At 49.9% G+C, this 143,419-nt stretch overlaps 2 protein-coding genes across 2 annotated transcripts; one reads left to right on the forward strand and one right to left on the reverse strand.

The window, feature by feature from the left end:
* Nucleotides 1–44,551: 44,551 nt before the first annotated feature.
* Nucleotides 44,552–54,781, reverse strand: LOC122676837. The gene is made up of 5 exons (XM_043876389.1): nt 54,711–54,781; nt 53,938–54,525; nt 49,489–49,496; nt 47,490–47,577; nt 44,552–47,062 (listed from the first exon to the last, which is right to left on the reverse strand). Exons 1-5 carry the CDS (start codon nt 54,779–54,781, stop codon nt 47,023–47,025), a joined length of 795 nt encoding a protein of 264 aa, XP_043732324.1. The 3' UTR covers nt 44,552–47,022.
* TWIST2 (twist family bHLH transcription factor 2) lies at nt 54,591–106,758 on the forward strand. The gene is made up of 2 exons (XM_043877019.1): nt 54,591–55,297; nt 106,015–106,758. Exon 1 carries the CDS (start codon nt 54,780–54,782, stop codon nt 55,260–55,262), a length of 483 nt encoding a protein of 160 aa, XP_043732954.1. The 5' UTR covers nt 54,591–54,779; the 3' UTR covers nt 55,263–55,297; nt 106,015–106,758.
* Nucleotides 106,759–143,419: the final 36,661 nt, after the last annotated feature.

The following is a 143,419-nucleotide window of genomic DNA, read 5'->3' on the forward strand; positions in this document are numbered from 1 at the left end:
AGTGGACGTTCTCTGTTTAGGGTAAAGACGCAGATTCAACCCCATCCAGCCTAAGCTCTGCATTTAAGTGGTCTTGGATGTTTGGAGAATTGATTGTCCAGGCACGAGGAAGCCAGCCTCCCTGCTTGGACTCGTGTGCATTATTCTGTCTTCGCAATTTCCTGGAGCTGTCTTCTTGAAGCAGGCGATACACTCTCTTATTTTATCATGCAAGCGCTCCCAGCAGATTTATAGCAGTGGACACACCTGCGGGGAACCACCCCCACCCCGCTCAGTCTCCAACCAAACACATCTGAAAACCTTGCCATGTCGCCTCTATCTTTAAGGGAAAACAAGTTGTGTCCTTTTTTTCTGGATTCATTACAAGCATGGACTGCCCGAACTCAGTCTCCACACTGCTCCTGCTTGTAAAACTCTGCAGGTGCGTCGGCTGTCATCTAGTCCAGCAACAGAAACCGATTCCCAGGTCTCCCTGCAATTGGCAGGGCTTTCTTTTGCTCCTTTAATCAGTTGCTAACACCTCGCTGTTTAACATCACAGCGAGCATAGCTACAAACAAGGAAGGACACACTCCTGAAATAATAATAATAATTTTTAAAAAGCCCTCTGCTTAGTAACAAACATAAAATCCATCATTATTCAATACAGAGGAATTGTAAGGTTTCATTGTAACAAAATAGCAATTCTCTTCCTGATGCTTTATTTTGTTTGTGGAAACTCTTCTTTTTGACAAAGCAAGTTCTCTGTACAAAGAAACATTGTATCTTTTGTTTATTTTCATCCCTCTGATCTGACACAAAATAAGGAACAATCTTTTACTCAAGAGCAATTAGTCCTGTCCCTGTTTCAGAAAATGGTTGAACACATGGGCTTAGAGAAGAGAATATTCCTTCAAAAATTACTAGCCATTAAGTCGTAAAGACAGCTTAGAGGTTATTTTCCTCTAGCAAATAACCATAATTTCCTTGAAATCTAGTGCTTTATGTAATTAAAGTTATTTATTTAAGGATTTAAATTTGCTTTAGCATTTTAAATGGCCTTAGTGTCTGTGTAAAATTCAATATTTTGAGCCTGGTCGGTGTCGGGTTCGACTACACATATAATTTTACCACTGCTCTGTAATGCAGGCCGTTGTTCTTGTAATAATAGTTTAAAATGCTAGCCTGCCAAGGGAAAGAATCAGGAGATAATTCGAGCTATACCCAGGCTGAGGCTTCTCTTATCCTGGACTCCTCCAGAGTCTCCTAAATGAGTTTGCAAGTCTGATTTCTAACGGCAAGGCAGCAAGAGGGTCTCGAGCATGTTTATTGATACAGAATGTTCGAGATCGACAGCCAGAGCTTCGCCTATGATCAAGCGACTTTCTGTGTGAGTCTTATGGAATGTGGCATTCCAGACTTTAAAGGGAAGGGGAGATCGCCATGGTAACGGCACAGGGGGGTTGGGGCTGGGGGTCCCCCTGGGAGCTTAAAGGCCAGCAGAATTTTAAGCATTTGCAACTTAAAAAAAGAAGAGGAGGAAAGCTCCATCACTCTGCCAAGTCTGTCTATAGAAATGGATACGGTTAGAGGGCTCCTCGGAAAGATCCAAATAAACACAGCCCGAGCCTGCGTGATGTGAGCTGGAAAGGACAGATGCTAAGAAAAACTACAGATCCTGGTCTCCTCTATCGAAGATGGAGCCACTGTGGCTGCCTAACCTCCAAGAAGGAGCAGAGCTTGGGAAAGAGGCCAGTGACTGGTCCAGGCGGGGGGCCGTCTGCCCCCCCTGTCCCCCAGCTGGAGCACGCAGCACCTCCCGACACTGATGGAGACCCAGGCTGAGGACCCCGCCGCCTGGCCAGGGCACGGCTCTGAGTCTCGCAGAGCCCGGCCGAGTGCAGCCAGTGGCTGGTTCGCGGCTTTGGCTGCTGGATGTGTAGAAACAGTTTCGATTACCAGAGAAATCTCCTAGGATCGCAGATAATAAACATAAGTGAGTGGAGTATAAAAGTGAGTGTAAACCAATGTGATTTGTGGTCGTTGCATCTGAGGGAGGAGAAAAGATAACAGATTTACAAATGGGGCTCAGACACAGTAGGAATTGAAATTTAGTATAGCCCCCACCAAGACCATTCTGAAAAGCAAGAGTCCAGTGGTAGCCGGTGGTCTGAGTCAGTGGTGTTGGCTCCAGAGGGCCCCGTGGTCTGGGCAGCCCTCGCCTCTGCAGGGTCACGGGTGAAGGTCAACCGGGTGGGAAGTGAGGGCCTGGCTGCCAGTTCCCTGGATGGCACGGTCAGGGTGCAGCTGGTCTGCACACTTGGGGGGTGAGCGCAGCCCAGCTTTCCACTGGGTGCTGAGCACCCACATCCCACCCCTAACCGCCACTGCCTCTGTTGCACCAGGACTCTCAGAGGCACAGGCCCCCACCCTGGCAAGCAAACACATTCCCATAGAGATGCTGAGCTGGGATCAGGGGTCCAGCGATCCGCTTCTTGGAGGAAGGCAGCTGGGCGCTGGGGGAGTGAGGGGCTGGGAGTGGGTGTGAGGGGTGGGGTGGGAGGTTCTGGCATCCCTAGCAGGGCAGCTGGAGTCCAGGCTTGCCTGCCCTCCTGGTGGCCTCAGGTGATGTAAGCTGCCTGTCAGTCTTCAGTTTATTGTCTGAAAAAGGGTCTCATTGTATTTTACCCCCTCCATAGAGGACCCATCAAGGAGAAGCACAAAGGCAGGTGTGAATGGAGGTGAGGGGTGGGGATGGAGGGCTGGGGGAGAGGGGAGAGAGTTCAGTAAATGGCCTAGAGTTGTCGTAAAAGTGCATCAAAAAGTATGGAAAGTGTAACGGAGGAAAGAAAGGTCGTTCCTCACCGAGGAGACACCAGAGACAGCCTTCGATAATCTCTCTCCTTCCTTCCTTCCAGGCTTGCAAATGGGTTCATGATATAAAACCTCAATATTTTGATAAAATGTACACAACAGATATACACACCATCTTACTCATTTGTAAGTGTATGTTCTGTGGCCTTAAGGGCATTCACACTGTTGTACAACCATCCCCACCACCATCTCCAGAGCTTTGTCATCTTCCCAAATGGAAACTCGGGCCCCACTGAACATGACCCCCGTCCCCTCCCCTCTCCCCTGGCCCCTGGCAGCCACCATTCTCCTTTCTCTGTTTTTAGGTACTTCACATTCAGTGGAATCAGACAGATTTGTCCTTTTGTGAATGGCTTCTTTCACCAAGTATAACATCCTCAAGGCTCATCCATGTTGCCGCCTGCATCAAAATATCTTTCCTTTTTAAGGCTGAATGGTATTCTGTTGTGTGGACAGACCACATTTTATTTATCGATCCATTCAACTGTAGATGGATTTTGGATCACTTCCAGCTCTTGGCTAGAGTGAATAATGCTGCTGGGAACGTGGGTGCACACCCATCTGCTTAAATCCCCGTTTAAAATACTTTTGGGTCACACCCATGATTGGGACTGCTAGATCCTGTGGTAACTCTACGCTTACTGTTCCGAGGAACTGCCATATTGTTTCCCATGGGGCCTGCACCGCTCTGCGTTCTCACCAGCAGTGCACAAGGGTTCCAATTTCTCCACTTTTTTGCCAACACTTTTGTGTTTGTTTATAACAGCCATCCTAATAGACATGAAGTAAAAGTTATGAAGATTTGCATTTCCTGAATGATCAGTGACTTTGAGCTTCTTTTCATGTGCTTGTTAGCTACTTGCATATTTTCTTTGGAAAAACATCCATTTAAGTCTCTTGTTCATTTTTAAATTGGATTGTTTGTTTTTGTTGTTGTTTGGTGTACCTAGATTTATAGTGGCTTCTTCTCACCTTATACACGGGGAACATCTTTCCTCGTAGATAAATGAACATCTATTTTCATGGTTTCCAGCTTATTTTTCTGCCTCCTCATGGTGCCTTCGCCCATGAAACAGGGGGTCATGTAGTGGTTAAAAACACAGACATTGCCACACACCTCACCCCACCCCTTACCAGCTGTGAATTCCTGGGCAAATGGCCTCCTGCGTACGTCGGTTTTCTCACGGGTAGGACGGAGATTCAGCAGGCCTTGTGTGGATTAAAAGAGCCAATCTCCATTAAATACTCAGAATCCTGCTCGGAGCACAGAAAATGCCATGGGAGAGGCAGCCGTGTTGCTTGTCATTTGTTGTTGCTGTTCCCCATTCCTCGCAGTGGGTCTCAGTTCCAGCTGAAATGCAACCCAGAATCTTAGGCCGAGGGCGGATTCCTGGGTGTGCTGACGCCCAGCTCAGGGACCGAGGGAGGCTGATGCCAACACACGCCCGGAGATGCCTCCGTTCTTCCCATCAGCTCCTCCCGTCCTTACACACGCTGCCCCCCTTAGTGACTGTCCTCTCCCCCTGTAGCTGGGAAAACCCTAGGAAGGTTGAGTTACTCACCCAGAGTCACTCAGCTTCCAGCGGTGTGGCCAGGACGCGACGCTGAGAGCCGCACGCCGTCAGAGCCGTGTCGTTAGGCAGCCTTGCAGTGAGTAGCTTGTCCTGACCTTAAATTCACTCTGTGACAAACCAGAATTTATGTCTTGATTGTGGCAGTGGTGGTGGTGGCTTAGTTGCTAAGTCGTGTCTGACTCTTTTGAGACCCTGTGTCATAAGTATGTGCACGCGTGTTAAGTCGCTTTAGTTGTGTCCGACTCTGTGTGACCCTAGGGACCTAGGGACTGCAACTGCCCCAGGCTTCTCTGTCCTTGGAGTTCTCCAGGCAAGAATACTGGAGTGGATTGCTATGCCCTCCTCCAGGGGATCTTCCTGACTCAGAGATCGAACCCGCATCTCTTATATCTCCTGCGTTGACAGACAGGTCTCTTTACCACTAGCTGGCGCCACCTGGGAAACCCATGTCATGTGTATATAATTGTCAAAAGAAAAAAGATGACTTTTACTAAATGCAAACTGTGTTTTAATAAAAAAAAAAAAAATTGGAAAAATAGGCTACACAATTTCCCTGAGTTTGCAAGAACTCTTTCTTTTAGTTTGAACGCATATAATGACATTTACTGTGCTGTTCGCTTGGTAAGAGACCTTCACCTTGCAGACGTGGAAACATCAGCATGTATGCAGCCAGCATGGCCATTCCTGGGAAGACACGAGGCTGTCTGGGATTCCACATGCTGGCGGCAGAGGCTCCAGGCCGGGCTTTGCTGCGTCACATGAGCTTCCTCTGCAGGTCTGTCTTGGAGCAAACACCTGCCAGAGAGCTGGGAGGCTGCGTCCTCCTGATCGCCTTCATTCTGAGCACTGTCCCTGAACCCAGAGGCCTGTCTCATCTGCCTGTAGATGCTACCCTTCTGTGAGAATAAAAAGGTATCATCTGACTCTGACTCGGTTCACACTGCCTTAACCCGAGAGGTCTCTGTGCTGCAGCTAGGTTCCGGAGGCCTTCGTGATGGCAGGCTTGCTTTTGGGGGAATGGCCTTTGCAGAGAAGAGTCACATGTGTGATCACACACATGTGTTAGAGACAAAAGCACGTTGGCAAAGCACTCTCCTGGTGGCCCTGTCATCATCGCTGAGAGGCTTTGCTCACACTCCTAGCTGGCTGGCCATGCCTGGCGGCGGTGGGGAGCTGGCCCCTGCTCCCACCAACATCACAGCCTCCGCTGGGCCTCTCAGCCCAGGCCCCAGCCCGCTCAGCCTCTCCTGCCTTCTCTCCGCCCTGATCGCCTCTGGTCCGCCCCAGCCCTGCTCTGTGCCGGCTTCTCCCCAGACCCCTTCTGCTCCTCTCCCTTCATCCTATAACCTTTCTCCTTTCTTCAGGCGCTAAGGCACTGGTGGTTCATCAGCATCCCCCTCGCCTCCCTTCCGGGGGCCTAGTCCACTTCCGTCTGAGTGGAAATCCTCTGCTCTAAATTCTGCAAAGGGACGTGCAACTCAACCTGGGTGGGCATTCAAGGACGTGGGGCTGTGAAATGCATGTTGGCAGGAGAGAGAATACTTGGGTGGCTTTTGAAGGCAATTTTGTTGAATTAGGATCGCTGGCGTTAAACACACGCACACATTCATTTACTGGCCCCATTCTAAATTTGTTAAATTTAGACAAATTCAATTATAAATATGATGGAGGAGAACTGTGTTTCTTTATGTATTAAATATTTTAAAGCAAAATCTCATTTTTTGATGAGATTATAGTTATAATTTCTGGTTATAGTTTCTTGATTCAAAAATAGGTTAGGGATTTTGGAAGGTGATGGAATTGTTTTATATCTTGACTGTGCTGGTGGTCACACAGCTATATACGTTTGTCAAAACCAAAAAAGATTACTTTTATTGAGTGAAGTATGCCTTAACAAAAAAAATGGAGAAACAATGGGTTACAAGATGAAGAATTCAATGGATTTGACGGATATTTGAGCCCCAGGACACCAACAAACTAGCGGCAACATTTTTTCATTTCATTAACTGACTCAGTGGCTACTCCGGAACCTTGGAAAGGACCAATGTTCAATTCTAAATACAGACCAGACTGTGGGTGCACACTCTTCTCCTCTTTTCGGCTCTCCTCCCTTTCCTGGCATCCATCCTCTTTCCTTCTGGGGAACTCATCCTTCCCTCCATGAACCAGTGGCTCTGGAGGGGCTGACCATCCATGCAGGGGGACCCCAGGCCAGGGGTATGGGCATAAGACCCAGCAAGGCTGGTCAAAATGCTTCCCCTGGAGGGGAGAGGGGGCTGGTCTTCTGGGAGGGTGCAGTCACAACTCTGAGCCAGCAGATTGCTGGTGGCCAAAGCCCTTTCCAGGTGAAAGGAGACAAGATGCAGGTGAAGGAGAAAGAACTCCTGAAAGAGTCCCACGCAGAACCTCAGATCTGGTCCAAAGCAGAGGTGGTGGGGGTGGGATGGGCAGGGTGTGTCAGAGAAAGGAGGAGCTTCTAACAACTTCGGGGACAGGGAACACAGACTAAGAAGCAAAAAGGATGATCAAAGCATGCTTTCCCCAGAAGACAGCAGGTGTGATGTGCAAGAGGGGGGAGAGTCATCGACCCGCATGACTTGTCCGGCTCCTCCTAGCTCTGTGTCTGCGCCAACTGTGTGGATGTGGCGCCTCGGGGGGCAGGTGCTGGGGTGACAAGACCAGAGCCAGCTGCTCAGCGAGGGGAGAGGGGGCTACACGGAGGCTGCGGGCCGAGAGCGGACATGGCGGGGCCGAGCTCCCCCAATAGCGGACACGGCGGAGCCCGAGCTCCCCTGCAGAAAGGTGAATCTGTAGTGAAGAAAATAAGCTTCTGAAATGTTATCTCAAAATGCAGATTAAAATAAGAAAATTGTGAAAGAGAAAATGACAAAGAAAACAGAGAATGAAGATCCATGAAACCTATGTTTAAAAAAAAAGGAAAATAGAAGAAAAATCAAAGTTATAATTGAAGAAAACTTTCCTAGGCCCTTTGAAAATACCTGAATAGGCAAATTTTGAAAATTGATCAACTCATGACCCAAAATGTTGCATATATTTGAACGAACATTTTGAAGGAAAAAGAAAGTTTTAGAGTAAACAACAGAATGATGAGCATGGAACTTAGAGTTGATTGCACCATGTTTCTAAATAAAGAAGACTAAATATCCTATAAATAAAATTCCTCCTAAATTAATTCAAATTAAAATTCTCACAAAGTTTCTCTAACTTCACAAAGATAGATGCCTCTGAAAAAAAGTTCTGTAAAAACTGGGAAAAAGGAAAGAGAAGAAGGGAGAAGAAAGTTAAGAATGGGAATAGAAAGGACTTTACAGCAATTTTCAACTCATGATCATTAAGTAGATTTTAGCCCTTACAAAAGACTCAGCAGTCATGAGATTTGTTCATGCCTGTTCCAAACACTTAGAACTGCTGATTTAAACCTAAAATACTGAGCCAAGATAAAAGCAAGAAAGGCAAATCTCCAGTTCCCAGAAGTAAGGAGGAAAATTTCAGCTAAAAGCAGGAGTTTTGGCCTCATGCTCCACAGGGGGTGTGGGCTGGCGTTTTTACAGCTACAGAGGCCACACGTGATCCTAAGCAGCGAGAATCTGGAACTGCTCTCCTTATCTGAATCTAGGAGACAGAAATTAGAAAGTTCTTCTCCACACATGAACAAAGAGCAGAGAAATCCCTGTGTTCTGGCCCCATGTCATATCCTGGGAGAAAACTTCCTTTAACAAGCTGTGAGATGAGAAGAAACTCAGCCTGTGCTGCGCTAGGCGTGAAACCCAGATTCAAGTCTTCTCCCAGGGTATGAAGCGCCACGCTGAAATGAGGCCACAGGTGACAGTTGACTACAGATAAAGCCAGAGTCACCTGAGATGGATCACGGAATCCACTTCACAAAATAGGAGAATTCACACCCAGAGAACTAGACTTAACAGAATAATATGAATGAAACTCTAAACTAAAAATACTCTAAATATTCAAGGAATCAAAAAAGGTAAGAACATTTGAAACAAGAACAGGTGATAATGAAACAGAAAAAAATAATGGAAATACAATCAAGTAGAAACTTTAGGGTAGTGAATTTTTTGAAGTTCCAATAGTAGACATGATGTAGCTGAAGAAAGAAATAACAAACTGGAAAAGAGTCTGAAAACTCTTCAGCACACAGCACAGGAAAATAGAGACGTGGACATACAAGTAAGAAACTGGGAAACTTAGAGAATAAAATGTTGTTGTTCCCTCACTAAGTTGTGTCCAACTCTTTGCGACCCCATGGACTGCAGCACACCAGGCTCCTCTGTCCTCCACTATCTCCAGGAGTTTGCCCAAGTTCATGTCCATTGAGCTGGTGATGCTAGCCAACTATCTCATCCTCTGCCGCCCTCTTCTCCTTTTGCCTTCAATCTTTACCAGCGTCAGGGTCTTATCCAATGAGTCGGCTCTTCGCATCAGGTGGCCAAAGTATTGGAGCTTCAGCATCAGTCCTTCCAATGAATATTCAGGCTTGATTCCCTTTAGGATGGACTAGTTGGATCTCCTTGCAGTCCAAGGGACTCTCAAGAGTCTTCTCCAACACCACAATTTAAAAGCATGAATTCTTCAGCACTCAGCCTTCTTTATGGTCCAACTCTCACATCCATTCATGACTACTGGAAAAACTGTAACTTTGACTACATGGACCTTTGTAGGTAATTAAGATGCTTAAATATATATCCAATAAGACTTCTAGAAAGAGAGAATGTTGAAACTTGGGCACAAATGGTATACATAGAGATAACACCTGAAATTTTTCCAGACTTGAAAGAAAACATGAGTGCTGTGATTTCAAAATATCCTCAGGAAGGATAAATATCATAGACAGGATAAATAAAAGCAAATTTAAATGAGGACAGAACATGGCAAACTTCAAATATCAAGGATAAGGGGAAAAAAAAAATCTGAAAAGCTACCAGGGATAAAAAGACAGTTTATGAAAGATGTAAGTGATTGAAAGACACTCAGTGAAGGAATAGTAGTGTGACAGTTGTCAAGGTCTTATTATTGACCAGATGTCAGAACACAGAGAAATAATACCCTTAACCATGATGTCGGTTGACTGATCTGGGACAGACAGACTGAAGGAATAGAATAGGTAACCCAGAAAGAGAGAAGAGATGCAAATATTTGACAAAGAAGGTATCACAAAGCAGGGACTGGGTAAGGGTAAGAGTTAGTCGCTCAGTGGTGTCTGCCTCTTTGGGACCCCAGGGACTGTAGTCAGGCTCCCCGTCCATGGGATTCTCCAGGCAGAACCCTGGAGTGGGTTGCCACTCCCTCCTCCAGGGAATCTTCCTGACCCAGGGATCAAACCCCAGCTCCCTGCATTGTAGGCAGATCCTTCACAGTCTGAGTCACCCAGTGAATGGTGCTCATAGAAGTCATTAGCTTCTTAGAAAAACCCCTTCGGCATCTGCCTTATACAGTCATCATCTTTAAGGTTAAAGAGTTCATTTTAAAAATAAGGGCAGTACAAAATGTGATGTAAGTTAAAAATATGTTTAACTTTGCTGATGTTCAAAGAAATGCAGATCAAAGCAATGTTATCATAATCAAAGTTTTTTTTTAACGTTAATGTCCAATGCTGAGAGCAGGGTGGGGGGAATGGCAGTTATTTTCCTAGGTTTTGGCAGGAGTGGGGTTACAAATTGATAAAACACTTTAGGAAAGTGATCGGGAGGTACATATTCACACTGATCAAGTGTCCATTGTCTTTGACCCAGACCTGCCACGCTGAGTCATCTCCTTTAGAGAAATAATCAAAAACAGAGACAATGATTTATGCCTGAAGATATTCATTACCACCTCATTTATAATAATGACATCTGAAAATAACCACAGTGTCCGTCATCAGAAATACGTCTCCAAATAAATCATGAAAATTAAGTGATGAAATGTTGCACAGGCAGTATAAACAATTCCCTAAGAGTTTTGAAGAACAGAAAATGTACCTGGGATAAAGTTAAGTGGAAAAAAAGCAGGTGATGATACTGCACATAGAAAGGCCCATGAGCACACACCTCTCAATAGTTTGGGTGGTCATCTCTGAGCTTAAATTGATGAAGACTCTTATTTTTTTATCTTTTTACATTTTTCTGCATTTTCCAAGTTTTCTACCACAGGACTGCTTTATCATAAGCACAGCAAAATAGTGAATGTTGAAGAAAATTAAAGCTCCTGACAGAAGGAGAATCCCTTTGACCTGAAGAATGGCTCAGAATGTTGCCTTCAGACCCTGTGTTGCTGGTGTCAGAAACTTTCCTCTAGTTAGATAGATCCCGTGTGATTTTGAGGACAGCAGGTCCCTGTTCTGGGACCCATCACTTGGTGAGAAGGTTCTAGAATAGTAAGTGCAGTTATCCATGAGTTCTCTGCCCTTGACCAAGGCCACCTATCACCTTCTCTCCTTTCCACACAGAACTCAGCCTCAGCTCCAAGAATTGGGGCGGTCACAGGGGGCTGCCAAGAGGGAGACCAATTAGTACAAAGCAAACATTTCTCCGCTACGAAAATAGATGAAGGCCCCCAGAGCTCGCCTCTGCAGGCAGAAAACCCGAGGTTTCCTACACCCTGGGCAGCCATGACCAGAGATGGAAGAGACGGGAGGACCCACTGCCTCCCGGGCCAGGGCTGACCGGGCAATCAGACCTCAGCATTTATTTATGGAGCTAATTTTGCAAGTATTGCTCCCATTTCCGCCCGCAGATAAAAAGCAGAGATAATCAGCTTGGTGCTGGCCATGGCTGCGGCGGGAGCCCCGTGCTGGGAACGCCTTAAAGCGGAAGGATTCCAGAGAGCCTGGTTCTGAATTTGGTCAAAGAACGCACTCCACTGCAGCCTCACAGACTCCCTTCTTGTCACTGCGTCCTCCTGCAACAGGTCTGCAGAGGGGATGTCTGCAGCATTTCCACCACGTGTGGGAAGCACTTTTGAAAGGATAAATAAGGCCATGATGTGCTTTCCTATTAAGAGCTCTTGGCCACCATCAATTCCCCCTTAGGTCTCCAATTCCTCTCTGAGGAAGCATCAAAGCTTTCCTGAATCTTTGTCCCGCCACAGTTTGATCAACCAGCTCCTTTCCTGAGTGTGACTGTCTCAGAGATCATTAACAGTTAATAGGGAGAAAGCCCCCTCCCCAACTGTGTCGCAATTTCTCCTACAAACGTGTGTCCTTTTAAGAGTGTTCATAGAGCTTTGCACACACCCGCGCACAGTACAGATGCTGCCCCGCCACTCTGGGGGACCACTGGGAGTTTGGTAATGTATAGTTTGTTCTCACAAAATTTCTTCACTTATCATTGGACTTAATTTTATTAGCATTAAGGTAAATACTTAAAAAAAAAACCCAACAAACTCACACCTTAAAAATCAGTGGAGTAGTAGCTGATGAAAGAAGTAACTATAAAATTAATTTTGTGCTAATTGAAAAGAGAATGGTCTTCCCTCCCCCTGCCCCCAAAATAACTACTGTCTCTTCAATCCTGAAATTAAAATACCAGAGACAGAAACAGATTACCTAATATGTTTTGAGATTTAAACTTAATTTTGTTATTTTAAGAATTTAGAAGAGTATTTTTCCTGCTCAAACAATCATATATCCACCTCCCCTAGAAGTTTTCAGAAGTCCCCTCATACCAATGGTATTGCCTTTTTCAGTTAAAACATATTCAGAAGAAGCATGAAATGACTAGTTAATTCAAACATACTCTATTAATCAGCTCTACAGTGAAGACTTCTAATACTGATGAAAACACACTTTGTGGAACAAACAGACTCCCTCTCCACTACATCTCTCGGGGCGTGGGATCAGATCCAATAACTTGAGAAAATAAATATGACGAGTCTCCTACAGACCTTAAAAGCTGATTTGTGTGAGCTTTGTTGCATTGAAAAGTAAAATTAAACGGGCTTCAGACATAGAGTAGCCTTGTGATTTGAAGCAGGCAAGAAAAATGTGCAAGTCTGAAAGACTGAACAAGGATGGTAGGCCAGCAAACAGTTAATCGCAGTTTGCAGGGAGACAGGTTTAGGTGATTGAAAAAGGATACTCTCCTCTCATGTTGGTGCATTTCACCCCGAAGCCAAGGAAAGCACAGATGGAGGAGGGACCCTTCATCTTTTACACTTGCCCACTAGCCTTCCAAAATGCACAGGCATGTCTAACTCATTTTTCTGTATTAGCTATGTCTCTAAACAGTTGTTAATCATTTTATGGTGGTTATTGTTATAAGCAGACTCTTATCTTTAAAATGACGAAGGAATTAAAAGAAACAGCTGCTTGAAAATTACTGGTTGTGAGTATTTTGTAATGAAGTGTCGCCTTGGCTGAAAGCAATCCCCCCTGGGCTGTCTGTTCATTTAGGGGAGGAAGAATGACCTCTGAGCACTTGCTACCTGTGGCATATAAGACACCTCCATCCCACGCACTTCCTAGGTGGCGCTAGTGATAAAGAATCCACCTGCCAATGCAGGGGACAAGGAGGTTCAAGAGACGCGAGTTCAATCCCTGGGTCGGGAAGATCCCCGGAGAAGGGAATGGCACCCCACTCCAGTATTCTTGCCTGGAAAATCCCATGGACGGAGGAGCCTGGCGGGCTACCATCCTTGGGGCTGCGAAGAGTAGGACATGACTGAGTGACTGAGCACCATCCCACACCCAGGTAAAAATCCTCCCAAGTCTAAGTCTGATGCACATACACGGATGAAGGAGCAAGGGTCCACAACGGGAGACACCCAGCCTCACAAATCCCGAACCAAGGGCCAAGCTGGCTCCCAGTCAGTGCAGGGAAGAGCGCCAGCGCTGTAGCTTGGCACCCCCACCAGCCCCTCGGCCCAGCTTTAGATTTAAATGCATGCTCCAGAGTCCAGGGGCATCCAGCGATCTGGGGGCTGACGGAGCTGTTGCCGGGGGGCTGCTCTGACTCCTCCCTCCCACTTCCTAAGACAGCCCCTGACGGGAGCAGGCAGGGTGAGGCAGCGGGCGGGGTGCTGCCCACGGCAGGGCAGAAGCAAGGCAGGTCCCCCCTCAGAGCAAAGGAAAGGGATGGGCACCCCCACCCCTCTTGGCTTCTCCCCTGGAGTGACTTAGCTGACTCTTGTCCACAGTTCTTTTTCCACACTGAACTCCAGGAGTGGGGTCAGGGGTGGCGGTCCTACCTCGCACCAAAGTGCCACATTGGGGCATCGCTAGACAGCCACCTACTCCGGAGAGTCACTGAGCATTTCATTTGGTGGCAGACATGTGTGTTCACTGGTGGCTTTAAAACCGAGGAGAAGATGATTTACCTCCAAGTGTTCACCCAGCTGCTGTCATAGCCCACCCCGTGACATGATGATGTAACTAACCTCTCCTGTCCCAGTGATATCACAGCCCCGTTCGCACTCTCTGGCATCCACTTTAAAGATGCAGTTGGTGCCACGGTACCCTTCTTAGAAGGTGAATCGTCAGCCTGGGCAGGGCAATGAGATTCTCCAGCTTATCAAGATTTCACTTATGTTTTATTGTTGAAGGACCTTTCTTCATCATTTAAAAGTTTAATGACACACAGCATACATTCAAAAGAGGACAGGTATAAATAAAGATAAACATACCTCCGAAGACAGCCATCAGAACTAACAGTGCCCAGAAGTCCCTCACACAGCCTGCTTCCAGGCCTCAACTGTGCCCCACCCTCCCAAAAAAAAAACTCCACAATCAAAACTGTTAATAACACAGGTTAGTCTGGCCACAGATTTGTTTTTATACTTTATAGGAATGAAATCACCGAGCATATATGTTTTGTGTCTGGCTTCACTCACTCACTCACTCTGTATTTGTGGGGTTTGTATGTGCAGAGGTAGCTTATTCTTTCTCATGGTGTATGTCGCACGCCTGTGTGAATACACCACCATGTAGACATTAAGCTGTGTGGTGCTCTCAACACCAACATGAGTGCATATGTGAGTGGGTACCAGACTGGAGCAATAGCAAACCCCTGATGTAACTAAACTGCTTCGCCGTTAATGTTTATATGGTGTTGTTCAGTCACTAAGTCATGTCCAACTCATTACAAACCCATGGACTGCAGGACACCAGGCCTCCCTGTCCTTCACTATCTCCCAGTTTGCTCAAACACATGTCCACTGAGTCGGTGATGCCATCCAATCATCTCATCCTCTGTCGCCCTCTTCCCTTCCTGCCTTCAATCTTTCCCAGCATCAGGGTCTTTTCCAATGAGCCGGTTCTCTGCATCTGGTGGCCAAAGTATTGCAGCTTCAGCTTCAACATCAGTCCTTCCAATGAATATTCAGGCTTGATTTCCTTTAGGGAAATGGATGGACTGGTTGGATCTCCTTGCAGTCCAAGCAACTCTCAAGATTCTTTTCCAGCACCGCAATTTGAAAGCAACAGTTCTTTGGCTCTCAGCCATCTTTATGGTACAACATTCATATCCATAGATGACAACTGGAAAAATCATAGCTCTGACTGTTTGGCACTTTGCTGGCAAGGTGATATCTCTGCTTTTAAATGTACTGTCTAGATTTGTCATAGCTTTTCTTCCAAGGAACCAGCGTCTTTAAATTTCATGGCTATAGCCACCATCCACAGTAATTTTGGAGCCCAAGAAAATAAAATCTGTCACTGTTTCTATTTTCCCCACTTATTTGCCATAAAGTGATGGGACTGGATGCCATGATCTTTGTTTTTTGAATGCTGAGTTTTAAGCCAGCTTTTTCACTCTCTTCTTTTACCCTCATCAAGAAGCTCGTTTACCCTCATCAAGAAGTTCCTCTTTACTTTCTGCCATAAGGGTGGTGTCATCTGCATATCTGAGGTTGTTAATATTTCTCCCAGCAATCATGATTCCAGCCTGTGGTTCATCCAGCCTGGCATATTTTCAAGTTCTTTGTGAAATAGCTGAAAAATATTTCCATTGAGTTTATATCACTGAATGCATTGACTTTATAAAGTTTTTGGTATTCAGATAAATCTGGTGCTTTTTATTGAGGCAAAATGATGACAGATACGTAATGCAATTGACTTATATCATATCTTTATTTTCAAAAGACTATCAGTCAGTTCAGTTCAGTTCAGTCGCTCAGTCGTGTCTGACTCTTTGCGACCCCATGGACTGTAGCACACCAGGCTTCCCTGTACATCACCAGCTCCCGGAGTTTACTCAAAGTCATGTCCATTGAGTCGGTGATGCCATCCAACCATCTCATCCTCTGTTGTCCCCTTCTTCTCCTGCCTTCAATCTTTCCCAGCATCAGGGTGTTTTCCAATGAGTCAGCTCTTCACATCAGGTGGCCCAAGTATTGGAGTTTCAGCTTCAGCATCAGTCCTTCCAATGAACACTGAGGTCTTACTTCCTTTCAAATGGACTGGTTTGATCTTCTTGCAGTCCAAAGGACTCTCAAGAGTCTTCTCCAACACTACAGTTCAAAAGCATCAATTCTTTGGCACTCAGCTTTCTTTATAGTCCAATTCTCACATCCATACATGACTACTGGAAAAACCGTAGCCTTGACTAGATGGACCTTTGCTGACAAAGTAATGTCTCTGCTTTTTAATACGCTGTCTAGTTTGGTCATTGTTTTTCTTCCAAAGAGCAGTCAGTCACTCAGTCATGTCCGACTCCTTGTGACCCCATGAATCGTAGCACGCCAGGTCTCCCTGTCCATCACCAACTCCTGGAGTTTACTCAAACTCATGTCCATTGAGTCAGTGATGCCATCCAACTATCTCATCCTCTGTCATCCCCTTTTCCTCCTGCCCCCAATCCCTCCCAGCATCAGGGTCTTTTCCAATGAGTCAACTCTTCGCATGAGGTGGCCAAAGTATTGGAGTTCCAGCTTCAGCATCAGTCCTTCCAGTGAACACCCAGGACTGATCTCCTTTAGGATGGACTGGTTGGATCTCCTTGCAGTCCAAGGGACTCTCAAGAGTCTTCTCCAACACCATAGTCCAAAAGCATCAATTTTTTGGCACTCATTTTTATTTCATGGCTGCAGTCACCATCTGCAGTGATTTTGGAGTCCAAAAAAATAGAGTCTTCCACTGTTTCCTCTGTTTCTCCATCTATTTCCACTGTTTCTCCATCTATAGTCAGAAGACTACATGTGCCTTTTTTTTTTCCTTTCGTGGTTTAAACCAGCATTCATTTGTTACCTCATAGTTCGTGTGGGTCAGGAATCCAGGCACAGCTTAGCCGGGTTCTCTTAGCTGAGCTGCATTCTCAGCGAGAGTGCAGAGTCCTCCTCTCAGCCCCTCCAAGTTGCTGGTGGAATTCAGTTCAGTGGTAGGACTGAGTCCTCAGCTCCTGTGGGCAACAGTTCACAAGAGCTTCTTCAGAGTCATCAGGAACATCTCTGACCTCTGGACCATCTTTTCCAGGGATCAGCTGATGAAGTCAGGCTGTCCAGGATAATGGCTCCACCCATTCGCAGAAGGTAGGAATAACATAAGCATTGAGGCTGTACTGGAATTCTCCCTACTTCATCTTTCTGTCTTCATTTGGCTCTCTGCATGGCAGTTTCAGAGTAGTCAGATTCTTATTTGCTGGCTCAGGGCTCCAAAATACCGAGATCCAGATTTTTGCTTTTTCAGTTCTTCTCTCTCTCTTCCTGCTGCTCCAAGAGTTTTTCCACTCTTTCTGTTTAGAGGAATTCCTTTCTTTCAAAGCAGGGTTGCTGGCAGTCAATCCTTTTAAGTTTCCTTTGTCTGAGTGTGTGTTTTCCCCCCCCCCCCTTCATTTCTAAAGGGTAGTTTTGTCAGATACAGAATTTGCAGTTGAGTTCTTTTAGTTCAGCGCTTGAAAAAATGTTGTACCATGTCCTTCTGGCTTTCATGAATTCTGTCCAGATACCCACTGTCATTCACACTCTTTTTCCCTGGGTAAAACATCATTTCTATCTCACTAATTTCAAGATTTTTGCTTTGTCTTAGTTTTCCAAAGTTTGGTTATGACATGTTTTGGCATCGGGTTCTTTGAATCTATCTTATTTGGGTTTTCCTCAACTTCTTGAATCTGTAAACTTATATGTTTTCCCAAATTTGGGGAATTATTCAGCCATTATTTCTTTGAACCCTTTCAGGGCTTTCCTCTCTCTTTTCTCCTCCTTAGAGACAAAAATATTAGATCTTTTGTTGTAAGCCCATAGGTCCTGAGGCTCTCCTTTTTGGTATTTTTTTCCTCCAATGTTCAGATGGAGGTAATTTCTACTGTTCTCTCTTCAAGTTCACTGATTCTTTCTTTTTCACTCTCCATTGTGCTATTGAGTCCATACACTGAGTTTCTAATTTTACTGTTTCAGTTATATATCTCAAGCAGCCATTATTATAGATTGTGTCTTTGTTTTAAATAGATTGCTGTTGTTGTTCAGTTGCTAAGACCTACTCTTTGCCACCCCATGGACTGCAGCATGCCAGGTTCCTCTATCTCCACTATCTCCGGGAGTTTGCTCAAATTCTTGTCCACTGAGTCAGTGATGCCATCTGCTGCCCCATTCTCCCTTGGCTTTCAGTCTTTCCCAGCATCAGGGTCTTTTCCAATGAGTCAGCTCTTCCCATCAGGTGGCCAAAGTATTGGAGCTTCTGCTTCAGCGTCAGTCCTTCCAATGAATATTCAGGACTGATTTCCTTTAGGATGAACTGGTTGGATCTCCTTGCAGTCCAAGGGACTATCAAGAGTCTTCTCTAGCACCACAATCTGAAAGCATCAATTCTTCAGCACTTAGCCTTCTCTGTGGTCCAACTCTCATATCCAAACATGACTACTGGAAAAATCATAACTTTGACTATATGGACTCTTGTTGGCAAGGTGATGTCTCTGCTTTTTAATATGTTGTCTAGATTTATTAAAGTTTTCTTTTCAAGGAGTAAGCATCTTTTTATTTCATGGCTGCAGTCACCATCTAGAGTGATCCAGGAGCCCAAGAAATAAAATCTGTCACTGCTTCCACTTTTTCCCTATCTATTTGCCATGAAGTGATGGGGCCAGCTGCCATGATGTTAGTTTTTTGAATATTGAGTTTTAAGCCAGGTTTTTCACTCTCTTCTTTCACCTTCATCAAGAGGCTCTTTAGTTCCTCTTTGCTTTCTGCCATTAGAGTGGTATCATCTGCGTACCTGAGGTTGTTATTTCTCACAGCAATCTTGATTAAAGCTTGAGATTCATCCAGCACTGCATTTTGCATGATGTACTCTATATATAAGTCAAATAAACTGGGTGACAACTTACAGCCTTGTACTCCTTTCCCAATATGGAACCAGTCTGTTGTTCCATGTCATTTTAACTGTTGCTCCCTGACCCACATACAGGTTTTGCAAGGTTTTGTAAAGTGGTCTGTTACTCCCATGTCTTTAAGAATTTCCCACAGTTTCTTGTGATCCACACAATCAAAGACTGTAGTGTAGTCTATAAAGCAGAAGTAGATATTTTTCTGGAACTCCTTTTCTCTCTCCATGATTCAACGAATGTTGGCAATTTTATCTCTGGTTCCTCTGCCTCTTTGGAACCCTGCTTGTACATCTGGAAGTTTTCAGTTCATGTAGTGATGAAGCTTATCTTGAAGGACCTGGCTAGCATGTGAAATGAGTGCAATTGTACAGTCATTGGACTAGTCTTTGGCATTGCTCTTCTTTGGGATTGGAATGAAAGCTTACCTTTTCCAGTCCTGTGGCCACCACTGAGTTAAATAGACTACATATGACTTTTAAAATGGTGTATTTCTAACCATGTCCTTCCAAGTCATATTTCAAACCTTACTTAAGGCAGAAATACCTTTGAGTGAACCCTGTACACTTTTAAAGCTGCAAAACCAGACCTCCATAATTAGTTAACTCACATGCACTGGTTCACCCTGCAGTGAGGAGGCCCCCTATATCCACAGGTTACTCAGTCCATGATTTCCATGTTTGAACCTTCGGGGGCTTCTGCTCAGACACAGGTCCTGCCACCATAAGGCTTGAGGTCTGCCTGGTGATCAGATCAGGTGTGAGGCCTTCCTCACTATCACTAGGGTTGGTTCTAATCTAAGGATCCTAAAAGTAGAGCCTGGAGTCCTGGGGAAGCCCACTTTTGGAGATTGGGTGCCTCCTCCTGACAACAAATAAGACAAACTTCCTTCAGTTGTCTGTCTCCCTACTTTAGTTGAAGCCTGTGGATCTTAAGGTGAACACGGCAGATGCTTCATGACTCAATTTCTGGGTACTAAGCCTGACAGGTGTGGGTTCCGCTCTCTGGGGAGGCTGAGCCCCTGGCCCACCTCATCTGGGCAGTGATCTAGGCCTCTGCTGGGCCCCACCAATGAATGTTGCTGGTCTCCCCCATCTGAGCCAACAGGAAGGTGGTCAGAACAGTCATCCCCTCTCTCTGCTGTGTCAGAGCCTGGGCCACCTCCATCCCTTCTCTGCTGAAGCCCCCCTTCCTCCCCTCCAGTGGGTCTAAGAGACAGGAAGGTGACCCCAGGGGCTTCTTAACTTGTCTGTGTTCTCTGTATTAAGCCTGTCATAAGTTTCCTGGGGCCACCATAAGGAAGTATCACAAACCTGGTGGTTTCAAATGCCAACTAAATGTTGGCACTTGCCAAGGGCTTGCCTAGTGGCTCAGCGGTAAAGAATCTGTCTGCAATGCAGGAGACCCAGGAGATGCGAGTTTGATTCCAGAGTCGGGAAAATCCCCAGGAGAAGGGAACGGCTACCCACTCCAGTATTCTTGCCTGGGAAATCCATGGACAGAGGAGCCTGGTAGGCTACAGTCTGTGAGGTCACAAAGAGTGGACATGCCTTAGTGACTAAATAGCAACAACAACAGTGATCTGCCTCCACAAGGACTGAGTCACTAGCCACCATGGTCTCTGACCTTCAGCATACCCTGAAGGGTTTGAGGTAGATACGAGGAATGAGGCGATCCCAAAGGAATGCATTCACTCACAGTTCTAGGCACCAGAACTCCAGAGTCTAGATGTCAGGAGGGCCATGCCCCTCTGAGGCTCCAGAGAAGGATTCTTCCTGCCTCTTCCAACTTCCAGAGGCTCCAAGTGCCTCTTGTTCATGGCTTCATTGCTCCTATCTCTTCTTCTGTCTTCACATGGACTTCTCTTCTCTCTGTGTCTCTCTTCTTCTGTTTCTTATAAGGACACTTTAGGGTCTGTGTTGGAGAAGACTCTTGAGAGTCCCTTGAGCAGCAAGGAGATCAAACCAGTCCATCCAAAAGGAAATCAGCCCAGAATATTCATTGGAAGGACTGATGCTGAAGCTGAAGCTCTAAAACTTTGGCACCTGATACGAAGAGCCAACTCATTGGAAAAGACCCTGATGCTGGGAAAGATTGAAGGCAGGAAAAGAAGGGGACAGCAGACTATGAGATGGTTGGATGGCATCACTGACTCAATGGATATGAGTTTGAGCAAGCTCCAGGAGATAGTGAAGGACAGGGAAGCCTGGCATGCTGCAGTCCATGGGGTTGCAAAGAGTCGACACAACTGAGTGACTGAACTGAACTGAATAATCAAGGGTGGTCTCATCTTGAAATCTTTGTCTTAATCTGCATAGTCCCCCTTTCCAAACAAGGTTGTGTTCACAGGTTCCAGAGTTTAGGGCACGGATATACTTTTTGGGGGGCAACCATCCACCTTACTTCAAGACTCAATCATACCGAAGGAAAGACTTGACCTCTGGAGCCAGAATGCCAGTTCTGAAGGCCCTCCTCAGACAGTCCTTTCTTCTCTGGAATTTCGTGTTCCTGGTTTAGTTTGTTCCAGGCCCCTTCCAAGAACAATAGAAAAGGCCCCCAGGCAGGAAAGATGGCCTGTTTCATTCTGACAGTCCCACCACCCCACCGTGTAGCAGGAAGTTTTCACCATCTCCTAAGGCTGATATGATACAGTCCAATGATAAAAAAAAAAAAAAAAGTGTTTTTTTTTTAAGTCATCTGGAAATCAGAACAAAAAAGTTCTCCACTTAACTCTGCCACATCTGGGTGTGAGTGATTCATGAAGACACAGCCTCGTTCTGGTTTTCATTTCAAATGATGTTTACAAGGAGTTTAAAGCGGTTGCCTCTCAAAGGGTCCTCTTTAATATATGGCCACTTGCTTCTCACAGACCCTAGCTTCTCCGATTAAAAGCAGAATAAGATTTTCCACAACCGTATCTTAGGAAACATTGAAAGGATTAACAAAATTCCTATTTGCAAATCAATTTCAGATCTACTGGTCTAAGAGTGGAAGACGTTGTTATTTCATTTGCTAATTAAAACCATTTCCCTAAAATTCTGCTTTCCTCCCTAATTTGAATAACAAAGAGACACAGAGATAGAACCACATCTGTTGACTCTTCTCAAATATTTCTGAATACGGGGTGGAGGGAAAACATGAGACATCAAGAGCGTGACGCACAGACACGGACAGACATGGAGGAGGCGTAGACATGCTGATGGCAGGCGGTCCGAGCCCCAGGAGCAGAAGTGTCCGTTTCAGCTCTGCAGGCTCCAGTGCAGACCCGGGACTTGTGTTCCCTCTTCCTCCTTTTGTCAGGATCAAATCAGCACTAACCCGGCCCACGTTCATTTTAAAGTATTCTTTTTTTCTCCCCTCCATCCTCAACTTCAACATCAACTCCAAAAAAAAATGTTGATTACATTAGAATGTCTAAGGATCAAACAGAAAGGGAAACAGATGGACGTGCAATGATTCATATTAATCCCAGGTTAAACCTAAATATGTAAATGGTCTTGTTGAATACAACCTTTGTAAGATTTTTTTAATGGAAACAATGCAAGTGGTGATTCCATATAGCCAAAGAAGCCAACAGATGTAGTTTTTCCACTTCCCATTTCAGCCATTTGGCATCTTAAGACGCCAGTGCCCTTTCTGATGCTTTTCTTTGCCTTGACCTCAGCCACATCTGAGTACAGCTAGGAAGCACCATAGACCTGAGCATGCCTGCAGCCTCTCAGCTCCTCATTCCTGGGTCAGGACCCACCTTCCCCGAGGCCAGGGTCTCTGAGTAAGCAGCCTCAGCCAGAGGGCTCTTGCTTGTAACTTGCTTGTTCATGTTTGGAAACCTGAGTAAGAAATCCCACTCAGAACAGCTCTCTGGAGGGGCAGCTATGGACGTGAGGCATGTGAACCAGCTCTCCGGCTTCTTTCCATTAGAGAAACATCAGAACAGACGGGGAGAGCTGGACATTTGGGAGATCAAGTGGGCAGGATGGAGCTTGTGCTGGTGCCCAGCAGACACTCTCCCTCTTTCAGACAGTGGCAGGAAGTCACACACCCTTACTCAGCATCCACTAAAAAGATGCACAACTTGAGACTTGTGAGTTAAGTTTTATTTGGGGCAAAATGAGGACTGTAGCCCGGGAAGTGGCACCTCAGATAGCTCTGAGAGACTGCTCCCAAGAGGCAGTGCAAGGAAGGTCAATACAGAAGGTTTTGGTGAAGGTGGAGTTCAGTAAGCACTCATTTTACAAAAGGTTTTCTGCCAATCCCAGGGATCTGATGTCACCATGAAGGGATTTAGTGCTTCTCTAGATATGAGGAGATGCAAGGATGGAGATCGTAAAATCTGTTCCAAAAAACATCCAATTATCTAAAGACCTGTCCCACCAGGTTCCCTGGAGCACAGAGTGCCTCACTTCATCCTGAACTTCCTCAGGGGCTGCTGAAAATCAGCAGCTATAGGAGCATGGGTTTCAATCTCTGCAGAGTCAGATGGCAAATGCCTTTGTTGTTCAGTGGTTGGCAATTTGTAGTCGACATCAACTAGTGCTGGGTGAGGTGGGGGGACCACCCCCCGCCCCCTTGCCCAGGAACTGTCCCATCCTTGGTTCCTGTACTCATGGCTTCAATGCACCCTGTGTGACCCCTTCTTTCAACCCTGCAGCCAGTGAGTCACTGGTCACAATGAGGCCTCCTGGATATGGACACGAGTGGTCATCTCTGCCCTTTCGTTCAGAGCTATGTGCCAGCTATTGTCCTGGGCCCTTTACCTAGAGCTTCTCATAAAGTCCTTGGCACACACACACTTCTGCATGGCAGGAGGAGGAGCAGGAGGAAGAACATGGGGAGGAAGAGGATGGGGAGGAGGGGTATGGGGAGGAGGAGGATGGGGAGGAGGGGGAGGATACCCATAATTTAAAGATGAGGAAGTTGTGGCTCACAGCAGCTGGGCAGTCTGTGTGGGAAGCTGACAGTAACCAGGATTTGGACGAGCCTCCCTCTCTTTCCTGGCCCGCTCACTCTCCTGTTTCTTCCCTCTGTCCCTGCATCCCAGTTTCATCAGACTCACACAACCTCCCTCTCCCCCAGGCTCTCTGAATACCTTCCTGGCCAGCACCCCTATTCCCAGCATTTCTAATGTAAGTCCTCCATCCATTGTCACCAGAAGCAGGTCCTTCTCAATCTCTTTAAGCGATCGAGCTCAGAGCCTTGGTACAGCTTCACGTCCCTCCTCAACCTGACCCCTTCCTGCATCCTGGCTGCTTCCCTTCAGCTCCCGATGGCAACTTCCTTCCCAGGGAGATCGTACTAATCACTATCCCTGGGACAGCTCTCCTGCCCCTTCTCAGGCATCTGGTCCCAAAGGAGAACCCCACGCCAGCCCCCGCTCCCGGAGGAGGGCTTTCCCGCATACTCTCCTCCCGCGCCCATCCTGCCCACCCCGCTCCCTGAGAACCCATTTCTGGAGGCCTCTCCCCCAGTGCTCCAGGACGAGGGGGGCTCTGGGCATCCGTCCTGCCTCACTGGGCCACGGCAGAGCTCCTGTGTGATGCTCCGACTCTTCTCTGCGCTTAGTCTGAGCCTTGGTGAGCTCATGGAGTGGGCTCCCTTCTCTGTCTCCCCGTAGCCATTTCTCAGCATGCTCTTTGACTATTAGACCCCCAGGCCCTCAGCATCACAACGCAGCTTTGCTGCCTTTCATCTGTGTCCTCCTTGATGTAAGGGGACTCTCTCTGGGATGCTCGTCTCTCCTTCTATCTGTCCTGGAGATTGGAAACTGTGCTTTCAGAGCCTCTGAGTCCTCTGAGGTCCCCTGAGATGCTGGAATGGGATCCTTACTGTGGGGGTCTGCACCTCCACCCCTGACATCCTACATCCAACCAGAGCAGGGAGTCGTCTTCTCCACTCCTGTCACTGAGCGATTGCCAACCTCCCTGGGCACTTGCCTGGTCCAGGGCCTGGCCCTGCCTCTTCCTCTCTGCCTGGTCCTTGGGCAACCACGTTGGTTGCACTGCTGCCTCCCTTTCCTCACCTGCACATGGAGAGTATCGGCCCTGCCTTGAGGGTGCGGTGAGGATGGAGGGACGCGGAGAACACTGAGCTGAAGCTTCGTGAGAGGACGAGCCACAGAGGCTGGCCTTGCTTCCTGCTTCCCTCCCACTCTTGAGAGTTCACAGCCTCTTGGAGGTTATGGCACATCCTCGGCAAGAGTTCGGAGTGAGCTGCAGGCCAAGTTGGCCTCCTTGCTTCCTCTGGGGCAGCTAGAACCAGCCGCTCTGGCTGAGGGCACTTAGCAGTAGTTGAATCCTCGGGAGGCAGAGCGAGTGGTTACTGAGTGCTTGTTCTGCACCGGGTGCTGCCCACCTGGGCATCGCGCACAAGCCCAGGCCCCAGAGGCCACACCCCCCATCTCTGATGATGCTCATCCTCTGACGCCATGCTGGGATCGGAGTGCTTCCTCCTGGCCTGCCTCTCCAGGTCCTGCTGGGCCACCATCTGGACCACTGTTGTCCTCTTTCAAAGAGCTGAACGCGTGCCCTTGGACCAGGGTCAGCTGGCAATCTGATGGTGTGAAGTTGAGATACAGTTGGAGATGTGAGTATGGGTGGTGGGCTGAACAAGATTATGTGTGTAACAGTGGATCGTTCTTGAGGTTTAAGGAACAAGATTCAGACTTCAGATAAAACTCACTGGCGAAGCAAGTCTGCAAGAAAGCAAGTCCACAAGCTTATGAAGAAAGATGACTTCATCAGGTTTGGGGTGTGAATGATGGGTGGTGGTGTTGAGCAGGGATCCATCGCCGAGGACGATGGTGAGAGAGGTGAGTCAGTCTGAGGCTGCTGGAGCAGGTGCCCTCACGCGGTGGAACTGATCCAGGACAATCTGGAAGAATCCTGGCTCTGGTTTGCTTGCTTCTTTGTCATACTGTTCTATTTTTCTTGGAGAAAAGATTTCTTGACTTTTATCTTCCAAACATTCTGTTGAAATGTTTATTTCAGTAATCATGTGTTGGTACTAGTTTTTTAATCATTCACACGTTTATTTACTTTTGCAATCAATCAACATTTTGTTACCGTTTAGTCACTCAGTCATGTCTGACTCTTTGCAACCCCATGGACTGTAGTCCGCCAGGTTCCTCTGTCCATGGGATTTCCCAGCAATAATACTGGAGTAGGTTGCCATTTCCTCCTCCAGGGGATCGTTCCCACTCGGGGATCAAACACACACCTCTCACGTCTCCTGCATTGGCAGGCAGGTTCTTTACCGCTAGTGCCACCTGGGAAGCCCCATGCTTGGGAGTTAGGAGCCTTCTATTCAAACTGATTCCAGCTATTGGTTTCGTGAGCCTGGGGAAATAACTGGATCTTTTGAGGCCTTTTAGTAAAAGGATCTCAACCAGCCCATCTGATCTTACATGTTATGATGGCGAGTGGTGTCTTGGGGAAGGGATGGCATGGGAGGGGGAGGCGGGCATCCTGCTCACTCTGGCCTCAAAGATGCTTTCATTTCCAGGGACCCCCTGTTTCTATCTACAAGGTGTTGTATTCATAACTGAGGCTTCCACGAAAGAAGGCTCATCAGAACTTTAAAAAAGGGAGGCAGGAAATCACAATTTACTTCTGATTGCATCCTGCTCTGTTATCAAACTCTCACACTGGCTCTTCAAAGCAGACTTTGAAGAGAACTTTTTTTGAACATTTTTATTTGTCCAAAATGGAAAGAATGACCTCATTAAGGCCAGAGCTGTGATTTCACTTTAGGTTCAGGAGAGGATAAACCAGCTCTTTGGTAACAAAGCCCGTGGACATTGGCAGAACCTTTCTCATTCAGTTCTACAAAACGCTCTCGGTTCTGCGTTGTAGACTTTAAAAAAGAATGTGCCTGGGACATCGTTTCCAGTCGAGGACAGTGGTGAGCATGGACAGAAGGCAAGTGTTTGGTGCACTTGCTGGGGGTGTGGAGTGGTGCGTGTGTTAAGAGGCTTTTTCCCCTCTAGGGAGCACCCACCTTGTCTCAGAGATAAGACTACCTCACAGCTGTGTATCAGTGGTCATCACAGTGACCTTAATAATCACAGCAGCCAACACTGATTGGACACATACTGTGTCCCAGTTTCTGTCCAAGGCCTTTTCCCAGGCTCACAGGATGCCTGGCACGTGGGACTCAATCAACAATGTGAATTGCCATCCTTGAGGCTTTGCTTGTGTGCCGTGTCCTAGAAGGGGCGACCCTGACTTGACAGTGACTGAAAAGACCTCAGATATCCTCTGGGCCCTGGAAGCAGCTCCAACACTGGCCCCGAGGTTGACTCAGCACTATTGTTTCAGACAGGTGTTACCATCATGGACGTCTTAGCTCCAAAGCCAGGCTCTGGAGCACTTGGCCTGCGTCTGCCTTTGCAGCTTAAAGAGGGCTGACCGCCTGCTGGGAGGGCCCAGGGTGCTGCCTAGTGACAAAAACCACACAGATCGCATGCACCCGAGCCTCCTAAAGACCCAGGCGGCTCAGAAATCCCTGTCCAGCAACCACTGAAACATGTCAGGTTTGGAAAAGACCTGTTTTTCTTGCACCAGACCCCGAGTGACACAGGTTTTCATGCCCAGTTTGCTTCTGTTATTATTCTCAATGAACTGTCAACTCCTCCTAAAGTTGGCAAGGTTTATTGAGTCGTATTCCTCAGTTCTACATGGCTGACAGCAGCTCCTGAATGTCAAAGCTGGAGCAATGCAGAGTGATTGTTTTCATTAATTTTAAAAACATTTTATTGTGACTGCATTGGGTCTTAGCTTCCACACGCAGGATCTTTCAATGAGGCATGTGGATTCTCTAGTTGTGGTATATGGGTTCAGAAGTTGTAGCACTTGAGCTTAACTGCCCTACAGCATGTGGGATCTTGGTTCCCAGACCAGGGATTGACCTCCATCCTCTGCATTGCAAGGAGGAGTCTTAACCACTTGACCACCAGGGAAGTCCCCAGAGTGATTTTTTAATTGACAATAAATTTTTACATTTCTCTGGGGCAAGAAATGTACAGCCTCCTTTACCCCAGGTCCTACACTGTTTTCGTAAACATTTCCTAAATTATTTCTCTAATATGTCTGGAGTTTGGTATACTTAAGAGAAGGCTCTGGGGCAAATGTGTAAACAGTGTTGGAAGGATAAGGCATTTCTCCGCAACCCTCGTACCCAGAATCACTGCTGGTATAAATCCAGGGCATCAAGGACAAGCCCAGCCAGATCTTTTTGGAGCAGATTTTGATTGTGAAAGAATAATTATTGATCTTAATGAGGTTTCACTACAGTCCATGAAAGCCATTATCATATTTGGTCAGAGGCCTCCTGGGAGGACGTGGAGATGGTGACTCTTAGGAGGAAAATGAAAGCAAATATAGCAATTAAGCAAATCCAATTGTCTGGTACGACAGGGGCTCCCCAGGCCAGACTTCAACCAGCGAAGCGAACAGCATTAATGGGGCTGCAGACACGAAGCCACTTGGCCTCATGAACTTGGGCTTAACCTAGGTGATTAATCCAGAAGGAGCCTGTTTCTTGTGGCTGCCGTACAAGTTGCCACAAGCTCACAGGCTTTCAATAGCACACTTCTATTATCTTACAGTTCTAGAAGTAAGAAGTCGGAAGTGGGTCTCATGTGGCTAAAATCAAGGAGTCAACAGGGCACTGATCCTTCTGGAGGTTCAAGGGGAGAGACCATTTCTTCATCTTTTCCAGTTTCTAAAGCATTCTTTGACTCATGACCTCATCACATCATTCAACTTCTGCTTCTGATGTCCTGTCGCCATCTCTCTGACTCAGACCATCCTGCCTCCCTCTTTAAGGATCCCTGTGATTACACTGGACTCACCCAAATAATCCAGTATAACTTCCCCATCACAAGACCCTAAACTTAATCACATCTGCAAAGTCCCCTTTGTTGTGTGAGGTAAAGAGTTCACTGATCCTGGGGATTAAGACATGGGCATGTTAGGGGGCTATTATTCTGCAAGGGAATTCCAGAAAAACACCTACTTCTGCTTCATGGACTACGCTAAAGCCTTTGACTGTGTGGATCACAACAAAGTGGAAAATTCTTCAAGAGATGGGAATACCAGACCACCTTAGTGCCTCCTGAGAAATCTGTATGCAGGTCAAGAAGCAACAGTTAGAACCAGACATGGAACAAGAGATTTGTTCCAAACTGGAAAAGAAGTACAAGGCTGTATGCTGTCACCCTGTTTATTTACTTCTATGCAGAGAACATCATGAGAAACGCTGGGCTGGATGAAACACAAGCTGGAATCAAGATTGCTGGGAGAAATATCATTAACCTCAGATATGCAGATGATACCACCCTTGTGGAAGAAAGTGAAGAGGAACTAAAGAGCCTCTTGATGAAGGTGAAAGAGGAGAATCAAAAAGCTGGCTTAAAACTCAACATTTAAAATACTAAGATCATGGCAACTGGTCCCATCACTTCATGGCAAAGAGATGGGGAAACAGTGAAAGACTTTATTTTTTTGGGCTCCAAAATCCCTGCAGATGGTGACTGCAGCCATAAAATTAAAAGATGGTTGCTCCTTGGAAGAAAAGTTTTGACAAACCTAGACAAGGTACTAAAAAGCAGAGATATTACTTTGCCGACAAATGTCCAAAGCTATGTTTTTTCCAGTAGTCATGTACAGATGTGAGAGTTGGACCATAAAGAAGGCTGACCACTGAAGAACTGATACTTTGAGCTGTGGTATTGGAGAAGACTCTTTAGAGTCTCTTGGACAGCAAGAAGATCCAACCAGTCAATCCTAAATGAAATCAGTCCTGAATATTCATTCAATATTCATTGGAAGGATTGATGCTAAAGCTGAAGCTCCAATACTTTGGCCACCTGATGCAAAGAGCTGACTCATTGGAAAATACTCTGAAGCTGAGAAAGATTGAGGGCAAGAGGAAAAGGGGGTGACAGAGGATGAGATGGCTGGATGGCATCACCAACTCAATGGACATGAGCTTTTGCAAGCTCTGGGAGATGGTGAAGGACAGGGAAGCCTGGCCTGCTGCAGTCCATGGGTTTGTAAAGAATTGGACACAACTAAGTGACTGAACAACAATTCTGCTTCATTGGAATGGTGATCTAAATCAGAGGATGGTGATGCTCCTTCTGGAAGGGAAATCATGGGAAATGATGTTCTGTGTTGGTTGTGGGGCCCAGCTGGGATCACCTGTGAAGAGGGAACAAGGTCATTAAAGGAAAAGCCTGGAAATCTTAGGTAGCACATGTGAGAATGAAAATGAGAACAAGATCTAATGCCTACATTAGGTTTCACTCTTCTGATTTCTTTTCTTACTCATTGCAAAAGTTTGTTGGAGTATATACCATCATCATCCCAATTTACTGAAAAAGAAATTGAGGCTACAAAACATTAAGTTACTTGCCCAAGATCACAACTCTGCGTGCCTGTCATAAGTGGTAGAGTCTGAATACAAATTGAGGCATGAATGCTCATTTTCCTTTTATGATGAGTTTAGATTTGCAGAATCATGAAAGCATAAGTTCTATCTAATGCAATAAGACAAGAAAAAGAAATAAAGGTATATAGTATAGGAAAAAGAAATACATCTTAGTTTGTAGATGACATGACTGTCAATGTAGAAAATACAAACATACCTACAAAAAAATAGACCCTCCTGGAACTAGTAAGGTATTAATTACAACAAGGTTGCAGGATACAAGGAAGTCAATTTCTTTCCTATAAACCTACCAATGATCAAGTGGAATTGAGAACATAATACCACTTACATTAGCACTCCCCAAATATGAAATACTTAGATATAAAACTAACACAACATGCACAAGATCTATATGAAGAAAACTTGATGACAGAAATCAAAGAACTAAATAAATGGAGAGAAAGTCCATGTTCACAAAGAGGAAGACTCAATATTGTGATGATGTCAATTCTTTCCAAGTAGATCTATGAGTTCAAAGCAATCTTAGTGAAAATCTTAGCAAGTTACTTGGTGGACATTAAGAACAGATTTTAGAGTTTATCCATAGAGACGAAAGACCCAGAATAGTCAGTATAATACAGAAGAAGGACTAAGTCAGAGGGCTAACACTACTAAATTTTAAGATTTAATGGAAGACTTTCAGAATCATGAAAGCGTAAGTCCTACAAATCAAGATAGTGTCTTAATTGGTGAAAGAAAAGACAAATAGATCAATGGAATAGAATAAAGAACACAGATAGGCTCCACAAATATAGTCAATTGATCTTTGATCAAGGGGTAAAGGCAGTAACATGGAGCAAAGATTATCTTTTCAACAAATGGTTCTAGAACAATTGGGCATCCACATGCAAAAAACTGAATGTAAGGTCTGTGTAAGGCACAGACCTTATACCCTTCACAAAAATTAACTCAAAATGGATCACAGACCTAAACATAAAATGTAAAACTTTGAAACTCCTAGGAGATAAAATAAGAGAAAACTGAGATGACCTTAGGTGTGGTGATGACTTTTTGGTACATACTAAAAGCACCATTCATGAAAAAAAAGAATTGATATGCTGGACTTCATTAAAATTAAAAACTTCAGCCCTGCAAGTGTGTTAGTCACTCAGTCATGTCTCTTTGTGAACCCATGGACTGTAACCCGCCAGGCTCCTTGGTCTATGGGGTTCTCCAGGCAAGAATACTGGAGTGGGTTGCCATTCCCTTCTCCAGGAGATCTTCCCAACCCAGGGACTGAACCTGGCTTTCCTACATTGCAGGCGGATTCTCTGACAGCTGAGCCACCAGGGGAACTCAAGGACAAATGTTAAAGGAATGAGAAGACAAACTGTAGACAAGAGGAAAATACTTGCAAAAGAAACATAAAGGATTGTTTTCCAAAATGTATGAAGAACACTTAAAATGCAACACTAAAAATACAGTCAGCCGAATTTAAAAATGGACCAAGATGTTAATAGACATCTCACTAAAGATGTACTGATGACAAATAGGTAGGGATACACCCATAATAGGTCACCAGGTAAATGCAAATTAAAACAATGAGATACTACTACATACCTATCAGAAAGGCCAAAATCTGAACCCTGGCAACAAAAAATATTGCCGAGAATATGGAACAGCAAGAACTCTGATTTACTGCTGGTGAGAACGTAAAGTGATACAGCCACTTTGAAGACAGTTTTATTTTCTTACAAACGTAAGCATACTCTAGCCATAGGATTCAGCCAACATTCTCCTTGATATTTACTCAAAGCAGTTGAAAACTCATGTTCAGACAAAAATTAGCACACAGATATGTATAGCAGCTTTATTCATAACTGTCAAAGTGAAGTGACATGGAGGAAACTTAAATGCTTATTACTAAACAGAGGAAGTTAATCTGAGAAAACTATACACTGCATGATTCCAACTTTATGTTATTCTGGAAAAAGCAAAACTTGGAGACTATTAAAGGCCCAGCGGCTGCCAGGGGGCAGAGGAGGCATGAACAGGAGGAACATAGCTGATCTTTAGGGCAGCGAAAATACTTTGTATGATATTACGTATATAATGATGGACACACTTGTCCAAACCCACAGAACGTGCAACACCAAAAGTGAGCCTTATATAAAGTATGGACCTTGGGTAATTATGATGTACAAGCATAGGTCCACTGAAGATGATATCTGCAGCCATGAAATTAAAAGATGCTTGCTCCTTAGACAGAAAGCTATGACAAACCTAGACAGCATATTCAAAAGCAGAGACATCACTTTGCTGACAAAGGTCTGTATAGTCACTGGTGGTTTAGTCACTAAGTCATGTCTGACTCTCTCCTCCACGTGGACTGTAGCCCACCATGCTCCTCTGTCCTTGGGATTTTCCAGGCAAGAATACTAGAGTGGGTTGCCATTTCCTCCTCCAGGGCATCTTCCTGACCCAGGGATCAAACCCAGGTCTCCTGTACTGCAGGCAGATTCTTTTACCGACTGAGTTACCAGGGAAGCTGTATAGTCAAAGCTGTGGTTTTTCCAATAGTCATGTATGGATGTGAGAGTTGAACCATAAACAAGGCTGAGTGATGAAGAATTGATGCTTTCGTACTGTAGTGCTAGAGAAGACTTTTGAGAGTCTTGCTAAGATCAAACCAGTCCATCCTAATGGAAATCAGTCCTGAATATTCATTGGAAGGACTGATGCTAAAGCGGAAACTCCAGTACTTTGGCCACCTGATGTGAAGAGCTGACTCACTGGAAAAGACCCTGATGCTGGGAAAGATTGAGGGTGGGATGAGAAGGGGGTGACACAGGATGAGACGGTTGGATGGCATCACTGACTCAATGGACATGAGTTTGAACAAACTACAGGAGATGGTGAAGCAAGGGAAGCCTGGAGTGCTGCAGTCCATGGGGTCACAGAGAGTTGGACACGTCCTAGTGACTGAACAACCACCACAAAGCATAGGTCCATCAGTTGTAACACATGTACCACCACTCTGGTGGGGAATGTGGATAGTAGGAGAGGCTGTGCTTGGGGTGGAGGGCACAATGTATATGGAAATTCTCTTCCTCTCGATTTTATTGTAAACCTAAAACTGCCCTAAAAATAAACTTGAAAAATAAAAGAATTGGGAAAGTACCCTTTCATTTTTCGTGATGCTTTCCAAGGGGAAATCCTTACTGGAAGCAGCCATCAGGGTAAGACCGTCAGACACTGGAATGAAGCATTTTGCCTGTGATGCAAAGATCTTTCACCCATGATTCATGATGCCAACAATTTCCTGCTGATTCCTCTAAGTTTAAATCAATTTGACAATACGCATTCTCTGTTTCATGTGTTCTTCAGATCCAGTCTCTTCACAGGACCATGCTTCATGATGTAAGCCACAGACAATGCAAGTCTGTGAAGGATGATCAATGTGCCATGTGTCAGAGAAAGGATCAAAGGTTGTGTGTGCGCGTGCTCTAATATGGTAGGATGTCCTTCCAAAAGTCCAGGACTCGGAGGCTCCCTTCCCTACAGGGAAGAGGAGGGGGGAGCCAGCTCCTCTGAACAAAGGAGAAAGACTCAAAGGAAAATGTACATCATATGAAATATCTTTATGACCCACAAGATAAGGAATGTCAGAACGAAGAGAAGAAAGGTGCCAAAGGATGAGTGTGAATTGCCATGGGACCGGCATCACACGCCTCTCTCTGTTCATCTGGAAAGAAGGGAAGATGCTTCATGGCTCCTGGGTCTGTGCAGATCCCCAGCTCAGAGCCGCCCTCAGCATCCGACAAGCATGGATTTCTGGATAAATCCACAAATGTGCGGGCCAGCTGTCCCACTCAAGGCAGACTCTGCACGTGAGAGTTCTGCCTCTCTGGGCCCTGGATTCATCACGGCAGCACTGAGCTAACCCTGTCCTGGTGCAGGAGAAGCCTGGGTCACTTGAGTCAGCACCCGGCCAGGGGCCTTGAGGCAGAGGTGGACAGATAAGACCCTTCCCTGAGGCTGCCTCCAAGAGAAGTGTCATGGCCAAGAAGAGTGAGGGTCAGCCCTGAGTGGTCATCACTCAGAGTGAGAATGGGACCAAGCAAGAGGTTGTGGGTTGAGAGAATACAGGAGCAGTTCAGGGGGCAAGAAGCGCCAAGCGCCAAGACGTTCTGGCTGAGAGGGGTCACCTGATCCCCGAGGAGGAGGGTGCCTGCTAAATTTATTGTCCAGAAAGTGACACTTCTGAGAGCAAATGGGAGTGTTCTAAGAGTCGCGCTGGGATCTGTGGTTCACACCCCCTGCAAGCTGGTAGCCCCGGATGAGCGTTGGGGGTGGAAGGGGAGGGCAGAGACTAGGGACCTCTCTGAGTGTGCCCATCTCAGTCACCACGCAGGCAGAGAGAGACAGGACTCATCCACCTGTGTCTTGGGATAGGACGAGGGGTGGGTGGATAGGATGCACTTCATGATGTTAGATTTCACACGGGAAAGAGCTCTCGCTTGGAAAGCTCCCACCTTTGACAATTTACAAATTAGTTTCCCCTAAGCCTTGGAAGACTAACAAAATTACTCTGACAAAGAGACTCATGAGATGCAAGTTGAATATAAGCTCTGGTAACAAGTGATGTAAAAGACAAGCTAGATGCTTCTGTTGATCACAAACAGCCATGAACGGGTGAGGCCACCACACGACCTGTCTCGTGTATGCCTGTAACAGTGCCCAGCTGGGGGACAGCGGCAGGGAGACATGGCTGGGGAGAGCTTTCAGGGGAATCTGCTTCCATCTGGGGCTTCCCAGGAGGCTCATGGGTAAAGAATCTGCTGGCCAGTGCTGGAGACGCAGGAGACCCAAGAGTCGTGGGTTTGATTCCTGGTTCAGGAAGATCCCCTGGAATAGGAAATGGCAACCCACTCCAGTATTCTTGCCTGGAAGTTTCCATGGAGAGAGGAGTCTGGCAGGCTACAGTCCGTAGGTTGCAAAGAGTCAGACACAATTGAGTGATGGAGCCACTGAGCTTGCACAAACTATTTCTACTTGGGTTGTAAAGTTGCCGGGGACCACTACTCTTACTCTGAGAGTGAGAAGATGTTGGATAATCTACAAGATCATTATGTTCCTTTAGTCCCTAGTGAACTGAATTCCAAAGGCCACAGAGAAACTAAATCCCAAGTGTGAGGAGTGCTGGGCCACATGGGTTTACCTGTGTTTGACAGAGCATTAAAAAAAGGTGGTCATCATACAAGCAGGCAAAAAGAAACAGTTAATGAAAGTTAATGATTTCTTAAGCTTAGAACATGGGTACATTAGGTTGAATGTGTGTACTCAGTCACCCCGTCATGCCCAACTCTTTGTGACCCCACGGACTGTAGCCCGCCAGGCTCCTCTTTCCCAGGCAAGAATACTAGAGTGGGTTGCTGTTTCCTCCTCCAGGAGATCTTTCCAACACAGGGAGTGAACCCTCACCTCTTGCATCTCCTGCATTGGCAGGCAGATCCTTTACCTGCTGAGCCACATGGGAAGCCCCAGTGGTGGTCCCCAAAAGCTATGTCCATGTCCTGATCCCTGGAACCTGTTTTCTTACTCAGAAAAGAGGTTTTTGCAGATGTGAGTTGAGGATCTTGAGATGAAATCATCCCAGATTATTCAAGTGAGTCTTCGATCTGATGGCAAGTTACCTTCTAAGAGACACACAGAGAAGACAGACGCAATGACACAGAGGTGGTGTGAAGACAGACGCTGGTGTGCAGCAGCCATAATGGAGGATGCCAGCAGCTGCTAGAGGCTCCAAGAGGCAAAGAAACAGTCTCCCCTAGGGCCTAAGGAGGACTTCTGTCCTCTAGAACTGCCAGGGAACAAATTCCTGTTGTTTCAAACCAGCAGGCATGGTAATTCATTAAGGCGGTGCTAATCAGCTAATACAATGGCTCAGAAGGCAGCTCAGCCTCCCTGGTGATTCCAAATGCAGGGGGAGTCAGCACTTGCTCCCCACATTTTCCCATGAGCCTTTACCAAGTTCTTTCTAGATGGGTCGGGGGAAGGAGGGAGGGGGGACTTCCCTGGCAGTCCAGTGGTTAAGACTCCATGCTCCCACTGCGGGGGCCGTGGGTTTGATCTCTGGTGGTTTTTCCAGTGGTCAGGTATGGATGTGAGAGTTGGACTATAAACAAAGCTGAGCGCCGAAGAATTGATGCTTTTGAACTGTGGTGTTGGAGAACACTCTTGAGTCCCTTGGACTGCAAGGAGATCCAACCAGTCCATCCTAAAGGAGATCAGTCCTGGGTGTTGATTGGAAGGACTGATGCTGAAGCTGAAACTCCAATACTTTGGCCACCTGATGCGAAGAGCTGACTCATTGGAAAAGACCCTGATGCTGGGAAAGATTGAGGGCAGGAGGAGAAGGGGATGACAGAGAATGAGATGGTTCAACGGCATCACCGACTCAATGGACATGGGTTTGGGTAAACTCCGGGAGTTGGTGATGGACAGGGAGGCCTGGCGTGCTGTGGTTCATGGGGTTGCAAAGAGTCGGACATTGAACTGAACTGAACAGGGAACTAAGATCCCACATATCATGTGGTCAATAAATAACATGTAAATTGCAATTTCAGCCTTCCCAATTTTAAAAATAAAATTAAAAGAAAGATCAGGGGCAGAGAAGGAGACCTTGGAGGGTCTCTCAGTGGTGCAGAGGCATGAAACCCTTCCTGCTTCCTTTTCTATGATGAAGCAAAAGACAAGCTGGGGGGAGGGTTGGCCCCCAGGGCTCAGGAGAAGATGCTCTGCCTCAGACAGGGGAAGAAGCAAAAGCTGTCTCCCCCTCCATGGGATGGGCTGGGCCAGCTCGGTAGGAAGAGGGTCAGGAAACTCCCACCCAAGACCTTCCCTCACACTAACAAGGGAGGATCTGGCAGTCAAGAGTGCTGAGAAAGCCTCATGCCTGAGACCTCGGTGCAGACCTAAGACAGACCCAAGCAAGAGAAGAGCACCTCTCTGAATCCTGCCTGCAGGGTCTGCAACCACAGACAACCACCGGGAGAGGGTCAAGAAAGTTCCTCTTTGTGGAGCAGAAGTTCAGGGAAAACAGAGCTGGGGGCGCAGTGCAAAGATGGAAGAAAATTCCACAACGTTGCAGGCCCAAAGCAAAGACAGGGAGGAGGCACCCTTCAGGGAATGGAGTTTAGCAACAAAGACTCCATGCCTAACGCAACTACTGACCCCTACCAGCAAGTCTCTCAGAAGATGCATGCCCGTTCCCAGGCATAGTTGTGGTTCAGTCATTAAATCGTGTCCAACTCTTTGAGACCCCATGAACTGCAGGATGCTAGGCTTCCCTGTCCTTCTCCATCTCCTTGAGTTTGCTCAGACTCCAGCCATCTCATCCTCTGTTGCCCCCTTATTGTAAATACGGTTAAGGTCAGTCTCTACTATTCCTTCTCATACAATGTCCCAAATTTAAAAACATGTCTTAAAAATTTTCATTTATTAAAAAAACACCTTTTTTGACATACACAGAAAGGTAAAAAGAGATGACTCATTGTCAAAAGATATATAATCAGAAAACCAGACCCAGAGATGATCTAGATGTTAGAACTATCAGATTGTTGTTCAGTTGCTAAGTCATGTCTGACTCTTGGTGACCCCATGGACTGCAGTGTGCCAGGCTTCCCTGTCCTTCACTATCTCCCAGAGTTTGCTCAAACTCTTGACTGTTGAGTTGGTGATGCCATCCAACCAGCTAATCCTCTATGCTGTAGTCAATATAGTAAGTAACTTATTTAGGTGGCTCAGACGGTAAAGCATCTGCCTACATTGTGGGAGACCGAGGTTCGATCCCTGGGTTGGGAAGATCCCCCAGAGAAGGAAATGGCAACCCACTCCAGTATTCTTGCCTGGAAAATCCCAAGGATGGAGGAGCCTTGTGGGCTACAGTCCATGGGGTTGCAAAGAGTCGGACACAACTGAGTGACTTCACTTTCACTTTAATATAACAAATAAGGTGGTGTTTGTATTAGTTGCTCAGTCATGTCCGACTCTTTGCGATCCCATGGACTGTACAGGCTCCTCTGTCCATGGAATTCTCCAGGAAGGGATACTGGAGTGGGCTGCCATTCCCTTCCCCCAAATAAGGTAGAGGATAAGGTAAATAGCATGTCAGAGCACATGAGAAATTTCAGCAGAATAAAACCATAAATAGCAGTCAAATGGAAATGCAAGAAACAAAAATGTTACCCTACCATATTAGAGATGAAGAATTCCTTCAACAAGCTTATTGGAAATTTGGACATAACAGATTAAAAAAATCTGGATTTAGCAGATTAAAAAAATTCCATTAGACTTGAAGTTAGGTCAATAAAAATTATCCAAGCTGACACACAATACACACAGAGAGAGCAAGAAAAAACAAAACAAAAAAATGAAACAGAGCATCCATGAACTGTGGGGAAATAAAAAGCAATCTAGCATACATGGTTTTAGTCCCAATATGAGAGGGAAGGATCAAAAGAAATCAGCAAGAGAAAGATTTGTGTGTCAGAATTTGATAATGCACCACAATAAAGAAAAACAATAAACTAAAAATTAAAGACTGGTTCAAAATTGGGAAAGGAGTACGTCAAGGCTGTATATTGTCACCCTGCTTATTTAACTTATATGCAGAGTGCATCATTTGAAATTCTGGGCTGAATGAAGCACAAGCTGGAATTAAGATTGCCGGGAGAAATATCAATAACCTCAGATATGCAGATGATACCATCCTAATGGCAGAAATCGAAGTGGAACTAAAGAGCCTCTTGATGAAAGTGAGAGAGGAGAGTGAAAAAGCTGATTTAAAACTCAACATTCAAAAAACTAAGATCATGGCATCCGGTCCCATCACTTCATGGCAAATAGGTGGGGAAAAAATGGAAACAGTGAGAGACTTTATTTTCTTGGGCTCCAAAATCACTGCAGATGGTGACTGCAGCCATGAAATTAAAAAATGCTTGCTCCTTGGAAGAAAAGCTATGACCAACCTAGACAGCATATTAAAAAGCAGAGACATTACTTTGCCAACAAAGGTCCGTCTAGTCAAAGCTATGGTTTTTCCAGTAGTCATATACAGATGTGAGAGTTGGACCATAAAGAGGGCTGAGCCCCAAAGAATTTATGCTTTCAAATTGTGGTGTTGGAGAAGACTCTTGAGAGTCCCTTATACAGCAACGGGATCAAACCAGTCAATCCTAAAGGAAATCAGTCTTGAATATTCATTGGAAGGACTGATGCTGAAGCTGAAGCTCCAATTCTTTGGCCACCTGATGCAAAGAGCTGACTCATTGGAAAATACTCTGTTGCTGGGAAAGATTGAGGGCAAGAGGAGAAGGGGACAACAGAGGATGAGATGGCTGGATGGCATCACCCACTCAGCGGACATAAGTGTGAGCAAACTCAGGGAGGCAGTGAAGGGCAGGGAAGCCTGGTGTGCTGTAGTTCATGGGGTTGCAAAGAGGTGGACACGACTGACTGAAAAACAACAGCAAAAAAAAAAAAAAAAAATCAAAGAAGCTCAAAGCACCTCAAGCAGAGTAAAAACAAATCATGACATGAAATACATCATTTTATTGTTGCTGTTCAGTCGCCAAGTTTTGTCCAACTCCTCTTGACCCCATGGACTGCAGCACACCAGGCTTCCCTGTCCCTCACCATCTCCCATAGTTTGCTCAAGTTCAGCACCAGTCCTTCCAGTGAATATTTAGGGTTGATCTCCTTTAGGATAGACTGGTTTGATCTCCTTGCAGTCCAAGGGACTCTCAAGAGTCTTTTCCAACACCACAGTTCAAAAGCATCAATTCTTCGGTGCTCAGCTTCTTTTATAGTCCAACTCTCACATCCACACGTGACCACTGGAAAAACAACAGCCTTGACTATATGGACCTGTGTTGGAAAAGTGATGTCTCTGCTTTTTAACACACTGTCTAGGTTCATCATAGCTATCCTGCCAAGAAGCAATTGGCTTCTAATTTCATGGCTGCAGTTGCCACCCGTGGTGATTTTAGAGCCCAAGAAGAGGAAATCTGTCACTCCTTCTACCTTTTCCCTTTCCATTTGCATGAAGTGATGGGACTGGATGCCATGATCTTAGTTTTTTTAATATTGAGTTTTAAGCCAGCTTTTTCTCTCTCCTCATCCACCCTCATCAAGTGGTTCTTTAATTCCTCTTCACTTTCTGCCATTAGAGTGGTATCATCTGTGTATCTGAGGTTATTGATATTTTCCTGGAAATCTTGATTCCATCTCGTAAGTCGTCCAACTCAGGATTTCGCGTGATATGCTCTGCACATAAGTTAAATAAACAAGGTGACAATAAACAGCCTTCTTGTACTGCTTTCTCAATCCTGAACCAATCAATTGTTCAATACAGGGTTCTGACTGTTGCTTCTTGATCCACACACACGTTTCTCAGGAGAGGTAAGATGGTCTGGTATTCCCATCACTTTAAGAGTTTTCCACAGTTTGTTATGATCCACACAGTCAAAGGCTTTAGTGTGGTCCATGAAACAGAGGTAGATATTTTTCTGGAATTCCCTTGCTTTCCCTATGATCCAGCAAATGTTGATAATTTGGTATCTTGTTCCTCTGCCTTTTCTAAACCAAGGTGAACATCTGGAAGTTCTTGGTTCATGTAATGTTGAAACCTAGCTTGGAGGATTTTAAGCATAACCTTACTAGCATGGGAGATGAGTGCAATCGTCCAGTGGTTTGAACATTCTTTAGCACTGCCCTTCTTGGGAACTGAGATGAGGATTGATCTTTTCCAGTCATAGCTGAATATTTAAAAACCAAAGATAAAGACAAGATCTTGAAAGAAGCTGGAGGAAAAAAAAATATCCTCTGTACACAGAGGAACAAAGAGAAGAGTTCAGAAGACTCTTGGTCAGAGACTTTAAAAGCCAGATGGCAGTGGAGTGGCACCTTTGAGAGACGAGAGGCAGGAGCTGCCGTCCACCCACAAGTTTATAGACTGTGCAAACACTGAATATCTTGCAAAGGAGGAAGCAGAACAGACACTTTTTAAGACCAATAACAACTGAGTCAATTCTCTCCTCATCTTTTTTCACTACAAAAAAAAATTATTAGAGAAAGTTTTTCAGGCAGAAAGCGTGATACCAATGATACCAGATGTACATCTGAGTATACGCCAGTGAATGAGGAGTGCCAGAACTGGTACAAAGGAGTAAATAGAAAATTATATTTTAATCTCTTCCAAAGGTAAACAACTGTCTAAAACAAAAAACAGTAATGATATGGTAGGACTTTTCACACATGTGGAAGTACAAGGTATGATAACAAAAGCACAGTGAGTAGGAGGGAAAAGTGGAAATAAACTATTTTAAGTTTCATGCAATAGTGTGTGAAGGGAAAAGTAGTATTTGGAGACAGACTATGGTAAGTTAAAGGTGCATATTGTAGAGCCTAGGAAAACGACAGAGAGAGTGGGGGGAAAGGAAAATAAACCAGTTGTAAAGCAGAACTGAATATACACCAATATTTAATTAATCTGAAAGAAGACTCAAAACAGGAAAAAAGGAACAAAGTAACAGAATAGAAAACAAGACACAAGACACAGATTTAAATTCAGCTATGTGAATGGTTACATTAAATGTAGATTCTCCATTTAAAAGACAGAGATTGTAAAATTGGAAGAAAACAAGACAACTATATACTTAAAAGAAAAAAGAACAACCTTTTAAGTATATTGCCATAGAAAGGTTAAAAGTAAAGAGATAGAAAAATATATATATCATGCAAACACCAGTCAGAAGAAAGCTGAAGTGGTTATATGATTAGAAAGACTAAAATTTAGAACAAGGACTATTACAAAGAAAAAGGGGGACCTTGTAAATGGACACATTAGCCAGTCCATCAAGAAAACATAATCTTAATTGTGTCTCTCCCTACTAACTGAGCCTCAAAATACGTACAGCAAAAGCTGAGAGAATTAAAGTGAAAAATGGACAAACCCACAACGATAGCAAGAGATTTCAACACTCCTCTCTCAGTAGCTGATACCAACAAAATATACAAAAAATTAATACGGCTGTAGAAGATTTGAAAAGATCAATCAATTTGAACTAACTGACATGCTTTAGTACACTGCAACCAATGTTATTTTCAAGCGTCTACTGAATATTTACCAAGATAGAACATACAGCCATAAAACCAGTCACAACAAAATTTAAAAGATTGAAGTTGTACGAAATATATATATATATATTTTAACTGTAATGTACCTAACCCAGAAACCAACAACAGAACAACATCTGGAAATCCCACTATTTGACTATTAAACAGCAAATAATCGAGTCAAAGAAGATACACATGATAAATTAGAAAATAATTTCAATACTCAAAAAGGAAAATATGTTAAAACTTGTAGGATGAAGGTACAGCATGCTTCAGGCAACTTACATCATTAACTACTTATATTAGAAAAGAAGGGGGGGTACCCTGGTGGTCCAGTGGCTAAGACTCCGCAATCCCCTTGCAAGGGGCCTAGGTTCAATTCTAGTTCCGTTAAGGAACTAGATCCTATACGTCACAACTAAGAGTTAGCATGCGGGAACTAAGGACTTCACATGCTGCAAGGAAGACCGAAGATCCCTCATGCCACAACTGAGACCTGGGCAGCTAAATAAATAAAAACATAAATACTGAAAAGAGGAAACTTCTCAAATCAACTCCCCAAGCTTCCAACTTAGAAAACGATAAAAAGAAGAGCAAATCAAAGCCATAGCAAGCAGAAGGAAATAACACAGAAACAGAGAAACAAAAGAAAAGAATCAATAGAAGCATTAAATTGATAACCACTTATACAGACTGAAGAAGAAAAAAGAGAATATTAAGGATAAGGTGGATAGCACAGAAATTAAAGGGACAATTAGAGAAAGTTATTAACAACTTCACAACTTTTACAAGGTAGATGAAATGAAACAATTTCTTTAAAGGCACAAGCTGCCAAAATTCTCCCAAGAAGAAACAGATAACCTGAATAATCCTACCTCTGTTAGAGAAATTAAATTCATAGTGAATTGAATTTCTTTGGATTCTACAAAGAAAAGTACAGACTTGAAATTGACCGCAGGACCACTCCTCAATTCTGTAAGGTTCTCCCCGTTTCAAGCGTCCAGTCACATAGATCACTACCGTTCTCCCTCCACACCAAAACTGAGACAACTCTGAGTTCTTTATTTTAACTTTCTTTTCACAGTTCACTGCTTTCGTACTCTACTTTAAGTAGCAACCGCTTTCACTGGTGTTTCCCCGTGAAAGTAACTTCCCAAAACCTCTGAAACGAACGTCTGCTGAAGTTCAGCAAATATACTCGAACCATTAAAATATTTCCAGGTTTAGCATTAACAACTAATTCAATTCTTACTGTCAGAGCCTTACAATTTCGAAACGCAAAGGCTGTGTGCTGAAGAGCAAAAATAAAAGATTACCATAGTACACTCCCAAGGCCAGCAATTAAAAAAACAAAACAAAACAAACAAACAAAAAAAACCAGAAAAAAAAGAAAAGTACAGACTTAGATGTCTTCATGAACTTATATTACCAAACATTTAAGAAAGAAATGGGGCTTCCCAGGTGGTACTAGTGGTAAAGAATCTGTCTGCCAATGCAGGGGACGCAAGAGACGTGGGTTCAATCCCTGGATTGAGAAGATCCCCTGGAGAACGAAATGGCACCCCACTCCAGTATTCTTGCCTGGGAAATTCCATGGGCAGAAAAGCCTGGAGAAAGAGTTGGACATGACTGAGTACAGCAAGAAAGAAATAATATCCATTCTACACAATCTCTTCCAGAAAATACAAGTGGAGGGAACAACTGCCAACTTATTTTATGAGGCCAATATTATCTTCATGTCCAAACCAAGGAAAGATGTTACAAAGAAAAACAGCCACATTAGACATAAAAACTCTTAACAAAATATTAGCAAGCTAAATCCAGCAATATATAAAAAGAAAAATTAATCATGTTTAAGCAGACTTCACCTGAGAGATGCAAAATTGGTTCAACATATATAATCAGTGAATGTAATTTGCTGTACCAACAGACTGAAAAAGAGAAAACAATATGATAGCTCAACAGATGTAGAAAGAGAACTTGGCAAAATCCAACACCTATTCATTACAAAAACTTTAAGAAAACTAAAAGTAGAAGGGAATTTCCTCAACCTGATAAAGAGCACCAACGAAAAACCTACATCTAATATTATACTTGATGGCAAGAATCTGAATATTTCTCTCCTGCATTTGGGAAAAAGGCAAGGGTTTCTGCTCACAACATTTTTTTTTTTCTTTTCAGAATTGTATGGTGGTCCTACCCAGTGCAATAAGACAAGAAAACAGAATAAAAGGCAGGTAATAAGAAAGAATGGATGCAAACATTTTATTCATAGACAACATGATTGTCTACATAGACATGCAAAATAGAGAATAAAATTTACCCTTAGAGTCAGTCACAACGCTGAGCAGCCATTCAGTTCAGTTCAGTCACTCAGTCGTGTCCAAATCTTTGCGACCCCATGAATACCACTACCTAATTCCAGAATATTGTTATCGACCCAAATGGTAAACCTATACACATTAAAGTCACTTCCTATCCCCCCCCCCCGTTTTAAATGTTACTGGGGTTTGTTTTAATTAGGTGAGCTAAGGCACACAGAAACAGATGTGACTGTCAGGAAGCAGGAAATTTTTATACTTACAGATCCAAGGAGAGAGACAGCAGGGCCGCTGGAGAAAATGCCAGGGTGGTCAGGAGGTAGATGAGAGGGGGACGTGTGGGTGGGAGCCTGTATCATGGTCTGTGTGGGGCTGGCAAGGCATGGTGCGCTAGCGAGTTGAGCAGACTTCCGGTTGGAGCGTGAAACACTTTGAGCAGCTGGGTCTGTGAAGATGGACCCGAGTTGTTGTTTAACTGGTCCTGGGGTACTTTAGGGAAGGAACCGTGTTCCAGACAGATGAGCTGGGTCGGTTTACATATCAAAGGGGATGTCCTAAGGCAAGCTGTTTGCTATCTCCAGGAATCAGCTGACTCTGGGAGGGGCAGTCCCTCTCTGGGCCCAGGAGGCCCCAAGAAGTCAAAGCATTATAAAATACAGAAAATGGAAAACATGATTAATACATCCCCTCCTCCTAACCCCTGGCAACTACTAATCTAATTTCTGTCTCTATGGATTTGCCTCTTCTGGACATTTCATATAAATGGAACCATACAATACGTGATTGTTTCCCCCTGGCTTATTTCATTTTATATAATGTTGTTAAGGTCCATCCATTTTGTGGCATACATCAGTATATCATTCCTTATTTTGAAAGATTTTGTTACATGATGTTGAAAGGTTACTTTCCATTTACAGTTATTACCAAATATTGGCTGTATTTCCCAAGCTGTGTATTGGATGTATTTCCCAATACATCTTTGAGCCCATCTTACACCCAACAGTTTGTATCTCCCACTCTCCCACCCCTAAATCTCCCCTCACCACCCCCACGGGTAACTTCTAGCTCGTTCTCTAGATCTGTGAGTCTGCTTCTTTTTTGTTATAGTCACTAGTATGTTATATTTTTTAGATTCTGTATATAAGTGATATCCAACAAGTACTTCATTCTTTTTAAAGACTGAATAATATTCCATTGTATGGCTACACTGTGTTTTGTAAATCCGTCCATCCATCAGTGGACGTTTGTGCTGTTTCCATGTTTTGACAATTTTGAATAACTGTTATAAACATTTGTGTACAGGCTTTGCTGAACACCTATTTTCAATTATTTGGGATATTTAGTACCCAAGGGTGGCATTGCTGGGTCACGTGATCATTCTATATTTAACCTATTGAGGAATCATCAAACTGTCATTCTGGGTTGCTGAGCCATTTTACACCCTGATCAGCAAGGTGTGAGACTTCCAATGTCTCCACATCCTTGTCCACTCTTGGTATTTTCTGGGTTTTTGTTGTTGTTTATAGCCATCCCCAGCTGAAATTTCATACATTGTTGGTGGGAATGCAAAATGGTCCTACCACTTTGGAAAACAGTTGAGCAGTTTCTTCTTAAGTATCTACTTATATAGGATTCAAGAATCCCACTCCTAGGTATTTACCTGAGAGAGAAGAAAAAGGACTTAAATGCAGCTTTATTCATATCACCAAAAGCCAGATACAACCCCCACGTCCATCAGCTGATAGATGGATGAACAGACTATAGTGTCTCCATATGACAGAATACTCAGCATGCATGCATTGTGGATGGATCTAAAAGGCAGTGTTCTAAGTGTAAAAAGCCAGACACAAAGGGCTATGTCCTGTATAACCTCGTTTTTATGACTTTCTGGAAAAAGCAAAACAGGCACATAAATTAGATCTGTGGGTGCTGGTGGCTGGGGAGGAAGAGGTGATTGACTGCAAGGGGCATAAGGGAATTTCCAGAGTGATGGAAATGTTTGCACTGAAGAGGTGGTTCCACATTTGTCAAAAGGCATCACATTTTAAATTCAAAATGGGTGCAGTTTATTGGGGTAGGTGATTGGTGGGCTACAGTCCATGAGGTTGCAGAGTCGGACACAACTGAGCGACTAAACACACACACTCATGCCTTCACAAAAGGAGAAAGAGACCCAGTTCTTCATTCCATAACTTAGAACCACTTTCCTGCTTGAGTATATGCAATATAGTTGCTTATCGGCTGGGGGTCTCAGTGTCTCAAAACACACAGCAGAGGAGTCAGGGGAGGACGTGGGGAGGGCAGCTGGACCATTCTCTACCCACCCCAGCAACAAGAGCTGGCAGGCTGGCTTCTGTTCTTGCTTTGTTTTCTTTCTTAATTGACGTAACCAGCATCTTTATCATCTTCTCTCCTCCTCCTTCACCTTGCTCTTCATCAATCTGATCAGTAAGAAAATATCTAGTTATTTGAGGCTCTCCCACATTGCTGTTATTTGAATATTAGTATATCCAAAGACTTTTCCTGCGGGATTTAAAAAACACAATATTCCAGAGTTTTTACACAAAGACTGTAAAAATGGAAAAGGAGTGCAAACATTTTCCTCTTCAACTGCAAACCCCTGTACAGCCAAAAATATAATTGATTATGATCCAAGCTGTTCAGCCATGAGCCAGCAAGCCACAGATTTCAGAACGGATCCAGAGTATAGAAGTCACACCCGAAAGTTGTACCATGTATGGGCAAAATACTTCCTGTGTGGCCCAGGGAAATAAAGGTGACACCTCCCTCCTTTGTTATCAGTGTTCATGAGTTGTTCCTCAGTGGGGGAAGGGGGAGCATCCATCAGAAAAATAAAACAAAACTCACTTTCCTCTATATCCAGAGTTCAGATAGCATCTCCTCGGAGTCAGGTGTGAGGGCCTCTTTGAAGAGGAGGAAGGAAAAGTCAGCAGATCTAGGAGGGGGAAGGCAAATTGAGGGAGAAACCTGGAGTGGACTCAGGACCCTACCGGCTTCTGACCAGATTTCCACCCAAAAGGAGGGAAAAGGGAGGTATTCTTGGTTGTTGTTTACCCATCTTCCCTAAAGTACGAGATAAAGAAATGAAGCAGGAACCGAGAGTCAAGTAAAATAATTAAAAATGCTTAAAAAAATGTGTAGCCTGGGGAAGTTCATCTTGCCCTTTATCCCTACGTAAACACACACACACAAACACACATTTTCTTCTTTAAACAAGGGCAGCCAATCACTCTGTCTCCCGGTCACTTGGGAGAGCCCTGCAACCCACTTCCTCACCGCTCTGGTGACCTCTATAAAAGAGAAATTTGCCATACACCCTGAAGTGTTTCCCCTAGAAGACTTCTTTGATGAGTTTTTATATTTAAGATATAATCAGAGTTTTAACGCGCACATTTAATTCCACATGTGTTCTCTAAGACATTCTAGGTCGAATTTGTTATGTTTATTTAGATAAGTGTTCAGGACCTTATCGAATTTTCAACTTGCGCATTTCAAGTTTTCCAAAGAACATTTTGAAACACGTATACAGTTTCAATTTAAGATCTGCTAAAACTCAAAAGTGTCATGTGGAAGGGAGACCGTAATTTCTAATTATAAAGTATTGGGGACGATAAATTCACATGACCTTTTCAGGAAAGTTTATGACCAGGCCACAGGAGGGCAAGGACTTTATGAGGGGTCAGGGCATGTGTGGTCACCAAGGCTCCCCTGCACATTACTTAGATTAAAGAAAATCAGAGTCCCTAGGTTCTGCAAGTATCCACCCTGCCCCCTGCCTTTCTAAAACTCCACAATGCATCCAAGTGTGACAAGAAGCTTAAGTTCCCAAACTTGGATTTCAGTTTCTGAAAACAGAGCCTGGACACTGTCATGTTCAGGGAACCTCAGGAATCTTTCACCCCAACCTGTTGTTTCACAGAGGGGCAACTGAGTGCCACGGAGAGGAAGACCCTAAGCCAAGTCCCTAATCCAAGGACTAACCTTGGCCCTAATGCTGGTCAATGACAGGACATCGAATCCTGACTCTTCCTCAGAATCAAATCCTGAAGCCTCTCTCCTAAATCCCTCCTCATCCTCCCCACCTCATGGCTTGCCTTTTCCTGATTCCCTGGTCCCTCGGTTCCTGGTCCCTCGGTTCCCTTGTCCCTTGGTTCTCTAGTCCCTTGGTCCCCTTGTTCCTTGGTTCCCGGTCCCTTGGTTCACTAGTCCCTTGGTTCTCTAGTCCCTTGGATCCCGGTCCTTTGATTCACTAGTCCCTTTGTTCCCTGGTCTCTTGGTTCCCTTGTCCCTTGGTTCCTGGTCCTTTGGTTCTCTAGTCCCTTGGTTCTCTAGTCTCTAGGTTCCCGGTCCCTCGGTTCTCTAGTCCCTTGGTTCCCTTGTTCCTTGGTTCCCGGTCCCTTGGTTCACTAGTCCCTTGGTTCTCTAGTCCCTTGGACCCCGGTCCCTTGGTTCTCTAGTCCCCTGGATCCCGGTCCCTTGGTTCTCTAGTCCCTTGGTTCCCTGGTTCCTTGGTTCCTAGGTCAACTGATTGGGCTATTTCAACAGTTTCCCAGTTGGCTATCACCTCCCAAGTGGCTGTCAACTTCTCTCAAAATAAAAGTTGGTCATCACATGTTTCCTTAGAACACTGCTTTGGTCTCCATCGCCTTCGGAAGGAAATCCAACCTTGGTAACTGGTCTTCTGAGACTCTGGAGAGCCCGGCCCCAACCTTCACCCATGGTGCCGCTGCACCCTGCATTGTACACGCCTTGCTCATGGGTCCAGCGTCTCTTCCGGGGGAACCTACCCACTATCAGGGCCCCCAGGCACATGGTGGAGTCCAGCCAGATGGGGTTTCACGCTCACCTTTTATGCTGAAGCAAGAGGAGAAAACTGTGTCAAACCAGCAATGCCACCCCAGGGGGATACAATCCTGGAGTGTGATGCCTGTCACCCTGAGGCAGAAGGGGGAGGCCCCCTTGCACCAAGACAGAGTGAGGCCCACACACAGAGGGAAGCACAGCTGAGGGTGGAGAGGGAACAGAGAGATACAACATCACTGAAACCCCTGGATCCGGCTAAACCTGCAGCCCGCTGGAGCCTGAGCTCCCCGAGTAGTGAGCAAATTCTTTTTCTGTTAAGCAGGTACAGGCTGTGTGTGTATTACCTGCAACCAGGAGAGTGCTGGCCACCGATCTTCTGAGCTCCCAAATGCAGGAGCCCACCCACAGTGGGGACACCCATGCCTCCTTCACCCCGTGGGTCTTGCACATCCTCACGTCTCCTGGTGAACTCACTCACCCTTTGCTGATGTCTTTCCCAGCCTCCCTGACCTGCCGTGTTCGCCCATCTCAGCTGGGGTTCACCACTCCACCACACCCCTCGATGTGCTGCATCGTGAGGTCTCTGTTATGTGGTTCCTACTCCCCTTCTTAGCTCTGATACTAAGAACAGAGTCAGTGATAGTTTAAAAGGCCTGCATCAATACTCTTCTGTCTTCTGTCTATTTCTCTCCGCAGTGTACAACAAAGTGCATGTTTTTATTAGAGTGTGACCACAAGTCATATTATCTCTGCACCCATCAGAGTCAACAGGATCTGCTGGGCTCCACTGGAAAGTGCAAAGTCTGAAGAGCAGGGTTCAATGGTGAGGGGGAAGGAGAGGGCAGAAGATGTAAGTAACAGATTTTAAGATTAAAAACCAACAAGACAGGACAGTGAGAACTCAAAGGAACTATTTGAAAAGGGTGGGGATGGGGAGAGAAAACAGCCTGCCTGAGTCATGAATTAAAGTGAAGCTCATTAAAGTTTGGTGCTTTCAAACTCTGGTGTTGGAGAAGACTCCTGAGAGTCCCTTGGACTGCAAGGAGATCAAACCAGTCAATCCTAAAGGAAATCAGCCCTGAACATTCTTTGGAAGGACTGGTGCTGAAGCTGAAGCGCCAATCCTCTGGCCACCTGATGCGAAGAGCCAGCTCATTAGAAAAGACCCTGATGCTGGGAAAGATTGAGGGCAAGAAGAGAAGGGGATGACAGAGGATGAGACGGTTGGGTAGCATCAACAACGCAGTGGACGAGTCTGAGCAAACTCAGGGAGGGAAGCACGGCGTGCTGCAGTTCATGGGGTCGCAAAGAGTTGGACATAACTTAGCGACTGAACAACTCCTAGAACCACATTGGACTATAGCTTCTCCCAGTCCACCGTGGTTTGTAAGCTCTTGTGCAGTGACAAGATTCCAGCAAGACCAGGAGTCACAGAAAGCTCCTTGCTCTCTGGTGAAAATGATGCACCATGTTTACCTTGTCCAAGTCTTGCTCCAGCCCTTAGTTCAGCTATTTCTTCAAGGAGAGACCATAAACTGGACACCAGTGGTGCTCACTGCCCCTGGGTCACTCAATGTTTCTGTGTCTTTTCAATGGTCAGGGTCAGCAGATGCATGATGTAAGAGGAAGTACAAAGTGAGCTCATATTGATATTTCCAGCAAATTTAGTAAGACACGCTCTTACTTCTTTCATTGTATATTTGTATCTCTCTTCTTTTAGGCTGGAAATCTTGACTCCCAAAGATGCAAACATAATAACTTGCTTTAGCTCACAGTTTCAGAATGACAACAGCGATACCGTCACTAGGAATATGAATACCGAAAACAGATTCAGACTTGATTCGCTTCTTTCCTCTCTCCTTTGCAGTGTACCCCTGAGTGCATGCAGTAAAATCGCAGCGTTTAAAGTGATCTTTAATCATTCCTGCCTGCTTGGGTAAGCCACCAAGATGATACAAAATTAGGTACATCTGTCTGATTTTGCATTTGACTTTTTAGGGATTTCTATTTTTTCCTCATTTTGGTTCAATTTTTAAATAATTATGTGGAACATTTATATGCTTCCAAAGTAGAATCTACAGAACAAGGTTTATGCAGAGGAGACTGGCTTCTGTCCCAGAGTCCTACACTCTCTTCTCTCTTTCCATTATTTTCAGGCCACTGTTGATCTTTTCAGTGTTGTTTTTCAATTGAAATTTGGTATATATATTCCATGTGAAAAAAAAAAAATCAGTGTGAGTTAGTTGTTGATTTGATCTTAAAGGCATTCCTAAATGTGTGGCAAAGGCCTGAGTTATCTCACATTACGAGTGAGTGTTGTCAAGAAAACTAGGCCCCCTGGGGAGAGCCCTGGTGTTTGTCTTCCACACCCCAGTCCAGAGTGGGGGTGTCTTGGGGTTCTTTGGCAGAGAACAGGGCCCACACTGTGGCTGGTTTATGTGGGAAACAACTTATTAGGGACTATGACATAATTGCAGTGGAACTGAGGACAGATTCTAGGTAGAGGGTTTTGGACGGACTTGAAATCTGCAGTGCAGGCGTGGAGCCCTTGCCTTTCGGTACCAGGAAAACTGGTTCCAGAACCGGGCTGGAATCAGGGAGCGACTACCACTGCCATCTCTGCCAGCCCCCCGGGCTGCTGGGTTCCGCTCCAGAAAAGTGACGCCTTCCCTCCCCTCTGGATGTGACCAGACACTGCATTACCAAGAGCAATCAAACACCTCCACCCTGGAAAGGGGCAAGCAGAGCCGCAGCCCTCTACCCTCCCACACCCCATAAGATGACATCTTGCAGACCAGGGCCGCCAAAGGTCGCGTGAGGTCCTTTGCAGCCTTTCATCCCCTGCGATTCAGGAAGGAAGAGCAGAACAAGGATGTAAAGGAGAGTAAGCACCCGTTCACCACACCCACCGCGTGCAGAGGGAAGCATGCTCTTAAGCCTTGTTGTGCTAAGACTGGCACCATGGCACCCCACTCCAGGATTCTTGCCTGGAGAATCCCATGGACAGAGGAGCCTGGTGGGCTGCAATCCATAGCGTCACAAAGAGTCAGACACGACTGAAGCGACTTAGCACGCATGTGTACAAGGCAAGGGTACAAGTGTTATAATGCGGGCTTGTCCTGTGCCCTCCTGAGCGACTTTTCAAGGGGAAATTTTTAAACCAGATTTTCCTACAGGAGAATCTTACCTGTAGGCAACAGTGTTACTTGGACATCAGTTATCAGTCCCTCACAAGCCCACTCCACCTACTGCGACAGCTTAGGTAGATGACTGGGTCACAGACCCCAACTTCCAGACATTATTCTCAGGCCCAAGCGCAGTGAGACAGACAGCCCGGTGGAGCAGGCTACCAGGCCGACTCCTCTGCTCCTTAGACCGCCAGGTTCAAGGGCAGGGGGAGGGCGGAGGGATGTCTCTGGACTTAGCTAAGCTGGGCGGAAGCGGTGCTCTGGCGCTGGCTCCCCATACTGAGTGAAAGAGGAAGGTTAGGAGCAGCAAGTCCTTAATGTCTCCGAAGGCAAACGTCCCCTCTTAGAGGAGCCAAGCCTCGGGGAGGCTGCGGCCCTGCGAGGCCAGATCGCTCCCCGGGCCTTTCTCGACCTCTCTTTTGTTCCTTAAGTTTTTCATTTAGACTTTTTTTTTAAAGAGACAGGGAAAGCGCTGCTCTGGATAATGTGAGGGCCATAGCAGAGCTGGAGAAGGGGGCGGGCGGTCAGGCGAGGCGGACGGAGCGCGGCGACTCCCAGGACGCTGCAGTCCTAGGACCCTGCGGCCCGCGGGCCCGCCCAGGAGAAGCTGCAAGCCCACAGCGCGGGGACGCGGCCGCGTTGTGCAGGGCCTCGCCCCGCTGCTCTGCCCCGCAATCGCCGGCTGTGGGGGCCGCCCTGAGCCGCCCGGCCGCAAGCGCAGCCCTCGCCCTCGGGTCTCCTAAAGCTGGGGTCGCGGCCCGCCTAGGAGCAGCCGAGGCTGAGCTCCCCCGGCCCCGAGTTCAACCGCAATAAAAGGGCCCAGCGCGCCCTTGATCACGCGGCTCGCCTGACAGCCCGCTCAGGCCCGGGCCTAATTGAGCCCGGCTCACCTGGGAATAGGTTCAAAGGCATCCAAGCCGTAAACCACCTCCAGGCCCCGAGCCAGAGCCGCCTGGCGAACAAAGAGCCCCCGAACCACTTCAAACGCGCCCGCGCTCGGCGTCCAGATGGCGCGGGGCCGGCGGCCCCCGCCCGGGTCGCCCGCCGAAGCCTGGCCGGGCCCCGCGCCGCGGCCGCTCGGGCTGCCCGCAGGCGCCCAGCGTAGGAGAGGCCGGGCGCCTCCCCAGACCGCCCTCCGTCCCCGGCCGATTCGCAGAGGGGGAGCCCCGGGGCGGGGGCCCGGCCCCGCGGCCTAGCCGGCACCTTCGCCGGGCTGTCTACCCCGGGCTGGGCCAGGCAGGTGGGCTCGGTGGGCACGGGGCGCTCCCGCGGAGGCGCGCGCTGGCGCTGAGGTTTCAACGTACTTAGAAGGACCGCCTGCGAAGGGCGTCGGGGACCAGGGCTCCTCTGCAAGTTGGGGTGAGACACTCCTCCATATAACAGCTGGGCAAAGCGGGCCGCGCGTCTCCACGGATCCCCGGGGCGCGGCCGTAGGTAGCCGCATCCGAGTGTCAGCCCGCCGGCGGACGGGGCCACTGGTCCCGCACGTCCCCCTCCCCTGGCCGAACGTGCGGGCCACCTCGCCAACTCGCTGTGCGCCCGGGGACGGGCAAGGCTCACACTGGCCCGGGCGTCCCCGGGGGCTCCCCGCCGCGTCCTCACCTCCTGAGAGCGCATCTAGGGTAGGACTTGCCTCCCACACCCCTCGCGCCGCGGGAGAGACCCCGCAGTCCGGCGGGGCCCGATCTCCGGTTAAGGAGCAGACAAAGCGGGATCGGCTGAGCACGCGGCGCGGCCGGAGAGCGGTCAGAGCCCAGGGTGGAGGCGCGGGCGGCGCGCGCGAGGACCCGGTAGTCCCCGGTGCCCGCCGCGGCCCGGGCCGCAGGGGGAGGCAAAACTGAAAGTGCCGCGCCGGGGGGCGGGGGCGGCCGGCGGAGGCCCCAGAACTCGTCCTGCCCCCGGTCGCGGCGACCAATCAGCGCGCCGCCCTCGCTACTGACAACTATTTAGCAACCCAGCCCGGCTAGGGTTTCCAAAAAAGTTAGAATAACTTCCTCTCCCGGAGACCTCGGTTTTGCACAAGCCGGCCTTGAAATCAGAGCCTTTCTAGCAACTCGGGGAGCGTGTGCTCGGCGACCGCGGGCTTGGCCAGCGGCGTGCGCTCTGCGCCCGGCGCCCCCAGCCCCTCGCGCGCCGGGCGGGCGCCATGGAGGAGGGCTCCAGCTCGCCCGTGTCCCCCGTGGACAGCCTGGGCACCAGCGAGGAGGAGCTCGAGCGGCAGCCCAAGCGCTTCGGCCGGAAACGGCGCTACAGCAAGAAGTCGAGCGAAGATGGCAGCCCGACCCCCGGCAAGCGCGGAAAGAAGGGCAGCCCGAGCGCGCAGTCCTTCGAGGAGCTGCAGAGCCAGCGCATCCTGGCCAACGTGCGCGAGCGCCAGCGCACCCAGTCGCTCAACGAGGCCTTCGCCGCGCTGCGCAAGATCATCCCCACGCTGCCCTCGGACAAGCTCAGCAAGATCCAGACGCTCAAGCTGGCCGCCAGGTACATAGACTTCCTCTACCAGGTCCTGCAGAGCGACGAGATGGACAATAAGATGACCAGCTGCAGCTACGTGGCCCACGAGCGGCTCAGCTACGCCTTCTCCGTGTGGCGCATGGAGGGCGCGTGGTCCATGTCCGCCTCCCACTAGCGCCGCGCCACCCACGTCCGGACCGGCGCGCCAGGGTAGGTGCTGCGCGCGCGATGGACGCAGGCCCGCGGGCCGCGGCTGCGAGGATGGGGTGCGCCTTTCGTCCTAGCCAGAGATGGGGGTCGGTCGGGAAGCTGCCAGGTCTCAGGGGCACCCCTGTGGTTTGGGGCGAGCTCCCAGGCAGGGTGTCGGTCGGGAACGGGCGGACTGGCGACAGTCGTTATTTTCCGTCCTTGGTGCTGTGGGAGTGGTGGGTAAGGGTCTGTGGTTGACCGTCGGGGGAGTGGACGTCAGAACTGCCTGGAGCCGGCCAGCGGCAAAGGTCTGAGGACCAGTTGTTCTTTGCGTCCCTCGGAGCAGAGGCCGCCCGTGAAGTTGCCGGGCCGGACGGTGGCTTCGCCCGGTTCCCGGGGAGAGGCAGCGCGCTTTCGTCGTGCGGACACCCAGTTCTCCTTGGCTGCTCGTGCAGGTACCCCGGCCCGCGCCTCGGGGACCCGGCCGTCGGCGCCCTGGCTGCCCCGGTGGGCGCAGAGTTGCGGACCGACGGCGCCTCGGTTGGCCTGGCGAAGGCGGGAGGACCCTGCCTCGCGCGGGCGGCGCCGGGGCCAGTGCAGCCCGGGAGCCGAGGAGCGTCCGCATCGGAAAGGCGGAGGACAGGGCCGAGGCGGAGGCGCGGAGACCCGAGCGTGGAGGCCGAAGGCAGACATCGCCGCGGGGAAGCCCGGCTGCCGGCAGGCAGGTGGAGTGGACCTCGGAGCTGGCGGGCTCTGGCCCCAGCTCTAACCCTCGAGAGTCTGGGTGGGGGCCGAGCATTCGGTCCGAAGTGTCCAGGCTGGGAAACAGGTTTGCTGGGGGGAAAGGGAGGCGAGGCGGTGCCGCGGGGGCCTGCGCGGGAGCCCGCGAAGAAGTGCAGCCGCTGAGCCCGGCGAGTTCCCGCTTTCTCTAGGGGAGCGCTCGGGGCGTCCCGCGCCGGCCCCTTTCACCAGGCACCTCGGGAGACCCCCAGACCGTCCCTATCCGTGGAGATGCTGTCCTGTCCCTTCCAGAACGCACTGTGACCGTGGCTCTTTCTCGGGATGGAAGGAAGGGCTCGCGATTTTTGGTGGGGAGAGGGCCGAGTTAAAAATCCGCCCTTCTTGGTCTGTTGGGCTTTCTCGCTCATCTTGCAGTGTTTTTCTTCACGTCTCCACTTAACACAGAAGGAATTTAGATTAATCACGGGCATGCAGCCGCCCACTCTCCCAAGCATATCCACTTCTTTCCTATGTGCTCTATAATATCTGCACATGTTTTTGCTGTGGGGCGGAAAGGCTCCTCTAGCACAGGTGGATTTTATTTTATTTTTTTTTAGTTTTCATTTCTGTGCCACTGAACATTCATTTGTGAAATAGGCCCCTAAGATAATAATCATTTTATAGGCTTTTTCTTTTTTTAAAGAATTTTTAGTAGAGAGTCACTTACGGGGATCTTCTCCGATCTCTGTTGAAAGCAGATGGAAAATGTCTTAATCACATATTTTCCCAGGAAAGAAAGTTTGGATTGGCGAGTACTAAAATGCTACAGTGGGATAATACATTAATTCTGGTTTTTGCTGCCTAAATTATGACCGTCCATTAGTTAATTCCATTTACCCTTTCCACCATGCATAGTTTATAGCACATCTGAAATAAGAACAAACAGATGAGGAAGGTCATCTTTTTAAAATGTACACATATATAGCCTTGTTTAAGGAAAATGTCAACACAATTATCATTAAGGCTTCCCTCCAGAAAATTATTGAAAGCAAAAGCAAGAGGTATTACCTTAATGCAAGAATTTCTTAGGATCATTTAAGATTCACTTAAAAAGAATTGTATTCCTGAAACTTATCAGACATAGATCACAATTAAGCAGTATATAAACTGAAAGGTATTATTTGTAATGAATTAATGAAAAGCGTTAAAGAGTTTGCTTGGGGGAAAAAATCTGCAAAACGTAAGAGAGAAACACATTTAGCTGGAGAGCAAATGATCTTTGTGGGACCCACTATTTACTTTTATATACTTGAGTATAACTGTCTAGGTCTGATAAAGCAGTTTCCTTAGTAGAGAGATGCCCTCTGTGTACAGTACGAGAAGGGAAATGTGAAAATTGCTGACACACGGATGATTCTGGACTTGCCGTGTTTTTACTATCAGGCGTGTTCAACACACTTTTGCTTTCTTTCCGTTTTTAACCCGTTAGTCTGTATGAGTGTAAATACAGGCATAATTGGTTTGATTTCCTGCAAATGTGGCTTCGTAGATTATGTTAATGTTAAAACATAGGCATATGTATTAGTAAAGAATTTCTAGACCTTCCCATCAGTGGTAGGAGATTTTAGTGTCTGTTGAGATACATGAAAAAGTCTGTGTTTAGATGAGTAGCAATGCTATTAAATGCCGAAACTGTCCCTTAGTACAAAGAGACACAGGAAATGTTGGAGTTTGGCTGGTGCTAACATTTATCCTGACCTTCTTCTTTGGCCTGGTGTTTAAAAAATGCAAATACACAATAAATCAGGTATCTTTGGACAGTCCTCTGCGTTCATCTAAGCAGAAAATCTCTAAAGGAGTTTTCTGTTTTCTCATACATGCCTGAGTCCCAGTGCATGGTCAGAGGCACCTGGCTGAGGTGGAACCTGATGGGGCGTTTTTCCTGCTCCCTGCTTTGTGGATAGAGAAGACGTCTCTCTGACTTCAGCACTGTGTGCAGGCTTCCCACAGGTCCCTACTCGCAACAGACGAGCTTTGTTTCCCTAAGAACTTTCAGTTACTTTGGAGAACAGAGGGTGACCCTCTAACCCTCCAGTATGTGTAAGCCTTTTCCTCTCTCCAGAAAACTGACTTCTTGGAGGTACCTGTCAACGGCTACATTCGGAATCCTAGCTGGTCTCGAAAGAAAATGAATTGCCTATGGAGAATGGAAATGCAAAATCCTAATCGACCTTTTGATTGGTCCTGGGAAGAAGTAGAATGAATGACCCAGCTACTTGAAATATAAACAACGTTTTGTTATAAAACACCCATTGAAAAGATCCGATGTAGGGGCTGACCTCCCTTTCTGGATATTGTTCCCTTAAATGTCTGTAGTTACTCTTTCCATCTTGCAGGAAGCAGGTCTCCCTGCCCATCTGGCCAGAGTGGGGGCTGGAGGCTTGGGCCTTTGAGAGTGACTGTTTGAGGTCACTTGAAATGTAGTTCTTTATTGAGGTTTTCTGAGGGCTATACTCTTTTCAGACAAGTCTTGAGCCTGAAAGAATTGAGTTTTCATGCTCGTTGCTTCTCTATATTTTGGACAGACGGCAGAGATGCCAGATCCCTTTCGCCTGGCAGAAAGATCATAAAGTAAACTCTTTCTGAGCGGAGTACTATAACTCATAACTGCAGTTTAAATCTGGGCTTTAAAAAAACAAATATTTTAATAAGCCAATTTTAAAGGCTGAACTTTTATGACAGTTTTTAAGCTTAGTATTTATATTAATCTATTCTCACTGGTGTCTTTAAAAACCCTGTGAATGTATGCTGGAATGTCTGTTTATGTTTGTGTCTTGTCCTGGGAAAGGATAAATGTGCTGCAAAAAGCAAACCAAAAACAAAACCTTCTGCGAGAAAGAGTTCATGGATGAGGCAATAAAATTCAAAGAAGAGATGACTAAGTTCGTGTAGCCAAGATACAGAGAGAGCCTTAAAGTAGACATAGAATCTAAGGGATACGGACATGGATGCTTTCAAAAGTAAAGCCAAGAAGAAACACTAAGAGCAGAAACTGCTTAAAAACGTATTTTACATGGTCACCTGAGTCTGCATGTGTGATAAAACTGTACAGAATGAAATATGCACACATGTGTGTACGCACACACACACACGGGTACGTGTAAAACTGGCGAAACCTGTATAAGATCTGGAGAGTGTATCAGTGTGAGTCTCCTGATTGTGATATTGTATATAGTTTTTTGAGATGTTACCACTGGGGGAAAGGAAATGAAGAATGTAAAAGAATCTCTGTGTACTATTTCCTGCAACCTTGTGTGAATCAAACATTGTCTCAAAATAAAAAGTTTGAAAGAAAAGATATTCCAGGGGACTTCCCTGGCAGTCCAGTGGTTAACACTTTGCCTTCCAATGCAGGGGGATGTAGATTCCACCCCTGGTCTGGGAGTTAAGATCCCATGTGCTTCATGGTCAAAACACCAATGTAACAACAGAAGCAATATTGTAACAAGTTCAATTAAGACTGTAAAAAATGCCCCACAAAAAAGCACTTTAAAACAAAAGAAAAGATATTCCACAAGAATTTTAAAAGTTTCATTCAAGTGAGCAAATTATATAAAGAAGGGTTATGCTCATCTCAGAGTAATAAGTCAAAAATATGCTTTGAGCAAAAATAACACTTTTTTCTGATGTCATTTGCATTACTGCAGTTTTCGGAATATAAGGGGACTGCTCATATTTTCAACATGTAACTATTTAGAAGTGGTTCCTTATCATTTAGAAACAAAGAGTAAAATCCTAGAAATCTGGAAGAGAAATATCAATCAATATATTTATTCCTATGCTAATCAAGAATATATTTTTCAGAGGAATTTTAGGAAATAGTCATAGAAACTGACACAACATTTCCTTGAAAGATACTAAGTCTGAAACTGACAACATTTGCTTGTAAGATACTGTCTACATTGACTTGCATTTCTCTCTCACACAGACAACTGTTCTAAAGCCAATGATTTATCAAAATTATTCATCCAAGAAGTGGAGAGATTGAAATCTTAGTATTTGGAGTCATACACAGTTGAAGGGTGGGGAGAGAGAGAGAAACACAGAGACCCAGAGAGAGAGACAGACAGACAGAGAAAGAGAAAAACAGACAGGTATCAAATCCTAAACTCAGTCATGTTTATTTTACATTAGGATTTGTTTGTTGTTAATAGGGACGTATTTTGTGTTTAGGTTCAGTAGTAAGTCTTTGAATGCAATTTAGTTATATTAAATGAGCCTTAATTTAATGTTTGTTTTGGAGTGAGACACAGTGACATTAACACTATGATTTTCATGCTGATGTCAACTAAGGCACGGTGGGATTTTTCTTCCGTGATTGCTAGCAGTTGTCACGCTAAGGGCAGACTCAAATCAGAAATTGGAAAAGTCAACATGTAACTTTATTCCGACATAAGAGAAATGTTTCATGGTTAGTTGAAAAGAGAGTCATTTTGAATCAAAACAATGTCTTACGTGCTTTGAATATCTGGATTATTTTATCCACAACTCTCTCGTTCAGAACAATGTGACCCTGTGATTATGTGTAAGAAGGGACCTGACCGGGAGAGTTGAGGCATGGTGTCTGTGGAGGCTGTTAGTTATTGCTCAATTTCTTCCCATCACTTTGTTTTCCTGTTATTTGATCAGGGAAAGACTAAGATGACCCAGCTTCTCGTGACAGCTCCTGTGGAATGGTCATTTCACTTTTCCCATCCTAACAGCGGTGCCTCTAATAAAACTGAGCACGTCTCTCCTTTCTTTAGACCAGAATTTCCCGTCGATTGAATGAAGGGCGGGGTTGAACCCAGCGAGCTTTAAGTTATCAAATTCAGTTATTCAGAAAAATACTCCTTTCTTTTTAGCTTATATTCAGCCTTGAAAATAGCCACCTGCATCTTTGAGGTGGGGGGAATGGTCAACTGAGTTGTCTGACAGTAAATCCCTTTTTCTTGCTGTTTATGATGGAGAGTTTGCATTTGGTTTTCTGCACATGCAGATCTGGCGTGTGACTGGCAGGAAAGATTTGGGCAAAGACCTTAATACGTATTAACCCTTTGATGGTGACCAAACATCCGACCCCAACCCTGGGGGCTGAGGTTTGTGGCGGGGTCACAGTCAGAGCCTCTCTGCAGAGTCAGGCAGAACAGCTCAGAAGGAAACCCGAGGGCGGGTGTTCAGCCTTGTGCTTGGAGAAGGGAGGCGTGGGGAGCCTTTTTCCGACTCCCCGTGGAGAACAGATGCCCCAGCTTTTGTTGTTCCCGCAGTCTTCTGTCGCTGTACAAATAAAATGTCACACTGGCCTTTCTGTTACTCTCTCTGAGAGTCTCCCTCTCCTTAGAGAGTCAGGAGACATTTGCCTGCTCCAGAGACAAGTGAGGGCTTCTTGAGGGACAGCTTGTAAAATAAACAAACTCCCTGAAAGAAAACACAGGCCCGTAGTTTACCGCGGTGGGTTTCTTTGTGTGTTCCACTTTGATTTAACATCCTGGAAGTCAGAACGCGAGCAGGCAGCGTGCTCTTTCAATCAGGAGACCCAGAAATGGACGTTGAGCTGCTATTTCCTTTCATTAATCTCGGTCCCTTAAGTAGATTCATTTGCAGGGAGTGCAGTGGGATCAGAAGTCAAAAGCCGTTTGCTTTGTTTGACTTTCTAGCCCTGTGGGTGCAGAAGCGCCTGCTCCCTGCTCGTCTGCTTTTAGAACTCAGACGCTCAAGTCCATGGAGGAAGAACAGGGCGAGCCTGCAGCGTTAGCAGGATCGATCCTTACTGGGTCACTTCCGGAAGGCCGGGCATATTGAAAGCCCTGTTCTTAATGAGACCACCTTGACCAATACACAGGTGCTTATTGTTTCTTTGGGAAATGCCTGCCTTCCTGCAAATTGGAGAGGAAAGGAGGGAGGAAGAACCGTTATTTTCTGTCTCAAGTTGAGCATCACCACATCTCTGTTCACAGGCATCCGTGCGTGCTAAGCCGCTTCAGTCGTGTCTCTTGGCAGCTCAATGGACTGTAGCCCGCCAGGCTCCTCTGTCCATGGGATTCTCCAGGCAGGGATACTGCAGTGGGTTGCCATGCCCTCCTCCAGGGGATCTTCCCGACCCAGGGATGGAACCATTCTGTTCACATAATTGGGTTCAGTTGACAAATAATGTCTTCCCTGAAGATTAATTTTCCTGAATATAAATCATTCCAAACTGTGGACTATGCGCGGGGGCCTAAACTATTCAAAATCTTCAGAATGCACACAGCCAAGTGGTTGTCCTCCTTCATGGTATCTCTGTGCGCTGGTGGAACCTGAGAAAGACGTGGTCCTTGGTGCATTTTCTTTTGTCTCGTGAGCGTTTCTTCTTCAGCTCCTCCCCATCCCCGACCCTCACAGCCCCGCACCCTTTCTTGTGCTTATTCTTTAGCTGAAATCCATCACGGTTATTGACTGGAGTCCACATAAGGTTTTATATCATAGTAGGTGATACAGGAGGAAGGCAGAGCCCATCATCACATCCCACGACATCACGCACAGGCACAGGGAATCAGTGCACGTCTCAGGCTCTCCGAGTTGAGCGGTCCCGGGTGTTCTGGAAGTTCAGTGGGCTCAGCGACAGATGTGCAGTCAGATCCCCAGTGCCCCCTGCTACACACACCCATGTGCTTGGCGACTCCTTCTCCTTAGTGACTGTTGCTAATATTTTCTAGGAAAATTGCTTCACTGATACTGGAAGTCCCCCTAATGGATATCTGTACCCCAGGAAGCGTGGTGTGTCCTGTTTTGTTGATTTCTCTTGTGTAAAATGACCTGCTTCAGCCGGCCAGAGCTGCGTGGACCACATGAGGACTCCACCAGCGGGTGCGTCCGGGGCTGGAATTTCATGGAGCCCATTTCAGAGCTGCACGAGATCTTCATGTACATCCCTTTCATGTCAAGAGTCCACGGTCAGGTATCTAAGGGCAGAATTAAGTCAAGGCTGTTTTGCTGGATGTTAAATTATTGCCAGTTCCAGAAGTCTTTTTGAGACAGTTTTTTGAGGCTAGAGATTTTCTTTTAATTAAATAGTAAGCAAAAAGCAGGGACTATGATATATTTATCCGCTCATTTCAAAGATTGCTATTATCTACATCCACTTTTGTTTTATTACATTGAAGAATTGTATTTGAGTAATTCAGTGTTTGTATGCATCTCCAGTGATGCTGTAAACACGAATCAGTCACTTAAATCACTTAAAGCTTCATAATATGACAAGGGTAACTTTTTCAGGAGTGGCAACGTAAAAGAGAAAGTAAAGGTATGAACATGAAAAGTGGTGTGTGGAGAATTCCACACAAAAATAGGGTGATCAAGGGGATTGAGGCCCCTTAATAAGGAAACAGAAGCTGGACCTCCCCCTGCTGGTCCCTGCAGACCCATCGTCACCCCCAACGCTCCCTCAGGAACCCAGAGGACAGTGGTTTATCAGAGCCACACCCTCCTGGTCTTCCTAGAAGGTGACACTTGGGCTCCCTCAACCCTGCTGGGATGCCACCCCGGGCCAGAGGTTGCAGGGCCTCTCAACGAGGACCTGAGGAGCCTTCGCCTGCCACGTGCCCCCAGGGCTCAGAATCACCCCGAGAGGGCATCAGAGGTGGCCCCCAACTGCAGGGCCCCGCCCCCGTCTCTGGGCGCCCGAGAAAGCGGAGGTCCCTGAGAGCTTGGAGGCCAGGGTGGTCCCTCCACCGAGGGGTGGGGATCCCAGGTGGGGGTCTCCGCAATGCGGATCTCCGCAGTGCTCAGCTGGACGGGACGGGTCTTGGACCTGCTCCTGATCCACCCTCAGGTCATGCGGACGGATGCCTGAGCGTGAGCCCAGTGTGGCTCAGTCTTTGCCAAGGTTAACAGGAGGCAGCGGGAACTCAGCGTTTATTTCCCTCTCCGGGGGATCCAGCCCCTCCGTCAAATTTCACTTTCAAGCTCCCCCTCATCTAAAGACACTTGCCCACCTCCGAGGGTCGCAGGGGAAACAGACAAGCCTGGCTTTGCCGAGAGAAGCCGAGCGACCACACTGGGACGCATCCTTTGCTGCAGCGGCCAAGCTCCTGACGGTGATAAAGTGTTATTTGCACGGACGACGGAGCTCACCCTCCTGGCCTGTCCTTAGCAGTGTGTCGACGTGCAGATTCTGTGAGGCACGCTCTTGGACAATCAGCTTGTGTTGTGTATTTTTTGAAAGTTACAGAGAGTGTCATTCAGCGTTAACTACATGATTTCACTTTTTCTAACCAGAAAGAGGCAACAGGGACGTGAGGACACAGAAAGCAGAGCCGGTGTGTCTCCATCACACGCTGAGCTCCCTTCTGCTTGGCACTTCATAGGGTGAAGCAGTCATTCATGAATTCTCAGGGTTTTAAATGTCCGCAACTGTATGTGGTCACCGTGTCTTTCCACAATGCGTTTTGCTCTTCAGTGAAAATACCGTTTCCGGAATAAACCATCTGTAATTCTTTCCTTTAGAAAGAACTTCTCTGACATGGTCTTTTTCTATCTGGGGAGACTATAATTAGAGAGCAAAGGCTTTGCTCTTGTGGGAGCAGGTTAGGCCTCCAAGTGAATCTGTTGAGGGAAGCCCGTTGTCTTGTGTCTAGGGGAGGGAGGGTCTGAGTAGGACTTCCCTGGATTTGAACATGCAGTGGGCACTTTCCTGCTCTCAGCCCTGCAGTTCTGGGCTGAGGCATGTCATAGCCTCGCTGGGACTCAGTCTTCTTGTCTGTAAAAAGGTGGAGTAAGTTGCAGACAGCTCTGTGGTTATCAGAATTCCAAGAGCCAGTAGGTCCCAGTCATTTCCTCCTGGGTGTATACACCAAAGAACTGAAAGCAGGTGTTCAGACCGAAGTGTTCACTGATGTTCATAGCAGTGCTGTGTACAGCGGCCGGAGGTGAAGGCGATACGGACGTCCACCAGCTGAGGGGGTCAGTATGGTGCACTCTGCCTGTCGAGCGGGGTATTACTCGGCCGAGGGAACGGTGCTCTGACTCAGGCTATTCATGCAACATGGGCGGACCTTGAAAACATTTTAATGCTGAGTTAAAGAACTCAGACACAAAAGACCAGAAAGCGTGTGACTCCCATTTGTATGAAATATCCGGAATAAGCAAAAGCCGATTCGTGGTTGCCGGGGACCAGGGCTGGGCGGGGGCGGACTGGGATGGGACCACTTCACGGGTGTGGGATGGCTGTTTGGGGTGATGGAAAAGGTCTGGAACTTGATAGTGATGATGTTTGCACAACCGAGTGAAATTCTATTGGATTGTACACTTTAAAATGGTTGAAATGATAAATTGTATATTATGTGTATTTTAGCACCAAAAAAACCCCCTGTGAGTCAGACCCTGGGCCTCTCTGGTGACCAATAGGCCTTGAGGGTGGAGGTGGGCGAGACCGTCTGCTTTCGTCCACTTTCCCGAGACTTTATCCACTGGTCCACGTGGTTCAGGCCTTATCAGAGGCTTCTCATCTCGCCAGCTTGTGCAGCCTAAAAGCGTTTTCCTTTCGAAATCTCTGTTACGTCTTCATCGAGAAAGTTCCTCAAACAATTCTGACAACACACTTGGCAGCCTGTCGACTGTACCTCCAGAAGCTTCTGCTTGGGGGCCGGGCGCTGGGGGTGGGCAGGGGGCAGGGGAGAGAGTGGCCGCAGGGTTCTGCCCTGCTGGCTGGTGACCCAGTGGACCAGAGCAGAAGCATCGGCCACACCCGTGTGAGTGGCTGGCCCGGGAGCCCTGGAGCCCATCGTGCCCAGCAGTGGGCTCCCCAAAGCCCGGGGCTCACCCACTCATCAGACCATTTCAGTCCAGTTCACAGGCTCAGAGACCCTCAAAGGGGACGGATTCTGTGGCCTCCCTGACGTGGCAATTCCTGAGAAGGGGGCTTCAGGCCCTGAGCTGCTCTTATGGAGGAATCCCTCTCTTTCTCCAAAGTCTCCTTTCTCGGGGCCGGGACCCTGGACCAGTGCAGAGTGGACGTGTGACCAGCCTCATGGGGGCTGCCTGCAGAGAGAGGGACAAGGGGAGGAGGGGGCAGGACGTCGTTCAGGGCTGGCTGGGGGGCCGTCTCTCCCTCCCTCGCTGATGTGTCTGCTGTCCTCCCTGGAGTGTTGGCCTGGTGTCCATGGGGTGCGGTGCCCAGGGGGACGTGGCGAGACCCCGGTTCAAGTGCTCCAAGCAGAGGTGCCTGGACAGCAGAGCAGTGTCCCCGGGCACAGTGTTGCCAGGCTGCCAACGGGCGTGGTGCCCTCGTGAACGTGTTCACCCCTCACCTGCTTCCTGGCCACCGCCCCGGGGACCCGCCGAGAGGGCTGGAGGGCGCGTGCTCACCTGGGGCTTCCTCTGCCGGGGTTCGGGTCCATTCCTAAGGACACCACCGCCTTCATGGTGCCGCCCAGGCCGCATGTTGACTCGCTGGCTGAGACCCCACAGGTGGTGCTGGGCTCACGGGCTGTGTTTGGAGAACCCAGACAAGAGGGCCCTGGAGAGCTGGAAGCTGATGGAGAAGACTCTTCCAAGAGGGGTGCAAGCAGAGATGCTGCTGCTGTTCCCCTCTTCCTGGTACCCTACACCCTCTTCCCCCCAAAAAAGAAGGAAAGCCCCCTGGGGGAAGGAGGGAGGCAGACAGATTCCCCCGAGCTGCTCTGCGAGGACTCACATGGGGACACAAGGCAGGACCCCGGCTGCCCGCCGGCTCCCCGAGCTAAGTGGTTTGGTTCTTGACAAGAACCCGGGTGCCCCCCACAAGCCAGACACATCTGGGGACCCCGATGCCTCCGTGCGGCGCGTTTCCTCCCGCAGGTGCGAGCATGGAGCCTGGATGCAGAGGGCGTGTGCTGACTCACGGGGGTACCGTGCACGCGTGCAGTCCAGCGCCGCTGTGCCCGGGGACGCTGCTCTGCTGGCCCCTACCTCTGCTCTGAGCGACGGAGTGGCAGGCTCGCCGCGTTCCCCCATGGGTCACTCACTGTGGGCACCGGGCCAACAGTCCAGGGAGGGCCCTGTCCAGGGTCGGGCCCTGGGGGTCTCTATCCTTCCTCCAGCTGGGTTTCAGAAATATCAGTCCAGTCCAGTCCAGTTCAGTTCAGTCGCTCAGTCGTGTCCGACTCTTTGCGACCCCATGGACCACAGCGTGCCAGGCCTCCCTGTCCATCACCAACTCCCGGAGTTCACCCAAACCCATGTTCATCTCGTTGGTGATCCCACAGACTCAGAAATATCAGGTTGGCCAGCACGTTCGTTTGGGTGTTTCCACAAGACGTTACAGAAAAGCCTGAGTGAAATGTCTGGCTGGCCCCGTACCCTCAGGGGGACGGGGGCTAGGCTGGCACCCTTGGGAGCACACAGGTGGGGAGCGCCCTCCACCCACCTCGTTCTCTCCCCGTGCCCGGAGCTGGCCAGGTGCCACCCAGACTCTCCGTGAAGACGTCTGCCACAGAGCTAGCAGGAAATCGGGCCTCCTGGTGAATCCGGGCGGACACAGTGAGTGTGGTTTGTCCCACCAAGGTCCGCGGTTCTGTTTGGCGGGAATCGCTGCCATGCATGCCCCTGCACCCCGGGGTGCACCCACCCCAGAGTCTGACAGGGGACACGGAGGGAACTGAAGGGGCGCTGCTGACGGAGCCTTCACAGCCTGACTCCTGATGAAGCCTTCACAGCCTGGCTCCTGCGCTCAGAGCTTCATCTGAGGAACAGCAAACACAAGTCACAAAGAGAAAGTCTGAAAAATTAAACTTCAAGCACCAAAGAGCTGGGATATCCAGAGTTATGAAAGGAACTAGGAAGTATTTGCAATCTGTTTCATAATGAATAAGTATTCTTAACAAGACAAAGAACCCTTAAAGAGCCACAAGAGAAAACAGAAAACCTAGCAGAAAATAAGGGCAAAATATATGAATTTATAAAAGAGCAAATTCAGTTGGCCAGTACACATAAAGAGCAAATTCAGTTGGCCAGTACACATAAAAGTGTTGAACCTCAACAGTAGCCAAGAAACTCAAAATGAAATAGGAGGACATGACTTTATATTAAAGTGGATTTTCTGCTTTTTATATATTTTGCTATATACTATATATTTTATTTTATTTATTATGTAATTTATTATTTATTTATTGTATAATAATACATATATAATTATGATGGTAATTCCCATTATTGAGGAAACTGTGAAGAGCCAGGGCCTCCTGTCCCTGCCAGGGAGAAGATAGTTGTAAAATATTTCTAAAGAGGTTTTGACAGTAGGTAAGAAAAGACTGAAAAATTGGAAAGTGGCTTGGATGGAGCAAATCCACTTTCAGGAGTTATCTCGAGTGAATCACTGCGGCTCTGCCTTGCAACAAGGACACTCTTATCAGCTTTGCTAACACAAGGGAAATGTTTAAAGTGTCCTGGGAGGCTGTTGAATAAGTGGTTTGTGCCTACACTGGAACACTATACAGTCAGCAAATTCTGTGGCGTCAGCGGAGATGTAGGGTTTCCCTGGTGGCTCAGCTGGTAAAGAATCCGCCTACAGTGGAGGACGCCTGGGTTCCATCCCTGGGTTGGGAAGATCCCCTGGAGAAGGAAACGGCCCCACTCTCGTATTCCTGCCTGGAGAATTCCATGGACTGTATAGTCCATGGGGTCCCAAAGGGTTGGGCACGACTGAGCGACTTCCACTTCGCTTCACGTCTCAGCAGAGATGTAATAATGGGAGGGAAACAGGTATAAGACCCAATAAGATCGCAGGTTGGAGATTCCATATGTGTGCTCGCATGGGTGTCCCTGTTTAGAGAAAGGTGAAGGACAGATATCTGTGAACTAGAATCTATGGAAGAGCCTCAAACTCTCCTCCTTATTTTTATTGCTTTCCTTTATTTTCCAAATTTTCCGCAAATACCATGCATCACTCACGCAGTTTGAGAAAAGCCACTGGGATTTGCTGAGAGAGAGAGAGGAGAGCTCATCCCAAGCACCCCTTCCTCCGGACTCTGTTCGCCCTCCCACCCCTTCACCCCGGGTGAAGCCCTCTGCCCTCCACAGACCCGCCCTCACTGGAGCTTCCTCTCCGAGTCACAGCTTCGGTTCCTCCGGAAGTAACTCCGAGATAGTTTCTGCGTCTTCTGTGATCCCGCTCACCCTTCCGTCCCCATCCGCTGTGTTGGCACCGCAGTGCCTTTCATGCCGTGATCATCCAATGTCTTCTCCCAGAACCCGTCAGCCTGGCCCAGCCGGGCTCCCTAGCGGAACCCCAGGCCGGCTTGTGGGGGGCAGGGGGCGGACATCTTTCCGTTTTCCGCCCTTTATCTCCCAGGCAGATCGGCACAGGCGCTTAGCTCATCCTCTGCCCCTGTGGTCACCCCCGCCCTCGGTTTGGGTTCAGCCTCCTCATTCGTCTTTCTTTTCTGTTCTTCTCTCTGTACTGGGGGATATCTGCTCTTAATCACGAACCACTTCAAATTTGTATTAATAGAAGCAAGTGGAGAAGATACAGTGAACAGGCGGTCCCCCTAACGCAGATTCAGAGGGATCCAGAGAGGACCACTTTCCCTTCTGGGGTCGCTTGTGTTCACCGGTCACTGGGACTCGAGACTGAAATTGCTCACCCCTCGCTCCTGGCCTTCGGAGATGAACCTTACACATTCAGGACCCAAGGAGAGGTTGGTGGTGCTGGTGGGTTTCCACCCCCTCCCATCTGGGCAAGTCAGGTTCTCTCGAACCCTGGACCCTGGTCGTTTACAGCCTTCTCTAGGGTCTGAATTGTACCTGAAACCTCCCAACCAAGGGTCACCAGGCTGAGCCTGGCTCTGAGCCTCACATTTCCTTTCCGATTCTGAACTGTCATTGAATTTTCTCTGAGCCTGTCTTCTTTTATACCCGGGGCTGCGTTGGTGCATACTTCTGGCACATCCTGGAACCACCCTTGCCAGATGGCCCGATCCTGTGCAGGACGATGATTGAAATGTTTGTAAGTTTCCATCACTGCCGGGTGAGGTGGCTCTGAGGTGTCCAGGAGGGGAAGCCCGGGGCAGGCCCTCTCCTGCGGGCGGCCCGTCCTCAGCAGCTCTCCCACGAGCACGCGGGTGCAACGGGCTGTGCTTGAATTCTCAATCCGAAACCACGCATGCCTTTGCTGTAGAGACATAAAGAAACCAAGAGGTTAACGGCCGGGTTAGTCCCCGCCGTGGGCCTCCTGCATGAATCAGAGCCGACTGGGGAACAGGAGTGACTCAGAGCGATGGCTTTTTGTCTTCTGGCTGTGCAAATAAACAGAGCAGGAAGGCTTGAATGGGGCGCCGGGAGCCCGGGTCAGGAGGCAGCGCCCAGCTCCCGAGGGTCGGCCTGGGCGAGGGGACAAGGGGCCCAGGACATCAGAACCCAGGCCGGGGCCAGGACCGCATGGGATGTGCCAGGGAGGTCTGGGGGAGGCGGGAGCCAGCCTGGGCTGCCTTGCAGAGACTCAGGGCCCAGGGCCCGCCCTGCCGGGGTCCACCCACCCCTGGGTGCCTCCGGCCTGGCCCGCTTGGGCGCAGACGGAACACTGCTCCTTGCCCTGCACCCCACCCTTCAGAACTGCCTTCCGGGCACCGCCCCTTGAGCAGTCCCTTCTCTGGGCTCCTGTCCTCTAAGGGATGAGTCCATGGGGGTCAGAGGCCCCCAGGGTGCAGCTGGGTGAGACCAGGATTGGGGGTGGCTCTGGGGGTGCCTCCCACCCACAGTCCTGGCTGCATGGAGGTGTGAGGGCGCCCCCGCTCCAGACTGGTGTCGGGCAGAACCACACGGCCCAGGAGAAGCACAGGGAGCCGGGGGGACCAGCGAGGAACCTGCTGAGGCCGTGAGCGCAGCGCTTCCTTCCGGGTCCCGGCACTTGATGAGTAGAGTTGATTCTCATCCTGCAGCTGCCCCATGAGTGGGCGCTCTTACTGTCAGCCTGCAGATGGGGACTCTGAGTGGCTTTGGTGGGGATGCTGTGTGGCTTTGGTGGGAACGCCGAGTGGCTTTGGCTGAGGCCAGCCAGCGGTGGTGTCTGTGGTGACCCCCCGCCCCCAAGTGCTCCCCGCACTGTGGCCCTGGTGCTGGAACTCTCTCCAGGCACGTCTGACCCTCAGGATGGCCTGAGTGCCTTGGGGACCACGGCTTGCTTATGTGTGCATCCGCCTGGCCCAGCCAGAAGCCGCGTGTGTGGCTTGCACACGGGGCGTGTTTGTATGATGCAAAAATACAGGCAAGGGGTCGCGGGAGGGCCCTCTGTTTCCTACCAAGTGCACAAAGAAATCACGCTGCGTCTGTGACACAAAAGTGCATTTTCCGTGCAACAGGATAAAGTGCTGGTGATGTGTATTTCCCCAGCTGCTGGCTGGGGGCCTCGGGCTTGTGGACGACAAAGCATCGGCCTCATCCTTCCTAGGAGCCAATGATGGTTTGTGGGGGGGCTGTGACGTTGGAGGGGACACAGCTCCTGAGCCGCTCTCTGCGGAGGGAGAGGGATGGAGGAGGGACAGAGAGCTGCCCCAGTGCATCCTGGCCGGTGAGTGGGGTGGGGGGTGTTGTGGGAAAGACACACATTCGGATCTGGGGGCCGTGAGTGGTGATGTTGGGGTGTGACTGGTGATTTTTGATGATATGGGGAAGACACATATCCAGATCTGGGGGTGGGTAATTGATGAATTTTGGGTGTGACTGGTGATTTTCGAGAATTGAAATGCTCTACACTGTGTGATATCTCCTCTGACCTCCACACACTCTCTCACACACACACACTCACCAGGCTCTCTGCAGTGACTTTGAGGGTCAGGGCACACCAAGGAGAACCCAGCCCCTTTCCTGGAGTGGGGCGGCTGCAATAGGAGGGAGGTGAGTCCGGATAGCCATGGAGAAGGCAGAAGTCGTGTTTACTGCAGAGTCTGCAGGACACCCTGTGTGCCCAGGTGCACGGGGTGGGCCCTGGGCAAGCTGCCAGCAAACAGCCTCCAGAGACGGAGGGCAGGGTGGACAGGCTGGCCGCCAGGTGTGGGCTCCAGTCATCCTGCCATACCTGGGACGTGCCTCGAACCCAGGGCTGAAACGCAGTAGCATCCTCACCAGAAAGAAGCTGACGAGCAGGCTGGGTGGCCGGAGGCGGAGCACCTCCCCATCCAAGGTCTCTGGGTGCGTCCCCAGGGGCCTGGATGATGGGGGAAGGAGGGCCAAGGGGGACCCAGAGGAGGGGTGTGTCAGAAGGAGGAGGAGCCAGAGGTGTCGGCCCGCAGGCCTGAGGCAGGAGGGGGGCTCGCTTCCCGCCTGAGTGAGGCTCTTTATGTGGAGTGAGAGGATGGCTGAAGGAAGGAACGCAGGTAGCGGAAGCCCGGGGCAGCAGCTGGCCCCGCTGGACCACCTCCCTGACAGGCACGCACCAGCACAGCGCGGCACGGACCGCGTCCCTGAGACCCAAGCCCGAGTACTGAGGCTCCGCTGGCCGCACCAGCCTGAGGCTCCCGGGGGACTCCGGCCTGGGGGCCTGGGCATCGTCTGGCGCATCATCCTGTTTAGATTGGGGCTCGGTGGAGCCAAGAGCTGATGGGCTCCAAGCCCCCAAACTGCCATCAGCCGAGAGCTGACCCCTCATCCCAGCACACGCTGGGCAAAGCCCCGGTCCAGTGGGCTTCAGGGCAGGGATGAGGCTGCAGGTCTCAGCCCGGGGAGGGGGAGGCCGAGTCACACAGCGCCTGGGGTCGCCTCCCCTCCGTGTCACTCCGTCCTGCGATTGCCGGCTGGCCCACGGGAGCCCCTGGCTGGTCCCCCCAGGACAGAAGGTGCTGTCCTCTGGGGAGGGCGTGGCTCAGTCTGCGAGGCGAGTCGTGTTCTGAGCTGGCTGAGTCTCCAGGCCCCGGGCCCCCGCGCCGTCCTCGGTCGCTCATACGTGCAGATGTGGCTGGCCGGGCTCAGCGTGGACAGGACACAGGCTCGGTGAGCCCCTGCCTGCCCGTCCTGCACCCACCAGTCCCCACGACAGTCCAGCCTCTGGGCGGAGCGGACGCGGGGACAAAAAAGGATCAGAGGCAGTGGCTTAGCATGGCCGCAGCAGGACGCCCCGCACCGTGGTCTCTGCCCGCTCTGACGCTAGGGATGGGGGCGCCGTGCAGTCAGCCAGGTGGGGTGGACCGTGCTGACCGTGGCCAGTCAGATGGCGTGGAGTGGGGGATGCAGACGTCTGAAGGTTGAGTTGTTCCCTGCAGAGGCCAGGGAGGGCTCCTTGGAGAGGCTGCCCCGCGGGCACGGCTCACTGAGGAGGGGGCATCGTGGGCTCGAGGGCACAGAACGGAAACCAGGCAAGTGCGCGAGGAGCTCTCTGGAGGAAGGGAGTTCGCGAGAAGCACTGGCACCGGCTGCTGTGGCCGCGACTTGTTTACCCCGTGGAGACGGAATCTTCTCCTTCCAAAAAGAACAATCTGGGCTCTGGCAGTAAAACTTTCAGGAGACAGGCTAGGCAGGCAGAAGTAGGCCGATGGGACTCCATCCACTGGAAGGATTTCTGTGCGTGACAGGACTCAACGAACAGAGTGAACAGGCAGCTGCGGATGGCAGACGGTATGTGCCAATCATGTGTCTGAGAAAATGCGTGCAAGTCCAGGATATGTGAAGGACTTCTGACCTTGACGGCAACGATAGAGATCTGATTTTAAAATGGGCAAAATACCTGAATAGACATTTCTCCAAAGTTGATACACAGGGACTCCCCTGGTGGTCCAGTGGTTAAGACTTCACCTTCCAACACAGGGGGTGCGGGTTTGATCCCTGATGGGGGAGCCAAGATCACACATGCCTCAGGGTCAAAAAAAACAAAAAAAAAATCATAAAACAGAAGTAATGTTGTAACAAACTCAATAAAGACTTTAAAAACTGTCTGCATCAAAAATCATAAAGAAGTAGAAATGAAAAAGATGAAATACAAATGGCTGACAAGTACAGGAAAAGATACTCAATGCTACTCGTCGTGTGATAAATGTAAATTAAACCCACAGTAAGATACGGCCTCACACCTGTTATGGTGCCTGCTTCCATGAAGCAGAAAAGCAGCAAGCGTTGGTGAGGATGTGGGGAAGCGTGCCCCATTGGTGGCACGTAAGATGGAGCAGCGGCTGTGGAAACGGTGTGGAGGTTCTTCGGAAACTTGCAGGAGGGCCGTGTGATCTAGCAGCTCCTTTTCTGAGTAAAGCACCTGAAAGGATTGAAAGCAGAGTCTTTCAAGAGAGATTCATGCCCCACGCTCATAGCAGCCGCGTTGACAGTGAAGCAGTGGAGACCACCTGAGTATTTGCTGAGGGCTGAATGGATGAGCAAACCGGAGTGTATCCCTTGGGTGGAATGTTGCTCAGCCTTGAGAGGGCAGGGCCTGCTGACACAGGCTCTGCTGTGGATGGACTTTGAGGATATCAGGCCAGGAGAAATGAGCCAGACACAAAAAGACAAATGCTGTGTGATTCCGCTCATATGAGGTCTCTGGCACGGTCAGAGTCCTAGAGACAGACGCTGGGCAGAGGAGGAAACAGGAGAGATGTTGCTTCATGGGTCCAAAGGTTCAGTTTTTCAAGATGAGAAAGTTCCAGAGGTTGGTTGCACAACTGTGTGATATTTAAATGCTACTGAACTATATACCTAAAATGGTAAAGATGGTGAGTTTTATGTTGCATTTTTCCCCACATTTATTTAAAACCTTGAAGTAGAGTTTATTTATAGTATGTGTGTTAGTTTCAGATGTACAGCATAGATTCAGTTATACACATACATATGTGTGTGTGTGTGTGTGTGTGTGTGTGTGTAATCTATTGGAAAAGGAAATGGCAACCCACTTCAGTACTCTTGACTGGGAAATCACATGGACAGAGGACCCTGACTGGCTACAATCCATGGAGTAGCAAAAGAGTTGGACACAGCTTAGTGACTAAACAACGACATACAGTCTATATTCATATATAAAGCTGAATCACTGTGTTGTATGCCCAAACTAGCAAGATATTGTAGACACACACACACATATATATCCTTGGAGTATGCATTTGTATATCCTTGGAGTGGAAGCTCCAGTACTTTGGCCACCTGATGTGAAGAGCCAACTCCTTGGAAAAGACCCAGATGCTGGGAAAGATTGAAGGCAAAAGGAGAAGAGGGAGGCAGAGGATGAAATGGTTGGATGGCATCACCGACTCGATGGGCATGAGTTTGAGCAAGCTCCGGGAGATAGTGGAGGACAGGGGAGACTGGCGTGCTGCAGTCCATGGGGTCACAAAGAGTTGGATATGACTTAGTGAGTGAGTAACACTAATAGAGCCTTCAGGTTTTCTTCCTTTATAAGTTATTGTAAAATGTTGAGTATAATTCTCTATGCTATGCGGTAGATCCTTGCTGTTTATCTATTTTATATACGGGAATGTGTAATGGTATGTATTTTTCATTACAATCTAAAGGAAGACTTTCGGGACGTGTTCCTGCCATGCTAATGGGAAGAGGGACAGATCTGGGGTGGCGGGGCGTGCCTGGGGGCAGGTGGCCTCGCAGAGGCAGCAGGTGGGTCGGGCCCAGCAAGCGCCGGTTCACCTTGTGAGCAGTCTTCCCGTCCTGCAGCTCCAAATGTGAGGTCTGGGACGTGTGGCCCGGAGCACACGTTCTTGGGCTAGTCCAGAGGTGCTGGCATTCAGAGCCCTGTCTCCACGTTGTGCACACGTTCATTGAGCCCTGGCCGTTTGGAGACTAAAGGTGATCGTGACTGGGTTTCTCCCGTGGAGGACGCCCCACCCAGTTGGGGAGACAGACGTGTAAGCCCCCACTGGTGATGGACGTCAGCGTGGTGTGAGAGTGGCTTGCAAACCAGGCAGCGGTGGGATCGTCTCCTGGGAAGGCCAGACAGAGGCGTGGCACTCTGTGGACCCGGCCCTTCATTCGGGCAGAAATTGGTTGAGCTCCAGCTGTGTGCTGGGCTCCGATTAGAGGCTGGGATTCAGGGCAGGGAAAGATGGTTCTTGCCTCCATGGAGCTTGGCCTGATGGGCAGGGGACAGCAGGCAGGACACAGGCCAGGAAGCAGACTTCAAGTCACTGCCGCAGGGGCTGTGCAGGAAGGCAGAGCTGGGGACGCAGGGAAGGGGTGACAGGAGGCTGGTGTTACCCTGATCACTCGCGGCTTCTCTGAAGAGGCGGCTTGAACAGAGGGTTGCATGAGGCAGGGGGGTCCCGCCAAGGTCGAGGGTTAGCAGAGCTGAGCAGGGCGTTGCTGGAGGGACCTGGGTGGAGGGGACAGCAGGCATGGGGTGTGAGAGCATCCAGGGTGTGGGATGCGCGTGGGGGCAGGGCAGGTGGGAGAGACAGCTGGAATCCACACCTGCATGTCCCCCCACCACAGCTATGTGCTACCAAGTCCCCCCCCACTCCCGGGAGGGCAGAAGCCAAACTCGACCCAGAGTCCCATTTGTCTTTGAAAGACTTGATAAGTGAGCCTGTAAGGAATGTTCTGGAATGTCTCAGTGCCAAAAAGAAAATAATGAAATGTGTTTTCTTCACATCTCGCTCAGGAGAGCCTGGAAACCTAGGCTTCTCTGGTCTACGGTCCCTGTCCCCAAATCTGCCCTGAAAAGGGGGACTCTGCATCACCCCAAAGCTGGTCTGTAACTTGCTCTAATGTTGCTGATAATCACTGGCTGTTCTCCAGCAGTGTTTCTTGGATCTGTTTCTTGGAGAACTTAGGAGCCCTTCTGGGAGACGAGGGGGCCGGGCAGGCTGGTGAGGAGTGGGCACCATCTTCCCAGAAGATGGGTTTCCTGCGGCATGGCAGGCCGAGACCTGGCGGGGGCGGTTAGCGGCCTCTGTTGTTCAAGGGAAGCAAGGATGTGGGGCCATGGCTGTCTCCAGGCCCTTGGTGGACTCCTCCTGCATTACTGAGCCCAGTAGAATGGAAACCTCATTTGCTCAAAGCTCCTGCCTTTCCTCTTGTGGTTATCTTAATTGCAAGCGCAGTGTTCCTCTTTAGTCCCATGTTACTGGGGCTTAAAGTGTCCAATTTAGTTATTTAATGTTCGCCTTTTGCAAAAGAATGGAAAAAATGTTAGGATACAGCCCAACGAGACATTGCAATGTCCCTCGCCTCCAAACAGAAGGCTGAACTTTTGCAGTGATTTGTGTCCTGGTTGGACACCGGCCGGCTGACTTTCTCCCTGGTGGATGCCAGCCTCCACCAACTGCCATCGAGGTCCATTTCCAACTGCCTCAAGGTAGTTTTCTAAAAAAAAATCATGCATTCTGGCCCTTTGCTCCTCTCCTGGAGTATCTGCAGAGGCCGCCTCTCTGACAAGGTCAAGGTGGGCATCCTTTGGATGCTTGCTGGGGTTCAGGTAGAGGGGTACCTGCCCTGGGCTCCCGTGCATCTGAGCCATCCCAGTGCAGGGGCACGTGCTCCTCTGTTACTGGGACGTGCTCCCTCTCTCCGCCACACCGGACCCCTCCCTGCGGAGCACTTGTGCTCCTGTAACCTCTGTCCGGGACTTGGTGCCGAATGCATGAAAGCACAAAAATCAGTGAAGGACGACAGGGAGTCCTCAACCTGACACGATCCCCTGTCTTACCACCAGAGGACTTGGGAAGCAATGCAGAACTGTCCTGGGCTTTCCCGTCCCTTCCACGGCTTGACTCAAGCGGGCAGACCCCAGCCGGGGACAGGGGACATCTGGACACTGTCACAGCCTCAGGCCACAGTGGAGCCAGCTCTCTGTCTTCCTTCTGGGGTGGAACACAGCGGACACTTGGCCCTTCAAGGAGCCCTGATGATGGATGAGAGGGAAGGTCCAGCTGCAGGGCTTAGCCAAGGCTCAGAAGGCCACTTCCCAGACTCCTCCAGCGGTGCTACCCCCTGGGACAAACCCCAGCAGCCTTATCCCTGGGGGGAGAACAGATGGACTCAAAAGATCAAAGTAGAGCAATGAAAAGTTTGTGTGATGGCGGCCAAGCCTTCCAACCCAGGGTGCAACCTGGGTGCTCTGTTTTCACGTGGCTGGCATTTGTTACTTGTTAGGAAATTGAAGAATTGCACATCACCTTGAGATGGGGACTGGCTTGCAGTGAGCTGGAAGTTTAGGAGTAGAGGGGCGCCAAGAAAATGCTGTGAACTTGAGCTTCCTGACCTGGGTCACGGGAGTGCCATAAATCAGCCGGACCAACTCCCATGGTGACTCCCTCCGCCTGCTTTCTGGGGGTCATGGGTGTCTGCACATTTCTACCCTGTCCCCAAGCACCAAACAATAAATAAACAGATGCAAACGTCACCTCGCAGATCTTTGGCAAAGACCTCTGGAATTGCAAAGCTTGGTCCCAAGTGCACATTTGCTTCAGAAGATTCTGATGCAATAGAGAAAAGTCAGGAAAAGATAAGGGGACCCACCTCTCATGGGGCTCCCCTGTCTGGCAAGGCTGGAGGGAGGCGCCAGGATGCCAGGAGGCAGGGGTGCTCCCAAAGCCCACAGGCCAGGGCTCAAGTCCAAAATTACTCATTGGCTGTGGCTAGGGGCCGGCAGAACTTAGCCCCAGCCACCCGCCCTGCCTCGGCCCCCTGGGTGACTGTGAGATGACCAGGGGTCCCTCCGGAGATGCAGCAGCCGCGAAGCCCTCACTAGAGGGGAGTCGAGGGTCAAGGTGGATATACAGGCAGCTCTGCACTGGGGACCAGGCGGCTCTGAGTGGCTCTTAACTTCCTCCTAAAGAATTTCAAAATTGAGAGGAGCAGAGCCTGGGGAAAGAATGGCTGTCAGATGTTTCATGAAGAGCCTCTGGAGACGTCAGGCTCCAGGTGAGCTCTGTCCAGGTGATTCCTTCTACTTTGAAGCATCCTTCAGACAGGAAGGGGGCACCCCCATGTGCCCACTCCCCTGGGGACCGAGGAAGAGTCCCCAGCAACTAGTTAAGAAAAAGAAAAAACATCTCAGTGTTTGGCATATCTGTAAACGAAAACCTGTTGGAGATTTAAAAAACAAACAGACCCACCTCCTTTTAGATCAAATTCCATGTGAAGTATAGGAAAAATAAATTCAGCAGTATTTCCAAAGATTAAGGCCCACTAGAAGGAGGTTTTATTTATGGACTAGAAGGCCCATTGAACATTTGGGTCTCTTGGCCAGGTTTTTGGGCTTCCCCAGTGGCTCAGTGGTAAAAGAATCCACCTGCAATGCAGGAGACATGGGTTCGATCCCTGGGTCAGGAAGGTCCCCTGGAGGAAGAAATGGGAACTCACTCTAGTATTCTTGCCAGGAAAATCCCAGACAGAAGAGCCTGGCGGGCTACAGCCCATGGGGTCACAGTCAGACATGACTGAAGCAGCTGAGTGTGCATGCACACCAGGTTTCTGGACACACTGTCAATATGTGTCAGAAGCACTGACATTGTTCCTGATTCTCCCCCGAGTCACTCCATCCAGTCCATCCACGATCAAAAAAGAAAACAAATACAATCATCTCAATAGATGCTGAAGGTGCATCTGGGAAAATGTTATGCATTTCTGATATTAAAATCTCTTTTTCTGGTATTTCAAGTCTCCAGAAGCTACAATAAGATTCGTTCTCACCCTCACCAAGCGTACCTATTCCAGAGGCTATTGTGGCCATCACTGCCTTAGCATGAAGGTCAAGAGCATCCTCAAGAGCATTCTGTATGGCAATACTGCCTGGCACATGGACACGAACCTGTGAAACAGGAAAAAGAAATAGAGACAGGATGATTGGAAAGCAGAACAGCAACAGTGGTGTTATTCCGAGAAGACACAATTATCTACCTGGGACCTTGCCCCGCCCCTCTGCCCCCAGCAACGAAAAAAGAAACCAATTCAGAACCATTAGAACCAAACAAACATTTACAATGGAGGCCAGTTACTAACTGAAGATGTTAAGAATGTCCTCATACACACTAGAGATAAATAATCAGATTATATAATGAAATAAAAAGATTCCATTCAGAGAAACAAAAACTAGATAATACTGCTTATATCCTTCATGAGAAAAGTGAAGGACTTTTTTGAACAAGAGCTGAGAAATTTTTGTGCGTGCCTTCCTGGTAAGAACCACGGCCATGCTGCGTCTGTTTATTGCGGTTTTTTAACTCTTGGTACTTAACATGGGCTTCCCTGGCGGCTCGGTTCAGCGGTAAAGAATCTGCCTGCAATGTAGGAGATTCTGGAGACATACGTTCCCTGGCCTGAGAAGGTCCTCTGGAGGAGGAAATGACAACCCACTCCAGTATCCTTGCCTGGAGAATTCCGTGGAGAGAGGAGCCTGGCGGGCTACAGTCTGTGGGGTTTCAGAGGGTTGGAGGCAACTGAGGACAGCACTCCACCAGTTTTCACATACACGCGTGGGTTTTTCTCTCCACACCCATTCTGATGGATCAGTGGCTCTGTGCTTGTCTTGATAAGGCACATCTCTTAGCTGGGGAATCCAACACAATATTTTTTTGAATGAGAAGCTCTGCTTACTGTGAGGCTGTTTGGAAACACATACGATCGTGAAAGTGCCTTTTCTTTCCCAATATAATTAATATTTTTAATATAATCTTTAATTCAAGAAAGTTGTTGTCAGGGAAATACAGAAGATGAAGACAGCAGACACAGCCAAGAGATTTTTGACGAGGAAGAGTGTGGAGGATGGGCTGGTGTGGCCCGGGCTGGGGTCTCCGAGTGAGCCCTGGGCTGGAATCACAGGAGGGGTTGAAGACCAGAAGGAAACGACGTGAAGCAGAGCCATAGGGAAAGCTCAGAGGCAGCCCAGTATCTGTGGTCCCCCGGCGCAGGCAGAGGGGCCACTATTCAGAGTGTGATTCCAGAAAGGCGGGGCTTGCCAGGTCTCTGTAGGAACAGCCACGGGGTTGTGCAGAGCCAGATTCTCTGCCAATGAGCACGGGCCCCAGCTCTAGGCGGGCACGCTCCCCAGCTGCACCCCACCTCGTCCACAAGCCGGCGGCTCAGCAGTGAAGGCCTGGGCGTCTGCAGGACGCAGGCCCCATGGCCGGCCTTTATCGGGCCCCGCCTGGAACCCCTGCACCAGCCCACTTGTGTGTTCGGAGTTGCAGTTACACAGTGAGAGTGTGGGGGGTCTGTGCTTTCAGCTGCAGACCCCAGTGCCCACCCCTGGAGGAGCCACTTTTCTTCTGCACGCCTCATTAAATGTTAGTGCTGGAGGCCGCAGCGAGCATTTGCCGATGACACATACCCAGGAGGGCATGTCAGCGTCTGGAAGGACTGGGACAGCCACGATAAGCCTGAAGCCATGACTGTGAAGAGACTCCTAACTGTGTAATATCAGGGGCACTGGGTGCGCTGCAGGGAAGGCGGGAGGGCGTCGCTGTTGGGGGTGCACCTGCACTGATGTGTGCCCGCTGGGACTGTGTGTCTTGCTGGGGGTCGAGCATCTTAGGGAGGCGCAGGGCTGGTGCGCCCATGATGACGTCGACCAGCAGGCTCCTCTGGGCTGAGGTGAGGTTGTGGGGGTGGGGGGAGGTAAGAAGTGGATGCCCTGTCGATGGGGTGACTGCCCCTGCCCATCGCCCGGGGTCAGCCTGGTTCAGCCCTGGTCAGCGACAGTGCCCGTCACTCTCAGGAGTGTCTCAGTTTAGCCAATGTGCCCTGTGGTCATCCTGTCAGTGAGCGAATGTGCACAGACACGTGCAAACACACGTGCGCACACACAAATGCGTGTACACATGTGTGTGCACACACATGCCTACAAACACACAAATGTACACGCACACATGTGCATGCACACACATGCATGTACAGGCACACACATACAAACACACACAAATGGGCACAGACACAAATTCACACACACACACACAAATGTACATGCACACATGTGCGTGCACACACACGCATACAAACACACAAATGTACATGCACACACGTGCGTGCACACACATGCACATACAAACACACACAAATGTGTGTACATACACAAACACACATAAATGTGGGTGCACACATGTGCACGCACACACGCATGCATGTACAAACACACAAATGTGCACGCACACACACACACATACAAACACACACACAAATGGGCATAGACAAAAATTTGCACATACACACCAATGCACACATGCACAAACATGCACACACACACACACACACACACACGCACATGCACAGCCTCCTTCCGGAACCGCCGACCTGTTCTCTGGTGCTTGCCGCTCCCGGGATCGTTTGCTAGAATCGCTGCTCACTTTCTACAACACTCCGTCCTCTCTCCGCCCTGCTCCCCCTCCCCATCCCTACCTGCCCAGAAGCGTGTGCCAAAATTCCATCCCGCCCGCCCCCCAATCCTAGTGTGCTGCCCCCACCCTGTAACAGAAGGGACCTGGCGCCAAGCCCGGTGTTAGCAAGACCCCATCCTGAGTCACGCTCCAGGCCCCAGGCTGTGCTCATCACAGCCACACTGACCGAGTCCCCGGTCAGGCTGCCCTGATGGGAAGCCTGCTGAACACGTGGAGGGAGGGCTGGGCTGGGGGTCAGGAAGGGCTCCCTTGGGCCAGCAGCCCTGGACCAGGCACCCAGGGAGAGGGCACTCCACTCCCACGAGGGGGAGCAGAGATCCGTCACCTCCTTTCACAGGGCTCTCGTTTGCTCAAGACAGTACAGGTCTCCACCTGGAAGGTCAAGGTGGGCTGAGGGGGCAACCGGGTGGGGAGTGACTGGAGGCCTGGAGGGAGCAAAGCCCCCAGGCAGAGTGTGTGCCCTGTGGGCAGGGAAGGACCTCGGCAGAGTCGGGGCAGCCGGTGCCTTAGGGCAGGGGCAGCCATGGGGCACTGCGACGACATGTTAACACTGTTGAGTGGGCGGCGGGCCCTCGCCCTCCAGCCAGTGAGCCCGGAGCATGCCCATCCCCCAGTGGGGGTCGGGGGTCCAGAGGGCAGTCAGCACCCCTGCCTCTCTGCTCCTCCCTCACCCATCCATGCCCTCACTCGCCGGTGCCCACAGCCCACCTCTGTCGCAGGGAGGATTCCCGGGATCCTACCTGGGCTGGGCTGGGAGGCGTGCCCCGCTGGCGCGGGCTGCCGCCTAGAGCTGGGCTGGGCTTGCCCCCCTGGCCGCGAGCTCCCGTCCCCCTCCGCTCAGCTCCGTGCAGCAAGTGTCTCCTGCGCATCACCTGTGCCTGCCGTCTGTGCAGACCCGGTGGGATCCTGCGTCTGCACGTGCTCGCGTCAGGGTGCTTTCTGGGGGCTGCTCCACCCTCGGTGGGGACTCTGGGCATCACAGGGCTGGCGGGGGACAGTGCCCACACAAGCGGAGCTGGGCTTCCCGTCCATGTGCACCGCCGGCCCCACTGCAACCCGTGAATCAGGTATCCTCTGTCTGTGTCTCATACACACACGTGCACACGCACACACACACATGCTGACGTACACACACACATGCTGACACACACGCTGACACACATGTGCACGCACACACACGTGAACACACACTGACACACACACACACTGACACACACTGACACACAAGCATGCTGGCAAACGTGCGCACGCACACACGTGAACACACACATGCTGACACGTGAACACACATGCTGACACATGCGTGCACACACACATGCACACACACGTGAATACACACACGCTGAGACACACACACTGACACACATGCTGACACACACATGCTGACACACACACACACTGACACACACACACACTGACACACACACGCTGACACACACACACTGACACACACACACGCTGACACACACACACGCTGACACACACATGCTGACACACATACACACTGACACACACACGCTGACACACACACACGCTGACACACACACACTGACACACACACACATGCCGACACACGCTGACACACATGCTGACTCACACGTGAACACACACATGCACGCACACACGCACTGACATACACATGCTGACATACACACACACTCACACATACACACACAGGCACACACTCAGACACACACACTTACATATACACATACACAGACACTCTCAAACACATACACACACACACGCTCTCACAGACACACACATACTCTCATACACTTACACACACACACACATGCTCAGACACACTCACACACACAGTCACATACTCTCATACACACACATGCTCACACACACTTTCTCTCATACACACACACGCTCACATACACACATACATGCACACTCTCATACACACACACACAGAGACATGCTTACACAGACACATGCATTCACACATACACAGGCACACAGTCACACAGACACATACAGAGACACAGACACACACACTCTTTCATACACATACAAAAAGACACACACACGCTCACACAGACACACTCTCACATACACACAGACACACACACTCTTTCATACACACAGAGACACACACTCTCTCTCACACACACACACTCTCATACACACACACACTCTCTCTCTCGCACACACACAGACTCACACCATCTTGTTCATGATCACACAGTGAGTTCAGGCCCCTCTGGCCTTGACCCCCGTCCGCACCAGGCCCCCTCTCCTCTTCCTCCGAGGACTGTCTCCTGCCTCTCCCAGCAGCAGGAGGGTCCCACGAGCCCAGGGTGCCGAGCAGGACACACCCCCGCTCCGTGCCCTCCTGGGAGCCCGGGGCCCCTTGGCACCAGCGCCGCCGTCCACCTGCACTGACTGACCTTCTCCGAACTGCCGGGACCTGAAACCAGATAACGGCTGGAAAATGCATCAGGACGTTTTTCCACTTTTGTGCCGTGGCCCAAACAGAAACGCAGAAGCCCCAAGGCCCTCCCTGTGCCAGGGTGCCCGGCCTCAGAAAACAGACAGCGCTGAGAAGCATGTGCAAATTTCATTTGGCTGAATGTTGACTCATGTTATTATGATTTCAGAGCTTCTTAGGCCGACTCTGATTGGCCTTCGGGGCGGCAGCCCCCAGGACCCCAGCTCGGCTCCCTCCCTGCTCCAGCCCCTCGGCCAGGGAGCTAATGACCTGTAAAAGCACTTAAGTTCATGATGAGAACTCCTTGGGAGGAGCAAATTTGTTTGTAGCTCACGCATTCACTTTGTTTTGTGTGAGGGAGCTTTCGGGAAGCGAGTCTGCTTGAATCGCTGAGAAGTGATAACTCAGTTTTAAGAGTTCTCCAAGGACAGAGCTTCTCTTAGCAATTAGAATATGCTTCCTGAGAAGCCCTTCAGAAACTGGGGCACTGGGGACAGTCCCAACTGCCGAGAGCCAGAGCAGGTGACAGCCGGGGGGAAAGGTAGACCGGTCCAGGTGTGCGCCCAGGGAGATGTGTGTCCAGGGGCCTTGGGGTTTAATAGCAGAGCTTCTCGTGATGGGCCAAGGGCACCGTCCAGTGTGGTCCAAGTCTCAGAACCTGAGACGGTTGCAGCTGCCCCCCAAGTGCAGGAGTCTGCCCGTCCTCAGACCCCGAGCCCAAGGGTGTTCAGACAGGGCTGGACAGTGTGGCCCCTAGGGACTCAGCCCAGGGGCGGTGGGTCTGGGGCGAGATGGATGTGAACGTCTCTTTGATGATTCTTTCTTTCCAGCATCTGTTTTTCTGCTAATTCGAGAGACCTAGGGTTCCTGGGGCTCCATTTTCTGCCTGTGATGCCTGCTGTCCCTTGGAGGAGAGTGTGGCATTGCTGAGAATCCTGTTTTACTGTGAGGATGGAGCTGGGGGTTGCTTCCTCGACCCCTGAAGTCGCCCTGTGCCTGTCCATCCTCGCCAAGAAGCGGGGGAGCCGTGAGCACAGGCCGGGGAGCATGGACGGTGACCACGTCCCTCATTAGTTCTCTGCGGGTCTAAATCCACCTCCCGCTCCCTCCGGCAGTGGCTCATTTCTAAGGGGCTGGGCTGGCTCTCCTGAGTTAAACAGGAGAAATAGGGAGGGAAAAACCAGGAGCCAAGGGGAAGGATGGAGACAGGGCAGAATGAGGCCGGCCCTTCCTTACTACGCACCCGCCTTCCGCTCCAGCAGAAAGAAAAGGCCGGGGTTTTGAAGGCAGAGCGGGGAAACCGTTCAGCACTGGAGCAGAAGAGTTTTCTAGAGGCCTGGCCAGGGAGGAGCTCTGATGCAAGGGGGGAGAGGGGCAGTGGCACCCCAGCTCCCGGGGCCTCCAGAGGGGGGCCGGGGCGGTAGGCGCCGGCTCTCGGGAGTGGATGGCTGAGGGCTGCATGTGGCTGGTCTCCCGGCTGTGAGATGGACGGAACCGGCTTTTCTCTGATTGTGCATCTGCGAAGCATCAGGAAGCGATGGCCGATAAGGGCCGCTCTGCGAAGCCAGGGCCGTGGGCGGCACGTCTGGCTTCAGTCCATCTGGATCCACAGCGTCAACTGCTCCTGGCCTCCCCCATCCCACAGTGTTTATCTGGGTTCCTTCTAGCCTCTTGCTTCCCTTCAGGAATCTGCTGGTTAAACCAGCCTCCTCCTCAAGAACGATGTATGTGTGTGTGCTCTCAGCGCTGAGCATCTTCCGGGAAAATTGAGGATTCTGCAGCTCTAACCAGGCCTTCAAATAGGTTTATCAAATGCTACCTGTGCTCCCTAGGGCTTCCCTGCTGGCTCCGTGGTGAAGAATCCACCTGCCAATGCAGGAGACGCGGATTCAATCACTGGGTCAGGAAGATCCCCTGGAGAAGGGAACGGCAACCCGCTTCAGTATTCCTTGCCTGGAGATTTCCATGGACAGAGGAGCCTGGAGGGCTGCAGTCCACAGGATCACAAAGAGTTGGACACGACTGCGGGACTGAACAGTGACAACAAGCCGCGCCCCCATGGGGACAGGCAAGGGAGCTCTCACATCTCCCTTGAGATTCTCAAAAATCAGCAGACCCCCAGGGCCATGGAGACCTCAAGCTAGGTGCCCGCTTCCACCTGGGAGACATGAGGTCCAGCCTGGGGACAAGCCATGAGCAAGGTCATCAGATGGCCAGTGGCGAAGGGGAGGCGGGAGGGCTTAGCCAATGGAAGCTTCCTTTGCGAAGCTGCCTGACCGGTGAGGGCAGCCCTAGCCCCGAGGCTCTGAAGCTCCTCCTGGAGTGGGCTGCCCCTGCTTTTTACAGATGACGGCTGAGATGGAGGGCTTGAGGTCAGGCAGACGCAGCCCTGTGTCGGCAGAGTTGGGCCAAGCGGGGCCTCCCCACGGGGCTGGGGTGTCGGTGGGGGAGCTGCTGGGGGCGGGGTGGGGATGTGCTCCCTGCAGCCAGCTCCCAGGGGCCTGTGCTGAGTACTCGGCTTCCCTCGCCACATGCACCTCCCCCGAGCAGGGCGGATAAAGGGGCAGAGGGGCCGTGGCGTCATCCACTGAGTTTCTTTCCCCCGTGAGAAAAGACACGACAGCCTAGGATACACATGAAGCTGCACCCCTGAGATGCTTGGGGTGCTTTGGGGCAGCTTCTCATGCCTCCAGTGCCCAGACCCTCCCTTTTGGGAGACCCTTCTCCGTCTCCGCAGGAGACCCTGCACCGTCTCCTTCTTGGAGCCCGTGAGGTCTGGTCCCCAGAGCCCCGCCTTGCTCCCCGGCTATCTGCAGGGCTGCAGGTACCCTCCTCTGGGCGTGGTGTCCTCTCATCACCCCAAGCTTCAGTGACCTGCGGGGTGCCCTGCCAAGGTCCTGACGCCTGCCGCCTGGCGTGGCCGGGTCTGCTTCATCTGGGTGAAGTGACAGAAGGTGAAAAGCTGAGTTTACTTTGCACAGTTGACCAAGGGACGAATTCAGGCGGGAGGTTTATTGATGACTCTCCCCCCGTGGCTGTGTGGCGCCTTCAGGGTCCACCGTGTCAGCCCCCAGCCCAGCAGGGACGTCAGGGTCTGGGGGCAGCGCCTCTTGGCTGCCCTGTAAGTAGGTGCCAGTCAGCAGGTGAAGTTCTGTTTGAAGAACTTGAGGGTGGTGAGGAGACTTCACCATGGAGATCTCCGAGAATCCTGCAGACCAGGTCGTCAGTGCCCCCTGGGGCCCTGGGGAGGCGGAGGGCATGTTACTGAACACTGAAGGATCACTTCCTGAGGAAATCAAGGTGATTTTGCATTTTCTAAGTATGTTTGTGATCTTCACTGTCTGAACTTCAGTTCAGTTCAGTTCGTCGCTCAATCGTGTCTGACTCTTTGTGACCCCATGGACTGCAGCACACCAGGCTTCCCTGTCCTTCACCAATTCCCGGAGCTTGCTTAAACTCATGTCCATCAAGTCGGTGATGCCATCCAACCATCTCATCCTCTGTCGTCACCTTTTCCTCCTGCTTCAATCTTTCCCAGCATCAGGGTCTTTTCCAATGAGTCAGTTCTTCACATCAGGTGGCCAAAGGATTGGAACTTTGGCTTCATCATCAGTCCTTCCAATGAATATTCAGTACTGATTTCCTTTAGGATGGACTGGTTGGATCTCCTTGCAGTTCGAGGGACTCTCAAGAGTCTTCCCCAACACCACAATTCAAAAGCATCAATTCTTTGGTGCTCAGCTTTCTTTATGGTCCAACTCTCACATCAATACATGACTACTGGAAAAACTATAGCTTTGACTAGACAGACCTTGATTGGACATCTTATTGGGAAAACCATTAGCTTTTGTAAATCCCCACTAAGACAGCCACTGTGTTGTGAATTTTATTCTAAAAACTGACAGAATGGCCCCCATGCTTCCCACCTGCCTAGACCCTCTTCTGGGATCTGAGTCCCCAGCTGTTAGTGAAATGACATTAACCTCTAAAGCCCTGTAAATATCCAAGGTCACAGCTTTACTTAGTGTTAATTCTGTCTTCAACTCAACGATTAAAATTCTTGAAACTCAGGCTGAACTATATTGGGGGAAGGAACTGGTTTCCTTCCACATCCTTTTGGTTCACTGAAACGCTTTCATTTATGCTTCTCTAGTCCCCAGGACAAGGTATGGGAGAGAACCCAAGTTCCTTCCCAGGGTATGCCACCAGGTTCCTGGGTCTTTGAGGATGAGCACAGTGTATGTGGTGATCCCTCATCCAACCCTGACTTCAGCTCACTCAGGATGTGAGAGAGCTAACTTTTGGGTTGTTTTCTGGAGCCAGGGGGATGTTGGGTGTGTGCGGCACCCAGGCTGCCGTGTTGTGCAGGGCTCCGGGAGGTGCCCCTGAGCTGAATGGGGCTAGCCGGCAGGGGAGGTGGGAGAGTCAAATGTCGGGTCAGTGGGAGCTCTGTCTCCAGCACAGACAAGCTTCACCACGGAGGACATCCCGAGTGAGCCGCCCAGCTACACCTCCTGGTCGTGCTGGGAGTGAATCGACCAGGGCAACAACCAGGAAGAAACGGGGAGGCACTCCAGAGCCCTGGGATACTGGATTTGGAATTAATGAGTTAGCAGCGTCCCGTGGAGCTGTCTTCCGAGCTCAGCAAGGAGCCTTCACAAAACCCTGGGGCATCACGGAGGGGTGGCTGTCCCCTCCGCCATGACGAGCTTCCCAAGTAACGGCGGAGCTGTCACAGCACACACCTGCCCCACCCTGAGAGCCAGGTGGCCCATCTCCTGGAGGGGGGAGAGGAAAGTGGGGGGCACCTGGGAGCCCAGCACTAACCCTCCTCACCTCCCTCCCAGCCAAACAGGGTGTGAGTCAGTGCATGAGGCCCCACTAAGGTGGGGTTTATCTACTTCACTGTGTTTACCTTGATGTTTTGCCATTATGGCCAATCTTTGTCATTGTGGTGGTTGTTGCTCGGTTGCTCAGTCATGTCTGACTCTTTGCAACCCCAAGGACTGAAGCATGCCAGGCTTCCCTCCTTCACTGTCTCCATGAGTTTGCTCAGACTTGTCCATTGAGTCGGTGATGCATCCAACCATCTCACCCTCTGTCGTCCCCTTCTCCTCCTGCCTTCAGTCTTTCCCAGCATCAGGGTCTTTTCCAATGAGTCGGCTCTTCCCATCAGGGGGCCAAAGTATTGGAGCTTCAGCTTCAGCATCAGTCCTTCCAATGATTATTTAGGATTGGTTTCCTTTAGGATTGACTGGTTTGTTCTCCTTGCTGTCCAAGGGACTCTCAAGTGTCTTCTCCAGTACCTCAATTTGAAAGCATCAATTCCTTGGTCCTCAGCCTTCTTTATGGTCCAGCCCTCACATCCATACACGACCACTGGAAAAACCATGCGCTGTGCTGTGCTTGGTCGCTCAGTCGTGTCCAACTCTTTGCGACCCCATGGACTACAGCCCACCAGGCTCCTCGGTCCCTGGGTATTCTCCAGGTGAAAAACCATAGCTTTGACTATATGGACCTTTGTCAGCAATATCTCTGTCTAGGTTTATCATAGCTTTTCTTCCAAGAAGCAAGCATCTTTTAATTTCATGGCTGCAGTCACCATCTGCAGTGATTTTGGAGCCCAAGAAAATAAAGTCTGTCACTGTTTCCATTTTTTCCCCATCTATTTGCCATGAAATGATGGGACCAGATGCAACAATCTTAGTTTTTTGAACGTTGAGTTTTAAGTCAGTTTTTTCACTCTCCTCTTTCACCTTCATCAAGAGGCTTTTTACTTCCTCTTTGCTTTCTGCCGTGAGGGTGGTATCATTTGCATATTGGAGGTTGTTTATATTTTTCCCCGGCAATCTTGATTCCAGCTTGGCTGACCTCAATCACTGTTTTCTAAAAGTTGCATTCTTTCACACATTCATCCAGTATCTGGTTCTTTGTACCTTTGCCTTCATAGGCATGATTCAGCCACTTGTGAACCTTCAGGACTCTGAGGCCCACATTTAGAGAAAGTAGTTTAATCAGGGACTTCCCTGTAGCTCAGATGGTAAAGAATCTGCCTGCAATGCAGGAGACCCGGGTTCGATCCCTGGATCAGGAAGATCCCCTGGAGAAGGAAATGACAACCCACTCTAGTATTCTTGCCTGGAGAATCCTGTGGACAGAGGAACCCTAGTGGGCTACAGTCTGTGGGGTCACAAAGAGTCAGACATGACTAAGTGACTCACACATACACACAGTGCAGTCAGATGATCAGATGGTCTCCCAAGTGACTGTCTGCAAATTACTGTTTGTGTTTTGGACAAGCCTTTGTTTAAAACCTTGCCTTGGCCCTTGGGGTGGACTCAGTGGTACCCCCAAAGCTTGCCCTCCCCGCTCCACTCCTCGGACTCTGCGGTTGGGCCGGGCCCGGTGACTGGCACCAGCTGGGGAGCTCCTGGAGGAAGTGGGAGCAGCGTGGATGTGTGCAGGAAGCAGTGTGGACCGCTTAGGGTCTGTCCCGAGTGGCTGGGGGGCTGCGTGCCCCCACGGGGCAGCCACGAGACAGCGGAGACTCTACCAGCTTGAGTCCTGAGTGGCCGTGTGGCGTCGAGCCCCAGCCAGCCTAGGGGAGCAGGAAGACCAGACAGAGGACCCGGCACCGCCCCAGGAAAAGTGGTACTCATCTGTGGCTGCAGCCTCACCATCCTTGCCCCGACCGGACCCGCCTGTGACACGAGGGAGGACAGTCCGACAACGTAGGGGTCGGTCTCTCTCGGGTCCTGGAGCCTTAGACGTGTTCACTGCACTTTGTGAAGTGGGTGTGTGCTTGGGAAAACTGTCTAAATGAACTCATTTCAGATTCATTTGGGAGGGCAGCTCCATTTCTAAGGGCACTTTTCACTCAAGTTCTTCACAAATCATAAAACTTTTTCAGAGTGTAACCATGACTTCCTTTGTTTGTTTACTGAAGGTGAGACCCCAGCTTTCCTGAAGTAACTCCTGTTAGGTGTTGAAAGTGTTTCAGTCTTTCTGTGCTTTCCCTAAGCATTATTCAAATTCTTGTTTCTGGTTCAAGGTGTATTCACTGATTTTCAGAATCCTGCCTCCATTTCAGGTTTTGTTAAAGCTTTCTTCAGTCTCTTAACTTCCCTCCTCTGTACGTGATGGCTGGGTAGTGTTATTTTAAAGTGGATTCAACCTGAATTCTTTAAAACTGCACAGAACATCTGCATTGCATCTATTTATTGACAAAGCTTGATTAAAGAGCGTCTAGAGGGAAAGGTGGATTGCTGGGTCTAAGACTCAAAGTAGAAGCTGAATTCCTTTATAAACACTGACATACACACAGCTTTCCTTATTCATGGGTCTGTCTCGGCAAAAGAAATTACTGTAAGATATTAGGCTGGAGTCCGAATGGTAAATAAACACGTTAACAGTGGGCTGACTATGGAAGGGTGATTCCCTTTAAGGAGCAGTAGCCTTTGTTTTGTTCAGAAACATGAGATCACGCTTTGAGAGATTCACCTACTCTGCTTTGACCCTAACTCTGCAGTCTCATCCCCTATCTCTGGGTCTTGGCACTGCTGCCATTCTGATAAAAGTGGTCTTTTCCAGCTTGCAAACTCAGGAATACAGTTGCAATCAATGAAAGACTACAGAGGAATATTTGGGGAGTACACAGGTCTGTGTAGCATGTGGACATCTGTGATTTCCACGAGTGACTGTCAGGCTGACTTGACCAGAAAGGAAGAGATGGGAAGTGTTAGCATGAGTGATCAGAAAGGTACTTTTAAGAAGAGGGCATCCTGTGTCCTCCTTGGGCAGACTCCAGGATGCAGAGTTGCCTCTTCTCCATCTGTTGTCCACGCCCGATCACCCCAGGGCTCCTGGCCTCAGTGGAGGTGCCGTGGAGGCACCCTGAGCCATCAGGCTCAGGAGAGTGGCAGAGTCTGATTGAAGCCGGCCCTGAATTCCTGCCAACATTTGTGCGGTGGGCCATTAGGAGCAACGTGAGTACATGATCTCAACCCCCAAACCATTAAGTCAGCAGCAAACTGGGGACAGAGGTGAGCCCTCTCAGAGAGGAGTGTGGCGGTATGTGTATGTATTTGTATGTGATGTTTGTATGTGTGTATCCAGTGCATATATACATAGGTAGGTGGACTGTGGTGGCGTGTGTGTACACACAAATGCACATGATCCAAGTACCGAAGGCCTAGAAGCCCCCAGGCCCTGCTCCCTGCCCCTGTCCACTCCAGCCGCTGGGTCTACAGCAGGGCCCCACACACGCTCTGCGCACGACAGATCCTTGCTATAAGCGGTTGCATTTCAGAGGAACGTTTTTGTGTTTGTACCATCCAATCAGGCCCCTCGAGTTGCTCAGCCCATGCCGTACGGTCATTCCGAATCCGGGGGAGCCGGTGTGTGTGACCCAAAACCGGGTTCGGTTCCTGGAATGCCAGCCGGCTCATTCATTAACGTTCCCCGCAGACACAAAGCGGGCATCTGTCATACAGCAGGTGTGCACTCACCTGGGCAGATAGGACCAGCCCGTTTTATAGATGAGAGAGACAGGACCAGGCTGCAGGCTCACAGACCCCCCGCCCCGGCCTTGCAGGATGTCCCCTGGTCAGGCCTGGTCACACCCCCAGGCAGAGGTCAGCGCCGCCCCCCCAACATCAGGGCACCCAGGGAGGGGTTTTGTTTGTTTTCAAATGCTTCACTGCAACAGCCCTCAGCTTAGGAAGAGGTTCCGAAGAGCCAGCCGTTCCACGAAGCCTTTAAAGAAGAGGGGCCCCCTGGGGTCACCCCGCAGCCTAGGACAGGCCATACCGCTGAGGTCTGATGGCAGAAGCGTGTGTACCCAGTGGTCACTTCTCATTCCTGTCACTTTCTGTGGAAAGACGCTGGGTAGGAAAATACAGAATAATTCGGGGTTTTCTTTTTTTCCTATTCCAAAATATTTTAAAAACACAGTCTATTCCGTAGGATTTGAGTCTTCTGTAATTTATAAATGTGGGATTTCAGTCCAGGAAAATTGAATTTTTAAAAATTGAGCAATAATGAGCATATTTCTGTGTCTCCATCCTTGGCCCCAGGGGCCGTGAGCTGTCCTGGACAAGGGCGTGACCCAGATCTATCTCGTGGCAGCCAAGGCCAAGAAGGCCCCCTGCCCGGCATTGGTCCCCCAGAACCCACCCTTCCCAGACCGGGCTGCTCAGCCCCTCAGTGACAGTCAGCAGCGGGCAGTTACCAGTGGCCTGGTAAGAGTCTCCCACTCAGGGAAGTAAGTCAGACAAAGACTAGTACCACATGATAGCACTTACTGTGGAATCTGAAAAAAAAAAAATGATACAAATGAACTTATTTCCAAAAGAGAAGCAGACTCATAGACATGGACAACAACCTTCTGGTTACCAAAGGGGAAAGTCGGGCAGGGGTAAATTGGGAGTTTGGGATTAACAGATACACACAGGCACATAGTAACATGTACACGTGAAATACGAAATCAACAAGGACCCACTGTCTAGCGCAGGGAACTATAGTCAATATCTTGTAAGACCCTATAATGGAAGAGAATCTGAGAAAGAATGAATATATCTGTGTATCACTGAATCACTTTGCTGTCCAACTGAAATTAACACAACGTGGTAAATCAGCAGTCATGCAGTTTAATTTTTATTTATTTATTTTTTTTGGGGGGGAAGTCAAGTCATTTATTTGTCGTTTACATGAAAACAAAATTGGGGGAGGGAGAACAAGAGGGAAACTGGCCAGCTGCTCAGATTTTTCTGTAGTCGGAATGGGGCAGCCAGCCGTGAGACAGGAAATGGGTCCCCGCAGCAACGTGGCAATGGCAACTGGACCTAAAGCCGGTTACTGAAGCACCGTTTTCTACTCAATCTTAAACCAAGCTAAGCAAGTTAAGGTTACACTGGAAAGCAACACTGTCTGCAGGTCATGCAGTTTAAAGAGTCTGCCGCCCACTCGCACAAGTCCTTCTAGGTTCAGTGGACTTTTGTCTGTTCAGCAGACAAAAGAGCCCTTAAATTTGTGTATTGTGAAATTAGAAGTTTGAATCTCAAATCCTAATCGTTGGGAATTGTGCTCTTGGTTGGAAGGAGAGTGATGGATGACTTTGTTTTGGAGAAATTATCTAACACATTTCCCAGAGGCAGCACCAGCTCCAGGTTCTTTGACGATCAGCAGAGTAACCGTGACTGATAGCTCAGCTGGTAAAGAATCTACCTACAATGCAGGAGACACCCGTTCAACTCCTGGGTTGGGAAGATCCCCTGGAGAAGGGAAAGGCTACCCACTCCAGTATTCTTGGGCTTCCCTGGTGGCTCAGCTGGTGAAGAATCCGCCCGCAATGCGGGAGATCTGGGTTCAATCACTGGTTGGGAAGATCCCCTGGAGAAGGGATAGGTTACCCACTCCAGTATTCTGGCCTGGAGAACTCCATGGACTGTATAGTCGCAAAGAGTCGGACACAATCATACACATACACACGTATCTGGAGGGCTGGGACCCCCGGCCGGTCCTGCTCAGCTGACAGCAGAGCCCCCTGTTAACGCCCCGAGGACCCCACTTCCTTGCTGCCAGGAACTCGAGTGTCTGTACAAGCGAGGGTGTCCGCTTCCCCCGCCAGCAGGAGGCCATGGTCATGAGCAGCATGTGGAGGCCAAGGGATAAGACAGGGTGGGAGCCACGGGCCTGGGGTCACCCTCTTGCTGGGGGACTGGGGGCTGCCTGGGAAGAGCGGCCAGCCCAGAACCCCCAGTTCTCAGCATCTGTGCTGCCCTGCCTCTCTGCATTTGCCCTGAGACAATGAATGCCAGTCCTGCAGGCCCATCAGGTGTCTTTCGGTCAGAGTCAGTGACCACCGGGGGCAGGGGACCGGGCTCTGCAGGAGGGGCTGTCATCATGCACACCTGTCCTCGGGACCCCAGGCCTGGCCTCCACCGCTCACAGCCGCCCAGCCGGGCCGGGCCGGGGTCATTTATTCACCCTGCCCTGCTTCTCTGAGCTGACCTTACCCAAACACCTGAGGGCCTTTCACGCTTAAGTGAGGGCCGGTTCATTTCTGTCCTGTTTTTCTCTCTCTCTTTTATGGCTGTGCCCAGAGGCATGCAGGATCTTAGTTCCTCGACCAGGGGTTGAACCTGTGCCCCCTGGTCCCTGCAGTGGAAGCGAGGTATCTTAACCATAGGATTACCAGGGAAATCCCTGATCGATTTCTAAGTATGATGTTTCCCAGCAGAGATCAGTTGTATTCAGGTGGTGCTAAAGCTTGAGAATAGGAAATGGGCTCAAAGCAGCTGAGTCCAGAGCTTGGGAAGCAGAAGGGGTGGGTTGGCCAAACCCCCGGCTGCACCCCAGCAACCTGGGGTATCCGTGTGCGCAGAAGGACACCCTCCTGCCAGGAACCCCTGTAACCTGTTGGTTTGTCCACACCAATCGCCAGACTCAGGGCTCCCAGAGACGGGGCCAACTGGGGACCCGGTCACATATGAGTCTTTTGCCGCTTACCAAGGTTTTGTTTTTTCCTGGGTTTGCACACCTATGCACATAATATTTCAAAGGTGGCAGGTTTTTTCTTGGTGCTTGGAAGAAAGAGTGCCCAGTAAAATAGATTTAGGTGCAGTTATTTCTGTAAACCATTTTGCATTTTAAAAATTTCCTGCATTTCTGAGATTCATTTGGTAACTGAAGGCTGGCAGTAGTCAGGTAGAGGTCGTCATCACAGCCTACGTGTTCCTGGAAACAGTTTTCTGTCCCCCATTTTCATCATTCATGGGAAACGTTCTTTAGCGTTTTCCAGGCTGTGCTCCCCCGAAAGGGACGGGGCGTACGCCTCTTCAAACAGCAGGGGTCTCGGTTTCCTTCCCAGCTCTGGCGCCTCTGCTCTGACCCCAGCTGTTCACACGGTGTGTTTACGTGGAAGATGTGGGACCGAGGGCAGAACTGCGTATGGAGAGCCAGCTCCTGGCACGCCCCGTTCCTTCCAGCGTTCAGAAGGCTGCTCCCAGCCAGCCCGGCTCACCTGGGGACCCCAAGGGCCCGGTGAAAATCTAAGCTCTCTGCTGCAATGCGGTCCTCCCGCCAGTAGGGGGCACTGCTGGCCAGCTGCGCACACTTGTTCAGTCGCTCAGTCCTGTCCGACTCTGCGACCCCATGGACTGCAGCACGCCAGGCTTCCCTGTCCATCCCCAGCTCCCGGAGCCTACTCAGACTCAATGTCCATTGAGTCAGTGATGCCATCCAACCATCTCATCCTCTGTCGTCCCCTTCTCCTCCTGCCTTCAATCTTTCTGGTATGAGGGTCTTTTCCAATGAGTCAGTTCTTCGCATCAGGTGGCCAAAGTATTGGAGCTTCAGCTTCAGCATGAGTCCTTCCAATGCATAGTCAGGACTGATTTCCTTTAGGGTGGACTGATTGGATCTCTTTGCAGTCCAAGGGACTCAAAGAGTCTTCTTGAGAAGATTTCTTGCAGAAGATTCAAGCTCAGCCCCACCTGTTCCCTGAACATGTGACCCTAATGGCCTGTGTCCCCTGGTTCTGTCCCTGACAGGGTGCCCAGGGATGGAGCAAGGCACCTGGTTTGGGATCCAGAGGCCTGGGTTCAAATCCTGGCAAAGCAAGGTGCCCTCATCACTTCCAAGGGGAGGGTCTTGCTCCCAAGTCTGGGCCCCCAGCCCTCTCCTGGGGCCGGAGCCGCACATCCTGCTGGCTGTACTTGAGCTTCAGGGAGTCCTGAGACCAGCTGCTGCTCACAGACCAGACCTAGTCTTGTTTCCCACAAAGGCGCCTTCTCCCGTGACCCCCGTTTAGTGCCTGGGATCACGGCCCCTCCTGGGGCCCGCATTGTAGCCCCGGCCGCCTCACCTCTGGCTGACTCTCTGCAGCTGCTGGGTCTCCCCAGAGTCCTTGACCCTTTCCTCCTGGACGGCAGCATGGGCCCTGCCAGGCTCCTTCCCACCAGGCCTCCTTGGGGCCTCCCCACTGTAATATCTGGAACGCCCAACTTGTCTTGCAGGGCGCTCCTCCCCTGTCTACTCACTCCCCGCTGCCCCGTGGGGTCCTGCCCACCTCTGACCCCCAGAGCTGCCTTTCCATCACCCCAAGTCTTCCCCTCCCTCCAGCCCACCTGTCTGTGCCTGTATACCCTCCCCTTCGCCCACAAGACCCTCCCCCTTCCCGCCCAAGACCAGGCTTCCTGAAGACCCAGCGCCAGCCCTTGACTGTGAAGAGCTCCCCAAAGCCTGGAAACTTAACCTTTGCTTTCTCTGTGCTTTTTCTATGTGTCTGTATAGGTTTACTTCTATTATAGCATTTATGTGCATGCGTGTTCAGTGACTTCAGTCGTGTCCAACTCTTTGCGACCCCGTGGACTGTAGCCCAGCAGGCTCCTCTGTCCATGGGATCCCCAGGTCAGGAAGATCCCCTGGAGGAAGGCATGGCAACCCACTCCAGTTTTCTTGCCTGGAGAACTCCATGGACAGAGGAGTCTGGCGGGTTACAGTCTATGGAGTTGCAAAGAGTCGGAAATGACTGAGTGATTTTCACTGAAACAATCGGAGACCTTTATGTACTTTTATTATACCTGCATTAGAACACACTGCAGTTTGTGATAATAATGTCTGTCTGTCCCCAAGCGAACTGTGAGCTGGTTGGAAGCAGGGACCATCACACACCAGTGTCAGCAGGACACCTGACGTCAGAAGACCTTCAGTTGGTGTTCTCTCGAGCTGGTGCCACCGTCACTAGGACCCTTGTGTTTCCACACACTCATTTGTCAAACACTTAAAGATGTTTATTAAGTCGGTGCCCCCAGGTCTGGACCCGAGTGAAGGGTGTCATGGGAATGAAGTTGGCTGTGGGTGGGGGAGGGTTTCTGACCCAGGGCTTAGCTGACCCGAGTTCTGTGGGTGATTCCACACCCGCCTGGTGACCTGGGGTAAGTCACCCCCAGGCTCCCTCTGGTCCTCTCTGAAATGATGCCCCTGGACAGCCGTCTCTAAAGGCACTTGCTGCACCTCCAGGCTGAAATGGGGCGCCTGCAGGGTGGGAGTCTGCTCCCCTCTCTTCCACTTGTGAATTTTATCCGGAAGCCAGATGCAGTGGCATCTGAAGAAATGCTGGTTTACTGGTTAAAGTAGTTCCAGGTCTGGAGGCCGTGTACCAGGAAGAGACTGCGCCCTCCTTGTCTGCTGACTTAACTCTCTCTCTGTCTCTGAAACGTGGGAGGACCCTCGGCAGCGTCTCATGACTCATGGAGAAGAAATGGGACGGCCTCCCTCGGAGGCAGGCTGCACGGGGTAGCGCTGAGGGTGGGTTGGCGGGGACCCGGGGCCTTCCTGCTGCAGCTCCCGGGGGAGCTGGGCTGGCCCTGCGGAGGCGCAGGCTGCCAGGGTGGGCTCTACAGGGCGGGCCTCTCCAGGCCTGGACGCTGGGGAGCAGCCAGCGGGAGGGAGCTCCCGGGGCGCCCAGAAGCAAGCTCGCCCCCTCCCCAGCCTGTTCTCAGGGCGATCTCCCCTTGGCAGACAGGCCACTCCAGACACAGTCAGCCTGAGTCACTGAGGCCAAGTCCAGGGAGAGGATGAGGGGGAGAGACAGAGAGAGCATACGCAAGCTCTGGTTCTAAGTGGATGTGAAGTTCTCGCTTCCTGCAGGAGCAAGGCCAACAGCTTGCCTGCAAGCCCCCAGGGAGCCATAGAAGTGCCCTGGCATCATAAATACGGCCATTCCAAAGGGGGATCCTCTTTCTCACGGGTGGTGGACGGGCTGGGCTCAGTCGTCTGAGTCCCGGAGTTTGGAGAGAGGGGTCCTCACCCACCTTCACCCTCCCAATGACCCCAGACCCTGAACAGGGCAGGGGCCCCAGGCAAATGGGGTCTGCAAGCTGGGGACTTGTCTGGGAGGCAGAGGGGACAGAGAACCCCCGGGGGGTCCGAGGCCACCAGCAGAGATGGGCACGGTCCCTCTGGAGCCCACAGCCTGTGCCGGGGTCGGAGCAGCGGTCCTGAGGGTCACCCTGGAGCTGGACACACTGCCCCTGGAATTTTTGCAGTCCCAGCAGCGCTGAGCAGAGTGCTCAGGGCCCGAGCATCTCTGTGGAGGAGCAGGAGCCCAGCCCCCCCGCCAGGAGTCCTAAGCGCTTTGAGGTGTGGTCAGGGCATCCCGCCAACCCAGCCATTCTGAGGTGAGCAAGCCTGTCCAGAGGGGATGGGTCGGCTGCCGGCAGAGAAACTTTGGGTCTTACCTCTGGCCCCATATGCCGCCTCCTGGCTGATCACTGGGCTAAGGAGACTCACATGGCCGCGGCCTCTGACAGAGTGCCCAGGGGCCTGCAGAGAGAGACCGGGGCGTCCTGCCTCTTAAAGCCACTGCCTGGTTCGGGGACCACTTGCAGCCCCTTCGAGGGTAGGGAGGACTAGGAGAGGGACCGAGGTGCATCCAGGGGAAGCTGGACACAGTGCAGCGTTCTCATAGGCCAGGTGCTTTTTGATCTCCATTTGCTGGAAGAGGAAGTGGGCTTTACTTTTGTCCTTCCTTGGCCCACCGTCACCTCATAGGAATGTGTCTGAAAATCGAGGGTGGGGCCTGCAGAGAGTGGCTTCCGGCCCGCTCCTGCCCTGCTAGGCGTGGGTTCCCAAGCAGTCGCGGGATCAGGTCCGTTCTGTCGTTCCCATGGCTGTTTCTCTACTCTTCTGCCCCTCTGGCCTTCCAGCCAGGACAGGTGCCCAGAGGTCGCAGGGAAGAGGGGCCCGAATGGGCAGGATGCCCCGCCTCTGAGCCACCCTCGCTGGACCCCCGGCCTCTCCGATGGCCCAAAGGGGTGGTGCTGTTTACCACCTGCCCGCTTTGCCGTTAGCCAGGCCTGATCGGAGCGTGATGCCTGAATCCCTGGCTTCCCATTCTCTCCAGTGGAAGCAGAGCCCCATCTCCTCTCACCCCTGGAAACGTGTCACAGAGACGGCCTCGGGGCAGGCATGCCACCCTGGGGCTGAGCTTTGTTCTGGCCTCCTGCTGACACCGCGCATCCCCGTCGGGCCAGAGCCTGCTGCACCCAGGGCCCCACGGTCTCTTAGAGGCCTTACCCAGCGGGAGGAAGAGAACCTGGGCAGCTGAGTGGGTGACCCTCAGACCCCCCGGGGGCCTGTCACTGGCACCCCTGCTGCCCGCCCGTTCAGGGGAGTGATCATCGAGGTACAATCACAGCCGGACGCGGGTTGGCTGCATGGCTGTGCCCACTGGGTGTCGCGGCTGGGCCCCGGGGGTCTCTGTGTCTGGAACTCTCTGGCAGGATTTCAGCGGTGGGCATGACCTCGAGGCCTGGCTGCCCACGGTGGGTCCCGCGCCCAACAGGGAGCATCACGATGCCCAAGTTCTTGCTCTCCACGCAGCCGTGTGCCCCTTGCATGTCTCTGCCCATCCCAATTGCGGTCTAATCTCTGAACAGGGATGGAGGTGATACGGGCTGGGCATCCCCACCCACTTCTCCCTGCCCGAGGAGCTCGCCAAAGAACAGCGATTCTGCCTGAGTGCAGGTGCCGAGTCCTTGGTTCGGGGCGAGGCCTGCCCTCTGCACTTCTCACAGGCTTCGTGTGCTGGTGCCACCACTGCTGGCCTTGAGGAGAGACACTTAGGATGCTCAGGAGTCCGAGTGCTTTATGTTGGGGGGGCGCTGCAGGGAACCCGGAATGTCACACCCGAGGGACCGATACACCTGGGCTTTCAAACTGTGGTGTTGGAGAAGACTCTTGAGAATCTCTTGGACAGGAAGGAGATCCAACCAGTCCATCCTAAAGGAAATCAAGCCTGAATATTCATCGGAAGGACTGATGCTGAAGCTGAAACTCCAATCCTTTGACCACCTGCTGCGAAGAACAGACTCATTGGAAAAGACCCTGATACCAGAAAGATTGAAGGCAGGAGGAGAAGAGGACGACAGAGGATGAAATGGTTGGATGGCATCACTGACTCAATGGACATGGGTTTGGGTGGATTCCAGGAGTTGGTGATGGACAGGGAGGCCTGGCGTGCTGCGGTTCTTGGGGTCACAAAGAGTCGGACATGACTGAGCAAATGAACAGCACCGCACCTGGATGACCGTCTCCTCTGCTGTGGGTCTGATTTCTTCATTGGAGTCCATCTTTCAGCAGGTATTTATTGAGCCCCTACTGTATGCCAGTTGCCACACTAGACCCTAGGGACCTGGCTGGAGAAAAGACTGTGCCCGGCCCTCTCAGGACTACAAGAGCGTTGAGCACAGCGTCTTATGTGTTTGTCTGGTGTGCGGTGGGGAGACCCTTAGATCAGATGTCGTCGTGCCTGCGGAGACAGAGCCCAGACTGCTTTTCATCTGGATGGGAGGTGTTTTCTAGCAGTGTTTCCCGGAAGTGGCATTGGAGAGGGGCACTTTCTGAGGACTTCAGAGCCTCACGTTTCTTTTCCTTCCTGGGGGTCTGTGGATTCTCGGGGAGCAGTGCTCCAGGGACACCACCCTTCTCCGTTGAATCTCTGGGTGTCCTGCAATGGTCAGTTAGCCAGTGGTGTGAGCACGGGGCCGTCACCCCAGGCCGGCCAGGTCTCCCTGCTTCTGCTGGAGGCCTGTGGGAGTTTCTCTCCAGTCTTAGGATCCAGAACTTTCTGTGTGCTGTGGCTCGGTTGCTTGTCTCGTTGGGTGTCCTTTCCAGAGCTGGATGTTCCTTCCAATCTGAAGCCCCTGGTCTTTCCTGAGCGCCGGGACCCTCCCCTCTGGATCTCGTGTGTGATTGCGTCTGCTCCCTCTTTTGCACATGCCTTGTCTTTTGGCTCAGATGCTGGGCGACGTTAGAGGTCAGTCTCCAGTTTAGGAACGGTTTCTCGTCCGTGTCTGTGTTGCTATTTTGCTTCTATTCTTTCCGTGATTTCCTGGACCTCTTCCCTCGTCTCCTGTTGCTCCTTCTCTTTCAAAGCAGAGTGTCCCTGTTTCATCCTCACGCACTCCTATGGCTTCTCCTGAGATGATAATTTCCGCTTGTTTGAGGGTTTGGTCCCTGTTCACGGGGCCGTGTGTGTGCAGGTGCACATGTGTGTGTGTGCGCGCGCGCGTGTGTGTGTGAGTGTGTGTGTGTGCACATGTGTGTGTGAGTAGTGCTCAGCAAGGCCGTTTCCGCTCTGTGGCCCTCAGTCCCCTGTTGTGAATTGTCATTTGTTTTCTACCCATATTGATGGCGTATTTTGTTGGTTCTCTCCCTCCAAACCACTCTTGGGAGCTGTGTTCAGATGATCAGGAGGCTGGGTCCAGGCTTGGTGAGGGGCCGGAGGGCCCAGCTGAAGGACAGTGCTAGACAGATGCCCCAGAGGCAGATGGACAGACCTGTGCAGACTGGGTGAGACCCGCCAGGGTGGGGGGCAGCTGTCAGCTTCTCCACCACTGGGCCCATTGCTGCTCGTCTCCCCTGGCACCCTCCCCACCCCCACCCCCACCCCAGTGTCCGTGGGAGCCCAGGGGTTGAGGGTCTTTGTTTTAGGCGCAGCGAGTGGGAGGAGGGAAGAGTTGTGGCAGAAAGAGCAGCTTGGCCCCTTCCGTGGATGCGGGGGTCTATAGAGGTGAAGGTGCCTCTACTTTTCACATGGAAGGGGCAGTGGGAGCTGGGGCAGCGCCCTGGACATCTGCTCTGTGCTGCGGCCCACAGCCACAGCCCCTGACTTCGGGGAGAAGCTTCTGGCCTCCTGACCCTCACTTCTAGCCTTCAGTGTCCCACTGGCAGCCCCAATGAAAGTCAAGGTATTTTGTCCCTTTCTTTCTGGTTGCAGAGTCTTAGCTGTACTTCCTCTAAAAAAGTTGCCATTGTCTACCCTGAGCTCTAGTTGTTTATCAGCACGTTTCTCCTCCCCTGATGGACTTCTCGGATCCATGCCTGGGCTTTTTAAACAACTAGCAGCATTCCTGGCACATGAAAGGTGCTCAGTGCCTATTGGAAAGGTGGATGGATAGATGGACAGGTGGATGGATGGATGGGTGGAAGGGTGGATGATGGAAGAGTGGATGGGGGATAGATGGAAGGGAGAGTGGATGAAAGGGAGGAGGGAAGGATGATGGATGATGGATGGTGGATGGATGGATGACTTGTTGGATGGATGGATGACTGGATGGATGGATGACTGGGTGGATGGATGGTGGGTGGATGTGTGGATGGAAAGATGATGGATAGGTGGTTGGATGGATAGATGGATGGATGAATGATTGATGAATGGATGGGTGGCTGCATGGGTGGCTGGATGGTGGATGGAAGGATGGATGGATGGTGGGTGGATGGATGATGGATTGACGGGTGGATAGAAAGAAGGAAGAAATGAAGAAAGGAAAGGAGGGAGGGGGGAGGAAGGAAGGGAACGTGGATGGAGGGACGGGGGGGGGGGCGGGGGGGGGATCCGTGAATGAACGGAAGGCCCTAGGATGAGCGCTTCCCCTTTAAGCCTACCCGCCTCTATTTCTGGAGACCTTTGGGCACACCCCTCCCCGGGGCCGGCCCTCGGGACACAGACTGGAGTAAGACCCTCCACTGCCTCTCAGTGCCCGGTGGTCTGGCCTGGTGAGAGAGAAGGGCGCCCACGCTCTCAGCACAGCCGCCCCCGGCCTCTCCCCCTGCCCCCTTCTGGACCCGGCAGACTGAGACCGGCCAAGCAGTGCACTGGACGCATGCACACGGCTTCAGGTGGCTGTCCCACGCAGGAGGCAGTCAGGGCCCCAGCTGTCTCACATTTGTGGCCGAGAGCACCGCCCACGTCAGCAGACACGCCAGGGTCAGGGTGACATCAAGGGGCCGGCCCGGAGGCCCTCAGTCAGGAAGACTAATGAACCTGCCACCGGCTCCTGCCCGGGCCTCCCGGGCATGTGGAGCGAACCCCAAAACCCACACTGCTCGGGGCGGCCCTGCCGTCCTGGCTTCCACGGATGATGCCGTTTCCCCTTGGAGGGCTGGCGAGGCTCATATATCAAAACCTGTTGTAATGACTTCCTCCCGCGGAGGAAGGCTTCCATTTAGCTTTCTCTAGCTGCCCCCCTTATTAATTATCTAATTACAACCACATTCTCCGAGAGAGCAGCCTTTGACTTTCTGCCCAGGACCACTTTAAACGGCTGACATATTTGGAGTGCTCAGAACTTGGAAAAAGGAGTGCGTGTGTGTCTCCAGGCGCTGGGGTTCAGGGAGGCAGGGTCTTCACGCTCGCGGGGGTTTGTCCGGGTACCCTCAAGGGTCCTAGAGCCCCCTGAGCTGCAGGGCCTCAGCGTGAGGCTGCGCGGGAGGGCGGGGCACGTCCCTGCTGCTGCTGCCCACTGCCCAGCGGGGTCAGGCCACACACACACACGCACGCACACACACACACACGCACGAGTGAAGTGTGAGTCAGCCCTCCAGCCACACCCAGGCCCCTTTTCTGGTTGGGATGCCTCACTTGACTAGTGCAAGGTGAGAATAGTGGGGGAACCCAGTGAGATGTATATAGCACCTCCCTATACATTTTTTTTGCAACTGCCTGTGAATGTATGGTTACTTCAAAAGCACAGGTTAGGGACTGACCCGGTGGTCCCCACTGGTTTAGAATCGGTCTTGCAATGCGGGGGACTCAGGTTCAGTCCCTGGTCGGGGAACTAAGGTCCCCCACGCCACAGGGCAACTAAGCCCACCCACCACAGCTGCTGAGCCCTTGTGCTGCAGCTAAGACCTAAGCAGCGTAAGTAAATAAGCGCATTTTTAAAAAGCTCGGGCTTAAACAATCGTCTGCCCTTGCCAGCCCCGACCCCACGGCGGCCCCGTTGCTCTGCATCCTCACTCTCCCCCTTCCACGGCCGGCTTTGCCCTCACCGTGACCCTGAAGCCCCAACAGTCACCTCATCCCGACCCCCTTCCCCTTCCAGGGTGGGGACTGCTTTCTCCACGGGAGCCCGCCTGGGGGCGGCTCCTCCGCGGGCGGCAGCGGCCTGCGGCCCCGTGGGGACGGGGCTCTGGTGGGCGCGGGAGGCAGGGCATCCGGCCCTGGGGGTCTGGGAGTGGCTGCAGAGGGTGGAGGTGGGGAGAGAGGGAGCCCTCCGGGCGGGCCTGGGTCCCTGGGGGCAGCGGCCAGCAGGCAGTGGCCCCCTGTCCAGCTCCTGCCGGGAGGGTGGGGGCAGGCAGGTATCAGAGCAGCTCGCACCTGTCACGGCCAGTCGGGGGGCCCACGGGGGGTGAAACGGCCACGCGGCCCCGGACTCGAGGGCTGCAGCAGCTTCTCAGCCTCCCTGTACCTTGTCTTCCAGAGTCTCCTGCGGGGCTGAGTGCAGCTGGCATTGGGGAACGTCCGAGTCTGCAACTTCTGAAACCTGAACGACCTCCAGGAAGCGCCCCCGCCCCGTCATCTCGGCGCTCCCGCATGGCGGCGTCCAGACAAGGGCCCAGCGGCAGCCCCCCGGACCGCGCGGCCTCCGCCCCCAGACGCCCCAGAGACGCCCCCGCCGAGGAAGCGGCGCTCAGGGTCCATCTCGCCGGATAGCTCACGGCGCTATTCTCGCCGCTGTTTGAGAGTGTTCACAGACCCAGCCCTGGGTTCTATTTTTTTTATTTTTATTTTTTGAGGGGGCGGGGATTGATTCTGAAAATCGCTGAATTCAGGAACACATTTACGAGGATTTTGATTTTGTATTTCCCTCTAAGTGCCTTTTTTTTTAGTGTATATTTTTTAAAAAAATAAACCAGAAATGCCTTCCTGTACATTCTGTTTCAACTGGACCAAGGCTCTTAGCAAAGGAACCTTGAGCTACACCCCCCACCCCCTGCCCCAGCCTCTGCATGAGTGTCTCAAGTTAGCCTGGAATTCTCACCTCTCCTTTTCTCTTCCTCCATGATTCGCTCAGCTAATCATTTTTTTTTTTTTTAATATTTTCTGTTTCAGTGTATATGTTGCTTATTTGTTTTATTTATTGAGATGTCTTTAACGAGCTCAGTGACTGCAGTGTGGCTGTGTATACTGCTCCGCTCCCAGGAACAATAAAGACGTCCCTGCAGCCCCCGTCTTCCGTCTCTTTTCTCTACACCGCAGCCTGAGCACGGCCTGAGAAACTTGGAACCAGTTGCAAAAATAACAATCGCGTCACTTTAAAGGGGACCAGCAGGGATGTGAGGCATGTTAGGCTGTGCGTGACCGTAGGACTTTCTAGAACTGCCAGTACTGGTGTGGTTGAGCGTGTTCAGTGGGCCCAGGTCTGGGAAAGCTGGCGAGGTTGGCCTCAGCCCCTCCATGTGCCCGTCTGCTACCCCCACCCTGTCAGTCACCCATCCTGTGTCCTACCCCCGTGGTCTGAGGTCAGGGCCAGCCAGGGCCAGCCCTGCAGAGCCTTCCCGGGTGGAATTCCTTGCTTCCCCTGGACACGACCTCCATGCCCACTTAGGTTTGTCTCCTGGTGGGCCACAGTCTGCTCTGCATGCCTTTGGTTTCCCTGATGACGAATTCCATGGCAGCTGTCCTGCCCCCTGCAGCCCGGTACGTGTGGCTGGGCGAGGGTGAGGATGCAACGCCTGTGCGTACAGGTAAGGAGGGAGCCCTGGGGCAGAGGCCCCATGAAGGCCACGATCTGTGGTCGGGCTCTGGTCTGGGCGGGCAGGGGGGTGATGCAGACACGCTCCACGGGGGGCAGGAAGTCCCCCTCCCCTCCTGCTGGCCTCCTTACTGTGTCCGCAGGCATCAGTAGGAGCTGGGGTGACACCCAGGTAAAGGGTTTCCGGCTGGGGAGCTGCAAGTCACCTGCTCACCACCCGGAGGCTCCAGAAGCATGGCTTGTGGGGGACAGCTGGTACCTGGGTCAGCTGGATGGAGCTGTTCATGGGTGAGAGGCCACACAGACGCCGTGCCACCTCCAGACAGGGTTCTGGAGAGTGGGGTCTGTGCCAGAACGTGGTGGACCCTGAACCTTGTCACACCACTCTTGACTTCTGTTCCTGAGCCCACCAGAAAGGCATGAGCTCCAGAAATGCCAGCCTGTCCTCAACTTGCTGGCCCCTCGAGGTGACCTTGGTGCAGTGCCCTGCAGCACGAGCCTCAGTGGCCGCTGCATACAGCAAACACAGACAGACAGGTGCGTGCACATACACATACACGCACCTGGACTCCTTGCTGAGACCTTGGAGGGCAGAGCTGCTGTCTTGGCAATGAAGTCCAGACATGCCCTGTGCTGTCCCACAGGGTACTCGAGGCCTTTGGAGGTCATGAAGACTGCAAAGGTCATGGTCATTCTCTGGGGGCTGCTTAGAGGAATGTCAGATCAAATCATCCAAAACTTATGGACAGGGTGGCCACAGAGAACGTTCTTGATTTCTGAATCGCAAAGTCCATGCCCCTCCTCCTAGAGCTGGAGGGGTGTCTTGCATCCCTGCAGACTGACCAGCCCCTCGGTCTCTACTTCCGGTGACCGGGCCCTGTGAGCCTCCCACACCCAAGCCCAAGACAGAGGGCCTGACCACAGAGGGGGCAAGGAACAAGGAGTGCCCATGCAGGTGAGCCCGCAGGTACCCACACGGGACAGTCAGGAGACCACAAGGCCAAAGTCCAGGGAGAGAACCCAGGTCACATCTGGGGACACACAAAACCCAGCTCTTTGCCCCTGGATCCCTCCCCTGTCTGGACACGTGCTCAGAGGAAGCCTGCCTCTCCAGGTCCAGGCCTCGTGACGAGAACAGTGATACCCCAGTTAGCACTTTGATAGCCACTCTCTACCTACTGTGTTGTCTTTGAGGGTTCACCTATCTATGTCTCCCTCCCTCTGCCTAATCAGGTAGAGTTTCTTAAATTGACATTGCCATCCACGAGTTTTCCATGGAAATGTGGAAAGAGATAGTTTTACCTAGGCCATGAGAAGCATCTTTCAATAGCACAAGTGGCGTCCATCAGGGTCTCTGGAACTGACAAAAGCCAAAGGGACCTTTCCAGGGGGCCCTGAACACACATCACAGAAAAGGCTCTGGATAAAACTGCTACACTTCCGGGTTCCACTTACCAACAGCTGGAGGAGGCCATCTAGGCAGCTTGTTCTCCCAGCACCGCTCCAGGTCTCCTGCAAGGAGAGAACCTGCTGGACTGACTCCTCCCCGCCTGAAAGTAAACATCACTGTGAACAGTTGAGCCAGGCCGCCTGGCTGATGGCAGAATCACTGCCTGAAAGAGAGGCCCTCTAGCTCTTGGTGAGAGTCCACTCCACTGCAGTACGTGTCCAGCCCCTCCAGCCTCCAGTTCCGTGGTCACCTCTCCCTTCAAAGCAAAATGTCCAGCTTAGAGCAAAAAAAAAAAAAAAACCCAAATACAGGCACAAATCCTTCACAAGCTGAGCCCCTACTTTAAAATGCCCTCTTGGGCGGTGGGGAGGGGGCAGAGGCCGTGACCCCACCCCCAGCCTGGGCCCACCCTGTAGCCCTTCTGACCTCAGGAGCCTTTGCAAAGTTCCCCGCAGTGTGGGAGTCCCTTCCGAGGGGCGGCTAGAAGGGTGAGCAATCCGACCCTCCCCTGCTGTGTTCAGAGTGGCCGGGGAGACTCCCGGCCTCACTGAGTCCTTTCTCGGTCCCTTCAGGTCAGCTTAAATCTACAAAACTCAAGGCTTCAAAGATCAGGGCTTGATTCAAGGGAGGAAACCATGCGATTGCAGGGGCCATAGAAACTCAATGTTCCCCAGAGCCCCGCATGCCCAGGGAGTGGAAAGGAGGCGGCCCGCTGCAACTGCTGGCCCCTTACCGCCAGACCTGAAACCACCTTCGGGTGTTTTCACACAAGAAGATGTTTCCAGCTGGGAGGTGGAGGCTTGGGCACATCTTCTTGGGCGACGACAAAACCCAAGTTCATTTAGAGATGAGCTTGCCAAAATCCTGAGACACCATATCAGAGGGGCAAGGAGAGGGTGGAGCTTTGAAGTCCCAACATCCCCATTGTTCTAGATTTTGCTGTGAAACGTGTGCACTTTGGTGGTCACTTTCGCTCTTGCGCCTTCGTGAACAGAGCGGGCTGGTGATTAGTTTCTAGGGACTGTGACTCCTCGGTGTTGCTGGAAGGGCTGAGCTGCGACGCTCCCAGCTGTCTCTCTGGGCTGGATGTTGGATGTGTCTTGCTTCCCACGCTGTGGTCCAGCTCTGCTCACTGAGACATTCCAGGCCGCGAGGTCTCCAGACATCATTCGTGGGAAGAGAGGCTCAGAATTGGCGCCAAGTGGACCTGGGCTGGGGACCCCTCTGATAAGGCTCTGGCTGCCGCACCCACGAATGTGTAAAGAGAGAAGGTCCACAGGTGTTCCTGACCTCGGAGGTGGCTGAGCACCCAGCCCCTCCCCGCTCCACAACTTCTGGATGCCCCCTGTCACACACAAGGGACAGGCTCCTCCCAGAGCACCCCGTGGTGTGGCCTGGGTGACAGTGTCCCCCGTGAGTGGACAGGGACCCGTCTTGGGTTCCTAGGTGGGCTTCAGTGCCCAGCTGTGCTCAGCACTCACCTCTTACCATCTGGCGTCCGCATCACTCTGCATGCCTCACCCAGGGGTGTGAGCTTTTCCCGGCCTTACCACGCAACCCACATCACCTTCTGGGAAGGTGGCAGGTTGGGTGAGAGGCGACCGGCGCTCTGAGCGCCCAGCCCGGGGAGGTGGCTGCCGTCGGGCGGGTGGACATACTGACCCAGGAAGCGGGGAGCTATCTGTGCTCCCCGCAGGGGGCATACGGCCGAGACCAGGGGCTGGCCGTCAGCTCTCGTGCTCCAGGCTTGAGATTGGAGGGCAGAGGCGGACGCCGTCGCCCCAACCCTCCCAGCCCAGAATAAGGTCCCCCTCCCCCGAGCTTCGGAGAAGACAGTCTGCCCACTAAGCCGTGAACAGCTGGGGCCCAAAAGAGACGGGTGGTTTCGGTTCCATTTGCACTGGTGATTTCTTTCTCCTCTTGGTTGTTCCACAGCTGTTGCTTGCAGCGTGTATCACACCACGTCCCCGGAGCAAGCAGGCACAGTCACCGTAGGAAACTGGCTTCACAGTCTCAGTCTCCCCAGCTGTGAAATGGGGATAAAACCCCACTGCTGCCTTTCTCGTGGGGCTTTGTGACAACTAGCCAGGCCATCTGTGTAAAACCGTCTCCAGTCTCGGCTCCCCGTCGGTAGGTTGCTAGCAAGATCCCAGAGTGAGCAGACACGGGGCACCGCCACACTCTGCTGACCCAAGGCCATGAGTTTTGTGTGTTTCTCTGGCTTGTCTTTTAACCAGGTGATTGGCGTTAGGGTGGGGACCAGGCGGGAGGGAGGCTGGGTCTCCCTTCACACATGCCTGTTCCCACCCTCTCCGCGGAGACAGTCGGGGAGGATGTTTTCTCTGTACGACCCCAGCTCCCCACGGTTCTTTAGTTTCTGTTTCAAAACACTGAGTGCGCGGTCAGCGGAAGCTCAGCTGAGCCGGTGGGCTGGGTCCCCGGTTCTCAAACCAGCTGAGAGTGAAGTTTCAGCCAGGGAGGGGACGGGCCGGGGGAGACAGCCCGCCCCCCGCATTCCCACCCCTCCTCCACCCGCCTGGTCCCCCCAAGAGGTCATGCAGAGTGAATCGTGGGTGTTGGGGGTGGACAGAGGCCGAGAGACCCTTGGCTTAGTCAGACGTCTGAATGAGCTCAGAAGAAGAAGGGCCCTGGAAGAAGGCGCTTTGGAGGAGGGGTTCTTTCCTGGAGGAGCCCCAGCTAAGCTCAAGAAGGTCAAAGAAAGAATGGCTCCAGGCATAGCGCTGTGCCCGGGAGGGTCAGGTCCTCAGGGTTGGCGGGACGTTGCCTGGTCTCAGGGCCCAGGAACGGACACCGGGGAGGTAGCCACGTGACCGCCCATCGCCCCTGGCTCTGAGCAGAAGGTGACCGGAGCAGGTGCTCATGGCAGCTCCCAGAGAAGGTGGGCCCCTCCTCTGAGCCGCCCTACCCCATCGGGTTCCAAGCCCTGGGCTTCTAAGGGGAGCCCTCCCTTCAGCAAATGGCCCCCCCCAGATGAGTGCTCCCCAGTGCATGATCCCTGCAGGGCCCCATCACCTGGGAACCTGGATGCTTCAGGAAAACACCTGTGGGTCCCGGAAGAGACAGGAAGGCAGCTCAGTGAAGCCTGGGACTCCTGCTGGGGACACCCTGCTGGGGACAGTCGCCCTTCAGGGCAGAGTAGGGGGTGCAGAGAGGGGACCCGAAGATCCACCAGCTATGACAGAGGAGCAGCGTGCCTGAACACTGATCCAACCTCTCCCCAAACCCCGTCCTTCCCCCCAAAGTGAGACCAGCACAGTCTGTCGTTTCCCTGCTCTTGAGCAGAACTCCCCTGTCTCCTGGGAAGGGCAGCCCAGATGTGTGCTCTCACTGCGGATTGTCGGGGGGGGCTGTGTCGACACCCACCTTCTCAATGCCCAGAGACTGGAAGAACCTCCAGGAGAGCGTCAGGAGCTGAGTTCAGCCTCGAGCGTCCTGATCTCAGGACCAGGTCATGAACCTGGGTCTGCAAATGGGAAGGTGAACGACCCTCACCTCCAACTGACCTGCTAAAAAGGCACATCCTCTCGGAGTCAAGGTCCCCAAAACCTGTGCTTGATTGAGCTCTTCTCCATCTGTGGTGACATTCCGTCTGTCTCAGCCCTCAGGAGGGCGGGGACTGCATGGTACCAGGCAAGGTGACCCGTGAGTCATGCCAAGGCCTCGGGGAGGGGGACGGGGTGATGTGTCCGTCCTGAGACTCTCATCTTCTTGTGTCCTGGCCAGAGGAAAGCCCCCCATCTCCCAACAGTGGGGGGGGGGGGGTGGGTGTTAAATATTTACTCTGCACACAGTGTTTTTTCTCACATATTTTTTTCTTTAAATAGATCTTCCATAAAACAGGATGTTGCTTCTTTAGTCTTGTTACTGCTTTATTTTAGTTCCGATTTTGAAAACACATCATTTGGACGCCAAGATGAACAAAACCTGGCTCTTCATGATGTTGGGAATTGACCCAACAATTCACAGATTTAAAAAAAAAAGCAAAACTAATCACGCTGGAAAGAGTTGCACATTCTGTCCGTTGGAGGATCTGCTGACCCTGCAGACCTGGTTCCTCCCACTGTCCGCTTGGGGAGCTGTGAGAATTAATAAAAAACAAAATGAAAGCTCCCTGCCTTCGCCTTGATGTCCTCTGAGTTGATAGTGCCTTCCTGCCCACAGCTCCTCTGGGTACAGAGTCATCTCTCTGTGCAGCCACCGCAGTCCCCACCCCCGTCCCCCCGCCCAGGCCATCTGGAACAGGGTGGATGCTGGACCAAGCGCAGCTGGCTGCTTGGATGCCAAGGCATGTGGCCTGGGTGGCTGTGGTCAAGAAGATGGGCCTAGCAGCATCCTCCTGGGAACTGGGACGCAGACGGGTCTTTGTGGCAGCGGGAGCTGAGGCCATAAGCCTACATCTCCAGAGTCACATCTGGGATGAAGGTGCAGTAACTTTGGCCCCCAAAGAAGCTGAAGAGGGAAAGGGACCGAACCAACGAGGGAGGAGAGAGAGCTGGCTGGCAGGGGAGCCCTGGAGAGAAGCGGGGATGACCACCCCACCCCAGGAGCAAGTAGAGAGGGGGCCATCTGATCTTTGATGTCCTCACCTTCCAGACCACGTGTTCTGTGGTCCAGACGTCTCTCAGGGCCTCGCTCACTTCCTCCTGCATGCATGCTAAGTCACTTCTATTGTGTCTGACTCTTGGCGACCCTTTGAGCCACAGCCCACCAGGCTCCTCCGTCCATAGGAGTTTCCAGGCAAGAACACTGGCTGGGGTTGCCCTTGTCCAGGGGGATCTTCCAGACCCAAGGATCAAACCTGCCTCTCTTATGTCTCCTGCAGTCTTTTCCAGTCCTGCTGAGAGATGAGCTGTGTGGAACCCTGTCCTGACTGCGTGACCTCAGGGCTCAGATGTCTCTCAGCCTCTGCCCTGGGGCTCCCGGTCACTTGTCCTGGACCCCTGGTCCCTTCTGGTTTGTGCTCTCAAATGCACAGGAGGGAGTTCACACCCCTCAGGCAATACTCAACCCACAGGACTGGAGCCGGAGGAGAAGCATTCCCCTTCCGCAGCTCGGGAGGACGGCTCTGCTCAGCATGCCCTCGGCAGCGTGGAGCCCCCATCCACCGCTCCCCCCGCACAGCCAGGCACCCTTGGCTCAGTTTCCCCTCCTCCCCGGTTTCCTTGTCCCGGTCCCCCATCTCCCGTTCCCTGGAAACTTCATAGAACAAGCCACTTGGGCAAAAAAGTGTCGTCTCAGACTCTGCTTTGCAGGGGAAGCCAGGCAAGGACACCCCTTCTCCAGAGGTGATGTAAATGAATCTCTCTTACTGGCCACAGAAACCACCACCCAGAAGGTGCTTTACAAAGCAGTTTGATACTTCAACTTCCAGGAACGTGACAAACTCGGTGACTCAAACCAAATTCCTGCTGATAACCAATGGGCTGGAAAAACAGTATTTTAAAATCTTCTTAAAAGCAAAGAGGAGCAAACAAGATGCTAAGAAATCGACAGGCTGAAACGGGGGAAATGGGGCCCGGAGAGACGAATAGAGCATGGCAGCGGCTTGCGGCCTGAGGGTATTTGGAGACTCAGGACAACATGGGCTGCATTGGTTTACGTGACGCAGGAACCTCTCAAAATGGGCAGTTGAATAAAAGAGCCTGTCTACATGGATCTGAGACACCCAGATGGACCCCTGCTTTCCCCAGATCACACTGAGGGACTTTAAGGATTGGGACTTGGAGCGGAGTAGGGAGGAAGACACGCCTGTGAGAAGTGTGAACACAAGCCAATCCTGACGTGTGTGTACCTTAAATTTGTATCACTTTGTGGCCAGAACAAAATGAAAATGGAATTCTGAAAACATGTCCAAGTAACCCACAGGAAGTAGGAGAAAGATAACAGGGAAATGAAGAGCAGCAAGAACAAACAGAAACTGTCCGCAAACGCGGATTTAAGGTAAAGCAGTGTTAAGAGGAAAATTCATAGCCCTAACGGCTTATGTATGAAAAGAAGAAAAACCTCACATCAGCCTCTGAACTCCCGCCTGAAAAACCCATAAAAGCAACAAAAGAATTCAGAACAAACAGAAGTAAGAAATTAATAAAGAGAAATCAGCATCTTTCAAAACATAGCAGTAGAGAAACTCATAAACAAACGGATGGTACTCTGAAATAATAGGTAAAATTGGCACTCCTCCACTCCTCCAGCAATACTAGCAAAGAAAAAAAAGACAAAAATTGCTAATAATAAAACGAAGGGTTTTACTATAGAGAGTTTAGACATTTAGAGGGTGGTAAGCAAATCAGTTTTCATTCCAATCCCAAAGAAAGGCAATCCCAAAGAATGCTCAAACTACCGTACAATTGCACTCATCTCACATGCTAGTAAAGTAATGCTCAAAATTCTCCAAGCCAGGCTTCAGCAATACGTGAACCGTGAACTTCCAGATGTTCAAGCTGGTTTTAGAAAAGGCAGAGGAACAAGAGATCAAATTGCCAACATCCACTGGATCATCGAAAAAGTAAGAGAGTTCCAGAAAAACATTGATTTCTGCTTTATTGACTATGCCAAAGCCTTTGACTGTGTGCATCACAATAAACTGTAGAAAATTCTGAAAGAGATGGGAATACCAGACCACCTGACACACCTCTTGAGAAATCTATATGCAGGTCAGGAAGCAACAGTTAGAACTGGACATGGACCAACAGACTGGTTCCAAATAGGAAAAGGAGTACATCAAGGCCGTATATCGTCACCCTGCTTATTTAACTTACATGAAGAGTACATCATGAGAAACGCTGGGCTGGAAGAAGCACAAGCTGGAGTTAAGATTGCCAGGAGAAATATCAATAATCTCAGATATGCAGATGACACCACCCTTATGGCAGAAAGTGAAGAAGAACTAAAAAGCCTCTTGATGAAAGTGAAAGTGGAGAGTAAAAAAGTTGGCTTAAAGCTCAACTTTCAGAAAACTAAGATCATGGCATTTGGTCCCATCACTTCATGGGAAATAGATGGGGAAACAGTGGAAGCAGTGTCAGACTTTAATTTTTTGGGGTCCAAAATCACTGCAGATGGTGACTGCAGCCATGAAATTAAAAGACGCTTACTCCTTGGAAGGAAAGTTATAACCAACCTAGATAGCATATTAAAAAGCAAAGACATTACTTTGCCAACAAAAGTCTGTCTAGTCAAGGCTATGGTTTTTCCAGTGGTCATGTATGAATGTGAGAGTTGGACTGTGAAGAAAGCTGAGCACCGAAGAATTGATGCTTTTGAACTGCAGTATTGGAGAAGACTCTTGAGAGTCCCTTGGATTGCAAGGAGATCCAACCAGTCCATCCTAAAGGAGATAAGTCCTGGGTGTTCATTGGAAGGACTGATGCTGAAGCTGAAACTCCAATACTTTGGCCACCTGATGTGAAGAGTTGACTCATTGGAAAAGACCCTGATGCTGGGAGGGATTGGTGGCAGGAGGAGATGGGGACGACAGAGGATGAGATGGCTGGATGGCATCACCGACTCGATGGACATGAGTTTGAGTACACTCTGGGAGTTGGTGATGGACAGGGAGGCCTGGCGTGCTGCAATTCATGGGCTGACAAAGAGTCAGACACGACTGAGCAACTGAACTGAACAGAACTGAACTGAAGCAAATCCTGGGCTTCCCTGGTAGCTCAGATGGTAAAGAATCCACCTACAGTGCAGGAGATCCCAGTTTGATCCCTGGATGGGGAAGATCCCATGGAGAAGGGAATGGCGACCCACTCCAGTATTCTTGGACCAAGGAGCCTGATGGGCTATAGTCCATGGGGTCACAAAGAGTTGGACACGACTGAGCAAATACTATAAACACCTCTACATACATTTGCCAGTTTGGATGAAAGGGACAAATTCCTCAGACAAAAAAGTACTGCAATTCACCTAATAAGAAATAGGACTCTCTGGCCCAGGTGGCTTCACTGAGGATGCTACTGTTTAAAAAGAATTATCATTAACAAAATTCTAGCAAACAGAATCCAACAACATATTAAAAAGATCATACATCATGACCAAGTGGGCTTTATCCCAGGAATGCAAGGATTCTTTAATATCCACAAATCAATCAATGTAATACACCACATTAACAAATTGAAAGATAAAAACCATATGATTATCTCAATAGATGCAGAAAAAGCCTTTGACAAAATTCAACATCCATTTTTGATTAAAACTCCCCAGAAAGCAGGAATAGAAGGAACATACCTCAACATAATAAAAGCTATATATGACAAACCCACAGCAAACATTATCCTCAATGGTGAAAAATTGACAGCATTTCCCCTGAAATCAGGAACAAGACAAGGGTGCCCACTCTCACCACTACTATTCAACATTTTTGGAAGTTTTGGCCACAGCAATCAGAGCAGAAAAAGAAGTAAAAGGAATCCAGATAGGAAAAGAAGTGAAACTCTTGCTGTTTGCAGATGACATGATCCTCTACATAGAAAACCCTAAAGACTCTACCAGAAAATTACTAGAGCTAATCAACAAATATAGTAAAGTTGCAGGATATAAAATTAACACACAAAAATCCCTTGCATTCCTATACACTAACAATGAGAAAACAGAAAGAGAAATTAAGGAAACAATACCATTCACCATTGCAACAAAAATAATAAAATACTTAGGAGTATATCTACCTAAAGAAAAAAAAGACCTATACATAGAAAACTATAAAACACTGATGAAAGAAATCAAAGAGGACACAAACAGATGGAGAAACATACCGAGTTCATGGATAGGAAGAATCAATATTGTCAAAATGGCTATACTACCCAAAGCAATCTATAGATTCAATGCAATCCCTATCAAGCTACCAATGGTATTTTTCAAAGAACTAGAACAAATAATTTCACAATTTGTATGGAAATACAAAAAACCTCGAATAGCCAAAGTAATCTTGAGAAAGAAGGATGGAACTGGAGGAATCAACCTGCCTGACTTCAGACTATACTACAAAGCCACAGTCATCAAGACAGTATGGTACTGGCACAAAGACAGAAATATAGATCAATGGAACAGAACAGAAAGCCCAGAGATAAATCCACTAACCTATGGACACCTTATCTTCAACAAAGGAGGCAAGAATATACAATGGAAAAAAGACCTCTTTAACAAGTGGTGCTGGGAAAACTGGTCAACCACTTGTAAAAGAGTGAAACTAGAACACTTTCTAACACCATACACAAAAATAAACTCAAAATGGATTAAAGATCTAAATGTAAGACCAGAAACTATAAAACTCCTAGAGGAGAACATAGGCAAAACACTCTCCGACATAAATCACAGCAGGATCCTCTATGACCCACCTCCCAGAATATTGGAAATAAAAGCAAAAATAAACAAATGGGACCTAATGAAACTTAAAAGCTTTTTGCACAACAAAGGAAACTATAAGCAAGATGAAAAGACAGCCCTCAGATTGGGAGAAAATAATAGCAAATGAAGAAACAGACAAAAGATTAATCTCAAAAATATACAAGCAACTCCTGCAGCTCAATTCCAGAAAAATAAATGACCCAGTCAAAAAATGGGCCAAAGAACTAAACAGACATTTCCCCAAAGAAGACCTACAGATGGCTAACAAACACATGAAAAGATGCTCAACATCACTCATTCTCAGAGAAATGCAAATCAAAACCACAATGAGGTACCATTACACGCCAGTCAGGATGGCTGCTATCCAAAAGTCTACAAGCAATAAATGCTGGAGAGGGTGTGGAGAAAAAAGAACCCTCTTACACTGTTGGTGGGAATGCAAACTAGTACAGCCACTATGGAGAACAGTGTGGAGATTCCTTAAAAACTGGAAATAGAACTGCCATATGACCCAGCAATCCCACTCCCAGGCATACACACCGAGGAAACCAGATCTGATAGAGACAAGTGCACCCCAATGTTCATCACAGCACTGTTTATAATAGCCAGGACATGGAAGCAACCTAGATGCCCATCAGCAGACGAATGGATAAGGAAGCTGTGGTACATATACACCATGGAATGTTACTCAGCCATTAGAAAGAATTCATTTGAATCAGTTCTAATGAGATGGATGAAACTGGAGCCCATTATACAGAGTGAAGTAAGCCAGAAAGATAAAGACCAATACAGTATACTAACACATATATATGGAATTTAGAAAGATGGTAACAATAACCCTATATGCAAAACAGAAAAAGAGACACAGATGTACAGAACAGACTTTTGGACTCTGTGGGAGAAGGTGAGGCTGGGATGTTTCGAGAGAACAGCATTGAAACATGTATATTATCTAGGGTGAAACAGATCACCAGCCCAGGTTGGATGCATGAGACAAGTGCTCAGGCCTGGTGCACTGGGAAGACCCAGAGGGATCGGGTGGAGAGGGAGGTGGGAGGGGGGATCGGGATGGGGAATACATGTAACTCCATGGCTGACTCATGTCAATGTATGACAAAACCCACTACAATATTGTAAAGTAATTAGCCTTCAGCTAATAAAAATAAATGGAAAAAAATAATAAATAAATAAAAAGAATTATCACCAATTTTACACAATCTCTTTCAGAAAACAGAAGAGGAGGAAAACTTCCTAATTCATTCTGTGAAGTTAGTAACATCCTGATGCCAAAACTGGAGAAAGACATTACAAAAAATAGAAAGTAATAGACCAATATCTCTCATAAATATAGATACAGAAATCCTTAACAAAATGTTGGCAAATAAGTTCAACAGCACATAAACATAAATATACACTACAGCTGGAATCAAGATTGCTGGGAGAAATATCAATAACCTCAGATATGGAGATGACACCACCCTTATGACAGAAAGTGAAGAGGAGCTAAAGAGCCTCTTGATGAAAGTGAAAGAGGAGAGTGAAAAAGTTGGCTTAAAACTCAACATTCAAAAAACTAAGATCATGGCATCTGGTTCCATCACTTTCTGGCAAATGGGGAAACAGTGGAAACAGTGACAGACTTTATTTTTGGGGGCTCCAAAATCACTGCAGATGGTGACTGCAGCCATGAAATTAAAAGACACTTGTTCATTGGAAGAAAAGCTATGACCAACCTAGATAGCATATTAAAAAGCAGAGACATTACTTTACCAGCAAATATCCATCTAGTCAAAGCTATGGTTTTTCTAGTAGTCATGTATGGATGTGAGAGTTGGACCATAAAGAAAGCTGAGCACCGAAGAATTGATGCTTTTTAACTGCGGTATTGGAGAAGACTCTTGAGAGTCCCTTAGACTGCAAGGAGATCCAACCTGCCAGTCCTAAAGGAAATCAGTCCTGAATATTCAGTGGAAGGACTGATGCTGAAGCTGAAATTCCAATCATTTGTCCACCTGATGCGAAACACTGACTCATTGGAAAAGACCCTGATCCTGGGAAAGACTGAAGGCAGGAGGAGAAGGGGATGACAGAGGACGAGATGGTTGGATGGCATCACCAACTCAATGGACATGAGTTTGAGCAAGCTCTGGGAGTTGGTGATGGACAGGGAAGCTTGACCTGCAGCAGTCCATGGGGTCACAAAGAGTCAGACACGACTGAGTGACTGAACTGAACTGATGACCAAGTAGGATCTATTCTGGATATGCAAGGAAGTTATTCAATATAACGCATCATAATAAAAGACTAAAAAGGAAAAATCAAATGATTTTATTATCTGATGCACAAAAAAGCATTTGAACGTATTCAAAATCTATGATAAAAAAATCATTATAATAAGTAAATAAATTTCTCAGAAAAGGGGGACTTCCTCAACTTAATAAAGAGCATGCCCACTCTTACCACTCTAACTTGACATAGAGCTGGAAATTTTAGCGAGTTCAGTAAGTCAATAAAAGGAAATAAAATGCACACAATTGAGAAGAATAAATAAAATTGTTGCTATTTGAAGATAACCTAGTTGTCTACATAGAAAATCCTAAGGAGTCTATTTTTTAAAATTCCAAAGACTTGTGTGTGCATTCAGCAAGGCAACAGGATACAAGATGAACATACAAAAATCAATTGCATTTATATATATTACCAATGAACACACAAAGCCCCCAGTTTAAAACACAACACCATTTACAATTAATCTCTAAAATAGAAATTCTTAGGTATATAAATCTAACAACACATGGACAGGACTTGCATGCTGAAAACCACAAAATGTGGGTGAAAGAAATCACCGCTGATCTAAATAAATGGAGAGACATACCATAAAGACATACCTTTATGTGTTGCAAGAGTCAACACAGCTGAGATCCCAATTCTCCCCAAATTGGTATACAGGTTGAAAGCAACCCCCACAAAAACCCCAGCAGGAATTTTTATAGCTAGAGATAAAATTATTATGAAATTTATGTGGAAAGCAAAGTAACCAATAGCTAAAATAATTTGCAGCAGAAGAAAGTAGAAAGAATCAATCAGTCCTATTCCAAGACTCACTGTTTAGCTACAGTAATCAATATGATATGATTTTGGCAAAGGCACAGACATATAGGTCAATGGAACAGAATGGAGAACACAGAAATAGACCCATGAAAGTATGCTCATCTGGTTTTTGATAAAGGACAAAAACAATTCAATGGAGGAGAGATAGACTTTTTAACAAATGTAGCAACTGGACATTAAAAGGCAAAAAAATGAACTTAACCTAAGTATTTCTCTTTACAAAATATTAACTCAAAATGGATCACACACTAAACATAAAATCTAAAAGTAAACTTTTTGGGGAAAAAAAGAAGAGCAGGACTTCATATCTTAGGCTTGGCAAAAAGTTCTTAGAGTTGAGACCTCAAATACAACCTAAAAAACGAAAACTAATAAGCTAAACTTCTTCAAAATTTAAAAACATTTGCTGTGAAAGACTGTGTTAAGAGAATAACAAAAACAAATGACAGACTAGAAGAACAGTTATAAACCACTTACCTGACAAAAGACTGGTATCTAGAATAAGTAAAGAACTTCCAAATCTCAACAGTAAGAAAAAATCAAGCAATTCAACTAGGAAATGAACAAAAGATGTGGACAGACATTTCATCAAAGAGAACACACAGAACACAAATAAGCACATGAAAAATGTTCAACCTCATTAGCCACCAGAGAAATGCAGATTACAATCCAAAGTATAACCACACACCTATCAGAATGTCTAAAATACACATTAGTGACAACACCAAATGCTGATGAAGATGTGGGGAAATTGAATTATTCATGGCTCGTGGAAATGTAAAATGATACAGCTGCTCTGGAAAAGCACTTTGGAAGTTTCTCAAAACATTAAACATGCAACTACTATATGACCCAGCAGTTTCACTCCTGGGCATTTATCCCAGAAAATGAAAACTTAGGCTCACACAAGAACTGCACATGAATGTTTGTAGCAGATTCCCTCGAAATAGCCCCAAACTGGCAACAACCTGGATTTCCTCCAACAGGTGAGTAGTTAAGCTGTGGTCCACCCACACAGCATGTAACATCACTCAGCAATACATAGGCATGAACTACTGATACAAACAATAGCCTGGATGGATCTCCAGGGAATTATGGTCAGTGAAATAGCCAGTTCCAAAAGATTACATGCTGTACAATTCTATTTATGTAACATACTTGAAATGACAAAATTATGGAAATGGGGAACAGAATCACAGTTGCCAGGGCTTAGGAAGAAGAGGCAGAAAGGGAACGGGTGTAGCTTTATGCAAAGCATCGAGGTGAGGGGTCCTCATGGTGGCGGCATGTGGACTGACCGAGTGATGGGAGGCTTCGTATCATGCCTGTGTCACGGTGGGTTTCCTGGATGTGACCCTGCACTGCAGCTTTAAGCTCAGTTGGTAAAGAATCCGCCTCCAATGCAGGAGACCCCGGTTCGATTCCTGGTTCGGGAAGATCGCCTGGAGAAGCGATAGGCTACCCACGCCAGTGTTCTTGGGCTTCCCTTGTGGCTCAGCTGATAAAGATTCTGCCTGCAGTGTGGGAGACCGCACTGGGTTTGATCCCCGGGTTGGGAAGATCCCCTGGAGAAGGGGAAGGCTGCCCACTCCAGTATTGTGGCTGGAAAATTCCATGGACTGTATAGTCCATGGGGTCGCAAAGAGTCGGACACGACTGAGCGACTTTTACTTTCACCTTTGGGGGAGACTGGGTGACGCGTACATGGAATCTCTGTATCATTCCTTACAACTGCATGGGAATCAGCAATTGTCTCAAAATAAACATTTTAATTAAAAATAAAAATACATCAAAGTAAAATGGAATGAAGCAGATACTCTCCACTGTGAAGAAGGCACCTCTTCATGCTGTGATGTTGGAAAGAGTGGTGATTGACTTGGGTGAGTGTGGGGACCTTGTGTGGGGTCACAGTGCACCTTCAGCTGATCACTGCCTTACTTCGGGTGTCCCCCCTCCTCACGTGAGAGATGAAAGAAGGCATGTTTTCAAAAGCCTCCACAATCTTCCAAAAGATTTCCTTCCATGTTGGAAGCATAATCTGTGCTTGTTGATGTCATGGTGATGTCTGCCTTGAGGTCTGTATTGCTGATGTCCTAAGCTATGCATCTTCATTTAAGCTCATTTGTGATGCCCAAGAGGACAATGGTCAAGCCTGCATCTTCTGCATTTTCTGTCGCTGTACTCATTAACTGCAGCGTGAGCCCCAGGAGGGTCTGATTGTTGTCTGACTTGTTCCCTGCTGGCTCTCCAGGCCCTAGCACGGTGCTCAGCCTTCAGAGTCTGCTCGGTGAAGTATTAAACCGATTGAGAGGCAAGCCTGTTTTGGTTTTGGTCCAGTGTGCCAGCCAGGACCGCTGATCCAAAGCAGAGGGCTCAGCCCTTCACGGGAGAGCCTCCCTGTGTGAATACTCACTCCACTTGCTGATGGTGCTAAGTCACTCAGTCATGTCCAGCTCTTTGCGACCCCATGGACTGTAGCCGGCCAGGCTCCTCTGTCCATGGGATTCTCCAGGCAAGAATGCTGGAGTGGGTTGCCATGCCCTTCTCCAGGGGATCTTCCCGACCCAGGGATCGAACCTGTGCCTTTTAAGTCTCCTGCACTGGCAGGCAGGTTCTTTACCACTAGCACCACCTCGGAAGGCCAAACCAGGCAACTGATTCTTATTTCATTTCTCCCAGCACAAGACAACGGGTGTTTGCTCTAACAAATCACAGTTGAATGAAAAGTGCACACACAGGTGAACACAAGTCCTGGAAGGCACAGAGCGGTTCCGGTCACACCTTTTCTCCCCAGGGTCCCCCGCGAGGTACAGGGTCCTCTTAGAAGTACTTTCTGTGTGTCCTCCACCTCCTTCCTTGTCCCCTTGTTTCCGCGGTGTCAGCCCTTCTCACGCTGCCCATCAAGCTGCCCCCTCCTTTTAAGGCAAAGTCTGATATTTACCTAGTATTTCTGTGTTAGTTGAGGTTCTCCAGAGAAGTGGTACCAACAGCAGAGATAGTCAGACAGACAGACATAGAGATATATAAGAGGAGATCTATTATAGGAATTGGGCTTCCCAGGTGGCTCAGTAGTAAAGAATCTGCCTGCAGTGTGGGACACAGGGGTTCAATCCCTGGATCAGGAAGATCACCTGGAGAAGGAAATGGCAACCCGCTCCAATATTCTTGCCTGGAGAATTCCATGGACAGAGGAGCCTGGCAGGCTCCAGTCCACGGGGTCACAAAAGAATTGGACACAACTTAGCGATTAAATAACAATTACAGGAATTAGCTCCCATGAATTCTCAGAGGCTGAGAAGTCCGTCATTTGCCATCTGCAAGCTGGAGAACCAGGAAAGCTGGTGATATCATGCAGGCCATGTAGATGGCCAGACAACCCAGGCAGCTGATTTCTGAGGTGGCAGTAGATGGGGTCTCAGCTCAAGCAAACAGCAGCGTCACCCTCCCTCCACCTGATTGCTTCATCCGAGTCTCAAGAGCTTGCATGACACCCACCTCCACTGGGAGGGTGATCTTTACCCAGTTCACCACTCCAAAAGCTTATCTTTTTGGAAAGCACCCTCTCAGACAAGTCCAGAAATACATCTTACCAGCTATCTTAGCATCCCTTAGCCCAATCAAGTTGAAATATAAGATTAACCATCACAGTTTCATTACATATTGAGCATTTAAGTGTCTTGGGACTGTTAGGTTTTTTTTAGTATCAACATAGGTTTCTTTTTTTTTAATTGAAGTTTAATTGCTGTAGCATGTGAGTCCCAGTTGTACAATAGAGAGTGATTCACGATTTTGAAGGTTATACTCCATTGACAGTTACTATGAAATGTTGACTGTGTTATACAGAGTGAAGTAAGTCAGAAAAGAGAAAAACAAATATCGTATATATGGAATCTAGAAACATGGTACTGAAGAACCTATTTGCAGGGCAGGAACGGAGACTCAGACGTAGAGAACTGACTTATGGACACAGCGGGGGCAGGAGAGCGTGGTGCGAATTGAGAGAGCAGCATTGGAATATGTACATCACCACGTGTCAAACAGAGGGTTGGGGGCATAGCTGTATAGATATCGAACAGCTATAGAGATGGCCATATAACCCAGGGAACTCAGCCTGGTCCTCTGCGACGACCTGGAGGGGTGGAATGGGGTGGGAGGTGGGAGGGAGATTCAAGAGGGAGGGGACATGTGTGTACCTGTGGCTGATCCATCTGATGTGTGGCAGAAACCAACACAGCGTCGTAAAGCAACTATCCTCCAACTACAGATAAATACATTTAAAAAAACGCTGAAAGCATGTTAGCTGTATTCCACGTGATGTAAATACATCCTTGCAGCTTCTTTCTTACCTAAGAAGAAAGCCTCTTACTCCCCTGCCCCTACATTGCCCTTCCCCTCCTTTTTTTTTCCCCCTCCTTTTTAATTATGATTTTAAAAATTACGGCGATCATTCCTGAGCTGGTGCTTTGGTTACAGACTCGTAAAGGTCTCATCGAATGGAGCACGCTCCACTGCGGGTTCTCACGCCCCCTGTGACGTGAAGCATGCAGCCCCCCGCAGTCCACACCACTGCTTGGTGACCCCAAGCCTGGCCAGCTCCCTGGCACGGTGACCCAGTGCTTCCCAGAGGCTGCAACTTCTCCCGTGTTCTGCCTGAGCGGGCTTCTGTGGGCTGGCAGGTCTCACGGGCCCTGCCCATGGGTGGGACAGCTGAACCCACACAGGTTATTTACCTGCCAGGAGGGGCAGAATCAGGAGTCAGGGTCCTTGCTCTTGACCTCCCTGTTTCCCAGTCTGTTTCTCATACACACGCACACACTCACACACACATGCACACACACACACACACTCGCACACACTCACACACACACACGCACACACTCACACACACACACACACCCTGCAGTTATGAAAGATACAGCCACCATTCAGCCCTTCACAAGTTTGAGGGAGAAGATTACCTCTGCTAGTTCTTATCTGTCCTCAGTCTGTGCCCAGGGGTCGAGGGTGAAGGGCCCTTGTGGAGTGTGATGTTTCTCATGTCCCACAGGAGGACCTGGAAGGCCTGTGCCCCGGGATGGCTATAGGTGAGAGGAATGCTCCCAGCCCTGAACTGAGAGCCGTGGAGGGGAGTCCGTCAACCACAACGAGGGTCCATCCGGTCTCTGGATGGAGGGGAGTCCATCTGACTCACAAAGGAGCCCCAGGTTGTGGGCCCTCCAAGCACCAACCAGGAGGCCGTCAGCTCTGAGCCAGGGTGTCCCGTCATGGCAGGGCCTGGGGCCGCTCGGCACTTGGAGAGAGAACGCACGTCTCAGCGTCCTCCTGGGCTCTCACGTGTTCCAGGTCGGAGGCGGGAGGCAGACGGTTCTGCCCCATCCCGTCCCCACTGCGTTTGGGGGATGAATGGTTCTGTTCTCCATTCCCCAGGCTTTCAAGCCAAAGCTGGGTCAGCCAACGCAGCCTTGCGTGGTCGGGTCCAGCTGGGAGAGGTGATGTCCAGGCCGTGGTGGTGGCGGGTCAGGGAGCCCAGCAGCCTCCGCGGCCCTGGCTTCTGCTGTTTTCCCGGGAATTGAAACCCCAGAATGCTGGCAGGTCCATCCGTCTCCTGCAGGGCGAACCCCGCAGGAAGCATGCCAGCCAGATGTCCCTGCCAGCTTTCCTCGGGAACACACACCCAGAACCCGTGCACGTGCGCGCGCACACACACACACTCGCACACCGACATTAATCAGAGCTCTGTCTCCATTATCTCCCTGACCTCCCGCCAAAGCTGCCTGATCAAGGCGGTTCCCATCGCATGCGGACCACGGATGCTTTCCGAGGGCTTGGGAGGGTTTCGTCAGTTGGGTTCTTTCCAGCATGAGTCACTGTCCGCCTCTTCTCCGTAATTAGTGTTCTGGGAGTTGCTGGTGTAACTCTGGTGAAGTCCAGAGAAATTAATCAAAGTGCATCTTACACTCAAAACGCAGTCAGAACCGCCGTCCGGCCAAATTCCCCAGCACTGGCACACAGTCAGCTCGCGCTTCCCTCCGCTCCCTTTTTTTAAATTAGTTTGCAATTTCCCACATGCTCCTCCTCGCCTTTCTCCTTCATTCTGGGCACTTTCCTCTTCAGTATTTTGTTCTGGGAGACTTTTTCATTGTTTTCCCAACCACCGGCAGTTTCTCAACCGCTGCATACCATCCATCTCAATAAAATGGTTCTCACGGAAGCCCGGCCCGGGAGGAGCTGGGTACATGCCTCTCCTTTGACGCGGCCCCGCTGTGTCCACGCGCTCCAGGACTGCCCTGCTTGTGGCCACGTCAGATGCGAGACACAAGAGGCCTCCATGAACCGCCAGACTGCACTTGTACCCAACCACGCGCCAGCCTGGCAGGTGTCGGAACATGGGGTGTTTCTAGTGTGATGACCAACCACCAAGTCCCAAACCCCCATTTCACCAGAGAGACTGAAATGCAAGCAGAGGAGGGCAAGACCGTGTGTGCAAATAGAACTCTGACCCACAGCCTGCAGCGACCAGCCCCGGAGACCAACCCCTTCTCTGTACTAACCAGCCTGGAGACCAACCCATTCTCTGTACTAACCAGTCAGGAGACCAACCCGTCCACTGTACTAACCAGCCTGGAGACCAACCCATTCTCTGCACTAACCAGCCAGACCACCAACCTCTTCTCTGCACTAACCAACCAGACCACCAACCCCTTCTTTGCACCAACCAGCCGGGAGGCAGCTGCTCTGAGTCAGGCTGTCTCATGTAGGAAGTCAGACAACTATCTCTAGGAACTGGTCCAGGAAGTGAGGCAATAACCCCTGTAATAACTGGCCCCGAATAACCAGGACTTGATTAATAACTGACGGCATCTCTAATTTCAGTTTCCAATTTCCCAGAGAAAGCCAGATCTGCACCCTAAGGAATGATGGGGGGGTGCCCCACTGCTAGTCGGCCCAGCCCCACTTCCCTGGGTCCCCACCTCCGATCGGGGCGCTGGGGAGCCGTCCCTCTGTCCACCATCCAGTTCCCCTGGCCTCGGCCTGCCCAGAGACTCTGCCAGACCAGGTTGTGGTGGCCGAGTCCCTTGCTAGAGCCAGCTCTGCGGGCGCAGGCTCTGTCCCCAACTGGGTGGTCTTCATTCAGTCCACATACTTCTCTCCCACGAGAGTCCCAGGTGGCATGCCTGGCACTCTGCAGTTGCCGGGGGTCCCTCACAGGATCCATTGTATGTCCCAGGCTGGATTGCTCCCCTATATTGTGGGTCCCTCTAACCTGGTAGCTGATGTTTCTGGAAGGCAAGCTGTGACTTTGTAGGAGAGCTTTCTTGGTGGCATGGGACCAGAAAGAGGGGATTCAGGCTCCCCAGACTGAGGTCTCAGGCAGCTCGGGCCTCCCAAGCCCCCTGCACGTGTGTGCCCACGTGTGACCAGACCCCGCCCCGGCCCTAGCCCTCCCACGTCGCACAGGCTCAGCACACCTGCTTGTCACCTGCCGGTGCTCATTCCAGCCCCTCTGCAGGGAGGGCCCCCTGCCTTTCCCCGGCCACTCCTTACACCCTAGCAGACTCAGCCTAGGCACCCCTCCTCCAGGAAACGTGCTTGAGCTTGGTGGGACCCCTGCCTCACATGGGTCCACAGCCCCTGCACGCTCCTGTGTCTAGGCCAGGACGCCGTTCCTGAAGCCCTTGTCCGCCTCCAGGTGAGGATCACACGGCCCATGCCACGCTGGCACCCTCAGCCCCGTCTGAGCTGGGACAGCAGGAGGTCACCCGTGGGGGTCAAAGGCACCCCCGTCCAGGGGAGACAGTGCAGCTTTTAGACAGGGGCCAGGCCGAGATTCAACCTATAGACACAACTCTGGTGGGCGGTGCAGTGTGTGGTAGATGGAGAGATGGAGCCGGAGAAGTGCTGGAAGAAACACTGGTGAGTCCTGGGGCTGGCCCAAAGGCAGGAGAGGGCAGGGGAGGGGGGGATCCCTGAGTTGCTCAGCACCGATCCCCTTTCAGAAGACAGACTCCAGGTGACCTCCAGCTTTCTGCACACAGTGGCCTTAAACTGTCCTTGAGGCCTGCTACTTCAAAGGATAAAGTCTGCCAGGCATCTCGAGAAGGATTTCCGGGATCTGGTGCCATTTGTGTGTGTGCACGACTGGGAGGGTGGTGAGCACAGAGCTTGAACGCACCAGGTCACTCTTGAGAGGAAAAGGGTCTTAGGATCCCGCAGGGCCAAAGGACAAAGACCGCAAGCGTGGTCACTCACCTGTTTGACCACCTGAGTAGACAGGTGAGCTGCTCTCTGTGGAGGTGTTAACCACGGAAATGGTTAAAAAATGAACTCTGTTTTGAAAGGTGAGACCATGTCCCTGACCTTGGCTGCAGCCTTCGTGCAGAAGCAGGGAGACGCCTGTGGGCTAGTAACAGGGGCAACACTGATCCGGGAAGACCAGGGTGGGAAGCTGGCCTCCCTGCTGGTCCCCCTGCCAGTCACATTCCCCCCGAAGGAATTCCTCCGACGAGACCCCCAGAGGTGCAGCCCGCTCAAGCTGGGTGGGGAGGCGCTACTTTGCTAACATCTGCTGGGCCGTAGCCCGGCTCTGATGCTTGGAGGCCTGGGCACTAGGAGCCCCCGGGACCCAGGGATTGAGGCCAAAGGGGAGACGTCTTCTGGTCCTGGGGAAGGAGGTGAGCACCATCCAGGCAATGGGGCGTGAAATGGCAGCCATCGGGACAGACCCCAAGTGTGCCTGTAGCTGGCGAGGGCCTTCGTGACCAAAGTCTCTGCCCTGCAAGGCCTAGGAGGGGTAGTGGGTCCCTGCAGAGCAGGCATGTGACTGGAACTTGGCACTCCTGATGCTATCGTGGTTCAGCGGGCATCTGCGACCTACTGGTTCTTGGCCTCATCTGGGTGACAAGTTCTCAGTCTTCTCTTCCAGAAAGTGGTCCATCTAGGAGATGCTGTGTTATCAGAGAGCTCTTGTCATCAGTCATCAACAAAAGACGTTCCTCCGTCACCTCTTTTCAAAACCTTGGGTCTTTTCCCAATTTTGCTTGAAAAGGAAGCAAAGTTTATCAGTTGGTTGGTCTCTGCTCTCCCTCCGTCCCTTGCTGATTCTCACACTGTCTCTAAATAACAATCTTGCACCTGAAATCTTCCTCAGATTTTCTTATCCCAAGATATATACCTCAAAGAATATTCAGAAAGAAGTTATGTACCATGAAAATGATTTGTGCTTGAGAGGATGAGGTCAACCAGATAACCCATCAGAAGGGTCAGGGCCCTTCTGATCTTATTCTAGAGCCATGGTTCTCCCCCAGGGCCATTTCTCCCCTAGGGACATCTGGCAATATCTGGACATATGTTAGGGTGTCATATCTGGGGGGTGTTTCCAGTAGAAGATTCTGCTAAATACCCTAGGTTGCACATGAGGGCACCCCACCCACCAGCAAAGAATGACTTGCTTCAAAATGTCAGTAACAGAGGCTGAGAAACTCCCTTCTAGGTTCTGTCCAAATATCCTCTCCTCTGTTTTGTTTGGACGAGCCCTTGGCTTTTGTGACTGATCTCAGCTTTTTCCATATTTTAAATACATTTATTTCTACTCTTCATGCCATGTATGTTTACTTCTGCTAATGTGATCTATTTCCATTTTTACTATTTTCCCTCCTATTTCCTTAGACCTTCTTGGGACCATACACTGCAGACTCAGTGTGATCATATTCTTATTTTGATAAAGAAGTCATTGCAACTGCTCCAGGTGTTGCCCTGACCGTAATCCTTCAATTTTTTATGTGTAGTTTTGTTCGGTATCCTCCAGGGTAAGAAGTCATTTTGCATTCTTTGTGTGGTTATAGTTTCATTTTGCTCTTTGTTTCCTCGTGGACCCACTGCCTCCGGTTGAAAGCGTCTTTCATCACCACGTGGTTGGGCGCCTTGTTTACACTTTTGTCCTCACTCGTGTCTCACTGTCCGTGTCCAGAGAAGGAAGGGTGGGCTCCAGCCTCTGCCTGTGGTCCGTCTAGGAGGGGGAAGGGTCGGAACATGTGTGCCCTTGCGTCCATCGGCTGGGGGAGGCCTCGTCCTATTTCATCTTCTCTGAACGTGTGTTCTCCTTCTCCAGCAATTACCCGCACGTGGCCCTTACGAGACTGCGTGTCGTGGGTGGAGACAGGGTTTCCGCCCTCCTCTCCTCTCCCTCTGCCGAGCACCCACTGTGACCCAGTCCCACCCAGGTCACATGTGCCCCCCCGGGGACCCACCGTAGGCCCTGTCCACCTGGACCTAGACCCAGGCCAGCACTCCATTCTCAGCCCAGGTCTGGGCCCTGCAGGGAGCAAAGACCAGGGTCCTGAGACACAGGATGGAGACTGCCAAGCCAATACCCTAGAAAGTGTGCAGACCCCCAATTCCCACCAACGAGCCCCCTCCAGCCTGTGAACCATGAGTGCTCCCTCTGCCTGAGAGGATGCGGGGTCCCCTGCTTCCTGACACAGCACAGCCCCTGGGCCCACGCCGTTCCCCTGGTCATCAGAGCAATAAGTAGATTCAGGTCTCAGGGGCATCTGACAGGGGCCATGGAATGGGGCCAACATGACCCCCAGGTGCCAGGAGGCCCCGGGGCAGCTGGACCACATGGTGGATGGGGGAGAGTCCCAGAGAGAGCGAGCTTAGTGACGGGAGTGCTCGGGAGAAGATCCTCAAGGCTGTGTTCTTCCAGAAACTCGGAGAAGCCCTCCAAGAGAAGCAATGGAGAGAGGCAGGGGCTGCTGTGGGGACTGGCAGAGGCAACAAAGGAGCTAGAGGCCAGCGGCCTCCCCCCAGCCCGCGGGGAGCCACGGGGCACCAAACACGGAGCCACGCGCGCCTGCCGGAGGGCGCCCTGTGTCGCTGCGTGCAGGCCGGGGGCTGTCCTCTGGGGGTCTGCGGGTGGGGAGAGCCGTTCCAGGGCTGGGCTCCCAGACAGCAATGGGCATGGAAGAGTCCTGGGGGATCAGAATCTGGGGCACAAACACGTGGTGAGTGGGGTGCAGAGGGCAGTCAGGAGGGGCTGTCCCTCCAAGAGCTGAAGGACGGCCACTGCCGTCCACAGTCTCCACAGTCCCGACTACAAACGGCTCTGGGCCTAGTCTTCCCAGAGACCAAGAGCTTCGTCCACATGTTTTTTTCTAAGGTGAGGGCTGCTGTCGGTCAGGAGCTGACCTCTTCCACCCACCCTGGGTGCAATCTCCCAGCTCCTTTTGGGAGAGAGGAGCCATGTCTCCGATGTTGGTTGTCCCTCCATGCAAACATTGCTCTTGTCCTGCACCTTCCTCAGAGAATTCTCCAGAAACAGCACTCTCCACCAAGCATCAGGGGTGGACTTCACTGACCGTTTTTTTCATTGACCATTTTGTAGGGAAAGGCAGAGGAGAGAACTCTCCAGTCTCTCCAGGTGTGAGTCCCCGAGATCCCCTTCCTGCCTCATTCTCTGGCACCTCCACGAGGCGGACCTCCCCCTCCTCCCCTTCTCTGCCCTCCCCTCCCCTCTCCTCCTTCCTGGAGCCTGAGATCGGCTGCTTCCTAGAACCTGGTCCCAGCCCTGCAAAACCCTGGAAGAAACCTCCCCAGGCCCGTGAACCAGCAGCTTATTATTACTGGTTACTGATGCTGAGTTTGCCCTGGTTTCTCTCTGTCCACCCCAGTTGGTTTCAATGTGTCCCCACCAGCTACCTGAACTGTGTCCCTGAGAAAAGTTTGTATAGATATCACTTTTTCCATCTTGATACAGAAATGGGGAAAACAGATACAAACAAACATGTACCTGCTGCTGTGGGTTGAATAGTACCCTCTCCCCCAGATTCACGTCCTCCCAGAACCAGAGTACAAGAGGGTCTGCACAGACACAGTTAGGTGAGAATCTAGGATGGCACTATCCTAGATGCAGGGCATGTATGCTCAGTCGCTCAGTCGTGTCTGACTCTTTGTGACCCTGTGGACTGCAGCCCGCCAGGCTCCTCTTCTGTCCATGGGATTTCCCAGGTAAGAATACTAGAGTGGGTTGCCATTTTCCCCTCCCTGACCCAGGGATCAAACCTGCATCTCCCTCATTCCCTGCATTGCAGGCAAATTCTTTGCCTGCTGGGCCATTGGGGAAGCCCCTCGTTGATGTAGGTTGGGTCCTCAATCCAGTCAACAGGGTCCTCAGCAGGGGAGGCAGGGACCCAGACACAGAGGGAAGGCTGTGTGAAGAAAAGGCAGAAACTGGAGGCTGCACCCCGAGCCAAGGGGCAAATGGCTGGAGCCACGAGAAGCTGGAAGAGGCAGGAGGGAAGGAGCCTCCCCGGGGGCTGCAGGAGGGAGGGTGGCCCTGCCGACCCCTGGATCTGGGGACTCTGGCCTCCAGGCTGGAAGACAACGCGTTTCTGTTGCTTTGAGTGTCTGGTGTGGCGACTGGTTACTGCAGCCCCAGGAAATGAACATCCCTGAAGACGAGGGAACAACGACGGTGCTGCTGAGATCCGATCCTCTTCCCCGTGACGGTCCCCTCGCGATGTCCCAGCTTCGCCCCTGCACTCCTGACCCCTTTGGACCCTGACTGTCTCCCAGCGGATGACACAGGGAAGAGCTCCTCCTCCCTCCACGACCTGACAGTTCTGTGTGCCTTTCACTGTCACCCAAAGGTCTGAAGATTTAACTCCGGGTCGCTGGCAACCGGCCCAGGCCAGGCCCAGCAGGTGCTCCCGGCCTGAGTGAGGGTCGGTGCCCAGAGGCTCTGCCCCTCTGCAAGCCAGGACAGTTTCCCGGCTTGAGGTAAGGATAGCAAAACTTGCAGTCCAGCTCTGCCCCCAGAGAACCTTCCAGGTCACCCAGCATCAGCCCTGCAGTGGTAACTTCCTGGGGCTTTGACCCGGCTTCCCACGCTGCCCTCCTCCCCACCCGGCAGGCAGCCTCTGGGGAGTTTTGCAGTGAGGGCTACTAACTCTCTCTCCATGGCTACTTAAAGGTCTTTGGAAACAAGAGGCCCCTCAGAAGGGCCAACTGTCCCTGGGACCGGGTGATTTCTCACGGCCGTCTGGGAGCAGTACCCACTCGGGGCTGAGCACCAGGCGGGGGACATCTGGCCAGTTTCCACGGCTGCCGCGGCCGGTCTAAACCTCGCCCGGCTCTGCCCGGGGTGCAGGCGTCCGTGGGAGCCTCCATCTGCAGGACGGGGGTCCCCACCTCCCAGGTGGCTGCAAGGGCAGATCCCCCCTCTCCCCAGCTCCCCCGCAGCCTGACTCACTCTGTTTTTCTTTCCTCTCAGGTCAGCCCTGCGGCCAGAATCCTGGCGGCTGCATCTTTCGGGCCTTTTCCTGTCGTAAAAGACATTCCTGTTCAGTACAAACTTTGTTTCTTTTGTTTCCAGTGATGTTCAAAGAACACAGTAAAAAAAAAAAAAAAAGTACCTTCCTTTAAAAATAAAAAAATCAAAAAATAAGAATCAGTCCTAAATTCCCACCAGGGAGAAGGCTCTTGCTGGAACATGATCTGCTCTCATCTCAGTTAAGAGACCATATCTGCTTGAGCCTTTTTCTAGATTCCCTGTTTTGTTCTATACCTCTATATGGTCATCTGTATGACAATGTCCAAGTCTTGATTTCTGCGGTTTCATAGAAAGCCTTGAAATCAGGTGGCATAAATCCTCCAACCCTACTCTTTTTATTTTTATTTTTTTAATTATTTGGGTTACCGCAGGTCCTTTGTACTTTTATATAAATTGAAAATCAGCTTTGTGATTTCTACCCCCGGAAAAGTTGCTAGAATTATTCACTAGGTAGTTCGGGCTGCGCTGGGTCTTCGTTGCTGCATGCAGGCTTTCTCCGGCTGTGGCGAGCAGGGGCTACTCTCTAGTTGGGGTGCGTGGGCCCTCCTTGCAGTGGCTTCTCTTACTGGGGACCATGGGCTTAGTTGCCCCTTGGTATGTGGGATCTTCCTGGGTCAGGGATTGAACCTGTGTCCTTCACACTGGCAGGCAGATTCTTAACCACTAGACCACCAGGGAAGTCCAAAGCTGCTATAATGTTTATTGGGGCTGCACTTAAAACCTGGATCAGTTTGAGAACTGACATCTGAAACAGTATTGAATCTGCTGATTCAGGAACATGATATAACGTTCCATTAAGATAGGTCACTTCGAATTTCTGAATTTTTTTTGCTTTTCAACACACCAGTGTTACACATTTTCTGTTAAATGTACTTACAGTATTTCATTGTCAATGGCACTACTTAAAAAAAAAAAAGTTGATTACCATTGGATTCTTATTAGTGTATAGAAGTGCAGTTGATTTTTGAACATTGATCTGCTATTTTGCAACCTGCCAAAATTAACCACTCTTCGTAGCTCTCTTATAGATCTTTTAGGGTTTTCTACACAGACAACCTGTCACTTGTGCATTTAGATGGTTTTTCTTCGTTCTTTCCATCGGTGTAAGTTTCTTTTCGCTTCCTTATTGCCACGGTGAAGCCTCCAGCGCCATATTAAACAGAAGTGTGAACACAGACGTTCTTGCCTGGTTCCCAGTCACAGGAAGAAAGTATCTTATTTTCTTACCATAAATTTACCTTAGCCACAGTTTTTAGTAAGCTTCATTTGCTGAGCTGAAAAGTTCTTTACTAATCTTAGTTTTCTCGGAGATTTCTTTTCAATCATAAAGAGATGTTGAACTTTGTCAATGCTTTCTCTGCATCTACTGAGATGTGACTTTGATATGTCTTTCCTGGCACCCTCCCCAACTAACCTGCCACTCCCTCCCCTGCCCAGATTTGGTTGGAGGGGTCTGTGTGATGTGAGCAATTGTCTGACCCATTGAAGCTGGAATTGGGTGAGGGCCCACATTTCCCGGGGTGAGGGCACCTGCCTGGGAAGACTCTTCAGAATAGACCTGTCCCAGGCTGTGGGTAGGTGCAGCCCCTGATAGATTCACCTTGACAGCAACAGGAAGAAAGCCTGACTCAAACCTAAAGCTGAGTCCCCATGCTCCCAGAGAGGACAGAGCCACTCAAAGCAGAGCCTCCAGACTGAAGGGGACTTGCCTGGACCCAGCCTGAGCCCCCAGGAGCTGTTTTCCCTTTTGCAAATAAAACCAGGGTGCTCACCCATCCATGGTGGGAAAAATGTCTGGATCCATTCCCCCAAGGAAGCCTACTTTAATAATGACTCTGGGAACCAACTCCCCCTTAGGCTCCAAGCCTTCTCCTGCCAGGCAAACAATTCTGTAAAAGGTGAGGTGTGTGGGTAGAGATGTGCTCGTTGGGGGCAAAAACAATGATGGCTCTTGTTTCCTGACTTCCTCTCTCCATCCCTCAATCAATACCAAATAATGTGTTCTTGCTAAGAAAGCATCTGGGCAAAGCAGAGAAAGCATCACTAGGAACACTGGGTACTGAACCCAGGTCTTATGCCACCCAATTAAGCAAAAGCAATTGGCTAGGATGTGTCCCCAGCTGGGGAAAAAGCATCTTTAAGCAGTTATGGAGTGTGGATGAGACGTGCTGATTCTCCCAAATATAACTGGTGCCTGGTCCAGGGTGACCCACTTGTTCAAGCTACGTCTGTGGCAGCTTATGTCCTCAGGTGTGATCAGCTCCTTCCTCGCAGAGACGCTGCCCACTCCAGGTGTGAGTGGTTTGAGCTGTGCCCCCCCCCCCCCCGCCCAGCCTCCTCATACCAGCTCTCCTGCTCCAGTTCCTCAACCAGGAGGATGGGTGTCCTGAAAAGTGACTGATTCACCCAGCCTGGGTCCTGGGCTGTGAAGATCCACAGAGCAGAGACCCAGCCCCCAGGAGCCTGAGCAAGAAATGAAAGCTGTGGGTCCTGGGCATTTTGAGCTCATTTGTTATGCAGCCTAACCCAGCAAAAGCTGACAGACACATCTTCAGGAACACCATGGGTAAATGTTTCATGAGATTTTTTTCAGATGGGATGTTTGTTCCTTAATCAGATGTTTAAAACATACTTTTCATAGCATTTTATTAAATATGTATTCTGCATCAGTTATTCTTCTTCACCCTATCTGTTTTAGAAAATTGTTTGGTTTTTCTGTCTTGTATTAACAAAAGGATAAAAGAATAGTCCAGCCATCTGGTCAACTCATTTTGGCAACATATATCTTTCCTTTATTAAATGCATAGAAAAAGTTTGAGCACAATTTGTGAGAATGTTGCTTTTTTGCTTAATATTTATCAAATTTAAACATATTTATACAATTTTGATCATTAATAATTAATATTAATTGCAATGTTATTTTAATTGTTAATTTAGTCAATAATTATTTAATTTAATTGTCTTAATCAAAAAGTTTAAGAGACTTCCCCAACAGTCCAGTGGTTAAGGCTCCACTTTCCAAAGCAGGGGGCTCAGGTTTGGTCCCTGGGTGTGGTCAATTTTTTTTTTCAATTTTTTTTTAATATTAAAATGTTTTAATATTAGAGCTTCATGGTTATAGGAAAAAATATATTTTTAAATTTTAATATATGTAAATATCATCATTTGTGATAGGCTTAGTAGGAGACAGAATAATAACAGGGTGATCCATAAGAGGCTTTTCAGCATGAAGATATATTACATGAAGACAGACATAGGTAGAGGAAATGGAAAAGAATTAGGAGTTAAAGGAAAGAAAGGGAACATGCACATTTTCTGACAGGTAATGCTTATGATGTACTTTCTAAGCTAATACTAGTAAGGGATTCATTATGATATTTACAGTCTAACAAATACCTTTGAAATATAAAAGTAACAGTTTTGCTTAAATTTGTTATTTACAATATCCTGGAAATTATAGACTTGGCAACTTTTTAAAACGTGACTAAAATGTTTATATGTAAACTTAAAATGTGTGAGGTCTACCCAGTTTCTCCAAAATCTTTCAGAGGGAGTGAGGATCACAGACCCACCACTTGCCTGTCTGCGTCAGCAGGAAAGGCCCCAGTGACCCAACCTTTAACCCTTGGAAAGCTTGACCCCATGAGTCACAGTCCTGGAATCTGGCCCCGAACCCTCAGGAATGATGAAATGTGCTGAGAGGCAGAAGGAGGGCTCCTAGGGGAGGTCTCAGCATCCCTGGGGACCATCCTTCCCTCTGGAAGTATCCCTGGGGACCATCCAGCCTCCTGGAGCCACGGCAGGCCCCAGCCCTTCTTCCCCATCCTCTACCTGCATCATCTGATGTCCTTTCCTCGTCTGAAACTCTTCCCCAGTCTTCCCCTCACTCTCCTGATGGAGGTGCGTTCCTAAGCTTGGACCCAACCCCTTCTGACTGCACTTCCGTATCCCTAAAGCCTCGTTTCCCACCACCTCATGTAGCTGACCTTCAGAGCGGACTGTAGGAGGAGTCAGCAAAGGCCACGGGGAAAGGGGAGAAGACAGCCTAGAGGGTGGGGTAGGGACTGACGGGAACCGAGGGGCAGCTGCAGGCAAGGACGGGCATGGGCTGGGTCCCCGAGGGCGGAGGGTCAGAGAAGGGCACCACCGCTGCGGCCTCCAGGGCTCCACGGTGTCTCCTGGCTCCATCCCTTCGCAGCTTCCTATCTGCCCATCGGTGTCCCACGAGTGCTGAGGTTTTTCCTGCCACGTATGCCTTAAACAAAGTCTCCAGTCTTGATGGGAAATGAATACTTCCTGCAAATATATATATATATATATATATATATATATATACACAGAGAGAAAGAGAGAGAGTAATGAACTCCAGAAATATCAATTTCTCCTTCTGTCTTTCTCTCCGAGCACACTGCAACCTAAATTCAAATAGTAGAAAATCTACTGGTTAACTTGGGGGAATTTTTTTAACTTTCTATTTTGTATTGGGGTATAGCCGATTAACAAATAGTGTTGTGGTAGTTTCAGGTCAACATTTGAGGGACTCAGCCACACGCACACACGTATCCATTCTCCCCGAACTCAGCTCAGCCTAGGGTGAGTTTTATGCTTTCAGTATGGAGTCTTCCCGCTCAGGGGCGGGACCAGCCTCTGCACTGCTGCCGGGGTCCTGCCGGCTCCTAACAAAGTACTGAGATTCTATTTTAGAAGATTTTGCACATTCCGTATTATTGTAGTCTTGGCTTTTTCTGACCATGCTGCACAGACTTTTATTACATTTTCTTCTTTATTGATTTATTAAATAAAATGGAATAGACAGGTTTTCTAGTAGAAAATCATCTTGCATTTCTGCAATACATCCTTCCTGCTGGGGATGTAATATTCGTTTAGTAGACAAAGAGGTCACCTTGCAAGTATTTTACTTTGTATTCTTGGGCTTCCCTTCCTAAGCAACACAGTATGTTTTTTGTTTTTTGCATTATGCTTGTTAATTTTGAGAATTAAAGATATATATATATATGTTTATAAAACATATTGGAAATGTTTGATCTTTTTCCATATCTTACATCATTGTGGAACACACAGGAATCATGTGTCATATTGATGCTTGAAATAATTCACCCCAGTTCATTTAAACTTGGCGCTTACTTTGGAAATAACACTCTCAAAATATTTTCAAATCTTAATGCTTTTGGTTTATTTAGACTTTAGTGTTTCTGAAACTAATGTTGTGATTTGTATTTTTTTAATTTATGCATTTCATTAAGATTTAAAAATTTTTACATGCCATTTTCCACCATTTATCATGATTTATTTTCTCCATTTCTAATTTTGTTTATCTTTTTCCTCTTTTTTAAAAAGTTAGGCTAGCCAGTCATTTTTTTCAATTTCCTTAATCTTATTGAAAAGAACCAGCTCTCGATTTTGTTTTCAATTCCACCACATTTTTCAAATTGGAATTTCTAAATTCTTTTATTTTTTTCTTTTCTAGTTTTAATGTTTTCTATGCTTAGTTTCTTTATATAGGGTCTTCCTTATTTAGTATTTAAGTTGTTTAACCCTAGAATTGCTCCGTGGGTGCAGCTTTGACCTCAGCACCTAGTAATGAGTTTTAGGATAGAGGGCCATCTTTGGCTCATTTAGACAACACACCAAAATTACCATGTCTACTGTAACTTTATTATTCTCTACATAGCCTGCTACAACAAACCTAGACAGCATATTAAAAAGCAGAGACATCAATTGACTGACAAAGGTCCATGTAGTTTTCCCTGTAGTCATGTACGGATGTGAGAGTTGTACCATAAAGAAGGCTGAGCACCCAAGAATTAATACTTTTGAATTGTGGTGCTAGAGAAGATGCTTGAGAGTCTCTTGGACAGGAAGGAGATCAAACCAGTCAGGCAATCAACTCTGAAAATTCATTAGAAGGACTGATGCTGAAGTTGAAGCTCCAATACATTGGCCACCTGGTGAGAAGAACTGACTCACTGGAAAAGACCCTGATGCTGGGAAAGATTGAAGGCAGGAGGAGAAGGGGACGTCAGAGGATGAGATGGTTGGATGGCATCTCCAACTCGATGGACATGAGTTTGAGTAAGCTCTAGGAGATGGTGAAGGACAGGGAAGCCTGGTGTGCTGCAGTCCATGGGGTCACAAAGAGTCGGACACAACTGAGCGACTGAGCAACAACAAATGGCCTGCACTAGACCCCTTTCTTGCCCTCCCCTGAAGTATCCATTGTTTCCTTATCTTAAAGCACTGAGTAACTTACACACAACTGTAATGATTTTTTCCTGTCTGTGTACCCCAGCAAATTTCACACTGTAGAAGGAAGTTCTTATAATGATTAGACATAATTCCCCTGATACAGTGACTGGTATTTAAACAACTGTGATAAGAGTAATAACAATAACCTTTATTCATGCTTATCAGGCAACATGCTAAGACTTTCTTGCACATGATCTTGTTTAACCCTCAAAAGAGCCCTGAGAAGTCAGCACTCTTTCAGCCCCATTTTACAGATGAGAACACCAAGGTTCAGAGCTGGGGGTTGCCCGGTAAGTGGGAAAGTTGGGATGCAGGCCAGGCAGAGGTTCCTACCTGTTCTGATATTTAATGAGTCAGCAAATGAGTTTGCACGTCCTTGGCTCTGGGTGTTCTTATGAGAAGATGCTATTTTATTGTTGCAATTATTTAACCGATTCTTTCCCCACTTAAAATGCAAAGGACACAGAGGTCTCTCTTCTCTTCTGTCCTGGCTTCAAATAATACAGTTAAGATTTCCTTTCTCAGCCCTGTTTTGCAACCTGTAAACTTTCTTCTCTGTTTTTTTTCGTGTTTCCTCTTCTCGCCATTAGGAAGTCAGTCGCTGCTTTCCCAGCACAGAATACGTGCCAGACATTCCCCTCTAGGCCCCAGGCCCCTGCTGGCAGCCTCCTGACCTTAGCAATTGGCCCGAACCAGGATTGGGACTTCGAACCTTTTCAACCTTCCAGCCATGACTGGAACATCCAGGTGTCTGAGAAAGAAAAGTTTAAAATATTCCTGCGACCCGTCACCTCCTGCCTTCACTTCCCACAGCAGGCAGGGAGGCCTCCCCACCACCCAGCCAGCGTGGCTCAGGAGGTTAAGTCAGACCATGGTGGGGGGAAGTGCTTCGGACATCAGCTGTGCTGCGTCTGTGCTCTGATGCTGAACGCTGATGGGACCACCGACTTCAGGCGCCTTTAACCTCGAATGCGTCCTGACGCCCCTTCTTGGGGACCCGGTTACGACACAGCGGACCCAGCACACCGCTCCCCAGCGAGGGGACCATCCCAGCCCTGCCAGTCAGGCTCCCAATGTCAGCCCTGCCCACCTCTCCAGCCCACCTCCGGCTCCTTGCTCTGTCCCCACTCCCGCATCCGCATCCCCCCTGTCACTCTCTCCTCACCCGCCCTCCCAGCATGCTGGCCCCTGCAAAGCTGGCTTCGACCCCCGGGATTTCTGTGGGGACTCTGATGCTGAGCCCCATCGAGCCTCCTGCAGGCTCAGCCCCCTCCCCTCTTTGCCCCGAGGCTTCTCCACGCCATCACCAGTGAGCTGTGGATGCATCTCCGGCTGGACGGGGCTTGTCCGCCTTCTGTTCTAATCACTGTGCCCACACGTGGTGGAGTTTCTGATGCCTGCTGAGCATGTGCCTAAGTGATCTCACTGCACAGAACCTCTGGTGAGCAGCATGGCCCAACCCCGCCCACCCTGTATCCTGACTGTGCCTGTCCAGGAGGGGGACCAGCCCAAGGCAGGCCTGCTAACCCCCAGCTCACACCGGGATGTGGGTCTTGGAGCAGTCAGGTCTAGAACCTTTCTGGCCCTCCTTTCCTGCTGAGAATCTGGGTTTCCACACTGCACCATGATTCCTCCAACCAGGACGAACAGATTTCCAATCCCACTCATCCCGTGAGCTTGACCTACAGGCTGCAGTGCATTGAATGGGGACCCCAAAATACACCCAGGTCTTAACCCCTGGTCCATGTGGACGCGAGCATGTTTGGGGAAAGGGTATTTGTTGATGGGATGGGCTTCCCTGGTGGCTCAGTAGTAAAGAACCCACCTGCCAATACAGGAGACGTGGATTTGATCCCTGGGTTCAGAAGATCCCCCGGAGAAGGAAATGGCAACCCACTCCAGTCTTCTTGCCTGGGAAATCCTGTGGACAGAGGAGCCTAGTGGGCTACAGTCCATGGGGTCACAAAGAGTGGGACATGATTTGGCGACTCAATGATGACAGACGGGATTAAGTTAAGAGCTTTGAGATGAGCCCATCCTGGTTTCACTGGATGGGCCCCAAACCCAACGACAACAGACTTGATCAGAAAAGAAACGGTAGAGAGACACAGAGGCAGAGATGGAGCAATGCATCTGAGGATTGTCCGCAGTGTCAGGAGCAGGCAAGAGATCACTCTTTCCCCGGGGCCTCTGGAGGGGTCACAGCCCTGCAGAACCTTTGATTTCAAACTCCTGTCCCAGAACAGTGAGGAAATCAATGTCTCTTGTTTCAAGCCACCCCATTTGTGGTCATCTGTTGCAGCAGCCTCAGAACACTGACACATGGACCACGGTGGTCCTGGTCCACCACCTCTTCTCCCATCCTTGCTCCACCACGAGGGGCCCCCGTCCAACCCCAATGCCACCCTAGATTTCTGTACAGTGGCTGCCTTCACACCGAGGTCCACCCGGCCCACCCTGGCCAAAATGCAGACCACCTGCAGCCCTCAGCAGCTCCACCCCACCTCCATCCCCACAGCGGCCACCGCCCAGCTCACTGCTTCCCCTCGCTTGTGACCTGACCCCCTTCCCCCACTGGAACACAGTCCACTAGGCCAGGGACCTTG

This window comes from Cervus elaphus, chromosome 20 (genome assembly GCF_910594005.1).
Source record: "Cervus elaphus chromosome 20, mCerEla1.1, whole genome shotgun sequence".
Lineage (NCBI taxonomy): Eukaryota > Metazoa > Chordata > Mammalia > Artiodactyla > Cervidae > Cervus > Cervus elaphus.

Coding starts and splice junctions, on each gene's coding strand:
- TWIST2 (XM_043877019.1), top strand. CDS start 54,780: ATGGAGGAGGGCTCCAGCTCGCCCGTGTCCCCCGTGGACAGCCTGGGC.
- LOC122676837 (XM_043876389.1), bottom strand. CDS start 54,781: ATGGCGCCCGCCCGGCGCGCGAGGGGCTGGGGGCGCCGGGCGCAGAGC. Junction 54,526..54,710: donor CGCCGCTGGCCAAGCCCGCG/GTCGCCGAGCAC, acceptor GACCGGGGGCAG/GACGAGTTCTGGGGCCTCCG. Junction 47,063..47,489: donor AACTCTGGATATAGAGGAAA/GTGAGTTTTGTT, acceptor CTTACTGATCAG/ATTGATGAAGAGCAAGGTGA.